The following is a 101,400-nucleotide window of genomic DNA, read 5'->3' on the forward strand; positions in this document are numbered from 1 at the left end:
TCCGCGTTACACCAACGCAGAGACTACGGCGTAGGGTACGTGGCGACCCGCACCGTACGTGGAAATGCGGTCTTTTTTTTCTGCTATTAAAACATGATTTGTAATGTGAATTTGCAACACTTAAACTACAAATAATAGTTTTTGACGTGACATCAGAGATTGCGCATGCTCTCTGCGAAAGGATGAGGCAAATCGGGTCGTAGATGCTTCAACTGTGATTCCTTCACGAGGAGCGACCAGGATTTCAAACACGCTCGATTTTCTTGCGAGCTCACGATTTGTGATCGGGAGCTCATCGTGGGCTGTTAATCTCTCGTCGTTACCCCACGTACACTGCACGAGGCACGAGCAACGATTGGGTCCAAATCAGTCCCGATCCAAAAAATAGTCGCACGACTGGAAAATCGGCTCAAAACGAGCCGATAATCGCACAGTGTCTGCCTGGCTTAAGTGTTTTACATCTTTGGATGGTTTCATGTCTGACGGCCAGTCGGCACCAGCCTGAGGGGTGTCCCAGTCAGTGGAGTTGGTTTTAAATGGTTTTCTTTTACAACCTGTTTGGCAAGATCTACACTTCAGTAATGGCTCCAGGTAGGATTTCACGCTCCAGGGCTGTGTGGACACCGGCAGACTGTGTGAATGGAGACCAATTCTGTGTCTTGGACAGCAAATTACTTCAGGTGCTCCTGAACAAAAGGTTTCAAGGACTGAGGTGAGACTGTATTCTTCCTGTGGGTCTGGAGGAATCTAACAGAGTTGCAGTTCAGTGAACCGGCAGACCTTAGATAGCTCGACATTTACCTGACTTTACTGCCAGTTTGTGCTCCTTTTCTCAGATGCCAAGATCAGCCAGGATTGCCAGAGACAACATCGTGGTTTGGCATCTGCATCTGTACTAATCATGCTTAATATATTTCCATCAGTCTCTTCCATCCGGGTGGTAAGAATTACTTGGCCTGGAAAAGTTCCTGTAGCAACGCCACATAGTAGTATTTCTATTCAAAGACAAGTCTCGGATAGTAAACTTTCTGTTCCATTAGTTGCTAATTTGCCTTTCACATGGGTTCCTGTTAACAGAGCATATCGATGTCTGCACCTGTATTAAAAAAATAGTAATTAAGTCATAAGTTACAGCTCAAAGCCTTACGATAAGAACTTCAGAAATGTCGAGACGTTCTTGGAAAGGAAATATATGTCAGGGAACGATGACCCGATACCAACAGACATCAGCTTGTACTGTAGATTGGCATTTATGATGTTAATCGTTCTAATGACAGTGATGAAGTCTAGTGTGTGCCAAGAAAAGTTCAACCAGTTCAGAAGATAATGGTTCCTTACTTTTAGGAACATTTGTTCAGCAGGGTAAGCAGGTAGGACATGAAAAAAATTAATGTTTGGAAATGACCAAGTCAAGGTCATTATCACCTTTCTGCAGTAGGCATGGTGTGGAAATACCTCAAGCTAGCAGTTCTAGTGAGGAAACACAGCAAAATCTGATAGTTGAAGGTAACTTATCCTCGCTATAAATAAAGTGAAGGGGCAGTCTTGGTGGATCCAACCCTGCTACATGCCAGAGTGCCCTTGGGCAGCACAGGGAACCCCACGTTGTTGCTACTATATTTACTGGGGTATGATTGTAGAAAGATAGCATGACTTTATAATAAAACTTAATAATAATAAAAATGAAGATTTTCTGTGTATGTGTCAACGGGTGAGGGAGAAACATTTTGCAAAGACGTTTTGTTAAACCTTATCAAGATTAAAAAGACACCATATAAGTGTAACCATATTATATTTTGTAATATATCAGACACATTTCTCCAATTAGGTTCTTTATATCTATTTTCTGAACGTGTGTAAAATTGATTATTTAGGTCATATTAAAAAAAAAACAACAACAAAAAAATAAAAAACAAATCTAATCCAAGGCTCCATTTTATCCAATAACGTTAAACAAAAAAAAAACAAAAAAAACCTCTTCAAAAGTATCTGAATAAAAAACAAAAACCCCACAAAATGTAAAATGTATATAATAATAATAATAATAATAATAATAATAATAATAATAATAATAATAATAATAATAATAATAACAATAATAATAATAATAATAATAATAATAATAATAATAATAATAATAATTATTATTATTATTATTAAAAAAATAAATAGTTATAATACATTTGATTTGTAATACCCTTTTCATGAATAGAAATCTCAAAGTGCCACAGACAATAAGACTAAAAAGAGATAATATACAATATACACACTTAAAATCATAAAAATAAATCTTTAAAGGACCCTGGGAATTTAAGAAAGAAAAAATCCTCTTTAAAAAGAAAAGTCTGTAAGTGCTTTTAAAAAGAGGCCGCGGTCTGAGGCGTCCTGAGGTAGCCGGGAAGGGAATACAGCAGAAGCACAGAATGCCCGATCTCCCATGTTACGGAGCTCGGTTTTGGGGGGGGTTCTGGTGTGAAAAGCATCTGGACCGAGTTGACGTTTGCAGAGATATGGAGTTATTTTTCTCCATTTCAGATGTTTAATTCGTGACATCATTTGTGACCTAGATGCTTGATGACACGTTTCCCAAGTGTTTTACACTCGTCTATGATGCACCATAATTAGGTTTGTGGCTGATAGCGTATCTATTTTACACAACTTTACTGTCCATCAGTAGGCCAGATGAGGTTAAAGCATCAGTGATAACCTGTGCTAATACTACATTGTGCTACAATTGCGTACCTGTTGGACTTTGGTGATCACATTATTTCCGAGTAATCAGTTTCACCTGGGCTTTGTGGAACATAGCGCTGACATTCAAACGTGACATTTGTGAAGAGGTTTTGAATACAGGCACCAGTGCAGTTCCTATGTCAACCTTCCCTTTACCTTGTTATTTTCATAGTAATTAACAACAGCAGATCTCTACTAAATGTCATGTTGAGATGCTGCAGAAGTTGTAGAGGACAGGGCACAAAGTTGACTTACTAGACCTCTAGAATACATGAAATACATTCAGGTAATCTACACTGCTGCTAATGAAGACTCTATAGTATTTATTCTTCTGGATTTCCATCCATCTATTACAGGGGTCGGCAACCCGCGGCTCTAGAGCCGCATGTGGCTCTTTAGCACCGCCCTAGTGGCTCTTGGAGCTTTTTCAAAAATGTTTGACCATTTTTTTCCTTGTTTTTCTTTTTTTCATCTTTTTTTCTTTTTTTTTCTCCTTTTTTTCTTTTTTGCTCTATTTCTTTTGTCTTCTTTTTTCTTACTTTCCTTTTTTCTTCTCTTTTCTTTTTTTCTCTTTTTTTTCTTCTTTTTTTCTTTTTTTCCCTTTTTTTCTTTTTCCTTTTTTTCACTCTTTTTCCTTTTTTTCTCTTTTTTCTTCCTTTTTCCTTTCCTTTTTAATCTCAACATTTTGACTTTTTTCTCTCAAAGTTTTGACTTTTTTCTCAACATTTCAACTTTTTGCTCGACATTTCGACTTTTTTCTCGACATTTCAACTTTTCTCTCAACATTTCGACTTTTTTCTTGCGATTGTACTTCAACATTAATCTCGACATTTCGACTTTTTTCTCAACATTTTGACTTTTTTCTCGACATTTCCACTTTTTTCTCGAAGTGCATAATGAAAAAAAAATCTTCCCCCAGTTCTAACTAATATAGAAACTTGCAGCATGTGTTGCCTTCATTCTAAGGCTGATACAAGTCTTTTCATTTTTTGCGGCTCCAGACATATTTGTTTTTTGTGTTTTTGGTCCAATACGGCTCTTTCAACATTTTGGGTTGCCGACCCCTGATCTATTATCTATACCCGTTTATTCCAGGTGAGAGTTACAGGGATCTGCTGGATCCTATTCCAGTTTTCATTGTGCAAAAGACAGGGATACACCCTGGATACGTTTGCAGTCCACCCCAGGGCCTCACACACTCGCTCCTATGGACAATTTAAATTAACCAATTAACCGACTACATTTTTACGTTTTTAGACTGTTTTTAGACTGTTTATAGACTGTGGGAGGAAGTGAGCTTATCCAGAGAAAACCCACGCGAGCCCTGGGAGAACATTAAAACTCCAGTTAGCCACACGGTTCATTCACATTTAATGTATTGTGATATTAAAAATGTGACTATTTAACAGATTTATGATCCACCTTGATCAGATTAGATTATAGGAGGTATGGTAAAGTCTGTGTGCACGAGTATTGTGTTTGCACGTGTGACTAGTGCGTCAATACAGAGCCCCTCTGGTTATATATTCTGCAGATAAGGTTGTAAAATGTTGTGAGTTAGGAATCTGAGATACTCGCGGCTCTGCAGTAATGAGGAGTCAGCGAGTCAGTGTAGTCTTATCTGCATTTCATTGTGTGATGTACATTGCAGAGAAGAAAACCCATCATGACTTTGACCATGAATATATATTATATTGTATGCATTCTTGTATTATTTGCATCTTGGATTAACATGCTGCATTCCACAGACACATATTTTAAAGAATTGCTCTCATACATGTTTCTTTCTCATACAGAGATGATGGCTGCTTATAATTGCATTCTGCTTCTTCTCAAATGAAAAATTAAAAACAAAGTTCCAATACTTGTTTCCGTCTTTGTAAAATATTCTGCATCCAGTTATTTGTTGACACTGCTTTGAAAAGGTCTGCATTAGCAAGTGGGTCATATACATTATATGATCATGGAATAAAAACGGACTTACACAAAACTGTCATGATAGCAGAGTTTAAAAGTTTTTAAAAATCTGAAGAAAAAAAAATCGATCTCGATACTTGTAATTTCTAACTTTCATCTGCAGAAAAACCAAAGAACTACAACAAAGAACTCATGCATGGTTGAGGTGCAAAACACTGAAGGAAGTGGGACATTGTGGGCTCATTCTGTTTTAAGATTTTGTTAGCGCTGCAACTTCCCCGCAGAAAGCTTCCCAGTGTGAATCCTGCTGGAGCCGCTCTCTGTGGAGTTTGCAGGCTATTCTGGTGCCTGGGTGTGTTTTCTCTGTGTTCTTGTACCACAGCCCCAAAATGTTCCTGTTTAGGCTGATTGTTCAGGTTGTAATTGAGTACCCAAACTAAGCTCACAATTCCAAATTGTCAAAAGACAATTGTTTTAGAAAAGTGAAAATAATAACGAGAGTTCAGTTTTTAAATTTTGATGCTAGTCATACAAGGTTACATAAAGGGGGTTCCCTGCCTGGGTGCATCACAGCTCCTGTACAAGATGGTGTCCTGCACTGATTAATTTAGCCAATTTACATGTTGAATAAAGTCTTTATCCAACATGTACACAACAGGCAAAAGGCCTTTCACTTCAACAGGCATGTGGCAGCCAAATAAAGTTAGCGCTGCCTGCCACATCTAAACATCATGGATCTCTGGATAAACTGACACATGAATTTAACTCAGCTGCCAGCTAAACAAAGAAGCACAACTCCCCAGGCCCATCCCAACTCCCAGCCTCACGGGTGTTTGATTTGGCCACATCCTTGTTTGTTTTTTTGTGGTAGATTATCTTCCCCCCCTCCACACCCCCCCACACCCTCAAAAAAAGCAAAATGGTTTCCCTTTTTGTCTTACAATGGAGACTTTTATTTAAATGTTCATAACCTAAGGCACAAAAAGAGAGCGGCTGTATCAAAAAATGTGATAAAAATTAAACTAAAAACAGGGATGTGAAACAGATCATATCTTAATTTGGACACAAACACAAACAATATTTAGCTGTAACACCCCTCCATCCCCCAAATTGGTGATGGGTATTTGTTAGAATTTGATAGAATATGACAAAAAACTGTACCATAATGACTGAAACTGAGACACAATGCATCAATATGAAAACAAAAACAAAAACAACAATCACCTGAAAACATAAAATACGTTACAAATGCATTTTTTTTTTACATAAATGTACAACAAACTCACAACTATGGATATATAAAAAGAATTGTCTTTGAACTGAACTAAGTCTTTCTGATTTAATCAAACAGTGGAGCTGTGAGATGAAGATAAAACCCTTTCCTGGGGCAGCAATCCACGCGTAGTTTCAGTCGTGGCAGAAACCCACTTAAGCAAATATAACATGCAAAATGTGCACACACACACGCACACACACACACTTGCACGCAACAAACAATTACAGAAGCAAATCCATGTAAAATGAAACCTGGCTCTTCACACAATGTTTGAACAGCAAGTTTCAGTGAAATACAACACCAAGCAGCAGGTCACAGGTACGCAGGCAGGAAGCAGGTGTTACTCACGGCATTACAGGAGCTGCTAGAATTAATACAACATTTATTGAAACACCTCAAAAATATACATTTTGCAGAACAGCAGACCACCACGCTCCCTTTGAGGAGCGTTTACGATAAGATTAAAGGATGTAAATGAACATTAGCCAGAAGCAAAGGAGATAGAGCAGTAGCTATTTGTACACACAAATGTCTTCATCTCGGAGTCTTTTAGGGAGGTTTTACCTTGTGGTTTCAGACTGAACAAAAACAAAACCCCAAAACAACCATCCACTCATCCACACGCAGACATACATGAGCAACAATATACAATAACCAAAAAAATAACAATATGCAACAGGCACTTTCATTTGACCTAACTTTCCACGTCAGTTTCTTTCCTGTTTAAACATAGTCCTTCCTGTCGTACCCTCCACCGCTGGTGCTGCGCGGGGCAGAGTAGGCCATCCGTGGGGGCTTGTACTTCTTCTCTTTTGGCGGGCAGCTGCTGCACAGTATTGCCCCTCCAATCAGGAGCAGGCCGGCTGCTCCCCAGCCTAGGTAGAGGGACGCCCCGAGCTCCCTCTTCTGTGCATTGATCAGGACGGGATTGTAGAAATCCCTGATGAGGACATGGGCGGTCCAGGAAACAGGGATGAGGACCAAAAGGCCAGCCAGGACAAAGAAGATCCCCGAGATGATCATAACTTTGGCCTTGGACGGCTCGTCGTCGATGCAGTTGGTACACTTGGCTCCGACGATGGAGATCATGACCCCCAACACACCGAGTATGATGGAGATGATCATCATGGCCCTGGAGGCCTGCAGCTCCTGAGGCAGCGCCAGCAGCGAGTCGTAGACCTTGCACTGCATCTGGCCCGTGCTCTGGGTGACACAGTTCATCCACAAACCCTCCGAGATCTCCTGAGAGGTGACGATGTTGGCTCCGATGAAGGCTGTCACCCTCCACATAGGCAGGGCGCATGACACTATCGTAATGGCAAATCCAACGAATCCTAAAGCAATTCCCACAATCTCCATACCCATCGACATGTTGGCTTTTTGTTTGGCAAACGAAACCGAGTTGAAACAGGCGGTCCTTTGAATTTCCAGCAAATGCAGCCTTGTCTTGTGGAGGTTGTGCACCTTTGAGAGGGTGTGGCGTGGCTATAGGATGCTGCTACAGAAACAAGAGATCTTTTATACATCAGGAGAACAAGGAGGAGTCCTCTGGCGATGATGTCAGCAGGAGGCTGTCTTCACGGATGCACAGACACACACACACACACAGAAACAGCACCTGTCCATGCACAGTGGAGGAGGGGGGCAGGAGGAAAGGCAAGAGAGAAAGGATGTGGCTAGAAGCAGTTGGCCGTGCGTGTGTGTGTGTGTGTGTGTGTCTGTGGTGTAAATGTTTAGGCAAAAACTCTTAACTTGATGAAGGGCCGTCTGAAGTGTTGTGTAAAGTAAAGGACTGACCAAACACTGATGCTCTCAGTACAGAGGGAGGAAAAGTTCTACTGAAGTAAACTCACTAACAAAACACAAGTCCTGACTCACATGCAGAAGTTAGGGTCAGCGTAAACACAGACGTTTCTTGTTCCTTAAACTTTGAACTGCACATTGTTGTTGGTGAGGACAGAAAGATGAGCACACACACGTCAGCCCCAACACAAAGACTGGCCCTATCTTTTTCTTTTTTAACTTCCGTGTTCCAGTTGTCAGGGATTTCTAAAATGTCACAATTCAGCGATAGGAAAACAATCCCAATACTCTGCTGGACAGAAACCGGTATAACTGGACCAAGAGCAAATATGAGCCGGGTGAAAGCATAACAGGAATTGCTGTGAATCCTTGAGCATATAGACCGTGTGGTCCCAGGATTGGTGAGACTCTCACCAAACATCACTCACCTGTGGCTGAGAAGGCTTCCTTCACCACGTGAACACACCTCAAACCTCTAGTTTCATCATTGCTTGCCGAGTTGTAGCTCGACTCGTACTTTTCACAGGATTGTTGACAAAAAAAATGTCAAAAGATTGTAATTGGTCATGTTTGGTGTGAATTAAGTTACTCATTAACTGACAGATTGGTCACTTAATACGGCGATTAGAAGAACTTGAAAATAAAATCTTTGACAGCATACCTGCACAAAAAGTTATGATATTAAAAAAAAACAACACTCCAAAAATGTACCATTTCCATATGTGGAGTGAAGTTGTGGAACAGTTTGGGTGCAGAGCTCAAGCAATGTCCAAGCATGAGCCAGTTCAAACAGCGGTACAAACATATGGTTTTCACAGGATACAGGGAGGATGAAGGGCTTTGACAATCACAGGTGTTTCCACATCATTTAGTCACTTGTTTACTCACATTATTTATTGTCTTTGTTGTAAATGTGTACATATGTAATGTAAATATGTAATATGATACTGAAATCAACTGAGGATAGTCATTTCTGAGAAGGGAGAAGGGGTAGGATTAAATAAGCATATGCTTTCTACTCCTTTTCGGACATGGTAACAGTGTTTTGTTTTATTTATGGTTGTTTTGACTATTTTGACTTATGTGTTATTTTATGTTTTCCCATGTTCGGAATAAAGCTTCCATTCATTCGTTCGTTCGTTCGTTCGTTCGTTCGTTCGTTCGTTCGTTCGTTCGTTCGTTCGTTCGTTCGTTCGTTCGTTCGTTCGTTCGTTCGTTAATTCGTTCATTCGTTAATTCATTCATTCGTTAATTCATTCATTCATTCATTCATTCAACTGCCAATGGGAGCATAAGCAATAGAGAATATCCTCTTGTGAATTTTTTCTTTTTTTTTTTTTTTTTTACAGAGTGCTATTTTTACTTTTACTTAAGTAAATGATTTGATTACTTCAATAACAAACTAATTTAGTGTGGACGTCACATACACATGTTTCAAAAAAAGTCCTCCCAGCGCGAGTTTGGGGCAAACGTAGCCCACGTATAAACAGAGCTGGACAATCGGGTATTTGGTGTGTCATCAAGAGCATCTCCAGTGTATATGCAACAACATTAGCTGCAGTATGTCCACTTGAATAACGGCATGTGGGCTCGTAGTTCTACCAGTACAGAACCACAAACGGAGACGTTCTTTTCATTTGGTTGAAGCACGCTTCCGTCCATCAGGGCTCTGCTGACGCCTCCCCCAGCTCTCTGTGGGTGACAGGCAGGGGGACGGTGGCCGAGACCCACCATTGCTGAAAATAAAAGTAACGCTGCAAACAGAAACAAACGCTGTTGCAAATTAAATAAACGCTTAGCAAATAAAATAAACGCTTAGCAAATAAAATAAACGCTGCAAATAAAATTAAAAAACGGCGCAAATAAAAAAGCCACAACGGAAGTGAATTACCGGGGACTATTTTTTTGATGATGCACCGGTGTTGCACATTAAAAATTACACGTAGCGACGTTGAACACTAACCTTTTCACTTATTTTCTTCTCGTTGTTCTTCTTATTCCTCACTCTTCTTATTCCTTCCTTTTCACTTAAGTCCTCTTCGTCTTCTTCTTCTCCTCTCACGTAAAAAACACCGATGCATCAGCAAAAATAGTCCCCGGTAATTCACTTCCGTTGTGGCTTTTTTATTTACGTCGTTTTTTTCAAATTTGCAGCGGCGTTTCTTTATATTTGCAGCGTTTCTTTTATTTGCAGCGGCGTTTGTTTTTATTGTCAGCGTTTATTTTATGTGAAAAGCGTTTATTTTATTTGCAGCTGCGTTTCTTTTTATTTGCAGCGTTTCTTTAATTTTCCGCAATGGCGGGTCTCGGCCACCGTACAGGGGGACGGCCCGGGCCGGTCACCGGCCCAGTGTAGGGCCACAGACAGACAAACAACCATATGCACTCACACTCAACAGGCAACTTATGTCATCAATTATTCTGACATAAATGTATTCTGGAGGAAGCAAAGGTACCTGCGAGCTCGGGGGGAACTTGCTTTGTTGTGTTATACAAACATTTATGCTGCACTAATACAGATGTACTATACAACTATGGCCTATTTTGAGTTAAGCAAATTATTTAATATTTATCTAAAAAGAAACGTATTAGCTTCTCAGCAGCATGAAGCAGTAACACTCGGACCTTGGCCAAAATACTTTTAAAAGCTGAGATATTTTTCATCTGGAAACTCTTCCAGACAACCCAGACTTACTGCCATGAGTCATGATCAACCTAAGATAGCTCTTAAATTGATTTACTTTTTTGTAACTCTGATTGTAATGTGTCCTGATTTGGGGGTCCACTCCTTAATGATCTAAATGTTTTCCACCCGTCATTCATTTTTCTCAGTGAAGAGCAATGAACTCCAAACTGGTAAGGGTTGAGAGGAAATGACCTTATAACCATTACTGGAGTTAAGGGGGGATGGGAGGGATGGCATCGCCCCTGGAATAAAAACGGTCCAAATCATCCCCCCTGTAAAACTGCCATCCCCCCTTTCCATCCCTTATGTCATTTCATCAATGAATGTGGTTTTACTGCTATTTCAACATTTAGAGTCATCACCAGAAAAATAATACCAGAAAAATGTGACAATTTTCACCTGTTTCAGGTAAATTTTCACTTGAAATAAGTAGAAAAATCTGCCAGTGGGACAAGATTTATCTTCTTTTTACAAGCAAAAAAATCTTGTTCCACTGGCAGATTTTTCTACTTATTTCAAGTGAAAATCTACTTGAAACAGGTGAAAATTGTTGTTTTTTTCCAGTGATGAGTCTTGTTTTAAGTGTAATGATATTTTTTTACTAAAATGAGACATTTTAACTAGAAATAAGACAAATATTCTTGTTAAGATTTTGAGTTTTTGCAGTGATCCATTTTACTTATCCTGTGAAGGACAGAGTCATATTGATAAGTTCAGAAAACAGTTTTTTATTGTTGTGTTTTGATGTATTTGATGTAAGCCCAGTGGATATTTAAAGCTTACAGAAGGCTGCATTTAACTGCTGCTATGTCATTCCTGCAGTATTTCTGCAGGTGTTTTGGTCAATGCTATTATTTGTAATATATTATATTATTTATAATCAGCACAAATTATCTGTCCTCATATGATAAAATCCACCATCCCCCCTGATTTTTTTTTCCAACTCGAGTACTGCTTATAACCATTACCGAAGCTGCTTCTTCAAGATGATGCTGATGTCTTTCCTCATTGACATTGTGTTCACGGACATCAAACTGCCAGAACTTTCTACTTTCACAGAGACAGTCTCACGTGTGATCAGTGGTGGACAGTAACGGAGTAAATTTACTTGAGTACTGTACTTAAGTACATATCCAGAGGATGTGTACTTTACTTGAGTATTAGATTTATTTGGTACTTATTACTCTTACTTGAATACATTTCCAAGACAAATATTTTTACTTTTACTCGAGTAAATTTCTAGGAAGGCATAAAAGTACTCGTTACTTTCAGGTCTGCTCTTTTTTCTTCTTCCCTAAAATCGTATTGGACACAAGCTGTTTTTGTCAAAGGAGGAGACCTATCACAGTGCACGCTCTCCACTGGGATGTACGTAAAGCGGAAATACGTCAAGCCTCCTCAAAACGATACCGCCAAAGAAGCCTGCGTTTGTCAAGACAGAGCCGCAACAAGTCAAGACATAGCTGCAACAATGGCTACAACATTGAGTTATTGAAAGCAGAGATGTAGTTTTTTGTAAAACAGTGGTCTTTGAGGGGGATCCAGACTTAGTTGGATGGTGCAGGTTCATTTGGTTTCAGTTCATGATTGTTAATAAACTCTGCAGCATCTGCTGTCCTCTTATGATCCCATTCATTTGATTTGTTTTTGGTGTTTTTCTGCAGGTTTTATATAACATTGTGGTTCTAAAAGCAGCACATCAGTGCAGCTGGTTCCAAAGAGTTAATTCTCAGAAACAATAGTTAAAAGATCCTTAAATAAATTTAGAAAAAATATAGTAATTTACTGATGTGGAAAATAAGAAATTTACTCTTACTCTTACTTTTACTTAAAGTAAATTTAAAAGCATTTACTTTTGGATACTTAAGTACCTTTAAAAGCAAGTACTTCTCTACTCTTACTCGAGTAATATTTTGACTGAGCTACTTTTACTTGTAACGGAGTAAATTTTGACCAGTAGTATTTGTACTCTTACTCAAGTACTGGGGTCGAGTACTCTGTCCACCTCTGCGTGTGATGGATACATTGATCAAGTGTATTTCACTACCAGCCCTTTACCCCCTTAATTCCAGTGAGAGTAGATGTACTTCAACTACACGCTTGAATAAATAACGTCACTTTGTAATATTTCACTGTGGTTGTATTGGCCTAAATATTGAAAGCACTAGCAGAAATACAGTACCCACTGGTTTTTCTATTAGCTTTGGGGGTCCCGTTTTGCTCTCAAACTAGTTCTAATAACTTCAATAAAAACAATGTTCCCCTGATGTTGAACGGTGTTCATTCAGCGCTGCTCCGAAGGTTAGATGTTGATAACTTGCCAGTCACGCTGGTCCATGATGTCACACAGGTCGTCTGATAGAACTGAAATCATTTGACTATTCAAAAACGGGTAGAGCAGGCGTCTGCGGTTCAGTCAGGAACTCACCCGCTGAACAGAAAGACTTGCAACATTCAACTTCCTCATCTTTTCTACATTACACAAGCTTCAGCTCAGTTTAAATATGAAGTGACCTTAACCAATTTCAAAGTAGGATCAAATACACAAAGACAATGTTTGACTGTAGAAATCCTGATTAGTTTATTCTCTAAGTTACCTGGCGGATGTAAAAACAAGGCATTTGCATTCACAGTCTCATATTATCCAAGTGTCTTGTACTCTCAGGAAACATGACCAAATTAGTACGAAGAGAAGTTATGTTTTGTATTTCAAGAAATCCTTGAAGTGTTTATTTTTTGTCACAGCTTGATCAGTCATATCTTACATTTGTGACTCAGTTTATATCTGCGTTAAATAAAAACATAAAGACAAACTTGCCATGAAAGCTCCAGTTACAGCAGTCTTTGAGAATATGATTATATGTACAAACAGATCAATAGAATAAAAACCACAATGACAAACATCCACAAGAATTGACATATTAGCACAAATAAATATATAAAATAGCAGCTTTCCTCTGCAATAATAATAAACTACTGTCTTAAACATCTTGCCATTTTTAGTGTTTTTCTTTTTTTGGAATCATATCAATGTTTACATTTGCTCACTTTTGACCAAGTCTTAATGTAAACATTATCAATGTCATGTCATCAACCAACTTCCAAATCCATTCAGATGTGTAAAAAAAAGTAGATTATGGCCACACACTTATGGCTCTGGATATCTGGCTCTTTCACTCCTTCCTTGGAGTAAATAGTGTGATCATACTCATTGACGATGAGCAAATCATCAAAATACATGTAAAAATGATGCAAAGAGAGTTTCTTTCTTTCCTAATCCCTCAGCGGTCTCGTTCTCCGTCGTCAAACGTAGTCTTTTCTGTGGTATGAGCTCTGGGCCGTGGACCTGGGAGCAGCAGAGTATGCTATACGACTCTGGGGGGGTAAGCTGTACCTAAGCTGTGGTTTCTCCTGCTGTGGTGGACAGCTGCAGCAGAGGATGGACCCCCCGACCAGCAGCAGGGCCGAGGCGGCCCATCCCAGATACAGCGCCGCGCCGATCTCCATCTTCTGCCCAGAGGGGATGAGTGGACTGTAGAACTCAATGATGATGGTGTGCGCTGACCAGGAAACCGGCACCAGTAGTGCCAGAGCTGCGGCGATGAACGCCGCTCCAGAGGAGATCAGCACCCTGGCTTTGACTCCCTCTTCTTCAATGCAGTTGGTGCACTTTGCCCCCACCATGGATATGAGAATGGCCACCACGCCAACGATGATGGTGATGACGGTGAGCGCCCTGGCGGCCTGCAGGTCCTGAGGCAGCGCCAGCATGGAGTCGTAGACCTTGCACTGCATCTGGCCTGTGCTCTGGAACACGCAGCTCATCCACAGACCCTCCCAGTACACCTGGGCGGTGACGATGTTGGCCCCGATGAAGGCGGACACCCTCCACATAGGCATCGCACAGCTGACGACGCTCAGCAACCAGCCCAGCACGGACAGACTGATGCCAACCAGCTCCAGTCCAAGTGACGGCATCGTTTAGCCTTGTTGTACGTCCTTTCCTTCTTCTAAAATCAACCAAAGTCTTTCTTTCACTGCAACTATCTCCTACAGCTGTATCCGCTGCACCTGTTGCTGCTCGCACAAGCTTTCTGCATTCGTGCCGCTCAGGTGTTTCCCAGGGATCTGCTGCTCTTAAGGAGGGAAAATCCTTTTATCACACAGTGGTCCAGCCCTCCTACTGTAGGAGATGACTTCATCTATCGACACCAAGCCAATCCGGTGAGTACTGGGCCTCATTTACTACCTGGGTGTGTTGTTTTCACGGTTTCTCAAGTCAGTTAACCTTTTGCCCATGGTAGCTCCAGGTGTATCGTTTTATTGCTCTCACGAGGTAATGAGTGACCAGGCTGGAGCTGGTTTTCCGGCTGATATGTGACCTAATTCAACTGTAACAGATCCACAAGCAGGCTTTATAGAAGATGTGTGCATGAGCAGTTTGTGTGTTTGACTGTGTCTCCACAGAATGGGGAACATAAAGAATAAATTCAAGACAAATTAAATTTAGGCAGACGTTTATGTCCTGCCGTGTCCTTGTTTTTGTTCCAAGTTTTGTTGCCATCGTTTTTTACAGCCTTGAACAATAAAGAAACACCTACCATCTTCTCTCGGCCACACAGTTACTTAGTAACACTGGAGTTAATGACAAACCACTAAAGCCCAAAAATATGTCATTTACTGTGCCGGTTTTGCATCAGATGAACTTTTAAAATGTTTATATGGAAGAGAAACATTTTTCTTCACTAGTTAAGCTAAATCTATGTTAACTGCAGCATCCAGTGACCTTGAAGCAACAATAGTGTGATATAAGTTGAAAAAAGTGAAAACTTTACTATCTGCAGCCGAACACCTCAGTAATTACACAACACAAAAAAATAAATCACCAGCAAAATCAGTTGTATCAAAAAGATATCTAAACACGTTCTCGCAGATGTCACTTTGGATAAAAGCATCTGCTAAATGACAGTAGTAGTAGGAATTTGTTTTTTTGCAAGTTTACAGTTTACTTCATCAACTTCTGCTTCAGCTACAAGGCCAAGTCGTGCTCACAAACAAAGGTGTTGCATAACCTGCAAATAAAAAAGAAGGTGGTGGGAAATTAACTAAAAAAGGTTGTTTCAAACATGACTGAGGGGCAACATGAAGAGCCCACGTGAAGCAGCAAAAGGACAGAACTTACGGCAAAAACGTAACTTGGAAATGGACATAATAGATTGTCTTTAAAGCAGACTGAAGCAACACTGAGCAAGAATTTAACATAGCAAATTGATGCACAAATGAGTTTCCAAGTGGGCGTAAGATGTCTGTATATGTAAGTAGGTTAACACTTTTACCCAGGTGATAACGGCAGACCTTGTTGCCACTATCACTGTCTGTATACGTGTACATTTTATCAGAATTGATTATTACTTCATCACCGCTGCAGAGGAAAAGCTAACCCGCTAATCACCATTACTTAAAGGTTACAAAAGGCCATTCATGGAGGTAATCCTGTTTTAGGAAGCAAACAACTCATTCAACCGTCAATACCATTAACATTTTGTCTGCACGCTTAAAAAAGGAAAATTTTATTGTAAACACAAATTCTATGTGTTGTAGGCAACATGGCATTTTTTAATATGGATTCTATAGATTGATGTTAATCATTCATCTGTGTTCACTAGCCTGTTGCTAAAATTGGTTTGGGTCTGTTCTCATGGACTTCATAAATATAACATTTGTGAATCAATAAAGATATACTGTGGCATTTATTACAGTTACTTCTTCATTATGTGACTTGCCCTGTGAACCCAAACACTGAGCAAACATGGGAGAGTTAAAGAAGAGGGGCCACGTCTGACTCTTGTCTGACGGGAATCATGCAGGTAAATTATGCAATTTTTTTGTTTGCATGAAAAAAGTTAAGCATCCCTTGATGCCAAGGATTATTCACTGGGACTGAAGTTAGGAGAGCCCTGGCCCACTATAACGCTTGTAGCTGCCACTGTGAATGAACTAAAGAGAACTTTCGACCAGTCCCCAAGGCGATCGTCACTCAGCTGAGTAAAATGACTTGTTTGATGCCAAAACCTTGACATTTCTGATACAGACTACTAGGGTATCGAGAGGACATAGGTTTGAAATGGTAAAATAATACAGATCCTGGTATTATCAGAGGTGTCTTCAGTATTCACATTCATTACTCAGGTAGAAGTATAGATACTAGAGTTTAAAAATACTCCTGTAGATGTTGAAGTATCAACTCAAGTTTTTTACTCAAGTAAAAGTATAAAAGTACTGGTTTCAAAACTACTTAAAGTATAAAAGTAAAAGTAATGTAAGGGAGAAAAAAGCCATTAAGGACAAAAGCCATTGAAAATGAATGTATCTTAGTATAATGTAAATATATTAAAGAACCATATATGTGTACTATTGAGCATTAACATGTGTTTCAGAGAGCAGGAGATATGATGATTAGTTGCCTATAAGTATTGTAATGGTGCAAAAAGTCAAACTTCAGAGGCATGTTATCATTTATCCTAACCTTTATTGGAATGTACATCCAAGTTTAGTTGCAGGAATCTGAGGGAACGGATGTAAGAACAAAACTGGACAAGAACATCTGAAACAACCACAACCAAATTCACTCTATCCGGATGGAGCAATTTAACTGGATAGTTTTTTTTTTGAGGCCGAAATGAAATAGAGTAACGAGGCAGATAATTGCGTTAAAATGTAAGGAGTAAAAGTAAAAAGTCGTCTGAAAAACAATTACTTCAGTGAAGTATAGATAACCAAAATTTCTACTTAAGTAAGGTAACGAAGTATTTGTACTTCGTTACTTGACACCTCTGGGTATTATGGGCCTTAAACGAGAAGCCTATTTGGGCCAACTGCACGGTGCTCATGCAACATGGGCTTAGTATGAATTAGCCACATAAAAGTCCAGGGTCCAACTCAGAGTCTGTATGGGCAAATACAGGCAGGGCCCCAATAAAACCTACAGAGAAACCTATCTGGGAGCCACATCTGTGGCCTTCATTTAACTGCTGGCTGGGAAGTATAAGTCAACCATATCAGTCAAGAAAACTTCTGCCTTGGCATTTTGCTTTTCAGAGCTAAAAGGAATGTTGGACTGGAGAGGACCGAAGGGTTAATATTATTAAAAATAGTAATGATAATAATAAAAACCTGAACAAAACAAAACAAAAAAGAGAACTATACACACCCCGAAGCATAAACGCATAATGACATACAACAAAAAAAAATAAACAAAGACACGTTTAAAAAAATGTCAGAATTTTCTCTGATATGAAAATGAAATGATCAGTTATTTTCCCTGACTCTGACAGTTTCTATAGTCACTTATTTTAGCGGCTTTTTGAAAAAAAGGGAACAAAAAGGATGAACATCAGTAAACTGCTTTTACTTTGTGTGAAAATGCTGACATTTGTCTGCTCAGATATGTTGTTCCTGCATTTGTAGACTCAGACAAATGACTTCCTCTAACCCTTCATTTGTTCCAGGTGTTAAACAACATGTTAGTTATATTCATGGCTGAGTTTGACAGTTTGGCATTATTTGAACAGATTAGACTTCTTTACTAATAGAAAAAACAGAGGCACTAACGTTAACTTGGCTGCCTTGCTCCGAGGTCATGTGACCTACTCATAGCATGGCGATATGACCAGTTTGACCTACTGTCAGAATCGGAGATGGAGAGCAGTCTGGAAATAGTCTGCATGTACGTTTGAAAGTGAGAGCCTGGATTACCAGCAGGACATTGAATTTCAGTTCCGTGTCATTGAAACATCACTTTGTTCAGAAATACCCTCCCTCCTCCGGCGGAAGTAAATGTTTAGAAATGCAATTTTAACCAGATGGTTTTATCTCTCACATGAATAGATAATTGGGTTTCAGTCAGCAAAAGATTTAACCCCTTCCTTGTCGATTACTCCTGCAACTCTGTCTGTCTGAGAATACCGATACACACTAGTGCAAACAGACTTATCTATTTGGTTATGGGCCAAGAAAGATTCAGATATTACGCTTGCTTGGATTTGAGACTACTGCCAGCACACCGATCACAGGCTGAAAGATGGTCATAAACATATCCTATCTTCAAATCCTTGCAGGAAGCACCTAGGGATCACATAACGCATAAGGATTGTGGAGAATGATGTAAGGCAAGTAGGTCAAGCTTCAGAATGAGTGATTTAATTTATCTGAACTCATGTATGACTTCTCTGAGTTTTAGAAACCCAGAGAAACCAGTTGCCCTATTAGACCTGTCATTGTTTTCACTTTTTTCCCCTCAATCTCTCATTAAAAAATGTTCACAATGTTTATGAAAAGCTGATTTCAGTGGGTCTTATCATGCTGGTACTGTGACATTAATTATTTACCAAGAAATGAAGCCAAAACAAGCAAACAAACAAAAAACACACGTATGGGTAATACTAAGTATCCCACTAATTCAGTTGCTTATGAATTCACCCTGTAGAGCTGTAGGGGCGGGGCACTGCCAACATTCATGCTTGCCCAATAATGTACATGAAAATTATAAATCTGATTTAGTCAGGAGTGTAGGTTTGATGCTATAAACACTCTTTCCCTTTAGGATGCTAAAAGTTTCACCAGGAATACCATCAGTCACAGCAGCATACTCTATTGGTGCTACAGGAAATTGATAGAGACACGGCTTATTTAAGATTTCTTTTTTTTCTTTGTTTTAATGAAAAACATTTAAATTTCCTATGTTGATATTTGAGTAGCAGCACTTGGAAACCTCTAGACCAGGGGTCGGCAACCCGCGGCTCTAGAGCTGCATGCGGCTCTTTAGCGCCGCCCTAGTGGCTCCCTGGAGCTTTTTCAAAAATGTTGGACTTTTTTTTTCTTTTTTTTCTTCTTTTTTTCCTCTTTTTTTCTTCCTTTTTCCTTTCCTTTTTAATCTCGACATTTCGACTTTTTCTCGACATTTCAACTTTTTTCTCGACATTTCGACTTTTTTATCGAAATTTTGACTTTTTTCTCGACATTTCGACTTTTTTCCCAACCATTTGCCTTCATTCTAAGGCTTATACAATACTTTTCATTTTTTGGGGCTCCAGACATATTTGCTTTTTGTGTTTTTGGTCCAATATGGCTCTTTCAACATTTTGGGTTGCCGACCCCTGCTCTAGGGCATGACATCACAAGTCTACATCTAAAGTCGTTACTACAGAATCCTTTAGGATGTATTTTTTTTTTAAAAACAGCTCACAGCAACAGTGGGGATTCCGTGAGAACTTGAACAAAAACCATCTCAACAGAAACAGGCCAGACAAAGCAAGCCAGGCCGAGAAAAATGGACAGCAGCATGTCAAAACCCGAATATCAAGTAAAGACTAAATCAAACCTCATGAAGAACAAGAAATTAACTCTAAGTCAAACAAAAACAAAGGATCAAGTATTGCAAGGTGTCAATGTGGAATTCAGAGACAAAGTTGCTTTGACGAAAAACTCTCAAATAATGAGGGAGCAGAGGGACACACAGGAGGAAGAGACAGAAGATGAAAAAGAGAGAAAAGTATCTAAAAGCAGAAGTTGGAAGAACTTTGCAGTAATGAACCCGAGGTCAGGAAAACCTGTACTCATCAACAACTGGGTTAGTGAGCCAGCATCAAGCAACCAGACAGGTAAGAGGGACACTCCAACTAGCTGATATATACTGTATATATATATATATATATATATATATATATATATACATATATATATATATATATATATATATATATATATATATATATATATATATATATATATATATATATATATATATATATATAATAAAATTAACATATACATAATCCTAGAACAAAAAGTAAGGACATTTGTGTTTGGTAGATTATTTCTAGTAGATTATTTCTCTGTTGTAACAATGCCTCTTGGCAATAAATGTTATCCTTCTGGAAAGACTGTATATTTCCCTTTGCAATGGTGCCACATTTGTGAGGAATATGCATTTGTGTGGTGAGCAGCAGAGCTGAGCACGGGTTGCACCCGTGAAGAATGCCAAATGTTCTCTCTGCCATAGCCAAACTCTTGGCTCTTGTTTTAAGCTTCTGGCATCCCCAGCTGTTGCCAGTCAGGTGCCAATCAGGCACCTGATCATGTGGAGAAAAACGTTATCCTCAGCGATGAGTCCAGATTCTGCCTACAGCAGTTGGATCATAGCCTCAAAGTTTGGAGAAGACACACAGAACGCTATGCTGATTGCTGCACCGATAGAGTAACATCTTTAAGTGGAGGCAGTGTGATGGTGTGGGCCGGCATCTCACATATAGAAAGATATAAAGATGAGATTCTGAAACCAGTGGCAATCCCATATCTCCACAGTGTAAGACCCAACCCTGTCCTCCAAGATCCTCGCCCCCACAGAGCAGGCTTCATCCGGGACCACCTCCAGAATTTGGGAGTGGAGAGGATGGAATGAGCGGTCAGCAGTCCTGACCTCATCCCCACTGAATACTTGTGGGATCAGCTTGGGAGTGACCAACACAACCACGTGGGCTGACCTGAAAAAAAATGCTGGTTGAAGAACAGGATCCCATCCCACAGCCGTGTGTGGCCAGGCTGGTGACCAGCATGATAATAATAACCCTTAGTATACATGGAAACACACTGAAATGTGGGAGCAATTATGGTTAAGGGCCTTGGTCAGGGACCCAAAGTGGTATATTTTGGTTGCCATCTCCAGGGCTTCAACCTGGGTCCTCCAGACCAAAGCCCACCTCTGTATCCACTAGACCAGTGGTTCCCAACCTTTTTTCCTTGGAGCCCCCCCTACTTGTGTCTAAGACCAGCCGGGCCCCCCGACCCGTACGTACTAGCACCAAAAGAGTAAAGTGATTCGTTCAAAATTTCTAATTGAAATTTTTTTTTACATTAATTATGTTTTTGTGATACATTTCTCTTTGGTTTAACCTGTATGCATATGACTTTGTCTTTCTCTCCTTCATTTTGTGTCACCAATGTATAAAATACACAGAAAATAATTGCAAGGACATAAAATAATTACTGAAAAATGTCTCTTTTAATATGAGAGCAAACATTTTTAACATTTTTCCTTTAACAACCTGTCGGAGTAGTAGTATGATTAAATGTTGAATAATGATATAATAATAATTTATTAAGTTTTTATCCTGCTAAATCACTTAGAAATATATTTTGGTCATTTTAAAATACTAAGTGGGTTTATACACTTGGATTACTGTATTCCATTAGGTGTGTTATTATGATTTTTTATTTATTTAACATGCGCAAATATAATTTGTACAGTTGCATATCCTCAAAGCAGACAAAGTTTCACGTCCTCCCAGAGATCTCTGTCGCCACCCCAGGGGGGGCCCGGACCCCAAGTTGGGAGACACTGCACTAGACTACCACCCCCCATGAGGAGGAGTTACCAGGATGGTGACCAGCATGAGGAGGAGTTACCAGGCTGGTGTAGCTGTCTATAGTTCTTCCACACACTACTGATGTTTGCTACATGGCTAAACTGTTGAATTGCCAATATCAGTTGTTTTTCATGGGTGCAACTCACATACTCAGCTCTGCTGCTCATCCTACAAACGCATGTCCCTTACTTATATAGGTTACAATTGAAAAGGGAAATAAACAGGCTTTCCAAAGGTTTATTGCCAAGAATCATTGTTGCAACAAAGAAATAATCTACCAAACACAAATATCCTTACTTTTTGCGCAACGTTTATTATCTGTGTGTGGAACCATGTACCTTTTAGATGATGTTCATACATGTGTGAATATACTAATATGAACTTGTATACATGCAGTGAAATATACATACATAATTGCATACTCATTTGCATATAAATGTATACAGATGTATATAAATTAGAATTATTTTTTTTAACGAAAAAAGTCTCAACTGTCTATGGCCGCCAGCATGCTCGTCATCTCAGATCACCCCCCACGGGCATGCCAGCGTACTGTATCATTAATAATACTACATGTGACAATCCTCTTTTCTTCTAAACTCAGCTCCAACACATAAGTCCAGCGAGGCACCAAAGAGCCCAAAGGAGGTTCCTAAACCATTGGATGTGCACCTCAACACCGCTGAATCCAGAAACCTCATCCTGAAAAAATGCTTCCAAAGACTAAAGATGAGACGTCGCTGACACTTCAGAAGCTGTTATAATAAAACTGTACCCACATGAAAACATTTGAATCGTGCTATATTTGCTACAGATGCAATCAAGCAGCCAGAAGTGTGATGGTCCCACTCTACCTAATCTTTCTGTGAAGTCATTCATAAGGCTTTTAGTAGATGTCAGGAGGAAGATTTGGAGTAGAAGTTTAGCTGTCCACCACCTACATAACATGAGCACAATACGATCACCGGTATCTTTATTAGGTACACCTGGTGTAACCAGAGCTGGGTAGAGTAGCCAAAAATTGTACTCAAGTAAAAGTACTGTTACTTCAGAATAATATGACTCAAGTAGAAGTAAAAAGTAGTCATCCAAATAATTACTTGAGTAAAAGTAAAAAAGTACTTGGTGAAAAAACGACTCAAGTACTGCGTAACTGTTGAGTAACGCCTGATTATTTTTTTAACACAACCATTCAAACAGAATAAATGACAAAATAATCATCTTCAGGCAAATTAAATCAATAAAATAATCAAATAAATTAAAATGAATAAAAAATAGCTTAAATGAAAATAATCTTAAAGTAAATTCAAGTACTTTAATACATAATAAAATAAAGAAATAATAACAGAATAAAAAAATAAATTAAGCACAAGTAGCACAACATTTTAAGCCTTTATACTTTTCTTTTTTAACCAGGCAGAACTAGAACAAGCCCATGAACTCATAGAAACTCTGTGTGTGTTTGAGTCTGTGTAAATGTGACAAAACATGCAAAAACAAACATTTTTCCCAAAGAATCACCCAGTGATGTCATGAGATTGACGCGTATAAAAGGGATAAAAGAAAAGTAACGAGGTCAACGTAGCCTAATGTAGCGGAGTAAGAGTAACAGTTTCTTCTTCACAAATCTACTCAAGTAAAAGTAAAAAGTGTAGTGATTCAAAACTACTCCTAAAAGTACAGAATTTCGCAAAACTTACTCAAGTAAATGTAACGGAGTAAATGTAACTCGTTACTACACACCTCTGGGTGTAACTAATGCAAACATTACATACATTGCATGTATAACCAATTCCAGCTGAAAAAGAAAACTGATTCACAAATGTCCTAAAGCACTATGTTATTCACAATAGAGTATTAAAAACATATCAATTGGTGAAAGTGAGATATTTTGTCATCTCAAAGCAGCATGTCTCAAAGATGTTGGAACATAGGCTGTAAAAGGCTGGAAACAGTGTTAAAAGGACATATTTAGAAAAACATCTTGCAACCTTTAGGACAACTGGAGAATAGTCTCCTGTAGAGAGATTTGTAGAGAAGAGAATAGTCAGAGTATAAGAATAAACTCTTCAAGACTGCCTTTCAAAGTCACTCTGCCTTTTTGAAATATTGTTTTAAATAGGCTGTTAATCAGAATGATTACTATGATCAAATAATTCACTTAAAACACTCTTTTTTTACATTACATGTCTCAGTAAGCATATGACACAACGGTGACAATTCATAGACATGAAACCTGTGTGTGCCAATAACAGAAACTCAAACAAAAAGATAACAACCTCTCAAACTGTCACTTATCAAGATGAGTTCGTGGCTGTAAAATATAGTGGACATATTTGGTTGAACTGAACCTTACAAACATGTTTCACTTAATATCTAACCAATGCAAACAATAACAAACAGGTTTTTGACTTTTTTTTTCTCCATTTTTGTTCAATTTTTTGTTCAAATTGACTTTTTAACGAAAAAAAAAAACAGGTGGATTTCTCCTGGCAGCACTTGTCTGATTTAGTTCAGACTATGTAAAACAAAGCCCACAGCTCACAAGTCACAACTGAACCTCTCCTCTGTAAATTCACAGCAGATTATCGTTCAAGTGTGCTCCAACAAATGAAAACATTCACAGACAGAATAAAATAACAGAAATGTCTTAGCGTAGGAACTGCTGCCTCCCTTTGGCCAGAGCAGAGAAAGGCATGCAGAACTTTAGTACTTTTCTTTCATGTCAGTGTTACATTTGAAAGCTGAAAGTCTGTTAAAAGTGCTATACTTCATCTCACTAACCACTCTTTGTTACTGTTTTCTCTCAAATCCAGCATCAAATAAACGTCAGGCTCTTTTGCTGTGATCTGTGAACAATCCACTCCTGTAGGTTCAGGCCTCCCCCACACAATCACCCTCAGTCTGACTCAGAGCGCACATAGGGCCTCTCTCAACCCTGACCCTGGCATTTACTTCAAACACTTATTTCTTTTTATTCTCTTATTTTCTCCTCAATAAATTATATTTGTTCGTTTGAATTCTGTAAGTCAGATTCTGTAAGAGACATAATGAATTGGGCCATTTTTCTGTGAACCATACCACAAACCCTTTAATCACCTAACCTCGGAAAATGTCTATATTTGCCTACAGCTCGCTTTGTTGACCAGGAAATTGACATCTTTTTTTTTTTTTTAACGTTCTTGAAGTTCTTTCCAGGCTCAAAGTTGGAAATTTTGATTTCCCATTTGTTCATTGTTCCAGGTTTGGATGGGAGAGAAACTCTCCTTAAGATCATGTGTAGTTCTGAAAGTAGGCAAGGCAAGTTTATTTGTAGAGCACAGTTCTTATGCAGGCAAAGGGCTTTACAGCTACATAAAGTCCAGAGGTGTCAAGTAACGAAGTACAAATACTTCGTGACCTTACTTAAGTAGAAATTTTGGTTATCTATACTTCACTGGAGTAATTATTTTTCAGACGACTTTTTACTTTTACTCCTTACTTTTTCACGCAATTATCTGTACTTTTTACTCCTTACATTTTAAAAACAGCCTCGTTACTCTATTTCATTTCGGCCTTTAAAAAAAAACTATCCAGTTAAATTGCTCCATCCGGATAGAGTGAATTTGGTTGTGGTTGTTTCAGATGTTCTTGTCCAGTTTTGTTCTTACATCCGTTCCCTCAGATTCCTGCAACTAAACTTGGATGTACATTCCAATAAAGGTTAGGATAAATGATAACATGCCTCTGAAGTTTGACTTTTTGCACCATTACAATACTTATAGGCAACTAGTCATCATATCTCCTGCTCTCTGAAACACATGTTAATGCTCAATAGTACACATATATGGTTCTTTAATATATTTGCATTATACTAAGATTCATTCATTTTCAATGGCTTTTGTCCTTAATGGCTTTTTTCCCCCTTACATTACTTTTACTTTTATACTTTAAGTATTTTTGAAACCAGTACTTTTATACTTTTACTTGAGTAAAAAACTTGAGTTGATACTTCAACTTCTACAGGAGTATTTTTAAACTCTAGTATCTATACTTCTACCTGAGTAATGAATGTGAATACTGAAGACACCTCTGCTGAGGACACAAGAAGCATTCTATAAAACATAAAAATGATTTCATTAAAAATGAACACCAGATAAAATCCTTCCAGTTGTCATATTTACAGCTAAATGGACCTGGTTTCAGCCTGGATCTGAACATTGTCAGAGTTGAGGCCTGTCTCACATCTCCTGGAAGACTGTTTCAGATTATAGGAGCATAAAACTGAAACGCATCACCACATTGTTTAGTCCTGACTGAGCAGCAGCAGGAGACCACTCCCTGAGGTTCTCAGAGTCCAAGTTAGTTCATATGATGTAAGATGTACTTTGGTGCTATGCCATGAAGAGACTTGTACACAAACAAAGCTGTTTTAAAGTATTTTCTCTGGAAGCCAGGGCAGAGACCCGATGACTGGCCTAATATGGTATTTCTTGGTTCTAGTCAGGACTCAAGCAGCAGCATTCTGGATGTACTGCAGCTGTCTTACAGCTCAGAGACGGCAGGCCGTTGTCTAACCTGCTGGAGACAAACGCATGGATTAGTCTAAATCTGGTTCAGATACGACTCCTTTGATTCTGGCAATGTGTTTAGGTGGTAAAATGCTGTTATTTAATGTGGTGCCTGAAGTTCAGATCTGAGTCCAGTATTACTTCAAGATCTCTAACCTGATTACCGTATTTTCCGCACTATAAGGCTCACCTAAAAGCCTTTAATTTTCTCAAAAACCGGCAGTGCGCCTTATATGATCATTACAGTAATTTCTGTTACTGTAGTCAGGGGGATTGTGGGTAATGTAGTCAGGGGGATTGTAGCTACTGTAGTTGGTGTCGCCGAAGTAACGGCGCTAAAAACGTCAGGAATCACAGACGTTAAAGACAACAGCAGCGACGCTGACTCATATAATGGCGACTTTGAAGAGACGGAGCAAAGCTGGTTTTTATTTTGTTAATAAAGTTTGACATACGGTACTTTTTCTTGTTTTTTTTATGCATTTGCTGTAGGATTTTGTAGCATTTCCTGTAGCGCAGCTCCATCAGGTAGATACGTAACTCAACCCCAGCCACTATAGTACGGTATTTTACCAGATATTTAGTGCACCTTATAGTGCGGTGCGTCTTATATATGGAAAAAGTTTTAAAAATACGTCATTCAAAAAATACGTCATTATAATGCGGTGCGCCTTATAGTGCAGAAAATACGGTAGGTTCTAGAGGTGCGAGGTAACTGATAACAGGGCGGAGCAGGGGTCCCAGCCCAGGGGGGTGAAGCATTCTAGATGGGCCCTTGTGGCCTAAACATCCCAGTTAAAACATAATCGCTAAACGGGTCACGGGACACGGGTCAGAACCATCACATGAGGTTTCAGCACCATGGATTTACCAGTCATTATGTCAAACCTAATTATAAGCCTAATTCAGACTTTAAGATATATAGCTATCAACCTGGAGATAAACATCAAATGACATCCAGTGATGTCGGATTCAAAACAGCCGAGTAGCACAATTCAGACACACGTGTTCAACCGACCAACAATTTACAATGTGCGACGACATGTATTTAACACAAGCAACAAACCATAGGAAAGGCCATATACTGTATTCAGCATTATGACAATGTTATCAGAAATAATTAATATCACAACAGCTTACCAATGATGGTTTCATCCAGCGGTGGGCAGAGAACCACAAGAAAAAACACATTGAACCATCCAAAATGCAAAAACTTTATTTAAGGCTACACTTCTGACACGACAACTGGCTAAAAGTAAACAGACAACATGCACGCGCCCGTACCTGTGCATGACAGGCAGACACACAAGGGGAGAAGGGACTATTTCTTTCATTTTTTAAACAACTTTATCCTTATGAACGCAAGTTCAACAGGCAATGGCAGCGTAAAAGTCTGTTTCATGATCCAACTCTGAGGTGCAGATGTTCATAAACCTGGTGGCTGAGGAGAGAATTAAAAAGGGATCTAGACGATGATAAGGAACGACCAGATCTACCAGGAGCTCTGCCACTTCATAGCTGCTCACGGATCCAGCTGACTTTTCAGCAGCGCCGATACGAACAAAAAAAAAAGAAAAAAAGCATCTCCGCTTGAAGCTTCTCTCACTCTCATTTTTTAACTTGATATGGAACACAAGCCACAGACCCAGCAGCACATCTATCATCTCCTCCATGTTCTACATCTTTAGTGTCGTTGTCTTCTTCGTTTAGATCACACAATCAAATACGTCACAGCAGCTTCACTACAACCTCCTACTTCTGCTCCAGGTGCTGAATTGTTATGGAAAAGAAACCAGGCCGAGTTGAGTAGAGCCGAGTGGGTACTAGTGGAAAAGCGCCATAACTGGCTGCAGAGTAGTTGTGTACACCTTACTGTTCAATATAGAGTCAGTGTGACCGGTGGTGTTACAGGTCTTAATTCAATTCAATTCAATTCAATTTTATTTATATAGCGTATAATGCAACAGATGTTGTCTCTAGACGCTTTCCAGAGATCCAGAACATGAACATAAACATAAACCCCCGAGCAATTATTACATAAACAATGGCAGGTAAAAACTCCCCTAGTGGGAGAAAAGCCTTAAGCCAAACAGTGGCAAGAAAAACTCCCCTTTAGGAGGGAAGAAACCTTGAGCAGGACCTGGATCATAAGGGGGGACCCTCCTGCCGAAGGCCAGACTGGGGGGTCGGGGACGTTAGCAGCACACAGCAGGCAGGTGGAAGCAGCAGCGGGATGATCAGAGGGGGGGGGGGGACGTCAGCAGCACACAGCAGACATCCACGTAGGCAGGTGGAAGCAGCAATGGGATGACCGGGGATGGGGGCGGGGGGGCCGGGAACACAGGCCAGAACGCAGCTCCCGAGGCTCCGGCCTGCAAACATGCACAAAAGAGAAAAAAGGGGGGCCGGCACAAGAAACTACAGGAACGATGGACAAAAATGATAGCTATGAGATACTTATAATAAATAAAAATGGTAATGGAGAAGAGAGGAAGGGAAAGGGAAAAGGAGAGGAGAAGAAGGGTGAGAGTCACCGCCCAGCGGATCATGTTGGTGCCCCCCTGCAGCAGAAGCCTATAGCAGCATATCTACCACGAAGCTATGTTTGAGACTAACTATTATAGTCTTGTTCTATAGCTGCAACTATGACTACTGACTCTAACACACTAGAGTTTACACTACCTAGAGTTTACACTTAACCCCAACCATACTCGGGTGGACCACTTGAGGCCCTTCCAGAGGCATTTATACAGACCTCGGGACCCTTGGTTAAGGTTAAGCGGGCCTGCAACAATAGAAAGCTAGTAAAAAAGGAGTGGATTCAAGATACAAGACAAAAGTTTATTAAGAGTTCAGAGCTAAGAATGAAACGGGAATAAGACGATTGCTGGACCCTGGTACCAAGAGTGGGGTAATGGCTGCCATCAGCAAAATACAGCAAGACTGTTAAAACCACTTGTGATTACAGGCCGTTGCCTGTCTGGGGAAGGAAAAAAACAGACCACCACAAGACAAGGGCAACACTTCGACTGTGCTCCGGCTTTGGGTGCTTGCTCCCAATAACCCCCACTGTCCCCAAGACAGGATTCAACGCCCGCAACCCGACTCTAAATCCACCTCACGACACTTAATCCCAGTTTAAAAGGGATGATTGAGGATTTACAAATGAAAACCCAGGCAAAACAGTAGTGGCAACTCTGTTGACAAAAGATTAAAATGAGTCAGCTTCAGGCAACAAGGGGAGATTTAATACATCATTAATGGAAATATATTTTACCTCCAAGGGGCCCAAAGACTCACAGCACATCCAAATGCACCTGACACCTGTTTAATACAAATGTTTAAAACTGTTGCCACATGCTAAATACACCACACCAACAATATAAAAGACAAAGCAGCTTAAAATGGTACATCATACAGCTACAACCACTAAAACACAAGTACCTTCTTGACCTGCTACAGCCAATGGCCACAGCAGCGCTGTATGCCACGCCTCAGTCTACTGCAGAGCTGCTTTGATGTGTTTCAGTGGCTAACAATCAGCCAATCTGAAAACAAAAGGGCTGACCAGGAAGCAGCACTATGGCAAGCAGAGAAAAACAAACTATGTCACATCAAGACAGTTTTATATGAGATGGTTATGTAAGACAATTTTATGTGATAATGGCCTACAAGCAGTTCTTAGACCACTGTGGTACCTCAGTTCTTTCCAGGAGGTTTTTACATCTTTCTTAAAAAGGTCATTCTGAATAATTTAACTTATTTCATTCTTCTCTACTTTTAAAGATATGCTTAGACCTTTGCACTTTTAGTCATGTAAATCCATGACCTTTAAGTGTTTTAAGTGATAATTATTCATTGATATCTGATCAAACAGTGCCTCATTTCCTTGTATCAAATTACAGCAGTTACACTGTGACGGCTGCAGCTACACGACAGCAACACATGCACACTATGACAAAGATATGTCTTGTAAATTCCATATAACTTGAATCATAAAGTATTGTTCATTACACAATGATAAAATGGTTTAAACTTGTGTATTACAGTTGGACATATAGTGTTTTTTTACTTAGTGTTTCTTACCAAAATAAAAACCTTTAGGTCAGTTGACAAAATACAATAGATTTTTTCTCATTTATCTAATCAAATTAGCCTGTTATGGAAAGGATTTATTCCATTTGCATGCACATTAAAAGTTGAACACACACACGTGTTTTGAAAAACCACGTGTATCTGATTTCTTTTATGGTATTTATGGTATGTCAAACATAAATGTACATTTATGTTTGACATAAATGTACATTTTTCTCCAAAATGTCTTTTTTTTCCACTGATGGGGAAACGCAGATAGTGGTTGTATTTTGTGTGAGTGAGTGTTAAATATGTGCAGTCAGATGATATTCTGCCTGTTTAAAATGAACCTGTGAAAATCTCAAGCCTTTTGCCTTTTGCCTTTTGCAATTAAATAAATCAATGACAAACAGTATTACAAAAACAAATACTGTGACTGGTAAGATGAAAAAAGTAACTGATTATCTTGGACGTGACATACAAAACTGAGAAACGGTAAACTCCAAAAGACTGAAATGCCAAGCACCACGCTCACCCTATCATGCAATATTTCAAGAGATATTTATGTGATTCAAGTTATTCAACAGACTCTATTGGACACCTGTGAGAAAGCATAAGGCAGGACTGAGTCTGTCCAACATCTGCTGGCGATGCCATACGGCACAAGGGGATATCACCCATATGTTCTTTGACTGTCCTAATTTAGCTATTTATTGGCATAGGGTCATGGAAAAGATCAATGATAGCCTGAACACCGATGTCGCTCTCACACCCGCGCTTTGTCTCCTGAATAGCCTAAAAGAAAATATGAGAATAGTCGGGAAAAAGGCACAATGGCTTAAGGTTGCACTCACTACAGCTAAGAGGGTTATACTGAGACACTGGGCGGGAGGTAACAACCCTACTTACTCAGAATGGTTCACAGCTCTGTCAGAAACTGCATCATACGAACGTCTGATATATAAAATAAATGGGAAATTAGACACTTATAATGAAATCTGGGACCCATTTCTAACACAGATCATGGATCAGGGAAATGTAAACTAACATAAAAATGACTGATGAGGATTCAGAAACAAAGTCTACAGTGCACCATGTTCGACTGGCGGGACGGGGATAGGGTCAGGGGATGGGAGAAAAAATTTCCTTCCAGATCAAACATTCACTGGGTTAGTTTTTCACATCTTCATATGTAAAGCAGGCATATGTTATATATACTTCTAGGTATAGAATTTCATGTATAGTCATTAGTTAATTTTGATCTTTTAGTATTATTTCACTTTTTCTGTGTCTTTAGTTTCTATCATCAATGTCAACCTTTGGTGAATTCAGCTGTATCTGCTATTTTTTTTTTTTTTACTTATTTTTATATACCTCTTTATTTGCATATTTTTGCTGCTCTGATTATGCATCTGTGGATGCATTGGACTGTTGTGATGAATGTCTGTGAAGGAAACAATAAAAAGCATAATTGAAAAAAAAAGAGATATTTATGTGTATCAAAGATTTAACACAACTAAAACATTTGAGCAAGATCACATCCAGAGAGTTTGACGTTTTAACAGGATGTTTGGATTGTGTGTTATTGTGTGTGTTATTGTGTGTGCGGTTCTACATAAAAAAGATGGTTCATTGTGGAACCTAACAACACAGAGTGGCTGGTGGGGTAAACAGACTATGTCCTTGTGGAGTTTGGTTAGACCTGAAGAACAGGGACTAACGAGGGCGTGCTCCATTCCTCCGGGCCCCTCCTCCTACCTGCTCCCCTCTGAAAACTCATCTGACCAGATGAGAGGAGCCAGAGGAGAGAACACAATACACACAGAGCTCTTTCACGACTACAGAGAGACCAGTTTCCTTTGAATCAACTCCGAGAGGAAATCATCGCGTGAACAATGGTGTCTGCTGGGTTCCAGATCCTGGGCACCGCTCTGGGGATCCTGGGATGGATTGGCGCCATCATTACCTGCGCCCTTCCCATGTGGAGGGTCACGGCTTTTATCGGCAGCAACATCGTCACCTCGCAGGTCTCCTGGGAGGGTATTTGGATGAGCTGTGTGGTCCAGAGCACAGGCCAGATGCAGTGTAAGGTGTACGACTCCATGCTGGCCCTCAGCTCCGACCTGCAGGGGGCCCGGGCCTTGACCGTCATCGCGGTGGTGGTGGGCATCATGGCTATCCTGCTCGCCGTAGCGGGCGGGAAATGCACCAACTGCGTTGAAGACCCCAATTCGAAGGTCAAGGTGGGGATCGCCTCGGGGGTTGTCTTCCTCATAGCTGCCATCCTGTTGCTCGTCCCCGTCTGCTGGACGGCCCACACCGTCATCCGGGACTTCTACAACCCTCTCTTGGTCCAAGCCCAGAAACGAGAGCTGGGTGCTGCTCTTTACATCGGCTGGGGTGCGGCTGCTTTGATGCTGATTGGAGGGGGGATGCTCTGTGCCAACTGCCCCGCTGATAAGACGCCCTACACTGCAAAGTACACCGCTGGCAGATCTGACGTGTACACGGCCAGATCTGATGCCTCGGCACCAGCGTCTGGAAAAGACTATGTCTGAAAGAGTGGGACTGGGACACATGAACTGATGCTTCTGGGCCGTAAGTGCTGATACTTCAGCCTGAATCCTGATGTGTGTACCACAACCTGGGCACAATTACCATTTATATGTTCAATATGTGTATGTATGGTCGCTGAGTGTTTTGTGAAAGTCCTTTCTTAGTGGCTTGATTACAGCAAAACACTTTTTATCCTCTAAATATTCATTTTGGTCACGTGTATTATTTTACTAACCATGTGCCTTATTGGACAAATGTGCTGTAAATAAAAATGTTTGTTTATAAGTCACTTCTCTCTTCAACTTTTCCTCATATTATAAATGTTTTCATTTAGTTTACTAATTAAAATGAAACTATGCATTTGTGGTTTTTTTTTGAGTGGGGGGGTTTGAATCTTTCAGTGATGTTTGCTGAATTTTATTTTCTGTGATACATTTTGTTTTAATTTTATACAGTGTTTTAATGCTTAATTGTCCATTCACTACTGAAAAATAAAAACAAGGATCCATTTTGAAAAACACCGTCCCAGCATTGCAGAGGAGTCTTCATTGTCTGCCGTTCAAGTTTTTCAGGTTTAGGTGTGGCAGGAAAGAAAAAAGAGAAACAACATGGCCGCTTGCTTTGATTCAAACTGTGAGCCTTGTGGCAATGGATTTGAAATTTAAAGGGACATACCACACTCTTTATACTGTAAATCTTTAGAGACTGAATTTTGATTCATCAAGAACCCTCCTTTTTTTTAAGATTATTTTGGGCTTCAAGTTGTAGACAGGAAGGTGGTAGAGAGAGAATGGGGATGACATCAATCAATCAAATCAATCAAAAATGTTATTTATATAGCACCTTTCATCCAGGGACATGAAATACAAAGTGCTTTACATTTTGACTGAAAAATAGGCATAATGAAAATAAAAATTAAATAAAAACTGGGAGACCAATGCACACTGACATACAATATAGTTAATTAAAATGAAATAATGATAAAAGTTCAAGAATTGGGGGCACGGTGGCGCAGCAGGTAGTGCAGCCGTCTCACAGCTAGAAGGTCCTGGGTTCGATTCCCTCCGGGGACGCTGTGGGTGCTGAAGTGCGTGTTAGTTCCCCCATGACTTCGGTGCCCACACCATGGGTGGGGTTGGCGAAAGGGCCTTTCTGTGTGGAGTTTGCATGTTCTCCCCGTGTTCCCTTGGGTAGCTAATGGGAGCTACCCTCACAAAAACATGCACACAGTCCTGGGCTACACATGCCCCCTCTGGCCAACCGGGGCGCCAGATGGGGTGGGGAGGATCTGGCCGGAATAACGTGATCCTTCCACGCGCTACGTCCGGTCAGAGAATCCTCACCCTGTCTGGTGAAAAGAAGCGGTCCGTCACTCCTCAGGATAAGAAGGAGACCTGAGCTCAGTGTAGGGCCCTCCCTGGGTTGGCAGAGGAGAGCAATGCCCAGGACTGTTACTTAGGTATGAGCACTGGGTGATGAAATGGGTAAAAAATCGGGGAAAAAAAAAAGAATTAAGGCTAAAAATAATCAGTCCACAACAATAAAATAACAATAATAAAAACATTATAAAAGATAAATAAATAAAACAAATACCTCTAAAAAATGTTAAACAGAATAAAACTATAAAATGTGATGCTACATAAAAGCCAGACCAAAGAGATGAGTTTTTAAGTCTACGTTTAAAAATGTCCACATTTCCAGCTCCTCTCAGATCCTCCGGCTGTTCCACAGTTTTGGAGCATATTAGTGGCTAAAAGCAGCAAATGTTTTAGTTCTACTCTTTGGAACAGCTAAAAGAGCCAGAGGATCTGAGTTCCTTCCTGGTTCATAAAATAAAAACATTTCTGAAATGTACTCTGGTGCAAGCACATGTAGCGCTTTATAAACTAATTAAAGAACTTTAAAATCGACACGAAAACCAACAGGTAGTCAGTGTAAGGATTTTAACATGGGCTTAATGTGTCTCTCCTCCTGGTCTGAGTCAGAACTGGCGCTGCAGCGTTCTGAAACTGATGAGGGAAACCAGGTGTGGAGCTGGGCCGGGGAAGCACAGGTGAAGGGAATGAGGCTGATGAGGGTGGCAGGATCTAGATTCTAGATGACAGGAGTCAGTATCACAGTAAAAAAAACCTCTGAAACTGTGACCATGACAGGAGCCGGCAGGCAGAAATATCAAAATTTCTCAAAATTTTCGGAGCAAATTTCTTAACAGGCGTAGCTACAACTGATAGATTTCATCTATTAAACCAACATCTTCCTAAATGATTTATTTCAGCCAGCGTAATTCTCAACAGAGCTGCAGGTTTCTCTCCCGGGACGACGGCGCAGCTTGACACGTCTGTCCCCCCGGCCGTGAGCTGCTGCTGCTCCCCGGGGCCGGCGGCTCTTCTCATCTCCGAAAACGTCCAGTCAAATTTCTTAACAGACGTTATTTGGATAAACTGAGGCCCCGTTTACACGGAGCAAAAACTGAGGCGTTTTCATGCGTTTTGGTTGTTCGTTTACACGAAAACGGAGGTCAAAGTCACCAAAAACGATCATTTCTGAAAACGCCGGCCAAAGTGGAGATTTTCAAAAACTCAGTTTTCACGTTTGCGTCTAAACAGAGGAAAACGGAGGAAAACGGAGGAAAACGGAGGAAAACGGAGATTTAAGCTCAGAACGTCACAGAAACGTCACCAGCATCATTTGTGCGACCTGTGTTTACAATTTGTTTGGCCACCGTCAATATTTTCTTGTATTTTATATTCTAAAGTCACACTTAAAAAGTAAGACCCCGTCCACACGTAGCCGGGTATTTTTAAAACCGAATATTTCCCCCCCTCCGTTTATAAAATAATTTGTATCCACATTACCAGTGGTGGACAGTAACGGAGTAAATTTACTTGAGTACTGTACTTAAGTACATATCCAGAGGATTTGTACTTTACTTGAGTATTAGATTTCTTTGGTACTTATTACTCTTACTTGAATACATTTCCAAGACAAATATTTTTACTTTTACTCGAGTAAATTTCTAGGAAGGCTGAAAAGTACTTTCAGGTCTGCTCTTTTTTCTTTTTCTCTAAAATCCTATTGGACACAAGCTGTTTTTGTCAAAGGAGGAGACCTATCACAGTGCACGCTCTCCACTGGGATGTACGTAAAGCGGAAATACGTCAAGCCTCCTCAAAACGATACCGCCAAAGTAGCCTGCAACAATTAATTTAGAAAAAATATAGTAATTTACTGATGTGGAAAATAAGAAATTTACTCTTACTCTTACTCTTACTTTTACTTAAAGTAAATTTAAAAGCATTTACTTTTGGATACTTAAGTACCTTTAAAAGCAAGTACTTTTCTACTCTTACTCGAGTAATATTTTGACTGAGCTACTTTTACTTGTTACGGAGTAAATTTTGACCAGTAGTATTTGTACTCTTACTCAAGTACTGGGGTCGAGTACTCTGTCCACCTCTGCACATTACATCGTTTTAAAAAAAAAAACCCTTCCACACATAACCAAAGATCTGCGTTTTCGACCACATTCATAAGCATTCTAAACCTGTAGATCATCTGCGGCTTCCCCGGCAGGCGCGTCTCCTTCTCTGTAAGCCGCAGTTAACGAGCCCGAGTCCCCCCGTGTCCCGGCCACGGAGCTGCCGCGTTAATATCTTAATATCTTCGGTTTAGCAGATACCCGGCTACGTGTGGACGGGGTCTAACTCCACTTCTCTGTCACTCCAAACGAAAGACTCTCGTTCAGTCTTGGAAGTAACTGGCAGTCAAGGCTGATTTATGGTTCCGCGTTACACCAACGCAGAGCCTACGGCGTAGGGTACGCGGCGACGCGCTCCGTACTGCCCCCTGCAGGTTTGGCTGGGTTAGGGTTAGCACCTTAACAGCGTTTTCATGCCGCTTCGTGTAAACGAGGATTTTTTTGAAAACGTAGAGGGGGAAATATCCGTTTTTGTAAATACCCGGCTATGTGTAAACGTGGCCTGAGCCCAGGTTGGGGATCTTAAAGGTTACTTTTACGCCTGAAAAAATATTAAAACTTAATAAAGTGCCATATTAACAGCGCTACAGCTGAAATTAAAACAGCTTTTGGCTCTCAGCTTCCTGATCAGGTTAGGGATGAAAACGAGGGGGAGGGGGAGAATTGGGACAGGCACCTGGGCCAAGTGCCCTAGATCTCAAGTGCCCTAAAATCTCCCCCTTCTTTTTTAGGGGGTAGGGAAGAAAAGATGGGCGAGTGAAGAAAAGAAGGGCGAGTGGAGAAAAGTAGGGGGAGTATTGAGATTGGGCCTCAGTATATGAGCCGCTTGCTTAACCCACTGCGCCACTGAGCGGCCCAAGAACCCTCCTTTTTTTAGTATTTATTGGTCTATGAAAATGCATTAATGTAGCACATAAACACAGAGTCAATATTCTCCTTATGATACTGACTGAATTTAGGGCTGTTACACTTACATGTTAAAAGTTTAAAAAAACAATTACCATCACAGTTTTTGTTTGTTTTTTCTAATGTCCTTCCTGAAATATCCTCTTTCAAACCAGTTTGTGGGTAAACTTGTACTCCGTGTTTAAGGCACAGCTGGGATCTGGAGCCATTGTTCCCGGTCTCGGAGGTAACAAAGGTTGTATGTGGGTGAAACAAAGAACAAGGCTTATGGATATCAGGTGTCAGCTTTCCCCCCCTTTGTTTGGAGGAACAGAAACTCCACCCTAGATGCCTGAAACTACAACTTGAGGACTGGAGGCTGTAACTGTCCCACAGTGGACCCTTAGAGCACTTAGGAAGCAGGTGCAACCAAGGAGTGCCTGAAACCGCAAAATCCGTAAGGTCTGGAGCCTGTTAATGCTCTCAGAATCAAGTACTTAGATGTGAATATGTTTGTGAGAACTGCCTTTTCTTTCTTCTAGTCTGCAGAAGCTGTGACCTGGAGTAAGCATGGCTTCTCAGGGCCTCCAGATCCTGGGTGTGCTGCTGGCCTTCCTTGGTTGGTTGGGCACCATCGTCACCTGCGCTCTTCCCATGTGGAGAGTCACTGCGTTCGTTGGGGCAAACATTGTGACCGCGCAGGTGATCTGGGAGGGCCTGTGGATGACGTGCGTGGTCCAGAGCACGGGGCAAATGCAGTGCAAGGTGTACGACTCCATGCTTGCGCTACCTCAGGATCTGCAGGCCGCGAGGGCCATGGTGATCATTGCTGTGATTGTCGGGGTGTTGGGCATGCTCATGGCCGTGGTCGGAGGGAAGTGCACCAACTGCATGGAGGATGGAGCGTCCAAAGCCAAAGCCTGCATCGTGTCAGGAGTGATTTTCATCATCGCTGGCTTGATGATCATGATTCCAGTCTCGTGGTCGGCTCATTCAGTTATCAGGGACTTTTACAACCCCCTGGTGATCGCCGCTCAGAGACGGGAGCTAGGTGCCTCGCTTTACATCGGTTGGGGCGCTGCAGGGTTGCTGCTGCTGGGAGGGGGCCTGCTCTGCAACAACTGCCCCCCGAAGGATGACAGACCTTATGCACCTGCCAAGTTTTCCCCTCCAAGAACCGGATCTTCCAATGTGGACTATGTGTGAGTCACCTGGCTGCAGAGTGCAGCTCATTGTGTGATTGGTTGAGTAATGCCGCGTTCCATTTGTCCTCGGAAGTCGGAATTTCCCAGTTCCCAGTCGGAATTTTCAACTGGGACGCCCCTCGAAGTGGGATTTCCTACTGGGAAATTGGGAGAAGCTTCACCACCCCCGAGTTACCATTCCAAGAAGGCTGCCCTTCCCAGTTCCCAGTTCCGATTTCCGAGGTAAATGGAACGCGGCATAAGAACACCTCCTTCAGTTTCTAAACAATGGATGATTTTTTTTTAAGAAAATGTTGCTGTTAAAACTCATAAAATGAAACATTTGATATCTATTTTTAATCAATAGTTCCCTGCTGTTGTAGATTTTATTCATATGTACATTAAATACTGTAATATGAAATTTTATGATATGATAAATAAGAACCTTGAAACTGTAAGAACGACTGTGAGAAACTGAACAAACCCCCTGAAATCTGTAGATTTTCTTCTTTTGTTGCTTTCTTTTTTCTTCCACCTGAATAGTAGTTTCAAATGTCAGCAATAACTCTTTGTTCGTACTGCGGCAAACTTCTTCTATTGTACTCCACTGTAATAAAACTGAAAGCTGCATTTCTCATGAGAAGTTCAAGAATTCAGCGAAGCAAGTTCCCTGGGGATTTATTGTATCTGGTTGAGCTTCTCACCATGCTCCGGTAATGAGACAGTGATTTAGAGTTTCTGTCTCCAGTGAAATGGATGTCACTGGCAGAGACAACAGTGTGCCGTGTACGCTTGGATTCATGTTGCCGAGGAACAGTTTTATACTTTTAAAGAATGGATATTTACAGTTTACCCAGTGAGATCACCTACCGAGTCTTGTCAGGATGATGTATCCTTAACGTCTTTACCCATTCAGACCTTGTTCAAAAAAAGATCTCCAAACCTGAGGGTTGTCGGGAAAACTTACACGGAAAAAGGAAAGACTGAAAGAAAAGTCTTTGGAGCCATGAAACCTTCAGGATTTATTGTGATATCGACTGTCACAGTCACATTTTAATAAAAACAGATAATGCAGTATTCAAACTGTAAATACGCAAGGTTACAGCAGGCATCCTGTCTCAACAGATCCAACTGATTTTCATTTTTCTTCACTGATTTTAAGCAGGAACCAGAGTAAAAAAAACATAATGCAGCTATTATTGTCACAAACAAAGTTTCTGTTGTCATTTGACCTAAAAAAAAATAAGATCAGAGCTTTACTTGAAAATCTAAATCAATGTACTCGTAAAAGCACTTTTCTATCCTTTGACAGCTATTATTACATACGAAGGCACATTCAATCATGAATCCATGTTTATCCAACATTTCTTTAAAAACTAGTTCATTAAAAGTAAGAAACACAAAACTGAAAGCTTGTTACTTGCACATTTTAAGTACATTTCAATAAAATGTACTCAAAATAAGAAATGCCTGTTCATGACATAAAACGGCCAATGTCCTTAGTATTGTGTTAGGTAGTTTATGTTAGTCATATAAAGATATTGATGGATGAACTATTTTAATGTTTTAGCTGGTGAGGGACAAATTTAACTTTTATACACGTCTGCGATTGTTATATATGGTACTTTGTGTTTAAAAGGTCCAAAGAAACAAACAAAAAAACTAATCAAATCATGAATTAATAATTTTACTTAATTACTTTCACAGGTTTAAGTGTGATTAAATATATGTTTCAAAGCATTTTGTAAAAAACAAACCAACAACTAAAAATTCCCATGGACATGTTCAATATGATCAAGTATGGTAAGAAGAGATCATTTTGATGTGTAAATTGAAGTTCACAAAATGTATAAAAGAAAAGCAGACATTACATTGTTGACACAACATTTTATTATCTGAATTGAAAAAAACTAAACAGGAGAAATAAATCTCATGTAACAAACAAGCGAAACATGCATTGACTGGAATATCAAAATTGGCTTACACTTTTTTCTGAAAGGTTAACAAAAGATACTTAAAAAAGGTGTTAGTAAATCTTATATGCCACGTACCTTACACAATCAGAAGGCCAGTGTGTTAGTCAGAAAGAAAGAAAAACAGTCACAGTGCAATCCAGAGCTTGCTAGGAGACAGGTATGTACTGCAAGTCATTTCCTCTGCATGCCATACATGCAGCTCCTCAGACAAACTCCTTCCCGGGTGCTGCAGATTTAGGAGGAGAGTACCGTGGGCCGTTGTAGCGCTCTCCTCTTGACGGGCACTGACAGCACAGAAGAGCCCCCCCAATCAGTAGCAGTCCTGCTGCTCCCCAGCCCATGTACAAGCAGGCCCCCAGCTCTCTCCTCTGAGCATCGGGAACCATGGGGTTGTAGAAGTCCTTTATGATGGTGTTTGCAGGCAGAGACACCGTCACGAGACACAAAGCCCCGCTGAGGAGGAAGAAGACGCCTGCAGAGACGGCCACTCTCGCTTTTGCCGCGTCGTCCCCAATGCAGGTGGTGCATTTCCCTCCGACGACAGAAAGCAGCAGGCCGAACAGGGAAAAGAGGATGGCGATGACGACCATGGCTCGGGCCGCCTGGAGGTCCGGGGGCAGCGCCAGCAGCGAGTCGTACACCTTGCACTGCATCTGGCCTGTACTTTGCACCACGCAGGTCATCCAGAGTCCTTCCCAGATGGTCTGGGCCACCACAATGTTGTTCCCGATGAAAGCGGACACTTTCCACAGGGGCAACATGCAGATGAGTATGTTTCCTATCCATCCAAGCACCGCCAGCGCAACGCCTAGAATCTGCAAGCCTAAAGAAGCCATTGCTGTCTTTTTTCTGTCCGTGTCACTTACTTGATTGCACAATGAAAGCGCTCTTGGTGTGGGGAGCTTTTTATATGTCCTGCTCTGGGTGGGCTCTGGCTCCAGTAGTCAGACGAACACATCCATCACACTGCCTTTGAGGTCTCCCTCTCTCTCTCTCCCCCATGAAAAGAGGCCCTCTGGTGCCCCAGTAGAAAAGAAACACCAACGACATTTTTCAGTCAAAATTTTACTTTGTAAAAACCTTTTACTCCAATTTTACAAGAAAGTTGAAAAATTGAAGCTGTATTTTTCCTGTAGAAGGTGGATAAATAAGCTAAAATAAAACCTTTTTAAATATAAAAAACAAAACTAAACAAAAACAACAACTTTTAACACAAATCTTAATACAGTTTATATCCATCTTGAGTTAAAAATGACCTGTAGCATGTAGCTAGGGGTGTATACCATTAACATGTTGGCTAGTGGAGTGAAAACAAGCTGGTGTGAGCCACCTAGGGTTGCCACCCGTCCCGTGTTGCGTCCCGTATTGAACTAATACAGGACGCGATTTGTCCCGTATTTTCATTAACGCCCCATACACACGTCTGTCACACACACATCAACACTAAATTTAACAATAATGAACAAAATAAAACACATGAAACATTAAGGCCAGCAAAATCTTTGTGGCGGGACAACAGGACCTGCTGCGCTCTGTGCCCAGATCTTTCTATGTTATTATTATTATTATTATTATTATTATTATTATTAATAAGCCTGAGGGGAGGACTCGGGCTCGGGCTTCACCTCCAGGTAGGGGTTGGGAATTGGGAATTAAAAGTTGCGTTCCGTATTGAACCAATACGGACATATATTATGCTCTTATTTATTGATGTCATAATATACAGGTGAAGGTCGTAAAATTTGAATATATTGCAAAACGTCATTCGTAGTAAATTTAACTAAAGGTGAAACAAAGATATCATTTCCCCACTACGTTCAAAGTGAAATATTGCAAGCCTTTATTTGTTATGATGACTTTGGTGATTATGGCTCACAGTTTTTGAAAACCCCAAATAAAAAATAAATTAGAGAATATTTTTTTTCCATCATCAAAATTATAACAAATAAAGGTTTAACATATCTTGCTTTGCATGTAATAAGACTAGGTAATATATTAGTTTCACCTTTTAAGTTGAGTTATTGAAATAAATTAACTTTTACACCATATTCTAGTTTAATTATTGAAATAAGTTCACTTTTAGACCTTATTCTAGTTGAATTATTGAAATACATTAACTTTTACACCATATTCTAGTTGAATTATTGAAATAAATTAACTTTTACACCATATTCTTCACCTGTATGTATATTATACATCTTGGCTGATGTGGACATACGTAGCATAGGAGGTCATTTAAGTTGCTAGTATGGTTGTCTGTCTGTACAGTCATGCAAGTTCAATGCTATTAAAGCACTTTAAACTTTAAATCAAAGCATTTTGTTTTTTCATATAAAATAAACACATTTTTATGCAGTTTAGAAGTGTTGGGGCTTTTTTTGGTTCCTGTGCTGCTGAAATCGGGCGTCCCTTATTTCTATTTCTGAAAGGTGGCAACCCTAGAGCCACCAGGCCTGTTGAGACTGGGCCGCTCACAGGTGGGATCACTCAGCCTCGTTGTTGTGCTTGTAATTGACCACAGGTGTTCTCACTCTGCACAATTTTTAACATCCAATCAGAATAGTCTCACCCGGCCTTCACAGGGATATAAAAACTGCTGCTGAAGCCCAAATCCATTATCCTCTTCTGCTGCAGTTGATTTTGTAGTATCTTTTGGTGGGACAAGTGAAGGCAAGATGGCAGCTGCAGGACTCCAGCTTCTTGGCATTTTCCTGGCAAGTATTGGATTTTTGGGAGACATCATTGTCTGTGCCCTGCCGATGTGGAAAGTGTCTGCTTTCATCGGGAACAACATCGTAACGGCACAGGTCTTCTGGGAAGGACTGTGGATGAACTGCGTGAAGCAGAGTACCGGACAGATGCAGTGCAAAACCTACGACTCCATGCTCGCTCTGCCACGAGACCTCCAGGCTGCACGGGCCCTGATCGTGATCTCCATCCTGGCCGCCTGCCTGGGACTGCTGTTCGCCATCGCCGGGGGGAAGTGCACCAACTGCATCGAGGATGAAGCAGCCAAGAGCAAAGTGGCCATCACAGCTGGCGTGATCCTCGTCATCGCTGGGATCCTGTGCCTCATCCCTGTGTCCTGGTCTGCTAACGAGGTCATCAGGAACTTCTACAACCCCATGATGAACAACGCACAGAGGCGGGAGCTCGGAGCGGCGCTGTTCATCGGCTGGGGGGCAGCGGGGCTCCTGATCATCGGCGGGGCGCTGCTGTGCTGCCAGTGCAAGAAACACAAGGACAGCCGCTACTCTGTTAAATACTCTGCCCCTCGCTCCAACGCCAGCGCTGGAGCCTACGTCTGACTGCAAGTTTCCCTAAAGGACTCAGACTTTTCAGGAATGTTTTAACTTTGTCTTGTAATAAACCTTACTTTGGCTTTTAATGAAGTGATTACTTTGGTTTTTTCTAATCTAAAAATTCACCTCAACTTCAGCAGAAGTTGGTGCAAAACTTCCCCAAAGGCAATTAGACCCTCTTGTTTTTAGGTGCAGGGAGTTTACACACTTGGTGGCACAACTTTAGCAGACTATTTGCAGGTGTGTACTGCAAGGAAGCTTGTCATTCATTTCATTCAAAAATTAAAACAAACTAATACAAATGTTCATAAATTGAAAAGGGAGCAGAAAGAAAATCTTATCTAATATGCCCCTTTTTCCAAGAAATTCACAAATATAAAATAAAATGTACTGCTGTCTATGGGTATGTCAATCAAACTTAACTAATTTCATTATATTAACATACAGGCTTTCATTCTTTTGAATGTAATGTTTGCTTTGGATTCTTTATTCAGATTGTTCCATAAACGATCCATCAATTTTGTCCTGAATCTTTGTTTTTAAAAAATCTGTTCGTTATACTAGCTTTCTTTTTTTCTTTTCTGAATTTTTTTTATGAGCTTTAAACATTTGCAGAATACTATAGTCTAATTCATGAAATTTCAACAATTTTAACTGAAGGAATAATGGGTTTGTTGGATCTCTATCGTTTCTACTGAATATTCTTATGGCTCTTTTTTGCAAAATGAAAATTGAATATGTTTTACAGGCATTTCCCCAAACAGTCGGTCAGATATGGAACAATCAGTGTTATATATATAAAATGTACAATGCTTTGTTGTCCAATGAATCCTTTACTTTGCGTAACAGAGCAATTGTTTTTGATATTTCTATCTTTGTTTAATGTATATGTGATTTCCAATTCAAATTCTCATCCAGCATGACACCCAAAAACTTGTATCACATTTGGCACTTGCATGAGGCTAACCGAGGCTCCCCTAGTCCGGTTCACTCTTACCAGGTCTAACAAGACAAAACGTAACTCGGCAAGGACTCTTAACTTACCAGATACCCAAGATGGACCTTTAAAATCTTGCTGTTTTGGTAATGGTTGGTTGAAATGCACTTGTAGCCACAAACACTTTACACCACTTTACACCACTTTACACCAACTCTGGGCTACAGGTTTGTGGACATGCCCCATCAGTCTTTATAGATTTGACCCTGAACAAGAGGCTTTGTTAGGATCCCAAAGCAAGCTTTCACACTTGTTTGCCACCCCCCTCACAGTATATTCATGCAGGAATCAGGACAAGCAAGAAACCTGATCCACAAACTAGCGAGTCCCCTCCCAGCCGCTCTCAACATACCTGCGCTGCACAAACACACAACCAAAGATTCCCCGGGTGAAAGCTTGCTGTAAAATGGTTTAGCTCAATAGAGCTGTTTGTCTTCAACTAATTTCTCGGATTGTTTTTTTTTGGGGGGGGGGACGAAATGCAGACTCAACTTGTTGGTTTTCTCCTGGCATTCATTGGCTTTCTTGGAACTATACTCATCTGTGCACTGCCGATGTGGAAGGTGACAGCCTTTGTTGGGGCAAACATCGTCACTGCTCAGGTCTTTTGGGAGGGTTTGTGGATGAACTGCGTCATACAGAGCACAGGCCACTTGCAGTGTAAAGCCTATGATTCCCTCCTGGCTCTGCCACCAGACCTGCAGGGGGCCCGGGCCCTGATCTGCGTCTCTCTCGCTGTCAGCGTGGTGGCCATTGGGCTCACGGTGGTTGGAGTCCGCTGCACAAACTTCTTTCATTACGACAGGCTGACCAAAACCAACGTCGGCATATCTGGAGGCGTGGTGTTCATACTCGCAGGGATCCTGTGCATCATTCCCGTCAGCTGGTCGGCTCACACCATCATCACAGGATTTTATAACCCTGAAGCCAGTGAGGAGAGGAGGGGGGAACTCGGAGCCTCCATGTATGTGGGCTGGGTTTCTGGAGCTCTGCTCGTCATCGGAGGAGGGATACTGTGTGGTACCTACAGATTCAGATGACAAGGTGCATCCAGAATGGACAACATTCTGTCAAGCTTTAATTCAAGCACTAATTTTAATGTTTGATTCATTTTTAAATTGCACTGACATGTTGCAACAAAACATGTAACTTATTGAAGTAAACTGCATGGGCAGGTCCTGATGTACAGAGGTTGACTGCATGAATGAAATGACAATAGTAGAACCCTGGTTTAATTAACTTGGCTGAAGCCATTTATGTGAATGTAAACTGAAGAATGAAGTTTCCTCTGAAGATTTCTGGGTTTATTTATTTGTGCATTTTAACTGGCATTCAGTGCTGTAAGTTTAAATGCAACTTTTGTTTTGTTTTGTTGTTTTTTAAGAATTTAGATTTTTTTTAAATTTATTTTTGTATGTTTTTCCGCTTAAAGAATTTCCATAAACTGTAATAAAAATGAATCAGCCAAGAAAAGCCTAACTATTAATAACTGTTTTATCAAAGAGAAAATTGAAAAAAAGCTGCCTTCAACTGATTTATTTTTTATTATCCATTTTTTCATTGTTTGTGACACTAACCAGCTGTCGAGTATGTTTTACCATGTGAAGAGGACAGAAATGTTAATTTTTGTATTCAACAAAACATGTTGTTCTTTTACTTCTCTCACACTTTAAAAAACACATTTTCAAGACATGCATAGTGATTGCCATCTTTATGAACTTTCTAAGATATGATCAATTTGTAACTGTATATGACACACACACACACACACACACACACACACACACACACACACACACACACACACACACACACACACACACACACACACACACACACACACACACACACACGTCGAATTAGAACTATGTTGACTTGAATGAAGCCCCAGGGCATCACTTTAACTCTGTAAATACAACCCATAGTTTGTCTTGACTACACGATCAGCCTGGATGGATACGACGCAATCTGAGTGGGGAACTTTTGTCCACAATCCTTCAAACAGATCATTGAAACCAGACGAGGGAAACTGACTACGGCTCATCTGTTGGATTTGCAAAGTGTTGTTGTCCTGACAACGTCCTGAGACAGTTGTTTGTGGCCACTGATAGTTTTTGTTTAGATCCTAATTGATGGTGACAACGGCCCCATCTTGTTGGCAGACATGAAACAGAAGAGCTGGTAAACCAGTGTGAACACAAGGTTTCCAAAAAGAACAAATACTGTAGCTGAGGCAAAAAAAAGAGTCAAGTAATGTGTTCTAGGGAGGTGAGGAAAGATGAGTAAAAGCTCATCATTTAACATTTCTGGACTAGAATGTGTCTGTGCGTGTCTCTAAATGGGGAAAATGAAGATAGATTCAAAATCTTCTGAAATTAAAAGTTACATTTATTAAACATATTCATATTAATGTATTTATTGCATTTTTTTCACTCTTTTCTAGGCCTCCCTGTGTCTGTAAAGCACAAAAAAGTATTTCAGTATTGCAAAGTTGGAATTTTCCATGAGGAACAATATGGTGAAACATGAGGTAGACTGGCCTGAATAAGTCTCAGGAATGTAAGTGTTTGTTAAATATTTGAATATTTTCACATGAAAACAATGTAATAATCTGAGATGAAATAACATTTTATTAAAATAACTAAAAAGCGAAACATTGAGATGACAACAGTGCATTTTTGCCACCTATGTCCCTGATGCCCCCAGTCATCGTTTTATCAATACAATCACTGTATTTCTTTATAATCTAATGATTTATCTTTGTTATTAAATGTTTTATTTGCAAAATAGACAGACAGTTTATACATATTTCTCTACAATTTGTACACATATTAAGTCTCATCATCTACACATAGAAGAAAGAAAACACAAAAGAAAAGGGAAAGAAGGAAAAAAATCAATAAATAAAAGTAACCTAGAATTTAAATAACAGGGCATCCTTGCAAAAGCACTTAAATACTCCCGGCACTCCTATACAGGTATATATACCAAAGATAATAGGCAACTGTCAACTCCCAAAAGAGGGAAAACAATGGTGATAGTTAAAGAATAACATAACAGTCGTTATAATAGAATATTTATCTGCACTATACCCCATCTTTCATGTATTTTCTCCCTTAAGCAGTATGTTATCATGGGGTGATAATATCCCCAGTGACACAAGCAAAAATCACTCAAGTGATAATATTAGTAATTAAATAAGGATAGTTTGCTGCATATATGTATAGCAATGATTTATCTTTAAATCTACAGAACAAAGAATTCTGGATTTTTAATTTATTAACATACAGTACAAACAGCGACAAAAGACGACATCATGACATGTGTGTGTGTGTGTGTGTGTGTGTGTGTGTGTGTGTGTGTGTGTGTGTGTGTGTGTGTGTGTGTGTGTGTGTGTGTGTGTGTGTGTGTGTGTAAATAATATGATGAAAGTAGATAAATAAATTAAGAATATTAACACAAGAATAAATAAGTGAACAAATAAATAATTATCATATAGAGTGGTGTAGCACGATATAATATAAATATAGCATAATAATATAGTAATATCCTAATATAACATAATCATTTTTATAATATTATAACATATAACAAAATTATATCACCACACTACAATATATAACAATATAATAATACTATAGTTTAACATCCCATGAGATTTCATAACTTAATATACCGTAATAATACACTATGAAACAATATATCATGATAATGCCAAGAATAATTATTAGAATTAGATTTGGTAATTTATATATTGCAATGAGGGGTGAGGTCAGACCGGGGCATCAGGGACGTCAAGAATTCTTGATTTTAATGTTACACAGTGTTTGTATGCCGGTTCTGCTTCTGGGACTTTCCTCTATGTCATCAGTTGTTGCATCTCTGAAAGTTTGTGATCCCTTGTATCAGTGTTTGGAAGCAAACTGGTTTGGTAGGATTTCTTCACAGGCTAGTTTCAGCTTTAAGGCAAAACAAGCAAACTCCTCCTCTGGCCCCTTCATTCACAACCAAACCAGCGACATAGGAAGCCGGCGTCAGCTTCCCTTGTGCCAGCCAAGAACCTCTAACGGCTGCAGATACTATACTTGAGGAGCACACGCCTCTCTGAATACAGCGACAGAGCTTCAGGATGGTGTCCGGTGGAAGACAGCTCCTCGGTTTGGCCCTGGCCATTATCGGCTGGCTGGGAACCATCGTCATCTGCGCTCTCCCCACGTGGAAAGTCACAGCTTTCATTGGAGCCAACATCGTCACCTCTCAGGTGATCTGGGAAGGTATGTGGATGAACTGTGTCACCCAGAGCACAGGCCAGATGCAGTGCAAGGTCTACGATTCACTACTGGCCTTACCCCAAGACCTGCAGGCCGGCAGGGCTCTCGTTGTCATCGCCATCCTCATCGGGGTCATTGGGATCTTGCTGGGTGTGATTGGGGGCAAATGCACCAACTTTGTACCGGAGGAAAGGGAGAAGAGCAGGGTGGCTATTGCCTCTGGAGTGGTGTTGATCATCGCAGGCGTGCTGGTGCTCGTCCCCGTCTGCTGGACCGCCAACACCATCATCCGTGACTTCTACAGCCCGCTCACCATCAGCGCTCAGAAGAGGGAGCTGGGAGCCTCCCTGTACATCGGCTGGGCCTCTGCAGGACTGCTGTTCCTGGGCGGAGGCCTCCTCTGCACCTCTTGTCCCCCCCGAGAGGAGAATTACTATGACGTCAAATACAAGAATCCTCGCTCTGCTGCGGAAAGCAGCAAGGCCTACGTTTAGATCTCCAAAGCTGTGATGGACACCAATAAGACAAAGTTTTTTTATGAACATTTGCCCATTTTTGTCAGATGAAGATGAGTTGAAGTCACAAAATTATTGATGTGAATTTTTGCTGTATTTTCAATATATATTTTAGTCTAAAAAACATGAATTCATTTATATTGTAAAGTATGCAGAGTTTTAAATCTCTTTTGTTATAATTAATGTACTTTCCCGCTCATTTTTCCCAAAGTGATTTTGTTAGCTTATTCTTGAAGCCACAATCCCACGCTCATTTTATCATAATGTTATTTGATCATATCTGTTTAAGATTTTAAGTCTGTGCATTAATGATTTCTGAAATCCAGCCATGTAAATGCTGCTCTAATTTAAAGCCTGGATTTTAGTTGTTTGTTTTTTTATCCAAGTGGTAAAAAATTATGATTATCTGAGACTTTCATTATATGCCTACATGAAATTTGACTTGTTTTGGTTGATATATGTTTTTTTTTCAGTTGCTATTTGCAATTAAATTAAGTTCATATGCAATATGTTTTTTTCTTTTTTTCCCTCATTGCATAGCAGGTCACTTAACGTGATGACAAAAGAAAAGAATGTGAGGTGGATCTGGTTTTGTGAGAGCACAAGAAACAATCCTGATAAACAGGTTGAGTCACTGTATCCGGCCTGCCAAAGTTACACGACTAAATAAACTAAGACCGTACGACACTACGTTCATGCGTCATGCTTCTGGTTCAGCTCATGTGCTAATCAGGATAGAGGGTCAGAGTTGTCAGAGAAGATGAAAACACAAATAATGACGATAATGTTAATTAGCTTAATTCCTAAAAAAGTTTTTCCCTTCCTAAACAAAGTTACAAGATGCCGTCACAAAACAGAGTGTAAAATATAAGGGAGAAATACCAAGAAGTTCCAACGTAGCATCTACATAAAAAAAAAAGAAAAAGCACAAAGGTCTGGTGGGTGAGTACATCCCACACTGCAAAAACTCATTATTATTATTTTTTTTTTTATTGAGCTTTATTTCGAATATGCAAATTAAAAAAGAACAATATTAAAAAGTAAAAAAAATAAAGTACAAATATATATATATATATATATATATATATATATATATATATATATATATATATATATATATATATATATATATATATATATATATATATATATATACACATACATGTACATACATACATGTATCTCAAAATCTTAAAATCTTAACAGGAGTATTTGTCTTATTTCTAGTTAAAATGTCTAATTTTTAGTCTAACAATCTCATCACACTTAAAACAAGAGTCATTACCAAAAAAACTTGTTATTTGACCATTTTCACCAGTTTCAAGTAAATTTTCACTTGAAATAAGTAGAAAAATCTGCCAGTGGGACAGGATTTATTTTCTCATTACAAGCAAAAAGATCTTGTTCCACTGGCAGATTTTTCTACTTATTTTAAGTGAAAATCTACTTGAAACAGGTGAAAATGGTTGTTTTTTCCAGTGATGAGTCTTGTTTTAAGTGTAATGAGATTTTTTTTTACTAAAAATGAGACATTTTAACTAGAAATAAGACAAATATTCTTGTTGAGATTTTGAGTTTTTGCAGTGCATAGTCCACAGACTCAGCCTCTGCTAGGAAAAACATTTCTATGGTAACAGGGAGGTCTTCAAAGTATTCCTTCCACAGTCCAGTGGTATCCCCAGATGCGGTGAGCATCGCCCCCTCACTGTACGTAGTTCTGGTGAAGACTGCCCTGCTTGCCTGAGGAGCCAGATGGTATACCAGAATCACTGAGGTTGAAGTCCGCTATTCCTTTTCAATAAGTAGGAAATAAATGTTAATGCACATGACCATTGAGAAGTTGTGGATGTCTTTGTTGTTTGGTTATATTGTTAATTATAGCTAAAGATTGTTAAAAAATAACAATCTCCACTCCACGTCTCGTTGCTTTGGTCCACACCATTCTTTAAACTGCTCCAGAGACTTTACGGCTGATTTTAGTTTGAATAACTCTGGAGACTTAATGTGAGACTAATTCTGTTGTTAACATATCCTATTTTACACTGGATATACCTGCGTCAATATGAAAATCAGTCTAAACTTACTTTTCATTTGACTGAGAAATGATTTAGCTATCTGTCCACTAACGTGTCATCATCTCAGAGCTGATGATCTGTCGCTCCAACCAGTTCAGCTCACCTGACACTTCATCTGAATGCAGACAGGACTTTCTTTACTACAGGCTTTCTGCTCAAATGTACGATAGTATAGCATGTAATGTTTCTTAAAACTGCAGTCCTGTAGACTTGTTAGGATGTGACTGCCTGCAAATGTCATGTTGAAATATTTTTGTAGAAGAAGTAACCGATTACCTGGTTAACTTAAGGCTTGCTCAGGTCAGCTGATGTCAGCGGTCTTTTGAGTGTTCCATCCTATCAGTACCCCTGTGGCTACAAATGAAAATAAATAAATGAATGGCCAACGCTTAACAAGCACATTTTACTTATTTAGAAAAAGGAGGGAACACTTGATACAAATGAAGACTGACATCTCAATTTTAAATATATTAAAGTTTCCAACTACACCTGCTCTTTTTTCATAAATAGAAGAAAGGTTTCAGAAATGTTTTACTTTATTTATTTATTTATTTTTTATGATTAATTTCTATCTATCATCACTTTTGTATTTATGGCAGTCTGGTTCCCTCCTCCACTGCTTATCGATTAATTAATTAATTACCTCACAATATAACTGACAACCACAACTAGTCACAATTATAACAATAACTAAGTACCGGACTCTGCATTGCTGTAATCTCAAACTTCATCTACACACCCCGTACAGACCCCCCTTTCTTTCACTTATTTTATTTTGCATGTACCATAATCATGTACTGGCAGCACTTTAATATTTAACTATTTATTAGTATTTATCATGTACCACAGCAGGTACTAAATAGCACTACAGCACTTTAGTTCTCAAACCATTAATTTCCCCAGCACTGTTTTTATCGTCATTGACCTCTATTGTGAATGCATATGCTATGTTATGTGTGCTATATTGCTTTCTTTTTTTGTGATTGTTATTATTGTTGTTTGTATGATTTTTGCTGATTACATCTGGCAGGGGGACTACCGATGTAAACCAGCCTATGGCTGCAATCTGGGTGCATCTACATCTTTTTTTTTCTCTCTTTAAAAAAAATGCGGATTTATGTACATTGTCCCTTACCAAATAAATAAATACATACATAAATAAATAAATCATTGTTCATGCTTCATTTAGTCTTAATAAAGTAGTCAAGAGCCGACCAATCCAAGTATCCTGGTTTTTGATGGCGACCTCTTCCAGGGTGGTCTCATGGCCTATTTGAGTTTTAACTTCACAATCTAAAAGATTTAACTGCATTATCTAAGGTATTAAGTATTTGAGCAGTCTAAATATTGTTTGATCAGGACCTGATCTATGTGACCTCAATGCTCTAAAAAAAAAAAAAAAAAGCAGTGGAATTACTCTGCTAATTGGACTTCATTGTAGCACTTTGGCCTAGACAGGACTGGTTTTGTGTGCATGACGCTGTTTACAAGGAAGCTACACTAGTGCGGTGTCCTCATATGGGCAGTTTCACAGGTTGGTGTGAGTGCCTGCGTCACTGTGAACCCAGGAAATACAAAACAAGGATATTATCAAAGGATGCTCTGGGAATCTTTTTATTTTTTTTTTTAAAGTTGACTCACCTAAATGTTCATTTCAACATCACAATAAAAGATAATAATCGTTTGAAGTACATGTGATGTGTTGATGTTCAAACCACACATTCTTCCCATACAAATACCGGTAGTGGAAAAAGGTGTGCGCATGGTTTCTGTTTGAGGTTTAGACCGATACTTCCAGGGGAGAGCATGCAGCAGTAGGACACGGGCCTGAATAGAGATTTATCCACATTGCTGCTGTGATGAGAAAAGATCCTGACAAACAATGTTGCTTCTTTCTTTTATAATGAGAAAACAGCAGAAAGACTGAGCTACATGAATAATATAGAGAATTAAGTTGACAACAATCCCAGAGAGGAGAGGACCAGCGAGAAGTTTTGTCATTAGTTTTCCAAGAAATTAGATAGAAGATTAAGCTTTGATAAAAGGTTTTGTGCTATGTGAACCTGTGTCCACGTATTTACCTAATCATGCAGACAAAAAGTGTGTGTGTGTGTGTGTGTGTGTGTGTGTGTGTGTGTGTGTGTTTGTGTGTGTGTGTGGGGGGGGTTTGTTTGAAACCAGTTTTTCTGCAGTTGTCGGAGGAAACTGGTTTTGGTTTTCTCTGAGGATACTGTGTTCAACATTTCTCTGCTTTTGTTACTTAAAAACAATTTCTATTATTTCCTTGTTTACACACACATATTTCTAATCAGACTTAATCAAATTTAGTAAAACTTGTCATCAGTAATAACCAATACATCTAATAAACATGTTTCATACCCATAAGTCTGTTGTTCCTAATTAATTTCCTTTTAATATGTGTAAGTGCCTGTTCCAAAGATAACCTCATCAGGTGGATAATGATGGAGGGAATAGATGATGTCACTGCCACTTGTCTCTCTCTCTCTCTCTCTCTCTCTCTGTCTCCATTGCTGCCTCTCTCTCTGCCTCCTCCTCTTTCATTCCCCATCGGAGTAGGTGTGGCGCATGTGCACCTGACCAGTAGCACACCGGCAGCCGCTCAGGTGACAAAAAAGAGGAAGAAAGAAAGAAAGAAAGAAAGGGAGAAAGAGAGTAGAGCAGCGAGCGATGGGAAAGGGGAGGGACGGAGACAGATGGAAACAGGCTGTAAACAAATGAAGTTAAGCTGAACTGAGTCACACAGGTGCAGTTCAGTAGAGGCTACTGGAAGGAGAACGACCAGCCAAAACTGTCAAGAAGAGCTTTGCATTCTGGAGACAGATGAATCCAACGCTGCCAACACAGTAAGAAATGAATATGCACAGAAATGGAGGTACACTGACAAAAAGCACCATGTGCTGAGAAAGGCGGAGAGACTGACGGAGGGAGTTCCAGAAAAGGTAAAGCAAGCTCCAAGGCATTGAAAGAAAACACCCGATCTGCAACGATTCTTCAAGCAGCTTCAGCCATCGTCGCTCTGTCTCCACATCATGGCTTCCATGGGGATGCAGATGTTGGCCAGTGCCCTTTGCCTGGTGGGTTGGGCGGGGGTCATCATCTGCTGCGTGCTCCCGGTGTGGAGGGTCACCGCCTTCGTCGGCAGCACCATCGTGACCTCGCAGACTATCTGGGAGGGGATCTGGATGACCTGCGTGGCTCAGAGCACGGGACAGATCCAGTGTAAACCCTACGACTCCATGCTGGCTCTGACCTCTGACCTGCAGGCCGCCAGGGCTCTCACCGTTCTCGCTATCGCTACAGGAGGCATGGGCCTCATCCTGGCGTTCGTCGGGGGAAAGTGCACTCGCTTCTTGGACGAAGAAGGACCGGGGATGAAGGGAAAAGTGGCTGTGGCTGCAGGGGTGGTGTTGATAGCCTCGGGCGTGCTCTGCTTGATTCCCACGTCGTGGACGGCCGGGGCGGTGGTGCGGAGGTTCTACAGCGCGTCCCTAGACGTCCAGCGGAGGGAGCTGGGAGCCTGTCTGTACATCGGTTGGGGGGCGTCCATCTTGCTGGTTCTCGGAGGCGGTTTGTTCATCAGTTCAGCGTGCTCAAACAAAGACCTACACACGAACAAGAGCCCGTCTGTGCGTTACCTGGTGGCCCGCTCCCCCAACGGGTACAGCCAGGTGGGTTCTGGCCGCGGCGCGGCGCCCTCGGCGGCGTCCGCCAGGCCTCCGAGCTACAACGGAAGTACCGGAGAGCCTCGGCTGTACGCACGGCCTCCGTGGGAGCAGGAATCGAGCCAGGGGTCCCAGCGGTCGCGGCCACCGTCCTCAAAGTCCCAGATGAGCAGACCGGGGTCCACAAAATCTGAACACAGCGAGGCGCCGTCGACAAAGTCTCAACTGAAACGAGCAGAAATGGATGAGACTTTATCAGCCAGGAGTGAGAATGAAGATGCAGCTGAAAACCCTGCAAAAACATACCTGTAACATGAGCACAGACACAAGAAGACTTACATCTATGTTGTAACGTTTACATCAATGCTTATCTATGAGTAGGAATGTAGTTCATGAAAAGTAGTTTATAAAACCGGACGTTTGTGAGGGTATAACTAACCTCTGATGTATAAAGGCTTTATAAAGTTATATGTACTTAAACTGACCGTAGTCATTTATGGACAGTTTTTATCTTTAAAATGAATTAATACTTTTATTTAAGCCCTTGATATTAGTTAAAACTCATTAATGTGGAATTTCACACTGGTATAAAGCATTTTCTTTTTCAGGGTTAGACACGCTGAACACAGATGAACGATGGATTTTACCACAGACGTTTTACTTTATGCTGTTACATTTTTAATGGAGCACGAAGTATCAATGTACTTTAATGTAAATGTGTTAATATTATGTCTTCATGTCTATAGCACATTTTAGTTTCCTTACAAGTACAAATGACCATAAAAACAGTTTACTTGTCGTACACACAGAGGTTCGTCGACGGGTTATTGTCAGTTTTGAAGCAATAGCATTTCCTTGTAATTTTATTTTATTTAAACACATTACTAAATAAAGTGTACTTTTTAATACATTTTTATGATTTGACTCATTAAGGTGTATGCTCATTCATTTCCGATCATTAAACACGCTGAGGAAAAGAATCTTTTGGGGGATTCCCCTGGACTTGCAGACTTGTTCTTGGCTATCACAACCACAGGACAAACTGGTTGGACAGAGAGTCTGATCACGGCAGCAGCTTTGTTAAGAAGAAGCGCAGTGTGTTTGCAGGTTTAGCTTTAGTTTCAGTGAATCATGATTACGGAACTTAGTGGGTTTCACTAATTCAAATGTGCAGAATCGTCTCTAGCACGTCACAGTGTACCACTGTGCGGGGTTCAAAATGTACAACTTAAAATTCTCACGCTCATTCAGGCTTTTGAGATAAAGATATATGACAACTAAAAAAAAAGGCCTTCCCTTCAATAATATGGTATAGTCGCTAATCTTCGAGCGTGATTAAGTGATTAAAGACATGTACATGCCTCTGCCATATCACAATATGAAAGAAAAGAACAAAAGAACAATTTATTAGTTTTAACATGTATTTTTTTAATGAATTTATGGACATATTTACATTCACAATGTCTGGAAAGAAAAATACATTGTATTTATTAAACAGTAGTATAGTTTTCTGTCGAGACAATAATTCATCAAATATAGATATTCCTGATCTATCATTTTGTTTTCTCCCCTAAATTGTGCCTGTGGTGTTTATTTCAGAGGATTATTTTAATATTTTCTGATTTGAGCTCTTAACAAAGATGTTGATGTTTATGCTGACGAAACACTGACCCCTTGAGGTCCATGGTGCTGACACACAGTTTAACTCTTGGCAGGCTGGTAGACGTAGACTTAAACCTCAGCAGATAAATAATATGGCAGTGACTTCAAAAACCTTTCTGGAAAAATGGGATCTGAACAGAAGCTGAGGATTATTGTTATGAAGTGACGTCTTCTACTGAGCTTCATTAAACGGGACCACAAGTAGGGGACAAACACATTTTGTTATGATTACTTTCAAATTTGATAAAGCAAATTTGTTCTTACAGGAGCAAACATATATGTATAAAAAAAAACAATATAAAGCATTGTAAAGAAAACGTAAAAGAAAAGATTCCTCCAAAAAAAGTAAAACCTAACATGTCACATGCACAAGAAATGGATTACGTGCATGTTCTTATTCCTTTTCTTTTGCATTCCTTTTCTTTTGTATTACATTGTGATTTACAACAAACCTTCACAGAAGATTACATGTTAGCTACTATATTCTGCCAAATACACTTACTGTATTTCTTACATGATTGAAATGTATGGTTCAAACCCTTTAAATGAGATATTACATTAGATGACAACAGTACGCTGGGCTGCTGTGCATATGGAAATAAAATCACAATGTCATTCATTTAAATGCTTACTTCAATAGGAAATACATAAATAAATAAAATGATGTCAAAACCAAGATATTTAGTTTTAGTTTTAAAAGATGAACTCTTTTTTCCAATTTTATGGCAGTAATATGTTTAAAGTATGTTGATAAAGGGTTCAGCTGAAAAAGCAGCCTCATGTTTAATAAATAGGAAATGAGTCAATAGCCTATAGTGTTAACGGAGGTGAAGGGGACAACTGTCCTGTTGTCTGGCAAATAAAAGTTTGAAATCAGACACAGGCTAGAAAAACATTATAAATACGAAACACAAAGAAACTGAACGTTCCTGGTCTTCAGAATGTCGAGATCAAACACAGAAGGTTCACCTGTGTGGAACATCACAGCATTCCTGTCGCACGTTACTTCAAAAACATCATCTAAAACCCACTAAATCCATGCCGGTCACACGGAGAGACTGAGAGAAAGTGCACACATTTAATTCCCCTTGTATACAATCAAGTTGTGCTTTAAGGAAGAGATCCAAACATGAGTAACCACCGTCACTTTCCGAAAGGGGTCAAGTGTAATCTGGAGGACGGCAATGTAGGCAAATTAGGATTACAAGTAAAATGTCTTTAAGAACAACAAAAAAAAAGAAGAAACTCCATTTGCCTTTTTTTTTAGGCTTTTGAGGGTTATGTTGACCTGGTTGAGTCAAGACCAGTTTTTCATGGATTCGTTATTAATGCATTCACACGCATATAATAACTGTTTATTTATTCCTCTGCTTTGTATCTATTTATTTTAATATATGTTCCAGCAAACTGGGAGCCTTTCTAGACAGTAGATCCTCATGGTGTCACCAGAGTCAGGACAATAAATAAATTATCCTTGTGTAACTGCAAAATCAGCCCTGTTTTAGACAAAGGCCATTTGGATCAACACACACCTGAGGAGAATTGAAAATCTGGAAAAAGACAGCTTCTTCTGGATGAAACTGCACCATGATAGTGAGGCGGCTGCATGAACATGTAAGTAGGCTGAGCAGGCAGATGGATGCAGGAGTCCAGCAGCATCAGCTCAGCAGATACTCACACCAGCAGAGCTGAGGTCCAACTCAGCAATAAGCAGCTACTCTGAGATGTCAGGGAGATTATCCCAAGAGGAGATAACATTCCTCACATCAGTTTCTTGGGAGAAACCGGTCACACCGTTCCCCGTTCCTGTATCGGTCAGACAAAAGTCACGTCTGCCTGTAATTTCTGTCAGAGTCAACGGAGTACGTAAGTTACCCAGAACATTTTTTGTGGGAGCCCTTCATTTTCTTCAGATTCAGACAGTAGATATTGCATCCTTGAAACATTAAACTTAAGTGTCAAAATATAGTTTAAAGGGCTTTCTCCACAAATCAATGCTTTTACATCATAACTGAAGTAAAACTACAGCAGAAATGAATATTGTATTGCTTATTTTAACAGAAAAGGCAGTGGGTGATGGAATCATGCTGCAAACAGCGAGGTCTATGCTGCTGTGAAAGCTGTGCAGAAACTCTTGTCTGGACCATTCGAATGAACTCAACTACCAAATGCTACAAAGAAGAACTTTCTGATCAAGCCTTTTTCTTCCAAAAGTTCCAAAATTATGAAAAAGAATCTGAACCTCAAACAAGTAAGCACCCTGCAAACCCTGTCACCAGAGCAGGCACATTTATTCATACCGGAACTCAGTATTTTTGGAACAGACATTTGACTGAATCAAGTATTCTGAGTCTCTTAACATTTCCATGTGTGCAGTGTTTTGAGTTGGAAAACAAGAGAGTAAGAACAAGTTTGCATTCTCTATTTTTTAGGGAAGAAGACACAAAGTGATTGCAGAAGAAGACTTCGTAGAAAGAAGTTATCCTCCAACCACCGACTAACCCGCTCGAGAGCTTTGAGTTTCTAATATTAGACGACTGGAAACATTTTTAGTCCTAGCTGAAACTACCTTTTGAGCATTTGTGCTGCATATACGTGGTTGATTTAGCCCTATTGACAAGTGAGGTCAGCTCAGGGAGGTCTATAAGATCGAAACAGTCTAGAGTTAAGTCAGAGCCTAAGGAAGTCGCTAAACGTTTAGGAGCAGAAACTGAAAAGGCTCCGTCTCCCCGAGTCAGTGGAGTCCTGGGAACCACCGAGAGAATTAGATCCTCAGATCTCAGGGCTACAAGGGCAATGTCTATGTGCGAGCTCCAAAAGAGCATGTTTATCGGAAGTTCATAAACTTTTGATACTTTTTATAACTTGATATGTGTATCTGTATTTATAAACACTCTTGATGGATTGAAACCAAATTCATGTCCTGCTCAACATTTCACGATGTTCCATGTAGTTGGCAAAAGCAGTTTGTGTACTAAGTGCAATTCATGTTAAGCGTACTGATGCTGTCTTTAATATAAAATAGGGATTTCCAGCTATGGACGAAAAAAAAAAGAAACAGTGCAAAGCGATTCCCCCTGAACGTATGCATTGGTCATCATTCTCTAAAAAGCAGCTTACCAATTAAAAGCTTACAGTCGGAGTTCTTGATCTTTACAAGGTAATAGAACACCATTATTACTAATTTCTTTATTAAAGGAGCATGAGGCAGGATTGAGGCAGGATTTTTGAAAAAAATTCGTATACGTTTTAAGTTTTCTAGTAATAATGTCAGATGAAGCGTTCCAAACCAAAAAGAATGAGCCCTCTAGCGTATCTCTCCTTTGCCTTGAACAGGCTGTGTGCTGCAAAATGTGCTGCAATTCCGGGCTACAATTTCCCGCGCTGTCCTGTGGATGTGACGTCACATGACGCTGCATGCACGTTCTCCCCGTTCTCCCGTGCCGGCTTCGCTGTTGGCTGCAGTACCCCCAACGGCCGTCGTGGTGAAGGGTGGCGCTAGAGAGTCTCATTTCTTAAAAGGAGCCTCATGCTGATGTGAACTATACAATTTCTATAAAGATGTTGCTGTCACTGGAAGAAAACAAAAAATTGTCTTTTTGTTTCTTTTCACTGTGTACCTTGAAAGCACAATGGTCAAAATGATTGGAGTAAACATTTAAACCTCTCACTTTAAAAGTACAACAAATGCAGCCTGATCTCAAGGTGTGGGTGGAGGCTGGTCAACGATATCTGACCCTGCTGCACATCTAAACAGATCAATTAATTTAAGATTTTCAGCCCTAGACCACTACAGAAATGTGTTGTCTCAGTCTTTTAGAAGGTGGCCATTTAAGCCCAAATATCTGCACTGGAGAACACATTTCGCTGGAGAGATAGACCGCTTGATTTTACGTCTTTATAATGAGACTCTTATGTCCGTGCATTTACATCATTGAATTTTACTCCACAAACATGAGACACTACATACATGTAGAGGTCTTAATCTGTTTACAGTGCTCCTCAATCTTAAGACATATAAACATTGTGCACCCTAAAAGCAGCAAACTAATGTTTACAATGTAACCTTATTCTCATGCACAAATCTGGGATTTTCTTTATTTGATAAAAGAAAAAAAAAATCCAAAAAAAGGTTACTAAAATAATGAAAACTGTCAAAAGTAATACTTAATCATTTACTGAAAATACACAAACTACAATCAGACACTGCTTTTGAATTGTGGTTCAACAGCATTTAAAAAAAAACCCGAATTAAACTGGCCTTGACAAATTAGTTGGTGGTCCCAGAAAAGATTGAAAATAATTTGACCACAGCAACATGTTAAACTAAAGTGTGTTCTGTAGTCAGCATCACAAGTGTCTTCAATCTCACACTCGGTCGGTCGAGTTTTTAAAGGGTAAAGTTGTTACTTTTCCATTTGGTATCATCACACTGAACAGTGACCGAAAAAAAGGAGTATCAGAGAGAAACGTCCAGAGAAGCAGGTTAAAGGAAAGGGGTTACAAGACCATCTCCAAGCTTCTTGATGTTTCTATGAATACAGTTGTAAATTTCATAAGGAGGTTTAGTGTCCATGATTCTGTGGTCAACTTCCCTGGAAATGGCCATGAGACGAAAACTGATGGCTTAACTCAAGAGACGGATAACACGAACAGTAACCAAAAAGCCCGGGAAAACCTTCAAAAGAGGTGGAGGCTGTTCAAGGTGGTACATCAGTGTCAGATGGTACCATTTGTTCCCGTCCGATCCAAAGTGGACTTAATAGAGGATGGCTGAGGAGGACTACCACTCCCCTAAGATAAAACAGTTTACTCCAACATGTTGAAATAAAATCACAAACATTTAAAATATTTAAAATCATTTGTGAAAGTATGTCATCTTAATTTGACACTCGGATGATTAAAGAAATCCTCACTTTTTGAATGTTATGGATAATTATTCAAATATTTCATCTTAAATAGTGCTGTTTTGGAGATTTATCACATTATTAGGCTGTTGTATAGCAGGTTATAGTCTTTTATAGAGGTAGACTGCCCCAGATATGTAGCCTTCCTCCTGCGCCGACACACCCCTCTCCCATTCGTCCACTTCCGTCACCTCTACACACGTCCAGAGCCCCTCTTCCTCCATCTTCCTCAGCTCGCTTTCAAGGGCAGCTTTGTATTCCAAATTGCCACAGTTACTTCTGGTTGTCATGCAAATGAGTCCACCTAGTGGGAAGATACAAGGGTGACACGCAGTAGAAGGGTGGTGAGAACGTAACCACAATAAAGTGCGTCTATACTGATATATGATCAGTATTGAAGCTTAAACAGAATAAATCCAAACTGAACTCTAACCTGATTTGGAGGCCTTGCACAAGTCTCTGGCCACACCAACAGGGACCTGGCCAACACTCAGTGCTCCCACGATCACAACCACATCAAACACACACTCTAGACAAGAGAAGATGGAAAGTACTTTCAGGCAAAATACACACCGAATGATGTGTGTTGTCGGGGCGTAACTGAGTAAAAAATGACAGATGAGCTGATTGATATTTAATGACTTACCCCAGTGTGCAGGGAGTGGTTCCTCCCCCAGCAGGAACTGCTGCAAGTCCTGGTACAACCCGCTCTCTCTGGCTACATCAAGCATAGCCTGGCTTCCATCAACACCCACAAAACGTGCAAATCCATGTTTTTTCATCTGTGCAACAAAGACATTTGCAGATGAATCACACTGATAATGATTTAGCCTAAAATAATAATAAACGGTTATTTCATAATAGGACATTTGTTTACATTTATTGAAAACACAGCATTTTAAAAAGTGAAAGAGATTTTATACACAGAAGTCAAACACTACAGACTCCTGCTAACAGGAGGACGTGTATTTCACCCAAATATTACATGAACTGTGACTGTGAATACGCCAGTACTCTTGTTTCAGACTCATCAGTGCAGGGACGAGTTACCTGCTTGGCCACGAGTCCTGTACCACAGGCCACATCGAACACAGCAGCTGCTTCCCGTCTACCGCTGTACTGGGACAAAATGCTGTTTGTTGCCAGACTAGGTGCACGGTAGTCCAGAACTGCCACATCCTTTTCAACAGGGCATAAAGACAGAAACCCAAGCAGTTATTTAAACATGTGAATTTGCATAATAAAACATAAAAAAACACCCCTGACTGTTGTGTGAAATATTCCAGAGATAGCATAAATGCATCTGATATAACAGCTGGGGAGCAAAAGTCTGAAATGTACCTTTACATAACTTTTTAAAAACCTCGGGGTGCCCTAACAATGGTGATTTCATGGCTTTGTAGAATATTTCTACCACTGAAAGCTTTTATGCAGCAGAAAATAACTCCTACTGGTAAAACGTGCAGTTTTAAGTGAGGGGACGTGGGCTAAGCTGTATTATGATGTCTTGGCTGAAAGCACAACAGAAAAATTGGTAGTCACGGGTAATGGACACAGGATCTCCAAAGAAAAGCATGGCTGTGAGCTCTCACAGCAGAGAATGCACAAAGTCTGAAACATATTTCATACTTGGCTGTACAAAGAACTGGGTGAAATTACATTTCAGATGCTTTAAGACATTAAGACATATTTTGGGTGTACTTTATAAAATGATAGAGTACACTGAATTGAACAGGAAGAAACAAAAATAATTTGCTGTTATCATCCAATATCACTTTTGTTACCTGGTCATAGTTATTCGCCCACGTGTTGTAGAAGTTCACCTTTTCTTCAGAAGTGGTGCATTTATGAGCTGATGATATCACTGCTTTCACATGTTCAAATGACGTCATAGCTGACATTAACAACCTGTTCAGAAGGAAACACACAAACACACACACACACACACACACACACACACACACACAATGTGGTCAGAAAAAAACATGTTAACATAATTTACTACATAATTGATAATCCCACACCTTAAGAACGTCTTCTCTTTTGTTTAGATTACGTTTACAATGGGTCGTTATGTGTTATTGCCTCTGATTTGGACGCAGGGCTAAAGTCATAACAGATTCTTCCTGCAGGTACAAATGCAGGTATTTCACACCAGGGGTCGTTTTTTACCGGTAGTTTCTTTCATCAAAAATCACACTTTTGCACACACGAAGGAAAGCATTAAAAAGTTCTTACAGCAAAATTAAGCATAAGGAAGCTACAGCTGTGGAAAGTAAGTTACCTTCACAACCAGTGAAAAGTGTCGGAGTTTCGCCTCTCAGGGACTTTCCGTTTATTCCTTTCAAAACAGCTGCTAGTGACTTCTAACTAGTGTTTGAACTTTGTGGTCTTCCCGTATGTTTGTAACCAGACAGAAAATGTCCCCTTCGAATATATTTTAGGATTTAAGTCCTGCTGATTTTTGCAGACACTATTATTTCACGAATCAGCAAGAAAAACAATTGCATAAATTTACTATTCAGCAACAACCGACTGGCTAACGGGACCATGCTTATGCACATGCGCACACATTTAAGCCTGATTTATGGTTCCGCGTTACACCAACGCAGAGCTTACGGCGTACGGTGTGCGTGGCCGCGTACCCTTCGCCGTCGATTTAACGCGGAACCATAATTCAGGCTTTAATGTGTGCGCATGTGCATAAGCATGGTCCCGTCTGCTATTCATGTTCCCAGCTTTGTATGGAGGTAGATTTGTGTCTTAATTATTCAATCAAAAAAAAGATTGCTTCAATCAAAAAAAAAAAATTTCAATTAAAAAAAAATTCACTTCAATAAAAAAAATTATTTCAATCAAAGAAAATAATACACTTGCCACTCAAACATGTCTGACTCTGGGGAAGCATCCACCCACTGCGGGATGTGTCAAAATTATTCAATCAAAAAAAAAAAAAGACTTCAAAACGTTTTTCACTTCAATCAATCAAAAAAAAAATCACTCCCTATTTCATCCTTATTTCAAAAAAATATTCTCAATCCCAAAAAAAGTGTTCAAATGCAATTTTTTGGGTCTCAAATATTTTTTTGCATTCAAACACTTTTTTTCTTTGATTGAAAAAGTGATTTTTTTTAATTGAAAATATTTTTTTCTTTTTGAAGCAACTTCTTTTTTGATTAAATGATAAAGACACAAATGTCCTATCCATAATATGACCCAAACACAAAAAAACACTACTTCAATCAAAAAAGTTGCTTCTAACAAAAAAACTTCACTTCTTTCAAAGAAAACATTTCCAATCAAAGAAAAACAGTGTTCAAATGCATTTTTTTTAGTCTCAAATATTTTTTTTGCATTCAAACACTTTTTTTCTTTGATTAAAAATATATGTTTTGATTGTTTTTTAGCTTTGGAGTATCTCGAGAATCGGGTATTCATGTTCCCAGGTTGGAGTCATAACAAAAGTCTAGTATTCATGTTCCGCCTGCAGAGCCAAAACAAAAATCTTCTGAAAGTCGCTCTGATTTGAAGCGCAAGCTAACCAGCTAAACTCGTAGCTTTAGGAAAGTTTTCCTCAAAAAAGTTTTAACCAACTGTAATACCTACAAGCCACTTGGATATATTCAGTATGGATATTTATCAAAAGTTTCCCCCTTGTTACAACTTGTTTTGGTCAGTTTTAGCAGAGTAACCGTGTAGGATCTCGCTGTTTAGTGACTGTAGTTAGCTTAGCATTGGTGACCCAACTCTCTCCAGCCTTGGACGGCAGTGTTTATCCTTCATCCTGGTAATGGGACAAAACTAACACAAGTAGCAGTTTCTGTGTTGTCTGTTAGGTCACATGCAAAGTTTTTATGCTTTCAATTGATTCAGAAACCAGTTCCCAAATTCTTCACATTATAGAGTGTCTTTAAATGTGTTTTCGAGGTGCCCACTTGTTTATTGTAATTCTGTGTTTTCCCCCACAGGTTTATGTTTCAAAGGACTTCAGAATGTCTATCCTAGGATTAAAGAAGAAACAGCCAAAGACTTTCAAAGTCAAAGTTATCACAATGGATGCTGAAATGGAGTTCATGTGTGAGGTTAGATTTTGTCAACAACACTTGAGCTTTAACAGATCTTTTATCTGTCTCTGTGCAACAGGTCAGTGTGTACTGGCATTTATCTTTATCATCATTTATTGAGTCCTATACAATCAACCGCTTCGTACTTATGGGCAAGTACACCAAAGAAAACTAAAAACACCCTTGCGTGATGGTAAACTTGGTTTTGTGTAGGTTATAATAAAGCCCTGCACAAGTGTAGAAGTGGTTGACTAAACTTAGAAAAAAAGAGAAAAGACTCAGGCAAACTAGAGTGACCAAAAACACATTTTTAATTCAACAGGACATTTAAAATCCTTGAAAATACTGTAGTAGCAGTTCCCCAAGGAAACCAGAGAACAGACACGGCACAGGTTAGGAGTGACCTCATATTATAAGTAATTAAGATTGTAATTACCTTTTTAGACCTGACTCCAGAATCTTGGAAAAAAAGCCATTTCTATTTTTTTGTTGTCTTCACCATGCAAAATGGATTATTCTTTTCTGTAATCCAAACAGGATTTTGTATTTAAGGTGGTTTTTATTCCAGGTGTGGAGACCCCCTTTCGCAATAAAAATAAAGAAAGTCTAGATAAGGAAAATCATAACTTCACATTGTTCTGTTTTCTACAAAGACATTTTAATTAATTGCTCTAAGCCAGGCTCTAATTTGTCGATGGTCTATTTTTTTTCCCTTTATTTTATAAAACCAATCCCACTGAATTTGAGTACTTTTTAAAATGAAGCTGTTAGTTTGCTTTAATTTTTTTTGGAGCCTCTATTGTATGTGTGTGTGTCTAAGAGTGAGTGTATGTGTTTCTGTAATTGAAACTGCGTTCCACGTGTTTCAGCATCTGTAGGGAAAACAAATTTGTGAATCTGGACTCTAGATTTAAATGCAAAAATATGATTGAAGCAAAACAACATATATAAACTTTCCAAGGAGAAATGCAGTTGCTGCTTTTCTGACAGGAGTATTTTAAAAAGTAGAAATCTTCAGTCCCCAGAAGCTGATGTGGCAAAAGGAAAACGAGTGAATCCGTGGTTCTCTATCTTAGATTCACTGAAAAACACAAAAGGAGAGAAAAAAAGATTCCTTTTTTTAACTGATGTCTCAAAAAGGCAATATTTAATCTACATGGAATAGAATTTATTATTTTTTTTCTCTTAACTGAAGTAGTTTCAGATGGTTAGGTTGTAAATGGACAGTTTGAAGAAATTGTCCAACTGTTCCCCTTTGTTTTGAGCAGTGACTTTTATATTTTAGATGCATTTGGTGTGAAAAGTCACGAATCAGTAATTGTTTTTTTCCTCTTAAAGAAGGATTCCACTGTAACTTTTCCCTGAGAACAAAATGCAGGTATTGTTATTTTTGCTGTCTGAATTGTAGATGTATGTCCAATTATTCCAAAACTTTGGCTGCTAATATGAATATATTCTAAATGAATCTGTGGTGTGAAATGTCACTTTACATGGTGGCCTTAACTTTTCAGGAGGGAGCAGCAGTGCTACTCGGAGGGGAGGTCTTGTCCTCTGGTACCTGAAAGTAATACAGAACAGTAATTGCAGGAACATTCAGTAGCTTATGTGTTTCTTTATCTCTGTTGTTCTCAGGTTAAATGGAAAGGTAAGGACCTGTTTGACCTTGTGTGTCGCACTGTTGGCTTGAGGGAGACCTGGTTTTTTGGACTCAGGTACACAGTGAAGGACACTTATGCCTGGCTAAAACCGGAGAAACGGGTGAGTGAAGCATTCAGCCCGTCCAGAGAACGTGGCTAAAGAGGATATCAAAATGACAGAAGTGACAACTTGCTGTTGAATCTTTGATGGATATATTTTTCTGTGGCTCATTTTTTCCACAAGGTTTTGGACCAGGAGGTTCCCAAGGACTCTCCCATAACGTTTCACTTCCTGGCTAAATTCTTCCCTGAAAAGGTAGAAGAGGAACTGGTCCAAGAAATTACACAACACCTCTTCTTCTTACAGGTATTTGAGTCCCTAGTACGCCTTGTACTTATGCAGACTGTTCTATTGGCTTATATTTAACTTGGTACAATTTGTTTCTTGGAAAACATTGTTTAGGTGAAAAAACAGATATTAGATGAGGAGATATTCTGCTCCCCTGAAGCTTCAGTTCTCTTGGCGTCTTATGCTGTCCAGGCAAAGGTAAAATTAATCAGTCTGTTGTAAGCTAGACTCTATTTAATCTGTTTGTGCATTACAATCCAATGGAAATGATGTTCTCATTCTCCACCAGTATGGGGACTATGACCCAAACTTCCACAAGCCAGGCTTCCTGGCACAAGATGAGCTGTTGCCAAAAGGGGTATGTACACAGATGGACGTCCAGATTTTGAAGGAAAATGGGCTGTTTGGTTTGTTTTTACATCACTTAGTCAGAGTTTGTGCATTCAGGGTGTGACATCTTCCCTTTGATCTTGTGATCTGCATCCTAGGTTCTGATGCAATACCAAATGACAGCTGAAATGTGGGAGGAGAAGATCACAGCTTGGTATGCAGAGCACAGAGGCATCGCCAGGTAGAACTGACTGCTATAATCCAACACGTGAAGACAAACTGGCACCTTTCTTTTGAGGTTAATGAAATGCATAATAGTGTCACATCCCTTTGATTCCTTCTTCTGATATCACCTCTACAGAGATGAAGCTGAGATGGAATATTTAAAGATCGCTCAGGACCTTGAGATGTACGGTGTCAGCTACTTTGCCATTACTGTGAGTGTTAGTCACTGTGAGGCGATGTTGCATTTTGCATGATGTCATTAAAAATGCAATTGTTTAATGTTACTGTCATGCTGGTTCACATCAACAGCAAAATAAGAGGGACACGGACCTTTTGCTTGGGGTGGATGCTCAGGGTCTTCACATCTACAGACCCAACAACAAACTCAGCCCCAACAAGTCCTTCCCTTGGAGTGGAATTCGTAATATCTCTTACAGTGAAAAGGAGGTAACAAACTTCCAGTTTTCTTTATGTAAGACAGATGACTTGTCTGAATAGAAACAACACATACACTACTGAGAAAATGAGTGAATAATTTATCATGTTTTTCCTTTAGTTTCAGTGCAGGGCATAACTCAGAAACCTCTTGCTTCCTTTGTGAAATTGAATACATCTGTTTTGTGTTCCCTGCATGTTTAAGGTGTTTCAGTTTAGATCGTTTCACAGTGCTGTTGCAAAGGCATCAAATGTGTGCTGTGCGACTGAACCAAATGTTTTAACTTCTTTTGCTCCTTGCAGTTCACAATCAAACCCCTAGACAAGAAAAAAGATGTTTTCAAGTTTTACTCGTCTCAGCTACGCGTCAACAAGCTGGTTGGTTTTTATTTTATTTTTTTTCTTGCTCACCACCTCACAATCACAAATCCACATGGAAGGTGCAGGAAGTAATTTACTTAATCTCCCACTGGTGTAGATCCTGCAGTTGTGCATTGGGAACCACGATCTATTCATGAGGAGAAGGAAGGTGGACTCGATCGAAGTGCAGCAGATGAAGGCTCAAGCTAAAGAGGAGAAGGCCCGAAAGAAGGTCAGTGCTCTCACCGCTCTGTTGGAGCAATTTTGTATTCAGTGGGGTGAATACAATGCACTATCAGTATTATTTTGATTGTGCGCTATTGTACCATTGTTATAAGTTTTTGTGTGTTTCTCGGTCACCATGTAGATGGAGCGTCAGATCTTGGCAAGAGAAAAACAGATGAGAGAAGAAGCAGAACGAGCAAAAGAGGAGATGGAGCGGAGACTTTTTCAGCTGCAGGATGAGTCGCGACTTGCCAACGAGGCGCTGGTGAGAGCTTCATTCCTGACATTAGATAGTTGTGGTATTCTGTTTGACCTGCAGGCTTTACGTCACAGGGCATGTTATGGAACAAAAGAGATTAATACTGTTTATGTTGGGGAGACGGATTCCTCCATTATGTTAAATATTCAGCACTTTTTGTTAAATTCAGAAAAGAAACCATTTTGAAAGAATGATGCATTATATACATATTATATTACAGATTCGCTCTGAGGAGACGGCAGACCTGCTGGCTGAGAAAGCCCAGATTGCTGAGGAGGAAGCCAAGCTGTTGGCCCACAAGGCTGCCGAGGCTGAGCAGGAAAGACAGAGACTAGAGGTCACAGCAATGAAAACCAAGGAGGAGAAGAGGCTGATGGAGCAGAAGATGAGGGAAGCGGAGACGCTGGCAGTAAAGCTGGTGGAGCAGTCTGAGAGGAGGTCTGACATCTTTTTAACTAGAGTTACTTGGAGCATTAAATGAATTACTACATCTGTAATGGCTTTTTTGTGTATGTAACATTTGCTTCATGCCTCTTTTGAGTTCTCCATAGATTTGCAGTATCAATTAACGTCAAATTAATAAATGAAATGCTGTTAATCACAGTATAATAAAAATGTTTCCTTGAAAACATCAGAGGCTGAAGCTCAACCAACCAAACTGAGGTGAGCATGCACTCTTAGTAGAGTCGCTCAAAGATTGGATTTTGAAAGTTGGAATCAACTCAGTGATAAAATCCTAATAAAACCGTCCTTACAGAAGCGGCCATAAAATCTTCTATCGATACTGATGTCTGTGTCACCTGAAGAGCAGCTCAAAGTTTAAATGTGATGTCCTAGAAACGGCTCATGTAGCCCTGAGCTGATACTGAATCCAGTCGTCTCCTCTTTCTCTCTCCATATTACCAGATTTATTGCCAGATTTATTTAGTTTTCAGTCCTGTCCTGATTCTGGCTCATAAGACTTTGTTTTATTAGGATTTGTAAAGTTTTCCATCAGAATCAACTTTATTGGCCAAGTATGTGAACACACAAGGAATTTGACTCGTTTTTTTTTCTCTGCTCACGATGTGCATATCCGTAAACATGAACATAAATAAACATAATATAACAAACATTCAAGTTAAAGAAAAGTCTAAAAATAAATAAGTGAAGTGTTCGGCGTGTGCGTGTGCGTGCGTGCGTGCGCGTGCGTGTGTGTGTGTGTGTGTGTGTGTGTGTGTGTGTGTGTGTGTGTGTGTGTGTGTGTGTGTGTACATATATAAAAAACCCTAACCCCATACTCTATTTTCTGAAATGTTTAAAGAGACAATGTTGTGTGATTGACATATTGATGGAGCGTTAATCTGTCATTAGCTTCAGGCCATGTTTACGGTCATAACAACAGATGGCAGCATAAAGCATTTTATTTTCTGAAACTTAATTTACGGTAAATGACAAAATCCTTACATGTGGCAGTGTATTTATATGATTTGCAGCAGCAGAGTCACGGGTGCGTCCTGTTTGCTTTAATTTCACTTGATGTGTATAGAACGTGACACCACTGCTTCAGCTGGGACAGACTGGATTGATTGGCCGTAGATTACAAATATAAGCCTGTGTGTGTTTGTTTGTACAAGGGACAGTTTTGCACACTGCATGTTAGGACAAAAGCCAAGCAATCAAATCCAGAGACTTGCACGGTGTCTGTTCTTTACTCCTCCTTTTCCTGAGGGATGAAAAAGACATCCGATATCGAAGACATCCCTCTGTTCAATGCACAACTTCCATTTCACATCTTAAAAATCAGTTTTGTTTAAAGAAAAAAAAAAAAATTCTGCACATTAATTATGCTGTTTTCCTTTCTGGGCTGAATTAACCAAATCTGTTTCCAGGCTGAAGGAAGCTGATCACCTGAAACAGGATCTGACAGAAGCAAAGGACGCAGAAAGGAGAGCCAAGCAGAAGCTGCTGGAGATCACCAAGACGACATACCCGGTACTGCCATGAGGAAACATGCACTTTGTGATCCCTGTCCAAATTATTTAAAAGAAGAAATCATTGTTACTGTTTTTTAAGAGGGTCATTACTAAGTCTCTCTGCGATATGACAGCGATTAGAGTGCACTCATTGTAATAACTGAGCCCATTGATTGGCGACTGTCCTTTTGAAAGTAATTTATAAGCTTCAGAACTGAAGACTGAACCGTTGAACTTGTGAGGTCGCTGAGTTTGGATGACTCTGATTGTAGTGGCAGAAGAATAAGGGGCAATTTCATCTCCATGAGGGCTCATGAGTAGCAGGAAGGAACAACACGGAAAAAAATGTGTCATTCAAGTATTGATTTATATTTAAAAAGAGGAATACCAAATGTCTCTTTGCTACTGATAGGGTTTGTAGAAAAACAAGTTTATATTACGAAATAATCATCACTCCTGCAGACAAGTCTGTTCTCAAAACTTGGAAAACAGACAGAAAATAAAAACTATGTCCTGCTCCAACCAACTGTTTAACAGTTTTATTTTAGGAAACTGAAATAATTTGCTTTCAGTCATGTGTTGTATCTCAGTGAGAGCTGTCAGATAGTAGCAGCCAAACTGAAAACATGATCCATTGAGGCTTCAGTCAATTCAGTGTTTTTTTCCCCACACTTGTATAGAGGCTTTTACCTTGATGAAGACATCTTGACGTGTTTTGACCTGTCCCCCAGCTCATAGCAGCCTACTCTGCTCCACCTGCTCCTCCTGAACCCGGAGAGCTGGGGTTTGAATCGATGGGCTCTCGTGTCGACTTCAAGGACTCGGACATGAAGAGGCTGTCCATGGAGATTGAGAGAGAGCGGTGAGCTGGGGACCAACATCTCTGCAGCAGTGTTTTAGGAAGGCAGAGTCTGCCCTAACCTTGTCTAACCCTGTGTTGCTGTGCAACGATGCAGGCTGGAGTACATGGAGAAGAGCAAGCACCTGCAGGACCAGCTGAAGGAGCTGAAAACAGAGATTGAATCTCTGAAGCTGGAGGAGCAGCAGCAGCAGGCCAGCCTGTACAGCATCCACAACGAGGCCAGGGGATACGTCCAAGAACCTGTCTACATACCTCACAGCAACGTACGTATGGATGCAATTAATATTTCAAAACCATATCAGTATTAAAGATGATTAACCAATATCATGTGGTTTCCTGTTGGGTATTATTTTGTAATTTTAAGTAGTATAGTGTTGGTTTGGAAAAAGTGTAACCCAGATTATATATTGTGGCTAAAGTTAACCAAATGCCTCACCTTTAAACTACATTCCGAAACTAAGGATTACTGATATTAAAGGAAATGGCTCAAACGAAGGCGGTGTATTGACAAACAAAATAGACGTTTAGTGTTTTTGAGAGTGCTGCTGAAAATGTTTCACATGAGCAGAGGAGCTCATTCCTAGTGAGGAAATGCACAATGTTTTTGTGAAAGATAGATGATTTCTTTTGGCATAATACGAGAGTTGTTCCTCCCTTCTGACACATCCAGCAAGTGGTAAGACAAAAAGAGTTTCTATTTATAATATTTTAGGCATAATGGGAGTTTTTCTATTGAATATACTCCCTGTCCAAATATGTCATCACTTATCTCCCTCCATTGAGCAGTAGGTTTCCTGTTGCTCCTGATGTGCTGAATGTCACGACAGGTCTTGTATGCATGCAGCACAAACTTTCTACATCATTTAATGTTTTATTTGATTTGAATTGAAAGATGAAAACAAACTTGTACTTAGAAAAACAATGTTTCTCATCTATAGCTAAGATGAAGTGACTGTTTCACAGCCATAAAAGGGAAGAAGAGTGTAAAACAGCGGTTTAGTGGACTCTTGTAAATATTCATTTTTGTAGATAATCATCGATGAAGAGGAAAATAATGAACACCTCAGTTTCATAATTCCAAGCCTGTATCAAGTGCAGGCTTTTGCATCAGCAGCGTCATAGTGCAGCTCTGGTTGTTTTCCACATAGAGGTAGAAAAAGTTTCATTTCTGACAGGAACGACCAATCTGGAAAAGTGCAGCATAACTTGAAGATGGCAACTCTCGCGCCAGGTAGATGTTCACAGATTTTAATGAACTGTTTAAAAAGTGAAGTAGAAATGAAATTCACCTCAGACACAGGATTTGTTATCGCGTAGGTCTGTTGGCTCTGAGGTTAAACCTGGAGCTAGTTGTCCCAACAGCTCCTGAAACTGTCCAACAAACCTCCGAATTATTTCTACTTTTTTACTCTTTTGTTGTTGTTTTTGACAGACTGATTTAGGCAATTACATGATACTAAATGCACGGTTCATACGTTTTGAAAAAACCTGGAAAAGTCATGGAATTTGAAAATGCCATTTTTTCAAGGCCTGGAAAAGTTTTGGAAAAATAAGTTCACGCCAAAAGTTTTGGAAAAGTCATGGAATTTATTTTTCTCACTTAATGATAACATTTAGTAATACCAGCCTATAAGGTAGATATAAAATTGATCAATAAATATTTCGTATTGAAAAGTTTCACGCGTTTTCACGTGTGACGTGCCGAGCATCTTGCGCATCATGCAGATCGAGTGACCACATTCTCCAACAGTTATATTAGATTACGGTACTATAAAACATATACTCCATATACTACAACATATTGCTGATATATCAGTGTTAGTTTAAACAAATGTTTATTTTGTATAAAACCACAATTGTCATTAGATCTCCACTGTAGTGACTTTTTACATAGTTTTATTCCTATATTTCATTCATACATTGATAGTTTTAGAGGTCATGTATAGTCATGGAAACTTGCTGCCAAGTCATGGACAAGTAATGGAAATGTGTTGGTTAAAATGTGTATGAACCCTGTAAATGTACATTTCTATTTTCTGTAAATATTCTACAAATGCATGTTTTTGTTTTGTATCTCCGTGTTTATTTCTGTTCATGCCCATCTTGTCTTGCAGCGTAACTCCGCGTACATGTCTCAGATGGCCTTCTTTGAAGAAGTGTGATCATAGTCCGGCACGTCTGAAAGGGAAGGCACCTGTGGCTGGGATTCAGTTCTCCTGTTTGCCTATTTTGTTTTTACCTGGCTAAGAACAACAGACAGACTGAGACGCACGTACACCATGACGGTGCGCTTTGCAAAGACTTAAAATCTATCCTCCACAGCAGATAGACGCCATCTGTCCCTGCAGCATCTTCCCCATCTCTGTTATGTAAAAAGAACATTGGTGTGCGACACGTGCAACGCTAATCACTGATTTAGGATTTGGTGTAGAATATAGAAATATGAACAAGTTGTTTTGTTATTCTTTATTTGACGTGTTTTTTGTGGTTTTTATCCTTAAGATGGGCAGATTTATAAATGTGTCCATCTTAACACTAAGTTACACCTAAACATGTTCATCAAACTGAAGTGTGAGTAATTTTCCTTCCAACGAACAAGAATTACTCAAACTTAGCTTTTGGACAGAAAAAAAAGAAACCCTAATGTCAGATTTCAGAAGCTAGAGCTACATGTACGTAGGTACATCATGATCAATGTGAGAAACAACCCTGCGATGGGAGCTCACACACGTTCACACTAACGGGTGCATTAAGGGAATATGTCAGGGTTTTGACAATGTTAAATTCAGTGTTGGGTCTTTTTCTTTTTCTTTGTTTCCTGCTTCATGAATCGCCTTTAATGATATCACACAGGTGCTTTTATTGTTAGCGATGCCTGGTCACAGGAGTCCATACATGCGTATGACAGTTTCAAGCTTAAGCTCTGCCATTTCAAGATTTTTGTATTTTGCACTCCAACCTGCTGATGTGCCTTGAACTTTGATTTTTGCTATAGTATTTTAAGGTTCTGAGATGTGTTTTTGGTGTCATTTTTGCTCATGTCCTACTCACATGTCTTAGCATCAGGGTAACTTTGGGGACGACATCTTCCCTAAATGAACTGACAGAAAAGAAAACTGACGACTTTCTTTTTTCCCCTCATAATGCACTTTTCAGGTTTAGTGTTGGAGACGATCATTTATAGTTAGAATCCTCTTGGTTTTATCACCATAAGATAGCATTAGTAGTCTAGTAAAACATTTCTGTAAAACGTTGTGCTATTACAATATAATATCCTGTAATGGTAACAGATTATCCTAACTATGCAAAGACGTCCTCAAGCGGCCTTTTTCTGCAGTTTGGTCTGAATAAAAGTTTTAAATGAGCACATGTCGGTGAGGCAGTCACATGTATCAGACTGAGCACTGAGTTGGCAGGATTACATACTGAAGAGTGACAAACAGTGGATTCATTTTTAAGGATTTCAGTGAGAAACTTCAATGTTAAAGAAATTGTGTCATTTCAGTTGAAAATTCACCAGATGCTTTATTTTTCTCATTTATCCTTATTTATTTGTGCTATCAATCCTCACATAACATCACCCTCACATTTCTTTAGGTTTTTCTGTTTTTTTTAAAAGGTTGAAAAAGAGTTGTTTTTTTTGTGATGTTTTATTTTTCTGTAGATTTTCCAACCAGATTGGAGTCCAGTGTTAACAATGATTTGACATGAGAAAACCTCTGTAGGGTGTGTTTACTTTGAAGTGACAGAAATGTTACAGTCGCCCATCAGGGTTTTTTTCTTTTTTTTAACATATATATTAGTGCCTTTTTAACCTCCAATTATTTTGTGTATATCAATTTACTACAACAGCAGTGACAAAGCGATGTATCCACCTTGCCTGATGTCTGTGCCCTCATTTGGGGCTCAGATAATTGGTAAACATTACTTCCCTCCTCATGTGCCTGCAAAGCAATAATGCTTTTATCGGTCTTGACAACAGAATGTTCTTTGAAAAAATCTATTGTTATCTGTTTGAATACCATTAAAATACTACAGAGAACTGGAAATGTATTTGACTATTTTATCTCTTATATCCAGAGGATAAATTTGTTTGTGAGGATAAAATAATTGTCTGCAATTTCTGTTTTTTAAAGAGCACAATATTTTCCCAGAGACAATAGATGGCTATCGTGCTTACAATCTGCAGTTAGTCGAGAAATCAATTTTGTTTCCACAAGATTAAAAAAGACAAACTTCCGACGCTCCTTAAAATACAGATACGGACTTAAGTGCCCGATGGTGCTTTTCTTTTATCCTCACAATTTGGAGAAAATAGGAATTGAGCTGAATGTCATAGTCAGACTTCTAAGCATGCCATTGTAACGCAGTAAACGGACGGCAAACCTTTACGCCAACACTTCTATTGTCGAAGATAATATCTATATATATATATATATATATTCATTTATAGCTGATTATATAAAAGGTGCAATATATGGCAAACCCGTTGTAGATGTGGTCTATACAGGACTATCAATATATTTTTGATATCTGCAGTGGATGTAAAAAAAGCCTATCTAAAACAATTTGCAATTATTCAGATTAATTCTAATTATGAAGCAAGATCTGTTTTTTCTTTATTTTTGCAGAACCAAAGTACTTAGAGATATGTTAGAATTATAATAATGCTACTTAGAATTACATTTTTGGCTCCAAGCATGAGAACTATTCATTTTCTTAATGGGGAAATTCCTTGTGTAGATAAAAAAACGACTTATTATAAAGTAGTCACAACAAAACAAAAAACATCTTGGGTTTTTGTATTTACTCTGCTTTTACAGTTCCTTTAGGTCAGCCTAGCGATGAAGAGATCAATATCTTCTGCAAAGTAGGGCAATATTTTCTAATGCAACTTTCAGCAACACCAATTTTCCAAGGACATGATGCACAGGCGGTCTTTGCCTGTAGAGGGCGCCTCAGGTCTGAATTAGTTAACACTCCAAGCACTTGGAGATATCCCTACTAAAGTGCAGCACACCTCGCCACTGGGATTTTTGTCCATTCCTCAGAACAAAACTGCCTCAGCTTCCTCAGCAATACCCCCCCCCCCCCTTACGTCTAAAGCAATTTCCATTCACTCAGCAGGATCAGTTGGAACTGGACTATAACAGACAGCAACACCTTTGAGAAGATGTGTTGTTCTCAGCTTGCCGTTCGGAGTGCTTGAGGCGGGAGCTGTCTCCAAGTGGCAGCTGAAATCAGAGAGCCTCAAAGGACAAGCCCGTGAAATACAGTGGAGGAAGCTGCCAGGCAGACCGGAAAGCCGCTGCCCCTCTGACATCCGACAGGAGGGGAGGCCACTGACGGACATGGAGGGGCAGCCGAGGAACAGAGGCCGGAGTGAAGGCCGTGGACAGAGAAGAGCTGAAGCCTGACCTAACTGTTACTGAACATTCATGGGGCAAAACTGATACAGATTTTAAACATTGTGTGTTGGGTATTGCAAATTTTAATTTAATTTAAATGTTTTTTTCAGTTTTTATCAACAGAATATCTTTGGAAACAAGACAGACAGCCAACGGTGATACAGGAAGACTGTGGACGGCTTCCTCCCACAGTCCAAAAACATTCTAAATTGCCCATAAGTGTGAGTGTGAGTGTGTCTGGTTGTTTGCATATATGTGGCCCTGTGATGGACTGGTGACCTGTCCAGGGTGAATCCCTGTCTCTCACCTGAAATGAGCTGGGATAGGCTCCAGCAGACCCCCGTCACCCTGCAAAGGATAGAACGCGTATAGAAAATGGTTGGATGGATGGATTATAACTGAGACCTTGGTGGATCTGTAAAAACCCTGAAGAATCAAACAACATGGACAAAACAGTTCCTTTACTTCTGGTTATATAAAGACCACCAACCTCCTTTCAACAAATCCAGACCAAAAACAAAACAAAAAAAAACTGAATGGTCTGAAGAAAACTGTTAGTTTTCATTTAAATAAAAATGAACCCATGTTCAGTTCATAATCACAAGGTGTGTAAAGGTGTGTGACATGAAGAGGTGCATGGGTGAGCAAGAACATGCACACAAAAATGTTGGCTGGTGCAATGAAAAAAGTTAAAAATGAAATTGTTTGCTACGTTCCAGCAGCTCCAAGCTGAACTAATAATGCAGCAGCACCTTCCCCCGCTGGGTTAATAAAGACCCCCTAGATGCTCTCAGCCACAAACACACCAGGACAGCCTCCATGTTGTAATCATCGTCCAACACTCATTTTAAAGACCAAGCAGGTTTTCTCCCTTGTCCACAGTGAGCAGGGAACCCACTCACATCTACATGAATCCACTATCGCTGCTCTTAAAGCAGCACAATGTAACTTTCAGCTTTTGTTGAGTTTGGCGGCTCCTTTGGACAAAAGCGGTAGTGTTTTACCAGTAGTGTGGCAGGGTTCCTACCATCCACCTCAAAGTTACATAGTGCCAGTGAAGGCGATACAGACCCCTCAGACCATGACAGAGGTTCATTAAACCTGTTGTAAGTTGATGTACCATCACAATGACTCTGGAAATATGATATTAAGGTGGAAAAGTTACATTTTGCTGCTTTAAGCAAGGCAAGGCAAGGCAAATTTATTTATATAGCACAATTCAACACAAGGTAATTCAAAGTGCTTTACATTGACATTAAAAGCGGCAACACACAATAACAAATAGGTAAGAATAAGATAAGAAGTAAAATAATGAAAAGCACAAGCTGTTAAAAAATAAGGGCAGTAGAGTACAGCAGGTTTAATTTAAGAGTACACTTCAGTAAACAGTAATGTTTTTAACCCTGATTTAAAGGAGCTGACAGTTGGAGCAGACCTCAGGTCTACAGGAAGTTTGTTCCACCGGTAAACTGCAGTTTCTTCCTGACACCGGTCCAGGTGGTCAACCCTCTCCAGTTCATGGTGTGTGAGCTCATGCCACATTTCACACGGAGCCACACGCGTCAATCTGACAATCACATAGAAGTTGTAGCTTGAAAACGTTTGAGCAATATTGTTACGTTTGTTTTCATGACAGTGAAGATGACCAGGATCCCTCCGGTGGGATCCCTCGCTCCACTTTGAATCCCCTTCAAATTGGTTTAATTCACCGTACAAATTGTTACAGATTACTTTTGTAATCCTGTATTTGACCCGGTCTTTGTACCTTTTGACCGTGTAGAAATGTAATTCTTGCCATTGTAAGAACGAGATGTACCTTCTGTACTCTACTGCCCTTACTTTTTAACAACGTGTGCTGTTTATTATTTTACCTCTTTTATTATCATTTTATTTGTTATTTACTGTTTAATTGTGTCTTCCCGCTTTTAATGTTGATGTAAAGCACTTTGAATTACCTTGTGTTGAATTGTGCTATAAGAATACACTTGCCTTGCCTAATGTTTAGCTGCAGCAACCTTGATTAGGCGTTTCTTTGTTTTAAACTGCAGGTTTTGATTTTATATCTAATTACTGTCATGAAACTATTTTGCTTCCTTACTCTTTTAACAAAAAAATCATTAGATATGCTTTTGTTGCATTTTCTCTTAATGTATTTCATTGGAACAGGTTGAACCTTCATTTTCACAACCTTTTGTTTGTACAGGTGTATCAGGTTTGATGTTTTCTGCCTCCAAAACACAGGCATATGCAAATATCGGCCTGTTCTATTTCCATTCCTTCTGTGCGTATTAACTAGGACAGGCTTCTGCAGCGCACTAGGGTTGTTTACTATGCTTAAGTAAAAGTAGCAACGCAACAAAGAAAACACATCAATTCAGTGAAGTCCTACATTCAAAACTCCCCAAAGTAAAAGACAGCAGAAGTATCAAAGGTATACTACAGTCACTATCCTCAAATGAGTGTTAGAGGACCAGGTTGTCTCATTAGTACAGATCAGGAGTTTCAGCGGCTCAAGTGGAGCTCATTCTTCTAAACAATGACCCACAGTTTAGTTTAGTAGACGATAATTTGTCTGAAGGACATAATTACCTTGTTCTTCCCTTTGGATTTCCCCCCTTTTGTTAGACATTAGTGGACTGTGAATAAAATTAAGTTGAAATAAGGTGGAAATAAATAAAGAGGAAAGTATCTCCTTTACAGAATCCTTAGGGGGCTTATTCTTATTCCTTATTTCTGCACAATCTCTGGATCTGCTCAGATGAGATTTACAGGTAAACACACTAAAACAGATTTCAATGAAGTAAAGAGAAGTGACAGAGATAAGTGGACAAGGCTTCCCTCATAGGAACTCATCCCGGTGTGAAGTCCAGCAACCCCAGGACTCTCTGATTTGGGGAGAATGAGTGTCATTCAGGGAGTCCAATTTGCCTGGAGATGGCTTTGCTATGTCTTTTATTCTGAGTACCCTGATACTGTTTATCCCATCTGTTTCAAGTGTCCCGTAGCATTCAGCATTTGTGTGTGTGTGTGTGTGTGTGTGTGTGTGTGTGTGTGTGTGTGTGTGTGTGTGTGTGTGTGTGTGTGTGTGTGTGTGTGTGTGTGTGTGTGTGTGTGTGTGTTGGGGGGGTACAGTTAGAGATTTTGAAATGCATCGCAGGCAGCACTTCATGGAGAGGGAGGGCCACAATGATATACAAGAGTAAAATCACGTCCTACACAGGAGAAATAACAAATGAGCCTTTGAAGGCGTTTCGCTGTAAAGGCATTTAAAGGAGTGAAATAATTGGATGCTGGAGGCTTGGTATCAGCAAAACATGCATGCACACCTTATTCTCTGCATGAGTGTAGAGGAAAAGGAGGTAAAAGGCAGGTGACAGGAGTCATGTAATGAAATCAGGAGTGCATGTACAATATATTTATATACATGTCTGTCTCAGAAAATTAGAATATTGTGATAAAGTTCTTTATTTTCTGTGATGCAATTAAAAAAACAAAAATGTCATACATTCTGGATTCATTACAAATCAACTGAAATATTGCAAGCCTTTTATTATTTTAATATTGCTGATTATGGTTTACAGTTTAAGATTAAGATTCCCAGAATATTCAAATTTTTTGAGTTTTCTTAAGCTGTATATACATATATACACACATATATATATATGTTGTAGAGGCGGACAGAGTAAGCCATAAGCAACTATCTCAAGTTCGAAATTTAAACCTCTACATATGTATATATATATATATATATATATATATATATATATATATATATATATATATATATATATATATATATATATATATATATATGTACTCCTGATATATCTATACATGTTTTTTTTGGTACTCCGTGTAAATCAGGGCTTCTCTTCTGGATAGGATTTTATCCTGGAAAGAAGCCAGTTTATCCAGAGGTACCAGGGGATCCATGTGGTGTCGTGTTTCTTCCCAGATATTGATCCGTTCGTGGCTACTCTGATCCTCCGCTTCTCTGTAAATGAAAGCGACCCGGTCTCCGTGACTGTTTTCACCCCAGTGAGTTGACAAAGAATGGCTGAAAGCTGGAGGAAGAAACAGAAGCATAACTGCCGAACGTGAACCCGTGACCTGCCCATCAATTGGACCATAGTTTGAAAGAACAGATGGATGAGTGTGAGAGGGCTCATCCGTTTTAATCCTTGCAAAATGTATGGTAATTGACTGGATGAAAGGTATTAGACCAATATTAAATATTGCAGTCAGCATATTATGACTACAATGTGTGCGTGATTGTAATTGCACTGATAAGTAGAAGCAGAAAATTCTCAGTTTTACTATTTTTATTGACTTTAGTGATGATTGTTCGAAAATATTTATATATATAATTTTTATTTGCAGCCTGGGCTTTTGGCTTTTTAGGATGAATTGGTAAGTTGATTGCATCTGTGTGTGCAGGATGATGCATAAGCTCCTTCTTTTCTCTTCATTTTTGTTAATATTGTCTATCTATATATTTACATGAAAATGATCATGTTATATTTACCATTTCAGTAAACTTTACATTTGTTCAAACACAACACATTATACATTCATTCACACACACTACAACACATCACACTCTCACCAAACTGCACCCATCACTGTCTTGTCTTTTCTTTCCTACTTTTCCATGTTCCACTCCCGTTGATCTTATTCCTCTTTGGCAGAATTTTTTTTTAACCAATTCTTTTTCACTTTTTTTTCTTCATTTATTGAGGGAACAATACAATATAGTAGACTGCCAAGAGGGCTGGTGAAGGAAACACACTTGTGCACACACCCATGTACATGTTCACACACACAAAAAAAACCTTTGTTTGAAGGTTAAAATGCACATATATGCTTCAGTTTTTACCAAAGTTGGTTTTAACTATTAATATGTGTGCAGGCAACGGGAAAAAACCTTTACATATGTTGAATACAAAAAAAGAAAGAAAAACCATCATACTTTTTATATTCATACAACCCCTTGTTTGACATTCCCCGCATGTGTCCCATCTGCCCTGATTGTCTGCACCTGTGTCTCGTCGTGTCTCGTTATCCCCTGAGTATATCTGGTCTTGTCATTCCCTTGTTCCCTGTCGGTCCGTACTGTTTTGTCCTCCATGTTTCCTGCCACGGTTTCCCTCAAGTTTTTTGATCCCTGTTTAGTTTTTTTTTTTATCCTGCCAAGCAGCGCTTTGTTTTTGGTTTTCTGGAATCAATCCTGGTTTTTGCAACTCCTGCCTCCTGCTCTCCTGCATTTGGGTCCACACCATACACCAGACGTGACAACCCCAAATTATACAAAATGAATCATCAAATAAATACTAAAAAGACAAAACATAATGAAAAAAGATATTTCTTGTCAAATTTTCTCTGAAATGTATCTATTACATTTTATACAATTATGCTTTTAATGTCATTGATTAACACACTGATATAAGCCTTTAAGCACTTTAGGATGCCGAGCAGCGAAGCTTTTCACTTATGTTGTTCCTTCTTCTTTTAAAAAGGTGTTCAGCGGTACAGGGCTGTTTTTGAAAGGGGAAAGACGCAAACCTCAGCACTCCTTCAGCCCTGCATGCTTTAAAATTCTTCCAGATTCTTTGACTCGTCTAATGATATTATGCCCTGCTGAGTGAAAAACATGCCTTCATATCTGTTGCTGAAGGGCAGTATTGTAAATGATTGTTTCATGAATGTTTGGATAAATTGGAGCTCCTCTGTCTCTTTGATTAGTTTTGTCACTGACTCATGACAGTCATTAGCGTGGAGACGCCCACCACACTGGCCAGGCAGTGCTATCAGGCAGTGTTTTACAGGTAGAGCTCACAATCAGGCAGGAGGAACGTGTGTGTGTGTGTGTGTGTGTGTGTGTGTGTGTGTGTGTGTGTGTGTGTGTGTGTGTGTGTGTGTGTGTGTGTGTGTGTGTGTGTGTGTGTGTGTGTGTGTGTGTCATTTGTCTTCTGTTTGCAAGGTCAGTGCTTCTCATCAATCATTGGGACCAAAGGGAGTTACTAATCTTTCAAAATCTGTCAACAGTTGACTGCGTGGGACCCATGACGGATGCAGAGGGTCAGACAGACTGTTTCATAGAGACTTGTTTCAGTGTCATGTTATATTGGTCAGTTTTTTGGGGTTTGTTTTGTCCAGACAAGCCTATTTGCAGAGGTGTCAAGTAACGAAGTACAAATACTTCGTTACCTTACTTAAGTAGAAATTTTGGTTATCTATACTTCACTGGAGTAATTATTTTTCAGACGACTTTTTACTTTTACTCCTTACATTTTCACGCAATTATCTGTACTTTTTACTCCTTACATTTTAAAAACAGCCTCGTTACTCTATTTCATTTCGGCCTTTAAAAAAAACTATCCAGTTAAATTGCTCCATCCGGATAGAGTGAATTTGGTTGTTTCAGATGTTCTTGTCCAGTTTTGTTCTTACATCCGTTCCCTCAGATTCCTGCAACTAAACTTGGATGTACATTCCAATAAAGGTTAGGATAAATAATAACATGCCTCTGAAGTTTGACTTTTTGCACCATTACAATACTTATAGGCAACTAGTCATCATATCTCCTGCTCTCTGAAACACATGTTAATGCTCAATAGTACACATATATGGTTCTTTAATATATTTGCATTATACTAAGACGCATTCATTTTCAATGGCTTTTGTCCTTAATGGCTTTCCCCCCCCTTACATTACTTTTACTTTTATACTTTAAGTAGTTTTGAAACCAGTACTTTTATACTTTTACTTGAGTAAAAGACTTGAGTTGATACTTCAACTTCTACAGGAGTATCTTTAAATTTTAGTATCTATACTTCTACCTGAGTAATGAATGTGAATACTTTTGACACCTCTGCCTATTTGTGGTATTTCTGTTATTATACGTGAACAACTATGTAGCCTATAGGGCAAGTGAAAGTAAAACCTCCTCCTTTATTGCTCATTTGTTCCATTTGACTTGATGCGATGAGAATAATCTGGGAAATAGATGCTTTGGTTTTGGTTTAAATGGACTGTTACGGAGGCTTTATCGGTGCAACTTAGAGTGAGTGGTGTCCTCAGCTGGTAAACTTTGCCAATGAGATGCAAATCCATGCAGCACTGAGGAGTGGAAGAAAGCCAGGAGAGCCGAGGAACGGCACACACATACACACATATGTGCATACACAACATTAAAGCTCTCTTCCTCGAGTTCTTCAAACATGCATGAATATTTAGAGACGCTGCATAGTGGAAATGTCTTTCTTCTTGATCAGTCGCTTAGTGGTTGGCACCCCATCAGTGTCAGCTGCAGCACACAGAGCTGCATGGGCAATCCTGAGCACAAATTGAATCAAGCTAATCATACTCACTAAATCCAATCACTCCAATATTCCTTGTGGAGCTTTATTCAATTACAGATAAATTGCATTCCTCCACACCATATACCCATTGCAGCTTCAAAGTTATTCCAGCCAGCCAGACGTTTTCAGTTATAAACCAATTGGAGAGAAAAGGTTTGTAAATGTTATTTCAACAATCAATATGTTGAAGGCGAGGAATTCCTTTAGGAGTTACTGAAACATCTCCTGTAAATAATGTAAATATTTCAACGAGAAAACTTATTTTTCAAAACTTAGATTTTTCTATTCTTTGCTCTGATCAAAAAAGACACCTCAGATGTATAATTAATATGGAAATTACCATAATAATCAGAGTAAAATAATGAATTATTTTGACACTATTAGACTGCTGCAGAGGTACATCGTCTCTGTTGGAGGAGAGAGATCAGAGACGCCGGCGGGCCATGCATGCTGCACGTGAATCCTGAGCTGCAACATGTGTGCGTTCACAGCTCCACCTTTCTGTTTCAGCGCTGCTCGGGTGCAGCTACTCCTACAGTCTTTTTGTTTTGTTTGATGCACATTTTCATGTAATCCATGGTTGATATGGTTTCAAAACTGAAGATATTGAAATTAAAAAGTGAAAAAAGGGAGGGACAAATAACCACTGGGTTATAATCTACTTCTACAGTCAGTGCCATCTTCTCTACACATGAAAAAAGTGTATTGTTGATATACAGTTAACGTGATAAGATTCTTTTGAATGTGTTTTGTGGAGAACCGCCTCTCCGATGCTTTCCTCATGTGTAGAAACAGTGTCAACATGCCAAAGCTCCGTGCATGGCGCGTATGGGCGCTCCAATCAGTTCATGTGGGAGCCAAACGAAATCTCGTCACGGTCAACATATGCAACACACATGCTGGTCCTGTTAAGATGCTTAACAATTCATGTTTGCATCGACAAAAAAAGATAAAGTAAGGCTCCAATGTGCAGGATGAAGGGCTATTTAGCAGTGTAAATAGCAAACTCCACCCCATCTCCCGACTCCAACACTGATTTGAATTACTTTTTGTGAAATATAAATTCTATTACCTCATTCTGAGGTAAAAGAATTACAGAATTTATTATTTTAGGCAGTTGTTCATGAATAAAACATTGTTTTACGTTAGTAACACTAATGTCCAAGATTATACCTCCTAAAACGTTACACTCTGGTGCTTTAAAAGTAAAATGGAAAAAAACGATTTGCAAAATTCATATGGATTCAACAAATTTTAGGCAAGATTAGTGCAAAATAGATGCAGATAACCTTTTACCAAGGTCTAAAACCTTAATTAGCTTTTTGGCCGATAGCTTGCCATCTCTAGGAAAGGCCAGGTGATGCAAATTTCAATGTCCTAAAATTAGATGATATAAATGACTCCTCTAACCTTGTTACAAGAATCTGCTGCTGTGGGCTCCTCCAAGGAGCAGCCCAGGCCTCAGAAAATTAAAATAATTCTTATGAAGCTAGACAAGGATGGAAGATGGTGCGCTCATAGCTGTTGCCTCAATTTGGCAAGCAATTAAGAAATGAAAGTCTGAAAGACCCAGAAATCCTTCCAATAGTAGAAGCCCTCCATCTGACAGCAAAATACCATCAGGAAGACTTAGCAGACGTTTCCGTTGTGCTGTGATTCACTGTTAACTGTGCAGCGAAACCTGTAAAATGGTGATCTTGATTGAGGGGTAATTATGAGGAAAACCTCTCCTGCTTCCTCAAAACATAATTCCTACTCAGATGTTTGCTAAACATCAAAATCTGAAATGATCCCTGTGTAACGATGAATATTGGACAGACATATGCATGAGCAAAAAGGGGTGCAGAATCTCAAGTTAAGCACATTTCTCACACTGTTGAACATGGAGGAGACTTATCATGCTGTCAACATCTGCAGAAGCCAGAAAAACAAGATTAAGTTCACTTAAGTTCTTCAACCAAACATCAAACTTTCTGTCAGGTTTTCCCCAAACTGTAAAAAAAAAAAGAGTTGATCTTCAGTGAATTTCCTAACTACAAAACAGCTGCAAATGATGGAATTATTAGCAGATGGATGGTTGACGATGGAGGATATAAATGTTCACTCTGCACCACACTAAACTACTGCACAAGAAGAGTGTTACAAACCTGGCTCACAGTTTGCAACAAAAGAGTCTCCACACACAATTCAAGGTACAAAAAAGATGATTTATTTAACTAAATATACTCCCAAATGAAAGTAAAGTATGTTGTCATGTTGTGAGTGTATGCAGTGAGTGTGTGTAGGTGTACATGTGTGTAAAACAGAATAAACAACCAAAGCAAACCCAAATTACACCATGTTGGCCATGTGGCTGTCAGCTGCTCAATCAAGGAGAGAGTGAGCAGGCTGACAACTGAGCCTTTTATAATGGTGAGACCACACCCTCAGGTGTGGCCAATAAGGTTGGACGGCCGCCCTCTTCAGCCACAAGGACAGGAACTGCTGTGAAGATACACAAATTAGTAAGGCCGTCACACCCCCACCCATATAAATGAGGCCCCAAGGTGGTCTCAAAACAAAATAATACAAACAATACACCGGAACATTAATAGTTCTCTCATCTTACAAGAACATCCCAAATCCACTTCCAAACTGCTCACCCAACCCACACCCATTCAGCAACTCTGGTACCTGGAGAAGCAAATTAAGAGCAGGAGGGAGAGAAGAACAGTGCAGAGCAAAAAGGGACAACTGGTAAAATGCATTATGCAGGCAACGCACGAGACAATGCATCAGCCACAACATTTTCGGAACCTTGAATGTGGCGTAGATATGGATTTCCTTGCACATGTCGATAGAGAGAATGAGTGGGAACCAGCCGGTGCTCAGGTAGGAGCCAGATTGGATCCTGTCTTTTCCCGTCTCCTTCTTGAAGACCATATCGCAGTAGTTTATCCGGTCCTCTGTGGTGACGTAGATGCGAGCGTGAGGGTAGTTCTCCGAGGCCTGGCGCAGCATGTTGTAAACAATGCCTTTCCCGTCCTTCCTCATGTTCCGCAGCGGCCCCCACACGACGTAGACGGTGTCGTTGGCCTGGCCGAAGAAGTACTGGGGCTTCTGCAGCAGCAGGGGGACGCTGGTGTGGGAGACGACCCTCAGGGTGGTGCGCTGGCCCACGTCGTCCTCGAACCCCCGCGTGGGGGCGTTGTTCATGTGCCAGACGCAGGGCGAGCGGTCGATCTCTGGGCCGGATGCCTGGCCCAACACCTGCCCGGAGCTGGACACGATGCTGCTGAAACAGCTCTGATAAAACATGATCGCCCTGCTGCTCCTGTATTAAATTAGCACGGGACACAGAAAAAGGGAAGGCAGGTAAAGGAAACTGAACATTTTTAGCAATTTTATGCACTCCGACTTCCTTCTGTGCTTGAGCCCTAGTGACAGCACATGCTGAGAAAACATGCTGCAGGTCTCTGCACTCAACCTGGTCCACCAAAGGAGAGCAAGTTACCACTGGTGAGGGAGAGGCCCCTGGGAATGGACCGTCAACCAGATCGTTACCCAGAATCACCTGCACACCCTGAACTGGCAGGGCAGGACGCACTGCCAAAGCTACTTCCCCCTTAACCCGATCTGAAAAGAGCACTACCTTATGCAAGGGCGCAGGGAACACAGACAACCCCATATCCCTGACCAAAACCGAATCACCAGTGTCAGTGGCTGATGTAAAAGACAACACAGATGCCACTATGAAGGAGTCTAAAGCACCAGAGTCTCGCAAAATTTTGACAGGAACTTTTTTATCACTTCCTACCAAAGAGACAAACCCATCACTGACATGCTTGTGATAACCAGGATCAATTTCATCACTGTTAGCCTGACCAGAGTCTTCTGTAGAAGAAGCAACAGATTCCTCAAGAGGAAACAGAGTCTCGGACAAAGAATGAGCAGCTAATGTTGACGGCTTGGTAAGCTGCTGAACAGCAGCGATAGCCGCAGCCCTCTCCCTCAATATGTTTTCTGTCAACCGTACTGGAACGGCTAAGGCTGCAGGTTTAACCTGGCGATTTCCTGGCTGGGACTTTTGCTTAGCTTTCAGGACAGGACAGTCAGCTTTCCAATGACCTTTGCCTAAACAGTAGTTACAAGTTTGACCTGAATCCAACTTGCTACCAGCATTTCCCATCTTGAAAGGAAGAGAATCACTCCCAGTACCTTTTTGATGACCACCAACAACATTATCCCTCCGTCCATAGTCCCAACGTACTTTATGAATCAGAGCATATTCATCAGCTATGACAGCAGCTTTAGCCAAAGTCTTAGCCTTCTTCTCACTCAAATAAATAGCCAGGCGCTCAGGAAGCGTTTCTTTAAACTGTTCTAGCAACAGTAGTTCACTCAACTGTTCAAAATTCTGAGCATCAGAGGCCAGTCTCCAACGACCAAAAAGGGTAGACAATTCACGTGCAAACTCTACATAAGTCTCTCTCTCATGCTTTCTTGCACTCCTAAATTTCTGTCGATAAGCCTCAGGCACCAATTCATATGCTTTTAAGAATGCCATTTTAACCTTGAGATAGTTAACACTGTCTGATAAAGGTAAAGCAGAATAAGCCTCCTGGGCTTTACCAGTCAATACACACTGTAACAGGAGGGTCTGCTCAGAATCACTCCACTTCCTGTTCTTGGCCAACCTCTCAAAGAGCAAGAAGAATGTATCTGGATCCTTCTCTGAAAATTTGGGCACCAACCGCAAACAACCAGAGACATCAAAAGTCAGAGAGCTACCTGCCACAGGTTCTCCCTTCCCAACTGCTATGGGATCAAGAATCTTCCCCTCCTTGATTAAGTCCAGCTTGTAACGCTCAAACTCCTGACGCTCTCTCGCCTGCTGCAGCTCAGCTTCACGTAACCTCATAGTATATTTGAACTTCTCCATCTCGACAGCTTGCTCCTGTGCACGAGTATCCTTTTCTAATTTATGCTGCAAAGTCAACAGTTCTTTTTTCTGTTCAAAAGTTAAAGGCACCTCAATCCCAGCTATAGGCCCCACAAACTTTTGCGACAGCTTTGGCTCACCCTGAGGAGAAATGTCCCCGGCCAACTGGGTGTCACTACCTTCAATTTCAGAAGACAAAACCCCAAACTGAACCAAACCATCCTTTAGTGCACACACAATATCAGCTTTACGCCCCTGACTGGGGATTTCAACACCAAAATGCTCTGCCACCTTCAACAAACGATCCTTTGTGTAAGTCTCCAACAGACTTTCACTGGGATTCTGCAAAAAATCCTCGATTGCAGACATAATTGGAACAACAGCTGACCCACAAAAACCAAGTACTTACACCTGACACTCTAGGCTAACCTGACAAACTGACTACAAATGTTTACTACCAACCCGATATGACAGTCACACTGTGGAACAACCTTCCCCCTGGCTACCTACTTAACCCGAAAACTAACTGTCTATCTCAACCCTAGTCTTCATGCAAATAGCGCTGGTGGGAGATTTAAACACTAAGCCCAATGACCCGGCCAGGCAACCATTAAAAATGGCGACCTACCTAGTCAGTCATGGATGTGTACCCGAAGCACAAGGCTGTGGCCATACTAATGCACAAAAACAACAAACTAAAATAACAAACAACGAATCCACGAATGAATATCGTTCTGATACCTATCGGGGAAGTAGTTCCACTGACAAGGCTGTTTTATTCACACCGGATCAGAAGCAAACAACAAAAATGAGGCAGGTTAACTATTATCTACAGGTGTAACCAACTGAGCCTGAAATCCAATTCAACCTAAATCACCACATATGTACCCTTTAAATATGTGAGACTCCCTTCAAAACCAATGCTTCAATTTAAGCAACTGCCACAAAATTCAACAGCAATCACTGTCTCTTACTCACCAAAGTGGACGAGCCCCCATTTGTTACAAACCTGGCTCACAGTTTGCAACAAAAGAGTCTCCACACACAATTCAAGGTACAAAAAAGATGATTTATTTAACTAAATATACTCCCAAATGAAAGTAAAGTATGTTGTCATGTTGTGAGTGTATGCAGTGAGTGTGTGTAGGTGTACATGTGTGTAAAACAGAATAAACAACCAAAGCAAACCCAAATTACACCATGTTGGCCATGTGGCTGTCAGCTGCTCAATCAAGGAGAGAGTGAGCAGGCTGACAACTGAGCCTTTTATAATGGTGAGACCACACCCTCAGGTGTGGCCAATAAGGTTGGACGGCCGCCCTCTTCAGCCACAAGGACAGGAACTGCTGTGAAGATACACAAATTAGTAAGGCCGTCACAAGAGGCTCTGGTTAAACCAAGTAATTCAATAATTGGCAGTAAATGAATACCTTTGTGTGTCATTATCACCCTCCAGACATCATCTCCTGCAATTTGTTTTCTTGTCTGCAGAGTGAAGGCTTCATTTACTGCACAAGTCATTTACTTTCTTTCTGTCAACATTTTCACACAATAATTAAAACTGGACATGAAAACATGACAACAGAGGGAAAATAAAATAATGGCTGTGCTACCAGGCTGCGATGCCCTCTTTCCAGCAGATTTCCTAATTATCCGTCAAAGCTGCGGCCATTTATTGTCATGCCGTCTTGCGAGTGCCGCGGACGGTCTCAGAAGATGAGCTCGGTGTCGGTAGGTGAGAGGTGGAGGTCACGCTGGGATTTGCTTTGCTCCGCGGAGCCTGTGAAGGTGACGGCGGTGTCAGATTAAGCATTGATTTTAGGTGTGTGTGTGTGTGTGTGTGTGTGTGTGTGTGTGTGTGTGTGTGTGTGTGTGTGGCTAGTCATGTTTTCCCTGGTCCTCCTTTAATTGATTTAGCCAAAAACCTTTACAGCATCAGTAAACAGCAAGTGAGTCATTGATTGCAAGTTCCTTGGGGCATGTTTGCAAATGGTTGATGAAGATTTGTGTGCGTGTGTGTGTGTGTCATGCAGTGATCAAATATTGCAGGATCGTTTCTCATTTCTATGGACTCACACTGGACATGCAGGTTGAGTCCTCTGTCGCCGTGTTACTGGGATGAGCAGGAGGTTGTTCTGCAGACGGATCAATGCATTAATGACACAATCCGGAGCACTTGAAGCACCAAACGCTTGTTGATGCCATTAATGCATTTGGTGGGCTGTCTGTCTGCTGCTTTACACGGCAGTTCAGTGGATGCAGTCACTGCGAGAACTTGTTTGAGTTCAGCTCCACTTGATTTAACGATTTCAGTCTTAAAATCCATTCCAGTGAAAGGTCTCAGTAAAATACACCGAGGACCTAAATGTTATTGTTTCACCTCATTATTCTTTTCTTCCTCATTCACATTTCAGTTTAATGCACACATACACTTTAAGAAGACATGTTCTGTCCTTTAAAGCAGAATGATTTGAAACATTTCATTTAGACGTGACTATCTACCTTTCTTCTTTCCACAAAAAGGTTTTCATGTTTCAGTGTTCTTTGACTGAAAATATAGAATTGTGTTCTTTAAAAAAACAAGCTGACCTTGATGTATTATGCCCTTGCGGAGTAGTGTTTCATGTCTTGAATTACTAAAAAGCCTCTGTTGTCTCTCATCTGTCCCTCTTTGTACCTCACAGTATTGTCTCTATGTTAAGTGAAGAGGTTGTTCTGGTGCAGAGGGAAGTCTGAGGCACAGCGTCTGAGTCTGTTTGCAGTCACAAATAATGAATATCTAAAAGTATGTTTTTTTTAGAGTCGGTATGAGTGCAGCCACATGCTGTCTTGGATAATGGCAAATCCTTTTAAGTAGAAGGCACTACCAAGGACACAACACAATAAAATGTGATTAAAGGTTTAATTTGTAAGGCTGTACTGGATATTAAGGATGAATATTAAACGGAGGATGAATATGGGGGAGAAGAGGTCGGCTGAGGAAGATATGCTGGTCAGATTATTACAAAGATTTAGAGAAGGAAATCTATTTCAAGAATGTATTTCAGGCCTCATCACATCATATCCCTATAAACGTGTTTATGATGTCTGGCACACGTGTTTTCTTTTAAATGAACCTCATGTCTAAAAAAAAGTTGTTGCTGCAGTGGGTTGGAATATTTTTCTGCTTTTGATCTGTTTTTATGTGCTTTTCCTTTCCTGATTTGCATATTCTGTTGGTGCTGGAGCGTTCCTCGCTTTTACACCTGCAGCTCATCTGACATTAATCAGCAGCTGCATTATTCCCTGGACGCCAGATTGTTTCCTCTCAGTGGCCGCGGTCTGTAAAGTACTGCTGCCTAAAACTTAAATACAGGTAAAAACAGAGTTCAGCTACATGCAAACGATTAAAACGTAATATTTAACGGAAAAAGAGAATAATGTATATCAAATTCTAATTCTTATTTGTTTCAGTCCTTGTTAAGTTAAATTTCAAATGTAGTTCAAATAAGTTAGATAGGGGTGTTATTATGGGCATGCCAAGTAGTGGCATGACCATATTGCAATCGTCCAGAATGGCCCAAAGGGCAATGCTGCTAGCATGCTAAAGTCGCAAAAGTCCCACTGCGCACCAGCGGGTGTACAGCATGACCCCGCACTGATGTGGAAAAAAAAAATCCCCAAAAAGTAAAACACGGCCGAAAAAATGAGGAAAAACATGAAAATGAAGGCGATATATTAGTATCTAGAAAAGGTTTCCCTTTTCTTATTATTATGGGCATGCCAAGTAATGGCATGACCATATTGCAATCGTCCAGAATGGCCCAAAGTGCAATGCTGCTAACAAGCTAAAGTCGCAAAAGTCCCACTGCGCACCAGCGGGTGTACAGCATGACCCCGCTCGGATGTGGAAAAAAAAAATCCCCAAAAACTAAAACACGGCCGGAAAAACGAGGAAAAACATGAAAATGAAGGCGATATATTAGTATCTAGAAAAGGTTTCCCTTTTCTTATTATTATTCTTATTCCGCACTTTTTTTCGTCCGTTAATACGGCCCGAACCGGAACGTGCACCCATGCATGGCATACATCGTTGGATGCGTCTCCATCATGCCTCGATGGGCATTACTTTTCTCCGTAATAGGGGTTACCGTGGCAACGCTAGTTGCCAAAAAGCAAAAAAAAAGGCGAAAATTCCCACGCTTATTGCTCGGCCGAACTTTATCGTAGAGACATCGTTCAAACTTTCAAACACTTGGCCCGATTGTCCCTAATGGTACGTACAAGCTCATTATGCCAAGTATTACAGTTTCTGTGATATTGACCTTTCATTTATTTTTTTTTTTCCGTTTGACTTTGGACGCTTGTTGCTAGGCAACAGGTTATCGTAGAGACATCGTACAAATGTTTCCCGACTCGGCACGCTGTGGACTTCAACATACTCAAATTTCATGAAGCTGGGATTTAAGGAAATTTTATGTCAAAATCCAGGCCACATGGCCCCATTCATTCGGATGGGGTTTTGTACCATGGTGAAAAAAAAACCTATCCTTTAACATAGCCTGAACCGGAACATGCACCCATACATGGCATACATCGTTGGATGCGTCTCCATCGTTCCTCGATGGGCATTACTTTTCTCAGTAAAAAGTGTTACCGTGGCAACGCTAGACGCCAAAAAGCAAAAAAAAAGGCAAAAATCCGGACGCTTATTGCTCGGCCGGACTTTATCGTAGAGACATCGTTCAAACTTTCAAACACTCAGCCCGATTGTCCCTAACCGACCGTACAACCTGATTATGCCAAGTATTACAGTTTTTGTGATATTGACCTTTCATTTATTTATTTTTTTCCGTTTGACTTTGGACGCTTGTTGCTAGGCAACAGGTTATCGTAGAGACATCGTACAAATGTTTCCCGACTCGGCACGCTGTGGACTTCAACATACTCAAATTTCATGAAGCTGGGATTTAAGGAAATTTTATGTCAAAATCCAGGCCACATGGCCCCATTCATTCGGATGGGGTTTTGTACCATGGTGAAAAAAAAACCTATCCTTTAACATAGCCTGAACCGGAACATGCACCCATACATGGCATACATCGTTGGATGCGTCTCCATCGTTCCTCGATGGGCATTACTTTTCTCAGTAAAAAGTGTTACCGTGGCAACGCTAGACGCCAAAAAGCAAAAAAAAAGGCAAAAATCCGGACGCTTATTGCTCGGCCGGACTTTATCGTAGAGACATCGTTGAAACTTTCAAACACTCGGCCCGATTGGCACTAACAGACCCTACAACCTCATTATGCTAATTATTACAGTTTTTGCAATATTGGCCTTTCATTTTGTTTTTTATTTCTGTTTGAATTTGGACGCTTGTTGCTAGGCAACAGGTTATCGTAGAGACATCGTACAAATGTCCCCTGACTCGGCACGCTGTGGACTTCAACATACTCAAATTTCATGAAGCTGGGATTTAAGGAAATGTTATGTCAAAATCCATGCCAAATGGCCCCATTCATTCGGATGGAGTTTCTTACCATGGTGAAAAAAAAAACCTATCCGTTAACGTAGCCTGAACCGGAACATGCACGCATGCATGGCATACATCGTTAGATGCGTCTCCATCTTGCCTCGATGGGCATTACTATTCTCAGTCAAAAGCGTTACCGTGGCAACGCTAGATGCCAAAAAGTGCGCCCCATTAATAACTATTGGGAGCACAGGAATGAATGAAATACAAGCGTAAAAACACCTCAAACTGACATAGAACCACCCTAAACACAACCACTGCAGCCCCAAACCAAAGCAGCAAGAGGGGACGAATGGGCGGTAGGGCATGCCCATATCAAAATTTCATGAAATTTTCTAGTTATTATTAGTGCCACGGCTGCGCCACGTGGCACGCCTCCTCCATTGAGCTGCGCAAGCTCAATGGAGGAGGAGTGCCTCGTGCGCAGCACGAGGCACTCATACTATTGCTCAGGCTTATTAGTGCCACGGCTGCGCCACGTGGCACGCCTCCTCCATTGAGCTGCGCAAGCTCAATGGAGGAGGAGTGCCTCGTGCGCAGCACGAGGCACTCATACTATTGCTCAGGCTTATTATTATTTATATATTCTTCCGTAAAAACTTTGTCCGGCTACTCCTCCTACAGCTTTGAGAAAACGCGAAAAGTAAAAACGTAGAAACGTGCGCCTTAATCGGGAATCGATGGGTATGACTTTTATTAGCGATTGGCGTGCACGTTTTTGCGCAACGTGCACAAACGTGCGCTTTTTGCCCCATCCGGAACGCATTGCGTGAACTTTGGGGCCTCACCACTCGCACACCGTTACTCGAAAAATTATGAACCGATTTAGAAAGTTGTAGGCCCTGAATTTAACTACAGTCCTGTGGATTTTCAGAACGATGGCACGAATAGTTTTTGCACGAAGTGCAAAAACATTTCCAAATTTCCAAACTAATGGGGAAGATTTTCCCATGCATTTCAATGGCGCCATTATAAGCGGATGGGAAAATGTTGAGAAAAAAAAGACAAAATTCACCTTTTTTCCGAGTCACGTATCTTTCTCATACTTGCACGTAGAAACGTCATTCAAACTTCAAAACGGAGGAAAACTTCTCTTCTCTCTCTAAACCCCGGACTGTTTTTTCCTAAAATGTACACTTTTCAAGATATGAGCCCTCAAGCGAGGTCTGGAAATCACTTTTTTTCAAATCTAGAGCACGGGAGTCAGTTTGCTAGAGTGTAGTTACACTGAAAAAAAAACATGATTTCTTATTTGTAACTCGAGCTCACGGCCAAACCGTAAAAGGTAGACAGATAATTTTTGGTCAGAATATTGACATAGGTGTTGTGATTCATAAAATGTGACTTTGACAGGCGTGGTGTGCACAAAATTTTAACGGGGGAGCCAACAGACGCGCCAATTCCTGTCTCTCTCTTCATTGACTCCCATGTTAAATGAAGTTTTCTTAAAAAAAATCTCATTTTTGTTTTCGAATTGCCATTACTAACACATTTTAAGGAATATCTGTATGAAAATAACATTAAGATAATCTGGTAGGTTCTCCGTTTCTCAAAATGTTTTCGTTTTTCTGCTAAGAGCTACGGTTTGAGCGCAAAGTGGAGTGATTTCAGGTTTGTCACAACCGAAAATCCAGCTGAGTCATTCCCGCTCCCTCTGTATCAGGTTCTTGTTGCCCCTAGCAACCAGAGCTCAGCTGTTGACTGATTAGACTGACCCAGAACTGGTCACATGACTCACTCAGTACAGAATTCATAGTATAACCTGGAAAATGGAGAAATCTGAACCCTGACCTTTTAACCTTAGATGAACACACACACACACACACACACACACACACACACACACACACACACACACACACACACACACACACACACGATAGGTGTTATTATGGGATGGCAGGTGTTTTTATAGGATATTAGTGTTATTATGGGATGTCAGGTGTTTTTATAGGATGTTAGTGTTATTATGGGATGTCAGGTGTTTTTATAGGATGTTAGTGTTATTATGGGATGGCAGGTGTTTTTATAGGATATTAGTGTTATTATGGGATGTCAGGTGTTTTTATAGGATGTTAGTGTTATTATGGGATGGTAGGTGTTTATTATGGGATGGTAGTGTTATTGGTGTTAGCGGTCCCGTTAGCGGTTCTGTTAGCGATCCCGTTAGCGGTCCCGTTAGCGGTCCAGTTAGCGATCCCGTTAGCGGTCCAGTTAGCGACCCCGTTAGCGGTCCCGTTAGCAATCCCGTTAGCGGTTGTTAGCGATCCCGTTAGCGATCCCCGTTAGCGGCTTGGTTAGCGATCCCGTTAGCGGCTCGGTTAGCGGTCCCGTTAGCGGTTCAGTTAGCGATTCCGTTAGCGGTCCCATTAGCGGTCCCGTTAGCGGTCCAGTTAGCGATCCCGTTAGCGGTCCAGTTAGCGACCCCGTTAGCGGTTCCGCTAGCGGTTGTTAGCGATCCCGTTAGCGGTCCCGTTAGCGGTTCAGTTAGCGATTCCGTTAGCGATCCCGTTAGCGGTCCCGTTAGCGGTCCAGTTAGCGATCCCGTTAGCGGTCCAGTTAGCGACCCCGTTAGCGGTCCCGTAAGCGGTTCTGATAGCGGTTGTTAGCGATCCCGTTAGCGGTCCCGTTAGCGGTTCTGTTAGCGGTTCTGTTAGCGGTCCTGTTAGCGGTTCCGTTAGCGGTTGTTAGCGGTCCCGTTAGCGATCCCATTAGCGGCTCGGTTAGCAATCCCGTTAGCGGCTCGGTTAGCGGTCCCGTTAGCGGTTCAGTTAGCGATTCCGTTAGCGATCCCGTTAGCGGTACCGTTAGCGGTCCAGTTAGCGATCCCGTTAGCGGTCCAGTTAGCGACCCCGTTAGCGGTCCCGTTAGCGGTTCCGTTAGCGGTCCCGTTAGCGGTTCCGTTAGCGGTTGTTAGCGGCTCGGTTAGCGATCCCGTTAGCGGCTCGGTTAGCGGTCCCGTTAGCGGTCCCGTTAGCGATCCCGTTAGCGGTCCCGTTAGCGGTCCAGTTAGCGATCCCGTTAGCGGTCCAGTTAGCGACCCCGTTAGCGGTCCCGTAAGCGGTTCTGCTAGCGGTTGTTAGCGATCCCGTTAGCGGTCCCGTTAGCGGTTCTGTTAGCGGTTCTGTTAGCGGTCCTGTTAGCGGTTCCGTTAGCGGTTGTTAGCGGTCCCGTTAGCGATCCCATTAGCGGCTCGGTTAGCAATCCCGTTAGCGGCTCGGTTAGCGGTCCCGTTAGCGGTTCAGTTAGCGATTCCGTTAGCGATCCCATTAGCGGTACCGTTAGCGGTCCAGTTAGCGATCCCGTTAGCGGTCCAGTTAGCGACCCCGTTAGCGGTCCCGTTAGCGGTTCCGTTAGCGGTCCCGTTAGCGGTTCCGTTAGCGGTTGTTAGCGGCTCGGTTAGCGATCCCGTTAGCGGCTCGGTTAGCGGTCCCGTTAGCGGTCCCGTTAGCGATCCCGTTAGCGATCCCGTTAGCGGTTCAGTTAGCGGTTCTATATTTTCTGTAATAACTTTTGAATGGTTTGACATAGAGAGTCATGGGTGGTGTCATTGGAATCTGTATCGAGTCCTTGACCTTCATGGGTGCAAATAAGCCCCGCGATCATCCGGCAGTAGTCCGTGGCACTTCAAAATTTCCCGGGAATTTTGTCTAGTTTATTATATATTCTTCCGTAAAAACTTTGTCCGGCTACTCCTCCTACAGCTTTGAGAAAACGCGAAAAGTAAAAACGTAGAAACGTGCGCCTTAATCGGGAATCGATGGGTATGACTTTTATTAGCGATTGGCGTGCACGTTTTTGCGCAACGTGCACAAACGTGCGCTTTTTGCCCCATCCGGAACGCATTGCGTGAACTTTGGGGCCTCACCACTCGCACACCGTTACTCGAAAAATTATGAACCGATTTAGAAAGTTGTAGGCCCTGAATTTAACTACAGTCCTGTGGATTTTCAGAACGATGGCACGAATAGTTTTTGCACGAAGTGCAAAAACATTTCCAAATTTCCAAACTAATGGGGAGCTCATTTTCCCTATGTATTCCTATGGCGCCATTCAAAGCGGATGGGAAAATGTCGAGAAAAAAGACAAAATTCACCTTTTTTCTGAGTCACGTATCTTTCTCATACTTGCACGTAGAAACGTCATTCAAACTTCAAAACGGAGGAAAACTTCTCTTCTCTCTCCAAACCCGAAACAGTTTTTTCCTAAAATGTACACTTTTCAAGATATGAGCCCTCAAGCGAGGACTGGAAATCACTTTTTTTCAAATCTAGAGCACGGGAGTCAGTTTGCTAGAGTGTAGTTACACTGAAAAAAAAACATGATTTCTTATTTGTAACTCGAGGTCACGGCCAAACCGTAAAAGGTAGACAGATAATTTTTGGTCAGAATATAGACATAGGTGTTGTGATTTATAAAATGTGACTTTGACAGGCGTGGTGTGCACAAAATTTTAACGGGGGGAGCCAACAGACACGCCAGTTCCTGTCTCTCTCTTCATTGACTCCCATGTTAAATGAAGTTTTCTTAAAAAAAATCTCATTTTTGTTTTCGAATTGCCGTTACTAACACATTTTAAGGAATATCTGTATGAAAATAACATTTAGATAATCTGGTAGGTTCTCTGTTTCTCAAAATGTTTTCGTTTTTCTGCTAAGAGCTACGGTTTGAGCGCAAAGTGGAGTGATTTCAGGTTTGTCACAACCAAAAATCCAGCTGAGTCATTCCCGCTCCCTCTGTATCAGGTTCTTGTTGCCCCTAGCAACCAGAGCTCAGCTGTTGACTGATTAGACTGACCCAGAACTGGTCACATGACTCACTCAGTACAGACTTCATAGTATAACCTGGAAAATGGAGAAATCTGAACCCTGACCTTTTAACCTTAGATGAACACACGCACACACACACACACACACACACACACACACACACACACACACACACACACACACACACACACGATAGGTGTTATTATGGGATGTCAGGTGTTTTTATAGGATGTTAGTGTTATTATGGGATGTCAGGTGTTTTTATAGGATGTTAGTGTTATTATGGGATGACAGGTGTTTTTATAGGATGTTAGTGTTATTATGGGATGGCAGGTGTTTTTATAGGATGTTAGTGTTATTATGGGATGGCAGGTGTTTTTATAGGATGTTAGTGTTATTATGGGATGTTAGTGTTATTATGGGATGGTAGTTGTTTATTATGGGATGGTAGTGTTATTGGTGTTAGCGGTCCCGTTAGCGGTTCTGTTAGCGGTCCTGTTAGCGATCCCGTTAGCGGTCCCGTTAGCGGTCCAGTTAGCGATCCCGTTAGCGGTCCAGTTAGCGACCCCGTTAGCGGTCCCGTTAGCAATCCCGTTAGCGGTCCCGTTAGCGGTTGTTAGCGATCGCGTTAGCGATCCCGTTAGCGGCTTGGTTAGCGATCCCGTTAGCGGCTCGGTTAGCGGTCCCGTTAGCGGTTCAGTTAGCGATTCCGTTAGCGATCCCGTTAGCGGTCCCGTTAGCGGTCCCGTTAGCGGTCCAGTTAGCGATCCCGTTA

The 101,400-nt window shown here is 40.4% G+C and overlaps 8 protein-coding genes across 10 annotated transcripts; 4 read left to right on the forward strand and 4 right to left on the reverse strand.

The window, feature by feature from the left end:
• Nucleotides 1-5,583: 5,583 nt before the first annotated feature.
• On the reverse strand, nt 5,584-14,544 carry LOC133459617 (claudin-4-like). Its single transcript, XM_061739747.1, has 2 exons — nt 13,913-14,544; nt 5,584-7,302 (listed from the first exon to the last, which is right to left on the reverse strand). Exons 1-2 carry the CDS (start codon nt 14,391-14,393, stop codon nt 6,650-6,652), a joined length of 1,134 nt encoding a protein of 377 aa, XP_061595731.1. The 5' UTR covers nt 14,394-14,544; the 3' UTR covers nt 5,584-6,649.
• Nucleotides 14,545-32,148: 17,604 nt separating this feature from the next.
• Nucleotides 32,149-39,181, forward strand: LOC133459615 (claudin-4-like). Of its 2 annotated transcripts, none has more exons than XM_061739744.1 (2): nt 32,149-32,838; nt 37,947-39,181. In XM_061739744.1, the coding sequence occupies exons 1-2, from the start codon at nt 32,358-32,360 to the stop codon at nt 38,585-38,587; spliced, it is 1,122 nt and encodes a 373-aa protein (XP_061595728.1). In that variant the 5' UTR covers nt 32,149-32,357; the 3' UTR covers nt 38,588-39,181. The 2 variants fall into 2 exon arrangements, with proteins under 2 accessions (XP_061595728.1, XP_061595727.1); XM_061739743.1 differs by lacking the exon at nt 32,149-32,838 and adding an exon at nt 37,783-37,843 and having other exon boundaries at nt 37,924-39,181.
• A 403-nt stretch (nt 39,182-39,584) lies between these two features.
• Nucleotides 39,585-41,439, reverse strand: cldn29 (claudin 29). Its single transcript, XM_061739746.1, has one exon. The coding sequence runs from the start codon at nt 41,375-41,377 to the stop codon at nt 40,745-40,747; it is 633 nt and encodes a 210-aa protein (XP_061595730.1). The 5' UTR covers nt 41,378-41,439; the 3' UTR covers nt 39,585-40,744.
• A 1,777-nt stretch (nt 41,440-43,216) lies between these two features.
• cldnd (claudin d) lies at nt 43,217-46,469 on the forward strand. 2 transcript variants are annotated; one of them, XM_061739741.1, is made up of 2 exons: nt 43,217-43,699; nt 45,326-46,469. In XM_061739741.1, the coding sequence occupies exons 1-2, from the start codon at nt 43,217-43,219 to the stop codon at nt 45,878-45,880; spliced, it is 1,038 nt and encodes a 345-aa protein (XP_061595725.1). In that variant the 3' UTR covers nt 45,881-46,469. The 2 variants fall into 2 exon arrangements, with proteins under 2 accessions (XP_061595725.1, XP_061595726.1); XM_061739742.1 differs by lacking the exon at nt 45,326-46,469 and having other exon boundaries at nt 43,217-43,849.
• Nucleotides 46,470-48,846: 2,377 nt separating this feature from the next.
• LOC133459618 (uncharacterized) lies at nt 48,847-56,253 on the forward strand. The gene is made up of 2 exons (XM_061739748.1): nt 48,847-49,464; nt 54,749-56,253. The coding sequence occupies exons 1-2, from the start codon at nt 48,970-48,972 to the stop codon at nt 55,694-55,696; spliced, it is 1,443 nt and encodes a 480-aa protein (XP_061595732.1). The 5' UTR covers nt 48,847-48,969; the 3' UTR covers nt 55,697-56,253.
• Nucleotides 56,254-60,810: 4,557 nt separating this feature from the next.
• On the reverse strand, nt 60,811-64,498 carry mettl27 (methyltransferase like 27). The gene is made up of 6 exons (XM_061740854.1): nt 64,238-64,498; nt 63,738-63,861; nt 63,004-63,132; nt 62,600-62,735; nt 62,387-62,482; nt 60,811-62,257 (listed from the first exon to the last, which is right to left on the reverse strand). Exons 2-6 carry the CDS (start codon nt 63,852-63,854, stop codon nt 62,055-62,057), a joined length of 681 nt encoding a protein of 226 aa, XP_061596838.1. The 5' UTR covers nt 63,855-63,861; nt 64,238-64,498; the 3' UTR covers nt 60,811-62,054.
• Nucleotides 64,499-65,453: 955 nt separating this feature from the next.
• Nucleotides 65,454-76,696, forward strand: nf2b (NF2, moesin-ezrin-radixin like (MERLIN) tumor suppressor b). Its single transcript, XM_061739749.1, has 17 exons — nt 65,454-65,740; nt 65,922-66,035; nt 67,650-67,775; nt 67,899-68,021; nt 68,118-68,201; nt 68,293-68,361; nt 68,492-68,574; nt 68,695-68,770; nt 68,868-69,005; nt 69,297-69,371; nt 69,472-69,585; nt 69,721-69,843; nt 70,058-70,275; nt 71,709-71,811; nt 72,524-72,654; nt 72,749-72,917; nt 74,769-76,696. Exons 2-17 carry the CDS (start codon nt 65,946-65,948, stop codon nt 74,814-74,816), a joined length of 1,770 nt encoding a protein of 589 aa, XP_061595733.1. The 5' UTR covers nt 65,454-65,740; nt 65,922-65,945; the 3' UTR covers nt 74,817-76,696.
• Nucleotides 76,697-87,849: 11,153 nt separating this feature from the next.
• LOC133460169 (alpha-N-acetylgalactosaminide alpha-2,6-sialyltransferase 3-like) lies at nt 87,850-90,344 on the reverse strand. Its single transcript, XM_061740732.1, has 5 exons — nt 90,194-90,344; nt 90,049-90,136; nt 88,220-88,736; nt 88,032-88,096; nt 87,850-87,883 (listed from the first exon to the last, which is right to left on the reverse strand). The coding sequence occupies exons 1-5, from the start codon at nt 90,342-90,344 to the stop codon at nt 87,850-87,852; spliced, it is 855 nt and encodes a 284-aa protein (XP_061596716.1).
• Between the last annotated feature and the right edge of the window lie 11,056 nt (nt 90,345-101,400).

This window comes from Cololabis saira, chromosome 14 (genome assembly GCF_033807715.1).
Source record: "Cololabis saira isolate AMF1-May2022 chromosome 14, fColSai1.1, whole genome shotgun sequence".
In the NCBI taxonomy this organism is placed as follows: Eukaryota; Metazoa; Chordata; class Actinopteri; order Beloniformes; family Belonidae; genus Cololabis; species Cololabis saira.

Excerpts from the sequence above, each read along its gene's own strand:
- LOC133459615 (XM_061739744.1), top strand. The coding sequence starts at position 32,358 with ATGGTGTCTGCTGGGTTCCAGATCCTGGGCACCGCTCTGGGGATCCTG. Across the intron at positions 32,839-37,946 it reads AGCCCAGAAACGAGAGCTGG|TAAGCATGGCTTCTCAGGGC; the intron begins GTGCTGCTCTTT and ends TGTGACCTGGAG.
- LOC133459617 (XM_061739747.1), bottom strand. The coding sequence starts at position 14,393 with ATGCCGTCACTTGGACTGGAGCTGGTTGGCATCAGTCTGTCCGTGCTG. Across the intron at positions 7,303-13,912 it reads TGGGCAGAAGATGGAGATCG|CCAACATGTCGATGGGTATG; the intron begins GCGCGGCGCTGT and ends CCAAACAAAAAG.
- LOC133459618 (XM_061739748.1), top strand. The coding sequence starts at position 48,970 with ATGGTGTCCGGTGGAAGACAGCTCCTCGGTTTGGCCCTGGCCATTATC. Across the intron at positions 49,465-54,748 it reads AGCTGGGAGCCTCCCTGTAC|ATCATGGCTTCCATGGGGAT; the intron begins ATCGGCTGGGCC and ends CTCTGTCTCCAC.
- LOC133460169 (XM_061740732.1), bottom strand. The coding sequence starts at position 90,344 with ATGGAGAAGTTCAAATATACTATGAGGTTACGTGAAGCTGAGCTGCAG. Across the intron at positions 90,137-90,193 it reads GAAGGGAGAACCTGTGGCAG|AGAAGGATCCAGATACATTC; the intron begins GTAGCTCTCTGA and ends CCAAATTTTCAG. Across the intron at positions 88,737-90,048 it reads GAGCAGACCCTCCTGTTACA|GAGCAGCAGGGCGATCATGT; the intron begins GTGTGTATTGAC and ends AATTTAATACAG.
- mettl27 (XM_061740854.1), bottom strand. The coding sequence starts at position 63,854 with ATGTCAGCTATGACGTCATTTGAACATGTGAAAGCAGTGATATCATCA. Across the intron at positions 63,133-63,737 it reads GGGCGAATAACTATGACCAG|GATGTGGCAGTTCTGGACTA; the intron begins GTAACAAAAGTG and ends CCTGTTGAAAAG. Across the intron at positions 62,258-62,386 it reads GTGCAAGGCCTCCAAATCAG|GTGGACTCATTTGCATGACA; the intron begins GTTAGAGTTCAG and ends TCTTCCCACTAG.
- cldnd (XM_061739741.1), top strand. The coding sequence starts at position 43,217 with ATGGCAGCTGCAGGACTCCAGCTTCTTGGCATTTTCCTGGCAAGTATT. Across the intron at positions 43,700-45,325 it reads CACAGAGGCGGGAGCTCGGA|ACTCAACTTGTTGGTTTTCT; the intron begins GCGGCGCTGTTC and ends GACGAAATGCAG.
- nf2b (XM_061739749.1), top strand. The coding sequence starts at position 65,946 with ATGTCTATCCTAGGATTAAAGAAGAAACAGCCAAAGACTTTCAAAGTC. Across the intron at positions 67,776-67,898 it reads GGCTAAAACCGGAGAAACGG|GTTTTGGACCAGGAGGTTCC; the intron begins GTGAGTGAAGCA and ends TTTTTCCACAAG. Across the intron at positions 69,844-70,057 it reads GACTTGCCAACGAGGCGCTG|ATTCGCTCTGAGGAGACGGC; the intron begins GTGAGAGCTTCA and ends ATTATATTACAG.
- cldn29 (XM_061739746.1), bottom strand. The coding sequence starts at position 41,377 with ATGGCTTCTTTAGGCTTGCAGATTCTAGGCGTTGCGCTGGCGGTGCTT.